Below are 121896 nucleotides of genomic sequence, written 5' to 3'. Positions count from 1 at the left end.
TTAAGAATCTAAGAGCGCTCTGAATTCTGGAGCCTCCTCCTCCGGGTGGGCCACCGCCTGGCGTATCTGACTGGATCGGGTTGGGGTTTCGTCTTTACGGCGGAGGCTCCCCCGGAGCGGAAGCTCCTTCAGTCCCCAGTGGGATTGCTGCTGCGCATCGGGGACGAGGCGAGGCGCGCGGGCCTGGTGGCGAGGCGAGGAAACCAAGTCCGCCCCCGGAGACGGGGCAGGTGGAGGTCGCGCGGGGGACGCGGGGGACGCTCAGCTCTGCCCCCTTCGGGACCGGGCTCTTGAAGAACAAAGGTCTGGCGGGCCTTTCTCCCCCGCCGCGGGCGCGCCGCAGTCCTCTGCACCGGCGTTTGCGGGATCTGCGTAAAAATCTAGAAGCCGGCCGCGGAGTTCTATTAAAATAGTCGTCTCTGTATAAATTAATTTAAACCGTGCATATACAGCCCGCCCCTCGTAACTCGGCTGCACTCTGGACAACAGGAGCCCGGGGCCCGGCCTATGGCTTCTCCCTGCGGGCAGCCCTGCGCGAGGTCACCTGCCGTTGGTGATGATGACCGAGGCGCCCAGGTAGTGCGGCAGCGGCGCGCCGGGCGGCGAGGCGGCGGCGGGGCCCGGGAGCCGGGGCCGCAGCGCGCCGGCCGCCGCCTCGGGGCCGCCGGGGCCGCAGGCGAGGGCAGGCGCGCCGGGCGCAGCGCCCCCCAGCGGCCCGCGCCGGGCCAGCACGCGGTGGTAGTTGAGCAGCACGAAGGGCAGCTGCGCAGGCGCGCCCGGGGGCTCCGGGGCGGGCGGCGCGCAGCACTCGGGCGCCGCGCGGGCCAGCGCCAGCCGCGCCCCGTCCCTGGCGGCCTGGCGGGCGGCCTTGGCCGGGCCCAGCGCGGGCTCCTCGCGGTAGTGGCCGCAGCTCGGGAAGCTCGGCGGCGGCGGCGGCGGCGGCGCGGTGTCCTCGCCGAACCTGCGCGCGGCGGCGGCGGCGGGCGCTGCGGGGACAGGCGACACGTTAGACGCCCGCGCGGGGGGAGGAAGGGGACACGCCCAAAGCGGCACCAACCCGGCGGGCCCCGGGCGCCGCCACCACCCTCTGGGCCACCCGCAGCGCGCTCCGCCCCCGCAGCCGCCCGGCCCTGCCCCTCCGCGCCCAGGCCCGCCCGCGCGGTCCGGCCGCAGGCTGCGCTCTGCGGCGGCGTTCGGGTGGTCGCATTAAAGAGCGAAGAGGAACAGGTGGAATTCATGTGAACAGCGCGCTCAATTTAATGCCACATGTCCGAAAGGTTATTTCAATGTGGGATCAATAGTTTTAAATGATTGCGGTATCTGATTCTTTGTTCCTGCCTTCCAAGTGCAGGCCTACCCAGCAGCACCTCTCATTCTCCTAGTAGCCGCATTTCAGTGCCCAAGAGCCACACGTGGCTGCTGGCTACCATCTTGGACAGCGTGGGTTTACAGGCTTGCTTGCTTGCTTGCTTTTTTTTTTTACCCTTAGCCCTCGGTGGGGAGGGTGGGGTGGTAATCACCCTGCTCTCTTTAGAGGGGTCATGACTAAAGTAATAACCACCCTCATTAACTAGATGCCTGCAATCAATTAGCTCCCTATTTTTTTTTTTTTTACCTTAAGACAACCTTTGTCTTCCTTTAATATCAAAAAAGACTAGGAAGTGGATCGCAAATTGCCCCAAATTAGCACCTTTGGTCCTTTTTTTAGCAAGTGTGTGATAAACGAGGTGGTTATTAACCTCTTTCGCTTTCAAAATAGCACCTTTTAAAAAAATGTAATACTGTGTGTTAGTTATATCATTGGCCAACTTCCACAGACCAAGAAAAATAATTCTTTCAGGTCAATCTCAAGTGGATAATATCTTCAGCTGTTATCAAGATGCCTAGCTTTCTCTTTCTTTCCTTGGCTGTCAGGGGAAATCCCTTCCTTGGTTATTCGAGGGACCCAATACCCTGATGGCTGTCTCTCCAAATCTGAGACACTGGCGGCTCCGAGGACCGGCCCAGGCCGAAGGCGGGACCACGCTGCCCTAGTGGCTGGTGTGTTCTTTTCTAAGCTCCCCACTTTTGAAAAACGTGTCCTAGTAATCTCCAAGACAGTTGGCTTTCTCCCACGGTCTATCCCTCGTCTCACATTAGGGACAAGACGGGTCTCAGCCTTGTAAAGACTGGGTCTGAACAAGAGATTCCCAACGCCGCTGGGGAGGAACAGAGCCCTACCTGCCTCCAAAGAGAGAAAGAGGGGAAAGGAGGGGGCCCTGAGAGAGCGCTCCTCTTTAGGCAGGTGATTCGTTGCTGGGGGCATATAACGTTTACCCCGCATTTAGTGGCCACCGCAGGAAATTTGCACTATCTTGGTCTACACCCCGAGCAGTAGTTAGGTCTGCGTGCAACGGGAACGTACCTCTCGCAGCCACCCCTCAATCCCCACCTACCCTCTGCCTGGGGTTGGCTCAGTGAGCAAACAGGAGACTGGGCCTGGGGAAGCCGGTGGCACATCCACAGAGGACGTTTGCTTGTCTGCCACCAGGAAGGCTGCTGGAGGGGCCATTCCCGTTGTTGAACCAGCAGTGCGGGCAGGCACCTAGCGTGTGCCCAGCCCTGGGGTAGGCACATCACCTGGCCTCCGATCCCATTTTACAGATGAAGAAACTGAGTCCTCGGAGTGCTTACATCATTTGCCCCGGGTTGGTGAGTGACATTTCTGTCTCTGAGCTCATGAATTTCCACCACTGTTTTTCCCACTTTGAAAACTGGCGTGGGAAGAAAGCCAACAGGATCCCAGATTCATTTGGGGGCGGGCTGGAAAGTAATCTTTTAAAATAAATGCGGTTGGAGCATTCTCCGCACATGGGAGCTGGTCCTGAAAACCACTCTGTCTCCCTCTTGGGGAAGCGAATGAGGCCGGAGCTTTTGGGGGGGGTGGCTGAACGCCGGTTTCCTCCACCCTTTATGCCGTCACCAGTGCCACGTGTGGCGCACGGGCGCGGTCGCCCAGCTTTCCAGCCTGTCACGAGGCGACTCCCGTTGCCAGCAGGAGAGCGTGGAATCCCTACTTACGAGCAGAAAAAGGAGAAGTTTGCCCAAAGCGTGAGGAAGCTTGCCACCCACCGCCACCGTTCGCAGTCCTGCCCCCTCCCCTCGTGCAAACATGACCCACCTTCGTAGTTTGGCACGAGGCTGTGCCGAGCAGTGTTCACCGGCGGCTCAGAAAGGTTTTTAGCTGGAGACTGGCCGCTAGGCACTAGGGGGTTGGCATAATGCCACTGGCATTCGCCACCGGCTGGCAGTGCGCTCAGGAAAAAGCGTGCCACCTCGCACGGGGATCCTCGGGGCTGCCCGAACTTGGCCGGCAACATTGGCTTTTTGCTGCTGAAGACGTGAGAGTCCAGAGGGAAGTGTCCGTAATGGTAGGAGAAAGGCAGGCTGTAGGACGGGGCGTACAAAAGGTCGCTGCTTTCTGAATGGAGCTGCTGTTCTGGGGGCGCCGGGGCGTTCGCTGGGGGGCTGGCTCTCCAGTTTCCCAGCTGGCCGCATTCCAGTTTGTCCATTTGGAACGAGCTGTATTGCTGCACGGCAAAGGAGACGGACGACAGGGCCGGTGAGGAAGTCCCCTCCGGCCTCGCCGGATCCCGCCCTGGAGTCAGCCTGACCGCATCCCTGGGCTGGGCCCACCCCCGGCCACCGCAGTGAGGTCCCACTGGGGACAGGTGTGCAGCAAGCAGTGCCACAGAGACGCCTCCCCCCGCCCCCCCCCCCCGGGGTGGGAGGCGGTATCAGCCCAAGTGGAAAACATACCAGATACATGTAGCCACTTTCTGAGAGGTTACAAAGTATTAAAACAAAAAAAGGTTTTCGTTTTAAAAAATGCTATGGAAACACGCTGCGCGCGAAGCGGATTCCAGCAAGCTGATGTACCTTCCCAATTTAGCCTTCTTTTTCCAGCCCTGCTGAGCCTTCCCAGATGTTAGCTCCATGTGCCTCAGGCCGTGTCTCCACTGTGTGCGCAGGACATCCCCTCAGGGCCTCTGCTGCACTCCGCGGGGAAACTTCCAGGCCTGAGACCCGAGACCCGCTATGCACTGAGGCTCATTGTTCCTTAACAGGCTGGGTGTCCTGAGCCCCCAGCAGGGGGTGTGTGTTACCTGTGGCGGGTACGGGTTTGTTCTCAGCTTCGTCTTCATCTTTGTATTTTTGGGTTTCGTTAATTTCCTAGTTTCTTGTGAGGTAGACAAGGCGGTCCTCCAGGAGTCCTGGGACTTGGATGTGGACACCTGGTCCAGGGACAGCTGCAGTTCCTTGTATTCGATATCCCTGAGAAGCAAGAGCAGGACAAGTCATGTCCAGTGGGCCGCCAGGGGGGCAGAGCGGCTTCCCTGCCCCTCCCCCAACCCCCCCCCCCAAGTTCGTTCCCCAAGCTCCAGCGAATCGGTTCACTGTGGTTGCGAATCGGTCCACTGAGGTTGCAGGGCCCGGGACTTGAGCAAAGGGCCGCCCACCTTCATCGTCAAAGGCCCCCTGCAGCCCTGGGCAGTGCCGAGAGAGGTCAGCATTATCCAGCCAGAAGATTTGGAGGTAGCTGTCTCCAGTCCTGTAGGTCCCAAAGGTCCCCCAGGGACACCATGGGCCACCAGGAAGCGTGTCGGGGCCAAAGCAAGGGCAGGAGCAGTACTCATCGCCTTGAGTGTCTGTGGCTCGGCTGTTTCTCCATTTAGCACCCAGGGAGGCGCGAGGGGGGGACTTTCAAGGGTCCAGGAGCCTGGCTGCCAGCCTTGCCTATCTCCACATCAGGCGCCCATTTCGGCCTAAAGAGCCGGCTTGGCACAGTTGTGTTCGTGGGAGGGGAAGTCGCCTAAAGTACCAGCCCACGCTTGTCTGCTCAGGAAGAGTCATTAGGGGGCTAAAAGGCTCTCTTCCCTGCAGTTTTGCCAAAATCACACTCCTAAAAAAATAATAATAAAACAAAACCCAAGAAACCAGGGACCCGGCAGTCATTCTATGAAAAGAGTGAGAGCCTAAATCCAGGAGTGAGTTCAAATCCTTGAACACACAGGAGGACCTTGTTCAAGGTGGGGCTGGGGTACAGCAAAGGTGTCAAGTTCAGGGACAGAGCTGGGTGCAGGTGACTTAACATACAGTAGCCACCGTGGGTCCACAGTAATATATGGTCCCAGGGAGACTTATGTCCTGTTGTGTGTCTAATGGTCCTAAAAGAATTTGCAACTGAACTTGGCCTCCTGAGATTTTAAAGAGACCAAACATTCATCATCATTTGCAACAGGCTATATAGAAATGTGAGAGATCCCCGTCCCAGATGGTGGGAGCACGCAAGACGGCCCTGATGTTTGTGGGCACAAGGAGCATAAGTTCATATTCCTGATCTGGACGCGTCTCCTGTCCCTCCTGTGCAAGATGGGGGGCATCTCCCACCTTCCCCCCACCCCGGCGCCCCTCAGCTGGTCTCTCGAATCTGATCTTCAGCTGTGCCTGGGGCAGGGCTCCCTTCGTGGTATTCCCACCGCAGCCCAGCACCTGGCCCTCGGTGCCGAGTTCAGAAATAGTTTGGACTTTCCCGAACCACCAGATTGTTCAAATAAAAACAAAACAGGAGACAAATGAACAGTTTCAGAGCGAGAGAGAGAGAGAGAGAGAGAGACAGGGCTTGCGGCTTGTGAGAGCGGGCTGATGAGGGGCAGGGGAGAGGAGAGAGCAAGGAAACAAATACGTCGGACTTACGTGAGGACATAATTGACACTCACGATGCAGTGCGGCCGGGACGAGCGGCTGTTGTGCACGACGGTGGCGTAACTCTGCACCCACACCCAGCCGCCCAGCTTGGACAGCAGCCGATAGTACTTGGTGGTGACCTGGCCCTTCACCAGCACTGCAAGCACAAGGTGACATGAATCCCGAGGGACAATTAGCAGGCTCTGCTTGGGGGGCTCTGCCCCCACTGATGACCTCAGCCCCAGTTCTGGACCTTTCTGGGGTCAAGGACACCTTTGGGAACTTGACAAAGAGATGGGCTTTCTCTACAGGAAGGTGCATGCTTGTGTGCACACACGCAAGATTTTTTGCCTATAATTTCAAGAGGTCCAAGGCGCGTTCTCTCCCCTCCCCTGTTGAGAACTCAAATTTAATAGTCATTGATTTCACCGGGAGAAACAATTAGTCCCCATAAAACATTTGCATCTGGCAGAGTGATAAAATTGGTTTGGCTTTTCAGTTTCCAAAATGCCACGATGATGTGATAATCCCTCAAACCCTTAATCCCCACACCCTCAATAGGTGGCGGCAGCAGGAGCAGGGAGTGATGTAGTTGTTTAAACAAAATAATAAGTACATTCAACCAAGCTTCAAATTGTTGTTAGTATTTACTACTCTCCAGAACACGTGTGTATTCACCTTGAGACTGTTTGGTACTCTGTTGCCATCTATATTTTCTTCCCATCAGCCCCACTTTTCATCAGGCCTATTAATTTCCTACTGTTGCTCATGTAGGAAGGACCTCTGCTTGGCTATTTAGTTTCTGAAAACTGGGCCTCTGGGCCCATCTTCTACGCATGGGTGCAAACTCCAAACTGCTGAGCCATACTCACTTCTAAAGCCTCTGTACTAATTTCCCTCAGGGCCTGGAGGGCACAGGCTGGCGAGAAAGGAAAGTGCCAGAAGCACTGGGTGGGCAGGAGAGAAGAGAAAGGCCCAGTTATCCTTCTCCAAGGAGGGGAAGGCCAGCACAAATCTAAAAGGCATCCCTTGATGCCCAGGTCATGGCTACAGGGCATTCCTGTTTCTCAAATCAGGGCTGGCCCCAGGGCCCTACTAACAGCCACCTGAGCAGGGGTTTGGGGAGGTGGCCAAATTCTGTGACTGTACTAGCTGGCACTGAAGGAACCCCTTGGAGGCTCACAGACACAGAAATTCAGCCCCCATCTTATGCCACTAGGCAGAGCCCCCGCGCTGTCTGCCCAAACCCTCCCGAGGCTCTCCATGACCTTCTGTGACTTCTTTCCACATTAAGAGTGCCTCTTTATCATCCACTTTAACACCTGCAGCAAAATATTCTGGTGCAGAAGAAAAATTACTGCAAAAATGATAGTCGAGGAGTTGTTAGCCTTAATATGTAAAGAGTTCATACACATCAATAAAAACATTAAGACCTAGAAGTAATATGAGGAAAGGACTGGAACAAACAATTCACCAAAGATTAAATATAAATGATGATCAAATGTTCAATGTATTTGCTTAACTCAGAGCTAGATACCATCCATGAAATCAGCAGGCGGTAAAAAAGAAACAAATATTGCATGGTTCCAGTTATGCGAAATGTCCAGAATAGGCACATCCGTAAAAACCAAAAGCAGATTAGTGGTTGACAGGAGCTGGGGGATGAGGGGAGCCAGGAGTGACCGCTGATGGGTACCAGGGTTCTTCTGGGGATGAAGAAAATGTTCTGGGACTCAGTAAAGGTAATAGTTGCATGACATTATAAATATACTAAGAACCTCTGAAAACTGTTAAGATGGTCAGTTTTATATTATATGAATTGTATCTCAAGGGAAATAAAATGACAACAATGATGTCAGCTGATCTATGGGGACAGGCATTGTCACGTGCTGATAGAAGCATGGACTCGTACCGTCCTGGAAAGCCGTTTGACAGTTCACATCCACTGACACAGTGGCTTCACTTCCAATCATTGCTCCTATTACAAGCAGTCCTGCTTATAATTCAGGGGGAAAAGGAAGGGGACACTGAATTGTCCATGAATTAGGGAAGATGAAATAAACTTTGGAATACTATGCCGCTATTGAAATAATGATTAGTAAGAATTTGAGATATTATGGAGAACGTGTATGATATAATGTTAAATGAAAAAAAAAAGACAGGATTCAATATCACGGAAATACAGAGATAATAACAGACTACTATGAACAATCATAGTATGTTAACTAACTAGAATTTAAATAAAAATTTGGAAATAATTGTAGCACACTTTAAGAAAAACAATTATATGCCAACAAATTGAGCAACTTACAAGAAAACAGATACTTTGCTAGAAATATACAACCTATGAAGACTGAGTGATGGAGAAATAGAAAATCTGAACAGACTAATAACTGGTAAGGAGTCATCAAAAACCTCACAATAAACAGAAGTCCGGGACCAGATGGCTTCCTTCACCGGTGAATTCCACCACACATTTAAATAAGAATTAATACCAATCCTTTTCAAACTCTTTGGAAAGTTAGAGGAGGAAAGAACACTTCCAAACACATGTATGAGGTCAGCATGACCTGGATACCAAAACCAGACAAGGACACCGCAAGAAAAGGAAAATTACAGGTTAATATCTCTGATGAGCATAGATGTAAAAATCCTTAACAAAATAGTAACAGATTGAATTTAACAATACATTAAAGGGATCATACGGCGTGATCAAATGGGATCTATTCCTGGGATGCAACGATGGTTCAACATCTGCAAATCAATCAATAGGATACACCACATGAACAAAGTGAACAATGAAAATGGATAAAGAAAACTCATTCGACAAAATTCAATAGCCATCTATGATAAAAACTCTCAACAAAGTGCATATAGAAGGGATGCACTTCAACATAATAAAGGCCATCCATGACAAGTCCACAGCTAACATACTCAACAGGAGAAAGCTGAAAGCTTTTCCTCTAAGGTCAGGAACAAGTCAAGGATGCCCACGTTTGCCACTTTTATGTGACACAGAATCAGAAGTCCTAGCCAGAACACTTAAGCAAGAAAAAGAAATTAAAGACAACCACATTGGAAAGGAAGAGGTAAAACTGTCATTATTTTCAGATGGCATAGATAGAAAACCCTAAAGACTCCATCAGAAGACTCTTAGAATAAGAGAATTCTGTAAGGGTCAAGAATACAAGATAAGTACACAAGAATCTGCTGAGTTTCTACACATTCCTAATGAACTATCAGAAAGAGAAATTAGGAAAACAATCCCATTTACAATTGCATCAAAAATAATGAAATAGCTAAGAATAAATTTAACCAAGGAGGTGAAAGACAAGACACTAAAAACTATAAGACATCAATGAAAGAAACTGAAGGAGACACATATTAATGCAAAGACAGACACTCCATGTTCATGGAGGGGAAGAATTAATATAAAGTGTCCATACTACCCAGAGGCATCTACAGATTTAGTGCAATACCTATCAACATTCCAGTATCATCCTTCACAGAAATAGACCAAACGATCCTAAAATTTGTATGGAACCACAAAATAATCCTTAAAAGATCAAAAGCAAAAATAACAAGTAGCATTACATCAAACTAAAAAGCTTCTGCACAGCAAAGGAAACCACCAACAACATGAAAAGACAACCTACCGAATGGGAGACAGTATTTGCAAATTAGGTACCTGATAAGGGGTTAACATCCAACATATACGAAGAACACATACAACTCAGTAGCAATAAACAAACAAACAAACAAGTAAATAAAATAGTCCAACTACAAAATGGGCAGAAGGTCTGAATCGACATTTTCCCAAAGAAGACATAACATACAGACGGCCAACAGGTACATGAAAAAGTTCACAGCATCACTTATCATCAGGGAAATGCAGATCAAAATCACATGAGGTTTCACCTCACACCTGTCAGAATAACTATTATCAAGAAGACAAGAAATAACAAGTGTTGGCAAGGATGTGGGGAAAAGGGAACCCATGTGTACTATGACTAGGAAGGTACATTGGTGCAGCCACCATGGAAACAGTGAGGAGGTTCCTCAAAAACTTTAAAATAGAACTACCATATGCTCCAGAAATACCACTTCTGGGTATTTCTCTGAAGGAAACAAAAACACTAACTCGGAAAGACCCCTGCGCCCCCATGTTCACTGCAGCATTATTTACAATAGCCAAGAAATGGAACCACTCTAAGTGTCCACCCATGGATGAATGAATAAAGAAATCGTGGTATACGTACGTACACACACTCACAAAGGAATATTGTTTGGCCATAAAAAAGAAGGAAATCTTGCCATCTGCTACGACACGGGTGGACCTCGAGGGTATTATGCTAAGTAAAATAAGTCAGACGAAGACAAATACCCTGGCACCTCACTTACATGTGCAATCTAATAAAAAAAAAATCATAGATACAGAGAACTGATTGGTGGTTGCCAAAGGTGACGGAGGGCAGGTGGGAGAAACGGGTGAAGGAGATGGTCAAGAGGTACAAACTTCCAGCATCGGAGACTTCAGTTAATAACACCGTGTTGTGTATTGAAAGTTGCTAAAGGAATTAGCTCTTCAAAGCTCTCAAGACAAGAAAAAAAATGTATAACTATATATTGTAACTAGATTTATTGTGCTGATCATGGAGGAACGTGTACAAATATCAAATCACTACGCTGTACATCTGAAACTAATATAGTGTTGTATGTCAGTTATAACTCATTAAAAAAAGAGACAAGATTCAGAAGACCATAGAGTACAGGTAAGAAAAAGTACATGCACACTCACATATACACCCCAACTAACTGCGATCTCGGACACGTTACAAAGCCCCGGTGACTCGGTTTCCCTGTTTGGAACAAGAGCATAATCATACTCCCTACCTCGCATGGTCACAGTGAGGATTAGATCATCTATGGGAAGCTTTAGACTAGTGGTGGCAGTCACACAGCAAAGACTCAATACATATTAACTCTCATTATCTGGTCAAATTACAGGTAATTTTCATTTTCTTCTGTTCCACTTTTCTTGATTTTCTACATTTCCAACACTAAGGAGGTATCGGCTTTATAATAAAAGTGAAAAAATTATTGGGGCGCCTGGGTGGCTCAGACAGTTGACCGTCCAACTTCTCAGGTCATGATCTTGTGGTTTGTGGGTTCGAGTCCCGCACCAGGCTCTGCACAGAGCCTGGAGCCTGCTTCAGATTCTGTGTCTCCCTCTCTCTCTCTGCCCCTCCCCTACTCATGCTCTGTCTCTCTCTCTCTCAAAAATAAATAAAAACATCTAAACAAAATTTTTTTTTAATGAAAAAATTATTTTTTCCACAGGCAGGTAGTTTGTGTGGGGTCAGGGAAGTGGAAATACAACACGGATCAGGCCCCCCACCCCTTCGGTGTGTGACCGCCATCCCCCCTTCCACCCCTGGGACGAGGGGCGGGGCTCCTGGGAACAGTGTAGACACAGGCTCTCTTCTTCCCGGGTTTAGCATGTGCACCTCCGTGGATGCACGGGGCAGGGGCCAGAGTCCGTGCTGGAGAGCACAGACAGAGATAATAGGAAAGAGCTATCTTTACAATGTTTCTCCTCTTGGGGTTTGCTTTTTTAACAGCAAAATCCATGGTTTCGGGTGCCCGCTCATGTCCGAACCCCTCATTTCACACCCCTACAGCTGTGGGAAGTAGGCCCCACCAGGAAGTGGGGCCAGCAAATCTTGAGGGCATAGCCGGGGCCCCCAGCCCGGGGGGTTCTGACTCCCTTGTCTCAGAGTGATCCCTCTGGGAGGAAGGGGCACGAGTCTCCAGAAGGTTCTCTGTAGCTCAATGTGCAAGGAGAGGTACAAGGAAGGTTAGCGGAGACTCGGCCAATTTGCTTTTGGCCCCAAAAGACATGCTATAGGACCCACCTGGGGCCCCATATGTGGACTTCCCCAGAGGTCATTCCTTCAACAGAAGTACTTGCTCAGCCCCTCCACTCTGAAATCCGTCCCTCGCGGTACCCGTCACGCCCCTGGCAGCAAGATGGTGTATTTTTCCTTTTCCCTCTCTTGGATTTCATACTTTCCTTATTTCTTACAACATTCCTAAAACCTACCCACAATCATCTAAGCTGGATACAATAAAGCCAGTTTATCCCAAATATTTTATATTAGGATGCCAAGGGCAGCTCTGATGCGGCTTAGATACACAGACCAAACAAACACGGGCATAGAATTGTTTTTTGCTTCTCTATGACCCATGGTGATAGTCCACATTATCAATCCAAGCTGAAATCCTCGACGCTTAGTCACAACATGCCTTGCTTCGGTCTAGCTCCCCCTCCAATCTGTTGCTCTTAATTAGCTGCCTGAAATGATCCCGTGGAGGGTGGGGGGGAGGAGGAGAGCGGGGTGGGGGAGGCTATAAAGTAAGGCTCTGCTTGGCGGTGGGCGACCAGGCAGGCTGGAGATGGCCCGTAAGCTGTAAGCTCCGGGAACAGAGGCCCTGCTCCTAGCACTTGGGGCCACAGCACCTCCAGCATCGGGGCCTCAGATGGTTCTGAGATCAGGGTGTCCCATGCTGAGAGGGAAGCCAGCGGTCACGGTTTGCCGAGGCCGCTTTGGGGTGGAAATTCTAGTTCCGTGAATCTGCTACGCAGAAAAGTAGGTGGCCTGCCTGTTTCCTCTGGGAGGCAAGGGAACCTTGGCCTGGAGCATAATTTCTATTTCCGTTTTGAATTGTAAGAGCTGATGATGTCAGATGCCAAAAATCCCTATGGTGATTGAATGGGGTTCCCCCAAACGATGTGTTCCACGTCCTGGCCCCTGAAACCGGTGAATGTGACCGTATTTGGGAAAAGGGTTCTCTGCAGGTGTAATTAAGTCAAGGATCTCAAGATAGACGAGATCGTCCTGGAACAGGGTGGGCCCTGCCTCCGATGACCCCCCCATAAGAGACCAAAGAGGAGACACACACACGCACAGGAGGGAAAGTGGAGGCACAGACTGGTGAGCTGGGACTGCAAGCCAAGGACTCCAGCAGAAGCTGGCAGAGGCAGGAAGGATCCTCCTGCAGAGCTTTCTGAGGAAGCTCGGCCCTGCTGACCCCTTCACTTCAGACTTCCGGTCTCCAGACCCTGGGAGAGTACATTTCCGCTGTTTTAAGCCCCCCAGTTTGTAGTATTTCGTTAGAGCAGCGCCAGGAGACAAAACCACCCTCCACAGAAACACTGGTGAGGTTGATCCCCTCCTCCTGCTATGTCCCCTCTGCCAGCTCAGACCTGCAGTCGGTGACACTGATGGAAAGCCGTGAGCTCCTCTAGGGAGTCTGCACGTCTGGCTGGCAGAACGACACAGAACGCACCGGGAAGAGAGAAGCACTTTAAGGAAGGGCCACCTTGTGGGATGTGTCCAAAGTGACCTTGACCACGGATGATGGGCAGAGCTTGACCCGTCTGGCAACACCGAGAAGGTCCAGCCCACACCTCTATGTCCACAACTGCTTCCGGGTCAGGACAACGTGGAGATCACGCGGTGCTTTCTCCCATGATTTTACCGCTCCCCTGCTCCTGGCTCCCCCTCAAGGTGTAGGCTTCCCCACAACTCCACCTGCAAGCCAACACCTCCTCTGCCTCCAGACCCTGCTTGCAAGAGAGCATCTAAAGGGATCTGAGCATGAATTAAACGCGATCACCCGTTTCCAGTCCAGAGGCAAGGCCAGCAGCAGAGGCTGGCGCCCCCCTGACATGAAATTGCCACAGTGGAATGGAGACTTGCAAGTTTGTCTTCCGTTTCGAGACCTTTGTGCCCTGTTCCACAGCGATGCCACAGAGTGGTTGCGCACCAGTGTCCCATGGACCGCGTAAGCTCACGGGTGGGTTCTGTTGGTGGCTCAGTGCTGTTTTACTGGGAATGCCTCTGGATGGTCACGTGTTAGCCATTCCCTACTGCCCTACAGATGCCCATTCACACATTCATGCTACATGCCTGGCCCCATAAGCATTTGAGTTTGTGACTCTCGTGTGCCACTTCATTTGTTTTAAGTTTATTTATTTTGAGAGACAGAGGCAGAGGGAACGAACAGGGGAGTTGCAGAGAAAGAGAGAGAGAGAGAATACCAAGCAGACTCTGCACTGTCAGCACAGAGCCTGATGCAGGGCTCGAACTCACGAACCGTGAGATCATGACCTGAGCCGGACCCAAGAGTCGGACGCTTAACTGACTGAGCCACCCAGGTGCCCTTAAATTTTTTTTAAGTTTATTTACTTATTTTGAGGGAGAAAGCCAGAGAGAACGAATGGGGGGAGGGGCAGAGAGAGAGGGAGAGACAGAATCCCAAGCAGGCTCTGCACCGTCAGTGTGGAGCCAGATGCGGGGCTCGAACCCACCAACCTCGAGATCGTGACCTGAGCTGAGATCAAAAACCGGATGCTTAACCAACTGAGCCACCCAGGTGCCCCCTGTGCACCATTTAGGGTGTGTTCTCTATGGGTGTCTGCCAGGTGTCCCGGAATTTTGTTATGACAGTTATTCCTTGAACTCTGTAGACCACATATTCAGGCTTAGAAGCCTTTGCGTGAGATTGAAAGCGTTATGACAGTTGGACTTGGCCTGCACTCTCTGTGATCTGGACTTGGCCCACTCTGTCCAGGGGCCCCAGGTGGGGAACTGGGTGCAATTCTCCACCATCTTGGACATCATGGTTCTTCCAAACTGCTGTGTCTTCCAGAAATCTGCCCGGTGTCCCTCAACAGATCTTCAAGTTCGGTGATATCAATCCCTTCCCAACTGTGCATCACCCCCTCCCCACCCCCAGGACCTGCAGGTCAAGAGAATACAGACCTCTACTGGCTCCCCTCCATGCAAGAAAAAGTCACCCAAACACCTGACAAAGACAGGAGGGAGACAGCAAGGGCAGACCCTAGCTCAGGGCCCCCATTTCCCTGAGGCCACATGAGTGTCATGCCTGCACCAGGGCCCACACTTAGCTGAGCTGTGGGGGCCTTCCCTCGGCCACCACAGGACAGTGGGCAGGGCACAGGGTTGGAGGGGGGCTCAAATATGCTCCCTAGAGGATCCGTGTTCATTTTCTCTGCAGAAGCTTCCGGGGAAAGCCCTGGCACGGTCTGACTCGCATGGCTCATCTGGGAAGGCCCAGGCCCACAGTGACACGAGGTGTCCGGGCCATGCCAGCCCCTGTCCTGCTGACCCCCTGGAAGCCCATGCTCCCCAAAGACTGCCCTGCACAGCCCTGCTTCTCCTCATTAAGCTGACTTTCTGGAAGGTGTTGAATTCTCTTTCTTTAGGGGCTATGCTTTCTTTGGACCCTGTGGATCCCTGCACTGGGTTAAGATAATATTTTGAACAATGTGTGAAAACCATTTGGCTGACTGTGGTCATCCAGAGCCACCACCGCCTGATGTCCAACTCTGCTGCTGGCAGAGCCCTTCACCCCATCTCCAGGGAGTCCTGGGGTTGGGACGCCGGTGTGGAGAAAATCTGGCCTTGGAGAATCGGACAGTGACCTCCCTGGGTATTGGTAGATGTTTCTTGCGCTCAGTGACCTCATCAACTGCGAAGGAAGATGCGTCTGTATGTCTCCCTGTAAGAGGGGGCCAGCCGCCTGCCCCCCGACCCGTGGTCTTGGAATCCTGAGGGTCACTGTGGCCCCTGGCCCCCTCCAGCCATGTGCAGCTGTGGGGGATGGGGAGGAAGTGGGAGAGGCCACCCTGCATGCCTGTGCTCCTGGGACAGCCACTAGGCCAGCTCCGGCGGTGACTGAATTGAAGGACTTGAGCCCCCAGCTTGGCAGGGGCTACGTGCGGATCTGGGATCCAGGTTGGGATCCCAGGCGGGAGGGCGGGAGGCCGGGAGGCTTGGGCTAGGTTCCTGAGCCCTGCGTTACTGAAGCACCAGGAGACAGGACCGAAAAGTCACATTTCCAAATGACGCATCCTGCCTTCACAGACCTCCCACCTGCCCTCCCCAAGCCAGCCTGCCCAGCTGGGCCTACTACCTGGGTAAGGACACAGAGCTATTAAAGAAAGTCCCTGTCATGGGCTGACCTGTGTTCCACCCAGATTTGTATGTTGAAGCCCCGACCCTCAGGACCTCAGAATGTCCCTGCATTTGGAGATGGGGTCTTTAAAGAGGTAATTAAAAGAAAATGGAGTAAGAAGGGGACCCTAATCCAATATGGCTGGTGTCCCTGTAACAGAAAGAGATGAGAAGGCAGACACACACAGAGGGGCTCATGCATGTGAGGACACAGGAAGGAGATGCCCACCTACAGAGGCAGAGGCCTCAGGAGAAAGTGGTCCTGCGGATAACTTGACTTCAGATTTCAGCCTCCAGAGCTGTTAGGAAACAAGTTTCTGTTGTTTAGGCCCCTCAGCCTGTGTTATTTTGTTACAGTGGCCTGAGCAGATCAATATAGACCCCATAAGAATGTGAATAGCATGAGGCGAAAGCATTGTCCAGAAATAAGAACCTAGGGCCCTTGGGTTGGGCTGGAAGGAGCTGGACACACCCTCCTGGAAGAGACGTGGCAGCAGCTGACATCATGGCGGTAGTGAAAACAGAACTGGAAAGGGGGGCGGTGCTTAGCTCCCCCCCCCGCCCCGCTGCCCATGGGGCAGGAGTTTGGGGATAGAGGACACTCCAATGGACCAACAGGGACCCCGAGCAGTGAGGGCAACAGGGTTCCCCCAGAGGGGCACCTGCTGGCTCAGTTGGTGGAGAGTGCAACTCTTGATCTCAGGGTGGTGAGTTCAAGTCCTACACTGGGTGTGGAGATGACTTAAAAATAAAATCTTAAAAAAAAAGCCCCCCACCCCACAAGAGAAAGGTGACTAAGGTGTGCAAAGCAAGGACAGGACAAGATGACCAACTAGGCTGGGCTGGGGGGTGAGGAGCACCTTATGGAGGGATGGCTGGATGGAGAACTCTTCACAAAGCCTGGAGACCAATGAGGGGAGGAGGCTGAGGAGACACGGTAAAGAGGCGGACCTTCGCTCTGGCTGATGTCTCCTCACGTCCCTCCCCTCACCATGGAGTGCACCCAGGAACTTCTGATGGCCCCATCTCCCTCCTGAGGCCTTTCTTTGGCAGAGCTCACTCTAACAGATGAGGGGGGACAGGGAGATTAACACCCCTGAGAGCAGCCTTCAGCTCATGACAGGCAGGAGCAGGAGTCTAAATACCTCAGCTCACTCCCCTTGACTGAGTCCCAGTCAGACAAGCCCATCTTGTGGCTCCTTCCCTTCCATGGCTTATTTCTCTCTCTCCCCAACCCGTGTTTCAGTCACTGTCCCAACAAACTACTGTACTTGAACCCCAGGCTCGAGGTCGGCTTCTGGATTTGGCCCCTCTGGCCCCAGTTCTGTGCCTGGAAAGGAGATGAAGCCCCAGGGACCACACAACAGAGAGATTTCAAAACTTCCCCAGCTCCGTACCAATAAAGACTCTGCTTCCAAAAATCATGCTCTGTTTTGTTGAATATCGCCCCTTTCTTCATCTGAAAGACCCAGCTTTGGAGGGGAAAGTCATGTCCAGGTTAATGTCATGGCTTCCCTGAGAGGGACACCCAAGTGAGGTTCTAATCCTGGAGCCAAGGTGTGAGCTCTAGAAGACTAATTCCCACCCCCATCTGTGGGCAAGGGCCTCCGCTACCTCTCCCTGTCAGCTCTCCTCTAGTTTACATCTGGAAAAGTTGACAGAAGTGAGTCAGGGACAGATGCAAGGCTCATGGCAGATCCCAAGGCCACCCCCCCCATCACCTCCAGCCTGGCTGGGATATGCTCTCTGCCTCCTGCCCCTGGGGTGGTTTCTCCACCATAGTTAAGGTCACCGCACCATAGCAGTCGTTGTCAATATTGCTATTTTTTATTTTCTTTGATTTACTAATTCGAGCCCATTTGAAAAAACAAAAACAAAAACACGTGCTTCCTCTGGTTTCTAAATGCTTCTGCCTTTTCTGTATGTCTCCGGGAAGCCTGTGTATGCCTTCCCTTTCAGGGTTCTCTTGGATAATTGAAATGTCTGGAAATGCTAAATTCCAGGTGAGCTGAGGCAAATTTATCATGCAAATTGCAGTGGACCTCTCAGATAAACTCCCTCTGCAGGCCGGGTGAGCTCGGGGAAGATCAGGGCTCCTGATGAAGCGAAGACGGGCCCGTGCCTCCAAGGCTCAGAGCCATCACGTGGTGGGAACCGCTCAAGGCCTGAGAGCCGAACAAACCCGGGCTCTGGCCCTGTCTGACTCAGCTGCTGCCCGCCCACAGGTCTCCACCCGTGAGGGTCACCGCTCATCTGGGAAATGGACACAGGGCCAGCCCCGCGCCCCGAACTGGATACGTGAGGGGCACCTGGGTGGCTCAGTCCATTAAGTATCCAACTCTTGACTTTGGCTCAGGTCACGAACTCTCGGTTTGTGGGTTCGAGCCACACATAGGGCTCTGCGCTGACAGTGTGGAGCCTGCTTGGGATTCTCTCTCTCTCCCCCTCTCTCTCTTTCTGCCCCTCCCCTGCTTGCTCTCTATCTCTCAAAATAAATACAAAATAAAGTTTAAAAAAACACAAAAAACAATGGATACATGAAAAGCTTCCGTTCTGTGTTGGGGACACAGGAGCCCTGTGCTGGTCATCGCTGTGGCCTTCGTTACACTTCCCAAACACAAACTGTATTTATTTCTCCCAGGTGGTGGCAGGGCGGAAATCCCTGCTCCTCTGTTAGCCAGGTAGTTCGAGAGAGAGAGGAAATGGGATTTAAAACGAAGACTTTCAATTCCATAAGTTTTCATTCTCTGTGCTTAGAGGCCTAATTCCTCCCAGTGGAGCCCCACTTGGAAGAGGATCCCTTCCTGCAGGTAATTTGGGGGCTTGCTTCCAGCTCCCTTGCTGGATATCGGGGCTCCTGCCATGCTCCTGCCTCCACGGAATGGGGCGGGGGACCCCCGGGGTTGGGGTTTTCGGAGCAATCACCTGCCCTCTCCACCCAGAGGGCCCTGCAGAGCTGACTGCTCCGGCCACCTGCACCCCGTTAGCAAGCACCCCTGAGTCCAGGCATGGAGGGCTGGACGTGAGGTATCCCGCCCCGTGCCAGTTATTTGCTGCCTTGATTTGGATTCTAGAAGAGAAGTGTCACTTCTCTGAACATTTCAGTGACTAGAGCCCCACCCCCCTCCCCGTCCAGATGTTCACCAAACCTTCTGCACTGGCCAATCGAATACTGATTGTTCATTCTTTCCATGCTGACTTCTCCCATCCTGGGAACCTGTGGTCTCCCCTGAGCCTCCCAGCCAGGTGGTGGACAGTGGTCGGGGGCCGGGTCCTGGCTGCTTTGGCTCCAGACTCTCCAGCCTCTCACTGTGTGACCTCAGGCAAGTGGCTTAACCTCTCTGAACCTCAGCATCCTCAGTAGGAATAGGAGGATCATGAACAGGAGAATCTCCTTCACTGGGTTAGTAACATCTTTAATCACCTAAGCCGGTGCCCCACAGGAGCAAGGGCTCTGTACGTGTTGGTGCTTCTGCTGTTGAGCTTTGTGTAAACGTGTCCAGATGTCCTAGAGAAATCTAGGTTCCAAATACACCCACCATCTCAAATCAGCAACTTCTGCACCATCCCACACCTGCCAGAGTTTTCACTGGAAGGTAAGCCTGGATGCTTGAGAACTGACCAGTAGCTGTGCTAAACGGAGGGGTGGAGGGGGTCAGTCTGAGGTTTAGAATTCATGTGTGCACAACGGAGGACTATTGTACCAAACAAGGGTGGCCTTCCCGCCCCGCTTCTGGCCACCCCCTCCCTGGCCAGCCCCGGCCCCGCCCGGTGAGCGAGGTACTCACGGAGGTGGTGCGCGTAGCGGAGGTGGAACACGTCACAGCCGTGCACGTGATGGTAGAGGGTCTTCTCGATCAGGTCCTGCGGCTCATACCCGGTCAGCTCGGTCACCCTGGGGGAGGACAGTGGCTCCGTGTGTTACCCTGTTCTGTAGGTTGCCTTTCATTTGAACTAATATTGGTTTTGCCAACTAATCAAGTGCTAAAAGGCTCAGGGTGGGGGGTGATGTTGGTTTTGGAAACCGAGAATGATCTTTTTTTACAAGGAGAAAGGCTTTGAACACTAGCCCAGTGCAGGATGTAGCACTATTCATGGGCAGGAATGTTCTTCTGAAACTGCTGGCTAGAAGAACGTTTGGGGTGGCTTCAAATGTTTTCCTTTTTCAGGGTGAAGCTTGTCTGGGGGCGCTTAAGAGTGAACTCTGATGGGAGAAAGAACTACTTTCCAGTGGCTTCTGGGTGACAGTCCAGTGGGAACCTTTTTTAAAATTATTATCGTGGGGGCGCCTGGGTGGCTCAGTCGGTGGAGCGTCCGACTTCGGCTTAGGTCACGATCTCACAGTTCGTGGGTTCAAGCCCCGCCTCGGGCTCTGTGCTGACAGCTCGGAGCCTGGAGCCTGCTTCGGATTCTGTGTCTCGCTCTCTCTCTGTCCCTCCCCCACTCACACTTTGTCTCTCTGTCTCTCTCAAAAATAAACATTTAAATTTTTAAAAAAATTATTGTGGAAAAATATGCATTACACAACCTTTGCCACTTTGACCATTTTTATGTCTACACGTAGTGGCAATAAGTACAACCACGATGTTCTTCAGAACTCCCCATTGCCCCCTGCCCCCTCCCCCCACAACAGGTAACCTCCCTCTCCCTCTGTCTCTAGGAATCTGTCGATTCTAGATATCTCGGATGAGTGGAACCACCTGGTAGATGTCCCTTTGTGTCTGGCTTCTCTCACTTGGCATCCTGATTTCAAGGGTCACCCACGCTGTGGTGTGGGACAGAATGCCATTCGTTTCTACGGCTCGATTATGTTCTATTTTATGTAGATACCACGTTTTGTTTGTCCGTCCGCCGATGGACGCTTGGGCTGCTCCCACGTCCTGGCTATTGTGTGTGTGAGCTTTTTTATCTCCCACTGGCCCCTGCTACCTGGCACAACGGTCTCACGAGGTTTTGGTCGGGCGGGACCATCTGCAGAAGAACTGGAGACATTAACGCGTCCGATCAACGGAGGCTCGTGCAGCGTCCAAAAACTAGTACGACAACACCCGAAAATACTGTGGCTGCGGGGTAAATCATAACGTTCGCTGGCAGAAGGGCAACGCGTGCCCGGTGCCCTCATGCCATTACCGCCTCTCTGTTCTCATCAGGCCCCAGGAATACTGACTTCCCACATCAGCTCTTTGAGGAAAAGTGGCTCCCAGCGTCCGAGACCGCATCATCCGTGGCGTCTGGATCACTCCATCCGCAGGTGGAAATTGCACGTGGCAGTGGTGTCACTTCCCGGGGCCCCGGGCAACCGACCCGGTGACTATGCCCTTGGAAGAGGTGGCCAAAAAGCCTTGGTGACAGATATTGAAGAACAGATGAAAGAGAAGGACAGGAAGCTTTTCCAGAGGAAGGGAGGTCCTGGTGAGAAGTCAGTCCCGAGGGGGCAGAGGTGGGGCCTGAGGACGGTCCGGACCGGGGGGTCCTGCTGGCTTGTCTCTGAAATGTCAGTTGCGAACTCAACGGGGAAACTCGACCTCACTTTCGTTCCATAACGCGCTCCCCTTTCTGTCGAGTTCTGCGCGGGCTCCGGGTCGTAAATCTCGGAGAGCCTCATATTTCCCTGGAACCGCTCACTATTTGGTGTACACATTTCCATGGTGTTCCTCCAGGGCGGGAAGGAGATGGGGCCGGAGGTCGGTGGAAAGGGAACCTGTGCAGGCCTTTCCGGGCTCGGGGACTTATCTAAGGGCCATCTAGAACTTCAGGCCCCATCGGAGTCTAACAGTGTGGCAGGAAAACTGAGACCTGGCTTCCCCACCCCACCCCACCCCCCCAAGAAAAAGAAAACCAGGCGTCTCTACGGTGTGGGGACGAAAGAGGCTTCCCAGACCCTTTGGAAGTAAAGTTACAGAACAACAGCCCCGAACGTGTAAATGAATCAGAAACACATGTATTAAGTTTCTCATCAAAGCGCACACTGGCTTTAAAAATTAAAGGGGAAGAGAAGGGTCTGGCAGCATGCCCTCCTGGTTTTTTCCAAACCTCCAGTGTCTGAAGACCTGTCAGAGGGATTTGCCAAACCCCAAACATGGCTGGGTTCACCCATCCTTAGCAAAAGCACCAGCTACAGTTTCAAAGTGAAATACCACAAAACCCCTCTGAACCAAATTTCAGGTTATGCTGAGTTCAGTTGTGTCTGGGATTACACTGGGTGGGGGGCCAAGTGGCCACCCCCACCCCTGCAGGCCCCCCACCCAGGGCCCTGTGACTTCAGGGCTGCTGGGCTTCAGGCCAACCCGTCGCCGTGGCTTCTGGGCTTTGGATGGAGGAGCTGACATCTCCCACCCTGCTGGGCCATTCTGCTGCCCTCTGTCCCTGACCCCCAGCGGCCCCTCGGAGACCGAACTGCAACAGACTGGAGACCAGAGTGAGTTCGAGGAATTCTAGCTTGTCTCTGAGCCCTTGAAACATCTACACGACAGGAGTTCAGGAGATCTGTTAGAAGCTTCCTGGTACGTAGCTGGGAGAACAGCAGGGGACTTCTGTAGAAACAGTTTCCTGTTTCCTTCAGGAGCAGTCTGGCCTCTGAGCTACCTTCGAACACCCTCTTCTGCAAAGCCCTCCATTTGTCCTTTGTGTTTCAAAGCTGTGTGCTTCAAACAATTTGAGAAGATCTGAAATCTCTCCTCTGGGGAGACCTCTCTCTTTCCTCTTCTAGAGAACTCACCAGGCCTCAGAGGCTTTTCCTAGAATCGTCAAGGAAAAACTAGGAGACAGAGGTAACAAGGGGGAACCTGGTCGTATCCTCCCAAGTTTCTAAAGTAATGAGCTCGGACGGCCAAAATTCCTTTCCGTTCACTTTTAGAAGTGGCCCCTGAATCCAGAAAGAACTCCTTCTCATGCTGCCACCATGGGCCCAGACAGTCCACCCGCCCAGGGCCCCTCTGGTGGCAGGTGCCTCTGTCTTCGATGCAGTAGGGCGGCATTTGTCAGTCCGGCCAGCCCCAAGGTGCTGGCTTCCCTCCCGCAAAGAGTTTTGGGTACTCTTTGCTTGGAGTTTCTGGGAGCACGACGGCAAGCCTGTCAGGCCAACCCTTGTCATTTCTCTATCTTTGAAGGGCTCTGAGGTTCACTAATGATAAACTAGGCTACTTTGTGTCTTTGTCTCCCGCCCCTAACCAGGTATGTTTGGTTTTCTCCCATAACTGGTTAAAATGGTCAATTTTATGTCACGTATATTTTACCAGAATAAAAAGGTGGGAAAAATCAATAAATATTAGCAAAATTTTATATTTATATTTACACATATGTGTGTATATACGTATATACATGTACACCCACACATATATACCTCCTTTCTCCCAGACAGCTTGGCCACACACACCGAAAGGCAAAAGTGGGGTCTCTGAACATTTGTCCCTTCCTGTACAGCTGAGGACTCTAAAGGACTAGGTGCATCAGCTTTTTACTTTTGCTTGCTTGTTTGTTTGTTTTTTTAGTGTTTATTTTTGAGAGAGAGAGAGTCAGTGCAAGCAGGGGAGGGGCAGAGAGAGAGGCAGACACAGAGTCTAAAGCAGGCTCCAGTCTCCGACCCATCAGCACAAAGCCTGGCACGGGGCTCAAATTCACAAACTGTGAGATCATGACTTGAGACAAAGTCGGATGCTTAACCAACTGAGCCACCCAAGTGCTTCCAGGCTTTACTTTCACGAATGCTTCACATCTATTATCAAATTTCATCTTTCCTAACAGCCTGTGGGTAGCCGAGCGGGCAGGGCGAGGCTGACCTTTTTACGGATAAGAAAATGGTAGGCGGAAGGGGCGCCTGGGTGGCTCAGTCGGTTAAGCGCCCGACTTCCGCTCAGGTCGTGGTCTCACGTCTCGTGTGTTCAAGCCCCGCACTGGGCTCTGTGCTGACAGGTCAGAGCCTGGAGCCTGCTTCAGATTCTGTCTCCCTCTCTCTCTGTTCCTCCCTCGCTCGTGCTCTCTCTCTCTCTCAAAAATAAATAAACATTAAAAAAAATAAAAAAGAAATAAAAAAAGAAAATGGTAGGTGGAGGAAGCCCCAAGGGCCTGGGGCCACGTGAAGCCGGCAAGCCCTCCTGGGGGACAGGCCACGGCTCCTCCAGCACACACCTCCCCTGTGTGGCCAGCTTCGGCAGGCCAAGCGAAACAACAAATTAGTGCTTTTGCCTCATTCGCTCTCCCTTCTCTCTCTGGCAAGAGATCCTCAGATGGGCGGACATTCTCAGGGAGGAGGGGAAGGGCGGTTGGGACAGACAGTTCAGGGGCCACTGTACCTTCGCCCTCACTGCCAGCCAGAGGTGTCCTCCCAGCCCAGACAGGGCACCCACTGAGCTTGTAGTCACAGCTTTTCCCGGCAAAGGCCACCTGTCTGCTCTCAGCCTCAGCTCTGTGGCCATCAGAGCTCCGATGGCTTCCCACCAGCTCATTGCAAAATCTTTTCTTTGCCTTAAGGTCCCACCTACTTGACGGACACTCAAGGCAGAATCCTGACATCGCAGGCCTTCAACAAAGGCTAACTTGTGTCCACAGCACATATTTCCAGCTCCAACTCCAGTGAGATGATGAAAATATAAATAAATAATATACAACAAGTACCCAGCACCTGGAGAAGCTGGCTACTCTTTAAGTACTAAAGCTGATATCAATTCTTTCAATTCCTGACTTGGTTCCACTAAATACCCTTCTAACTCACATTCTTTTTTTTTTTTTAATTAATTAATTAATTTATTTATTTTGGAGGGGAGGGGCAGAGAGAGGGAGAGAGAGAATCCCAAACTGGCTCTGGGCTTACGGCCCAGAGTGCAGGGCTCAGACTCACGGAACTATGAGATCATGACCTGAGCCCAAGTCAAGAGTCCGACGTTTAACCAACTAAGCCACCCAGGCGTCCCCTAACTCCCTTTCTTAGTACGGCTTATTTCCTCGTTACATTTTGGCTTAACAACACAGCGTTCAGGCCAGTTTCCACCGTCAGTGTCTTCTGGAATTCTGCAGCAGCAGCAGGTGCCAAACTCACCTGGAATCCAGGAAGATCAGCTTCAGGTCAAGGCTAGCCCTGAACATGAACATGTTACTGTGCAGCTTGATCTCTGTGATGGCACTGGGTGGCAGCGACTGGCCCACGGCCACCAGCCCCACGATCTGGTAGCACGAGTCGTACAGGGACACGTCCAGCATATACTGCCTGATCTTCAGGTAGCCGCTGCAGTGGATGACCTGGCAAAGCAGAGGGCAGGGTCAGCCCAGGGGTTAGACTGGTACCCACTCCTCCCGGCTCGGAGCCTGCTGGCTCTCTTGGGCACGCTGGACTCTCCCCGGCCCAGCCTCCACGGAGCTGGTGTGACCCCACAAAGGTCACACCAACATGCTGACGACACCCAACTCATTGCTCAGAAGACACGAAGTGATGCTTCTTCCTTAGGAAACAGTACTGCAATCAAATGTAAGGTCGTCTTATCCAATTGACTCTGCCCCAGTAACTCCCCGAGTTGAGACTCTAATATGTAATGGATTGATACCTAATTAACTCATCACCAAACCCACTATTAGGTAGCAAACAAAGGCACCATGGGAAGCTAACCTCTGGTTCCAAGACACTCACTTTACGTTCTTCGTCCCCCAATGGGACTGGATTTGACATCTGTCAACTTGACATTTATATCACTTGACAAGCTATACCATTCCAGTACGTTAAGAATTCATTCAGTAGAGGGGCGCCTGGGTGGCTCAGTCGGTTAGGTGTCTGACTTCAGCTCAGGTCATGATCTCACAGTCCGTGGGTTCGAGCCCCGCGTCGGGCTCTGTGCTGATAGCTCAGAGCCTGGAGCCTGCTTCCGATCCTGTGTCTCCCTCTCTCTCTGCCCCTCCCCCATTCATGCTCTGTCTCTCTCTGTCCCAAAAATAAATAAACATTAAAAAAAAAATTTAGGGGCGCCTGGGTGGCGCAGTCGGTTAAGCGTCCGACTTCAGCCAGGTCACGATCTCGCGGTGAGTTCGAGCCCCGCGTCAGGCTCTGGGCTGATGGCTCAGAGCCTGGAGCCTGTTTCTGATTCTGTGTCTCCCTCTCTCTCTGGCCCTCCCCCATTCATGCTCTGTCTCTCTCTGTCCCAAAAATAAATAAACGTTGAAAAAAAAATTAAAAAAAAAAATTTAAAGAATTCATTCAGTAGGATCAAAAAAGCCTTCCTCTTAATGTGTTTTTATTTACTTTATTTATAGGTCAAGATTTTATTCCCTTATGATAAGCAAAAAGCCAGAGAGGCTATATAGAAACCTCTGGTTGTTATAGCCAAAAAACACAAAAAAACACAAAAAACAAACCATGCAGGAGAGAGGGTATAGTGTTCCAAATGTCAAACAGGAACATTTGTGCAACCTTCAGCCTCCATATTGGAAGCATTTATATAAGTTAGGATCAGTAAAATCTCGAAAGGATCATGACAGCAGTGATGAACAGCTAAAATCTTCAGCTCTCTTCCTCCAGGACTGCTGAACGCATTCAGTCTTTAGGGCTGCAACAGATCTTGAAATCCTTCTGGTCTATTGTCCCATTTTACTGAGGAGGATATTGAGGACAAGACAGGCGATGTGTTTTGCTTACGATTAGACGGTTAATAAGTGGCAGAAACAATTCAAGACCCAAGTCTGTTGGGTACAGGACAGCGCAGGGTGGGGGGCTCCCCACAACCCTGGTCGAAATAGGCCTCGAGTTTGGGTCAGCAAACAAAAAATGTATCCCCCAAACTATAAAAGAGAGTGGGGTAAAGTCAAAGGGAAGAAGAGCTCAGTGTGGAGTTCAAAGGAGAGGGCCGAGGAGATGCTGAAGGGGAAGCAGCCCCTGGGGTGGGGAGGAGCTCAGGAGGGGTGTTCCAGAAAGAGAATAAGCTTCAGAGGCACAAAGCTGTCCCCTTTCTCTCCCCCACCCTTTTCTAACATGCAAATGCTCCTGCACAAAGGCCCCCATCCCCTCCATCTCCGGAGCCATGGGCTTAGCACCTCTCTCCTCTGAGGAGGGAGAAACAGTAACTTCAGACGCCAGGGAGGAATCAGAAGCTTGGAAGGGGACGCTCAGTGCACGCTTCCCCCTACCGGCCCTTCCGTCTGGGGGTGCTGATTCTGGGGCTGCCCGTGGGCTCTTCGGGGGACCTGCTCCTGGATTCCAGAACTTGCCAGAGCAGGAGGCCACATCTGCCGGAGAAATGCAGCCTGCGGGCCTCTGCCCGTCTTCTCCCTTCCTTGCTTGCGTCCCTGAGGATCATAAAATGGGGCCAACAGTACTCCCTCAGAGGGCTGCTATGACTGTTAATTAAATTAAGTAGACATGGGGCACCTTGGGGGCTCTGTTGGTTAAGCATCTGACTTTGGCTCAGGTCATGAGCTCACAGGTTGTGGGTTCGAGCCTCTCAACAGGCTCTGTGCTGACAGCTCGGAGCCTGGAGCCTGATTCGGGTTCCGTGTCTCCCTCTCTCTCTGCCCCTCCCACACTTGCACTCTCTCTATCAAAAAACTGTTTTTTTTTAGTTAAGTCGATGAGATGCTGCTGCTGAAGCCTCGCTGCTCCTCAGAACAGGTCTATCATTAGTCGAGCACATCACAGTCGTCACCACTGGACTTGGCGAAACATTCCGAGGGGAGGAGCGACATGTCCGGGCTCTGAACGCTCACTGCCGCCCCCAGGGTGTGGATCCTCAGCGGCCTCTGGGGGCCGCCGACCCGTGTGAAACACCAAGTGCACGTGCCAGGGTGACATTCTACCCTTCGCCACGCTTATTCGTGGTCTCAGATGACGAAACCCAGTCCTCCTGGAGTTTCCTTGTACGACACCAGCTCCCCTACCTGCTGCATGAGCAGCGTCACTAGAAAGTTGTCCCATGTTTGGGTCCCTGTGCCTTCTGTCTGCAGATTTTCTTGAGTAGCAAGCAAAATACAAACCGGTGAAGACCCTCTGCTCCCTCCTTCAGACCCTCCTCTGCTCCCTCCTTCAGACCCTCCTCTGCCCCTTCCTTCAGACCCTCCTCTGCCCCCTCCTTCAGACCCTCTGCCCCCTCGTTCAGACCCCCTGCTCCCTCCTTCAGACCCTCCTCTGTCCCCTCCTTCAGACCCTCCTCTGCTCCCTCCTTCAGACCCTCTTCTGCCCCCTCCTTTAGACCCTCTGCCCCCTCCTTCAGACCCTCTGCCCCCTCCTTCAGACCCTCCTCTGCCCCCTCCTTCAGACCCTCCTCTGCCCCCTCCTTCAGACCCTCCTCTGCCCCTTCCTTCAGACCCTCCTCTGCCCCTTCCTTCAGACCCTCCTCTGCCCCCTCCTTCAGACCCTCTGCCCCTTCCTTCAGACCCTCCTCTGCCCCCTCCTTCAGACCCTCTTCTGCCCCCTCCTTCAGACCCTCTGCTCCCTATTCAGACCCTCCTCTGCCCCCTCCTTCAGACCCTCTTCTGCTCCCTCCTTCAGACCCTCCTCTGCCCCCTCTTTAAGACCCTCTGCCCCCTCCTTCAGACCCTCCTCAGCCCCCTCCTTTAGACCCTCCTCTGCCCCCTCCTTAATACTCTCTGCCCCCTCTTTAAACCCTCTGCCCCCTCCTTCAGACCCTCCTCTGCCCCCTCCTTCAGACCCTCCTCTGCCCCCTCCTCCTTCCCTCCCCCGACACGAGGCTCCTCGCACCTTGTATCCGCTGCACGTCAGGCCCGCGTTTCTTTTCGCCAACACACACTTCATTCGCAGAAAGAAGGACCTCTCTATCTCGTACTCTGAAAGCAGGAGTGAGGTTAGATGGGCCAACTGTTCCACGATGCTTCCCCCGATTTTGTCCCAATAATATCAGTCGATGCTCAGGACCAGATGGGGCAGCCGGAAGCCTCATCCCAGAATGCCCCGACCCTGACCCAGGGAGCTTCTGCCTGGGGCGGGGACCTGGGTGGGGTGGGGAGACTGGCCCCAGTCCTGCTCCAGAAGCAGGCAGCTGGAAACGCGGCCACAGCAAGAACTCAGGAAACAGCCACCTGGGGCCAAGGTGAGGACTGTAAGCGCAGTGGGCCCAGCCCCCCTCGGCATGCCCACGGCCCCCTCCTGGCAGGCACAGAGAGGCCTGGCACCGAAAGAGTCGCCTTGGCTAGTCCTGGGGTGGATGCCTGGGTTGGCCAGGAAGGCCCAGAAGCATCTGGCTTCCCTCAGGGTAAAGGACACTGAGTAAGGGCTCACAGGTACAGCTCTTTCCCCAGCAGAGGGAGACAGCCACGGGGCCCTGACACTGCCCGGGACTGCCTTGGAATGCGGAACCCCCTCAGCCAGATCAAAGCCTCTGCCCTCATACGTAGCCCCCTCCTTTCTCAGGGCTCTTACCCTCCCCTTTCGGTCTTTCTCTGGCAGGGCCAAAGGCCTCACCCACCAGTCTCTGACCTCACTAGTGCAAATGCAAGTGAGTCCCCAAAGGAAACTAAACCTGCTTTAGGGAGCAGATGCCAGTTCTCTGGAATGATGCGTCCATGCCCCCGGGTAAGGGTGAGGTCACTCCACGCTAAATAGAGTTATTTGGTGGCAGTTAATAGATTAATTTTTAAAGAAAGGTTACCATTAGGAGTAGAGGCAAGGCTCCCAGCCATCGCCTATGAGGCTCCTCCCTTCCCCCTGCTTGGAGGGGTGGCCATATTTACCCACGATTCCTCTGCAAGCAGGCTATGGTCTGTGAGACATAAGGCTTCCCTGTAACGTGGCTGCCTGTCTGCACCATATCCAGCCAAGCACTGAGGTCTAAAAAAACTTCACCCGGTAATTAACCATGGAGCTTTGGAGAAAGCCAACAATACAATGACCATGACACGATGGGGCAAGTTCAGATGCACAAAAACAACTCCGTGGATAAGAAGCCAGGGAGGGGTCTGAGTGCCTGTGAACCTCAGGCCTGGCACACTTGGGTGGAAATGAATCCGGGGGCCACCCCATCTCTTAGACCTCTGTGCTTCTCTTGTGTTGTTGCTGTGCCTGAGACATGAACACCACAGAGACTGGGATCGAAAGGGTCTCATGATATTCCCAAGACTCACGCGCTGTCATTTTACAAACACCCTTTTAAGGCTGTGACACAGAAGGATGATGGGAAACCAGAGCTAGTGAGAAAGCGCCCAGGCCCATGTAATTAACACGCTGTGGAACTTTCTAGAACAATAACAACCCAATATTCTTAGGGAGTTCTCCAAGACTCCCACCGCCTCTTCCAGCTTTAAACAGCCCCACAGTGAAAGAATGAGATTCAGGTACATTCCCCCCCCCCCAGACCTCATTTTGTTAGAAATTACTTCTTCAGGGTCTTATTTGTGTGCCTTTATGCAGCCACACCATTTGCAAGGAGTTAAGAGTCACAGACCATGGCTAAAAGCAAGCTGCCAGCTCAGAACCCAGGACAGCAATCTCTCTCCCTCATAAGGAAACACGAGGCTTACGGCGACTAGTGCTGGGGCTAGAACGTGCCGGCGGGGGCTGGGGGTGCACAGAGTTGAATCTGCAGGTGGTTTTACAACTGAGTGGGCTCTGGGGCATCAGCTAAGCTTCCGACTTCAGCTCAGGTCATGATCTCACAGTTTGTGAGTTCGAGCCCCGCATTGGGCTCTGTGCTGACAGCTCAGAGCCTGGAGCCTGCTTCCAATTCTGTGTCTCCCTCTCTCTCTGCCCCTCCCCCGTTCATGCTCTGTCTCTCTCTCTCTCTCTCTCTCTCTCTCTCAAAAATAAATAACACATTTATAAAAATGTTTTAAATAAAATAAAACTGAGTGGCCTCTTCCAGAGTCTCTCTTTCTAGCCTAGAACAGCCTCCCCAGGAGGAAGCAGGAAGAGTGGAACTCGAGCTTTTCTCTGGCTGGCGACCCCATTCTCACCCTGCCTCACGTTTCTCCTTTCGCATTTTGTTCTACTGGGGAAGTCTGGCCAAGTTGGGATACTATAGTCCGGAGCAGACAAGAGACCTATCGATCAACATGCTGGTTGGTCTCATTGGACTGTCAGACGGAGTTACAAGCCCAGGGCCCCCCAAATAAGTTCTTCTCTGTCTTCCCAGCATGCACTGCAATTATAACTTAGGAAGTCATTTGTGTAATGATGTGCTCCTCACCCTTCACTGAATAGTCAAGCCACATCATGTCCTAACACGGTGCTTATGACCATAGAACCCAGTCAATATGTGTTAAATGATGGGACTGTCAGGTGGAGGAACCTGCCCCCACACGGAGACAGGCTGGGGAGGTGCACCTGCCTCCGTCTAGACAAGGGCTTCTTAACTGATTCCTGCCATGGCATCTCTACCCAGAATAATGTTTTTAAGTGCCGAAGATAAAATATATGAGATCACAAATGGAACCAGCTGTGTTGAAAACAGTTACCAAAATATTAAAACAAGTAGTGATATGGTTATAAATGTGCTGGTTTATTAACACGTGAGATAACAAGACCCAGTAGCAGGCTCATAACTCTTGAAATTTTGAAGTAGCAGTGAGCCCCAGTGATATGTTTAAGTACCTACAAGAACACCGTAAAGTGAAACGAACACATGTGATTCTCGTGGGCAAAGCCGTGGGTTCTAGTGAGAGTTAAGGGGACAGACAGTCTACAGTCTATATGCAAAGGAAAAGCGGAATTCAGCCAGACAGAATAAAGATGTAATTCTTCCCATGCAGTTTCACAGACCCCCTGAGTTCCATCTGGGGGCCCTCTGGTGAAGAAGTCCAGGTCTAGATTGTGTCCCTGGAACTCCAAACCAAGAGCACTTTAGGGGGGAAGCCTCTGACCATGTTTCTTTACCTCCTGCAGCACCTCACGTGGTCTCTGGCATGAGAAATGAGATCCATAGTGTTGCTTCAAAGGACAGAGGCGTAAAAGCAAATGCCCCGTGCTGTGTGTTTTCTGGAGAGGCCCTGCTGGGCGGCCCCAGTCATGCTTCCCCCACCCCTTGGCAACACAGGAAGCAAAACCCTCAGGTCACACTGAGAGAGAGAGAGAGAGAGAGAGAGAGAGAGAGCAAGCGAGAGAGAGAGAGAGAGAGAGAGAGAGAGCACTTTGTCTGGTTTTCATTCTGGTTTCTTCTCATCTGGAGGAAATACCTTGTAGCAGGTGATGGTGGAGGGGCTGGTGGGCCGCGAGGACAGCTGTCATCTCGTCGTGGTCGGAAGGATGGATGTACTCGTAAATACTGTTGCCCGTGAGCTCCACCTGCCACAGAGGGAAGGGAAGGGTCAGAAATCCCCTCGGGGTTGCCTGGGTGGAGGAAGGGGAAGGTGCACCGTAGGTAGGCACCACCAGGGACAGGGGTCCGACCTCTCCTTGCAACCCACACCTTGTCCCCATGCAGAAACGTGTGGCTTTCATCAAGCAGCGCTCTGAACCGCCTCCCACATGGGGATTGGGGTCAAAGCCAAGACAGTTCTGAGCAGGAGGAACTGGGAAGTGAAGGATGAAAAGGTGTCATGGAGGTGGGTGACCCCCATGGCCCAGGCAGTGTCTTTTATACAGGAGACAGCTTAAAACAGACTGGAGCTAGGGCCTTGCCCTTCCCCCCCGCACTCCCATGCTGCCTGAAGGGACTGGCCAGCTGGGACACCAGCTGCTAAGTCCAGACTATCGTCCCTGTGAGAGCCAAGTCTGCCCTCTCAGAGGCTGAGCAAGTGGGAGCCACAGGGGTTCCAGTTAATTTCTCCATCAGCTCTGAGCTGTGCCCCTCAGGCACCGCCGGGCCTCTTTCACGTGGCTGGAAACGTGTCCCTGGCCTTCCGAGTCTGGGATGACTGTGTTGCCCGATGGCTCCCGCCCACGGGTGTGGCGGGGAGGCTGCGGGACCTGCGGGAAGGTTTGGGCCCGCTCCAGACAGCCATGTGACAGGCTGGTTATGTCCCCCGGGGGTGCGACCCCAGCACTTGTGCAGCACCTACTTCCAGGCACACCCTGCAGAGGACAAGACGGCAGGCCTAGAGGCCATGTGGATGTTGGCCAGGACCCTGCCTTGCAGGGATGGGGGTCTCTAGGAAATAGCATCATTATGACCTATCCACAGAGGTCCCTGGTGATTCGATGCCTGAACGAGAACTTTTCCACTGTTCCCCCCAAGCATAAGTGCCATGATAGGGGATATTAGAGTCTCAAGGCCTGGACCCCCTTACCCCATCTTAAGATGGGCAGTGGTACAGAATGTTCCAGAAACTCTGACCATCACAACGGCCTTCTGAGCAGTGCCGGGTGGATCCTATATTAGAGGTACACCAGTATAGATGAGGGCTGTGTCAGTGCATCCGGGATTAATCAGGGGCCCAGGGCACTGATGGCCACGGCCAGGAAGAGCCCCCAGGCCCAGGGTGGAAGAAACTGAAAGCCTGCGAGAAAATGCCCTCGGGAGGCAGAGAACCTTGGGCAGGTCTGATGAACTCTCTTAGCTCTGCCCCACGGGGAGAGGAGGGCAAGCTAAAAGAGCAAAGGCAGGCTTGTGAGTGCTCTGTCCCTAACCACCCCCTTGTTATTTTTAAGTGTGTTGTGAACCACATGTTTTGTTGGGAGGCTCAATGGTCTCTAGCAGAGCAGAGACGACACGATCTTCTGTAAAGGGGCAGCTCTGACCGTGCCACCTCACGCAGCAGGACGGAGGCAGCCAGGCAATTTAATGGACAAGTTCTCCTGGGAGCCACTGTTTCAAATTAGCATCAAGGCCACGAGCTCTTTACTTGGGACCACGCGGCCATGGAGAGGTGAAGTAATTTACCCCGTCCTCTGAGCCAGCTCTTCCAATGTCTTAAGACGTATGAGTTGCCATTTTATGCAGAACAAATTATGTTTCTGGCCCGCTAAGGCATCTTGTCTCTAGAACGGCTTTCGCAGTTCTGTTTTCTGCATTATTCCTGGAATGTTTCTTTCCAATGTCGTGCCAACAGAGCCACGGAGGGAGTCCCGTTACAGAGAGCCTCCCTGCCTCCCTCCTGGACACTCGCCTCCCAAACCCGCACTTTGCTAATGACCGAAAGGAGATTTTCCTGTGACAAAAGTTATTATGTAATTTCACTCCAAACTATAAGGAATAAAAGGAAAACATTCTTCTTTCAAGTCGTTTCTGTTCATCCTTAAAAAAATTTCGATAAACCAGCAGATGTTAAGTCAGCCACGTGGGACAGGACAATCTCTTCTTCCCTGAGGACAGCAGTGGGGGCTCCTTGTGAAGCTCTCTCAGGTGGAGAAGGACAGAGGCTAATAAGGAAGGGAGCTGTTTTTTTTTTAATTGATTTACAATTTCAACAGCTTGTTTTTAAAATGAAAAAAATAATGAGAATTATTTTTGTGTTGGTCCATCATTTTTCCCTTAGGCATGTTTTTGAGGGAAAAAAGAAGTATTCTAGTTTGCTCGGAGTTCTTACTTAGGAAAAAAAACAACACATCTTTTTATTTTTATTTTATTTTAAAAATTTAACTATTTATTTTAAGTAATCTCTACACCCAGCATGGGGCTCGAACTCACAACCCCAAGATCAAGAGTCACGTGCTCTTGTGACTGAGCCAGCCGGACGTCCCAGTAACTCATGTCTTTTGAAACGTATTTATAAACTTGCAGAAAGATTTGCATCTCTGCTTATAGGGATTCGATTTGCGTTTTAATCCTAAAGTAGCTTCATCTGTTTTCAAAGATCCCATTCTCGCCATATGCGTTTGGAAAAAGAACAGAGAAGGTCCGTGAATGAAGAGGCTTGATTTGCTGAATACTTGGGTCAATTATAAACTCTAAGTCTGTCCAGGAAGTAAAATGGTCTTCAAATAACGGAAATGTTTTTAGAGAACAAATTTTGGAATGATAAAACAGTGCTGACCTTGACTCAAAATTATGGTTGACATGGTGTTTCCTGTATTTACATATCTACTCGTGCTTTTGAATGGTTGAAAGAAATGTGGCTACCTCACCAAAAAAAAAAAAAAAAAAAAAAAAAAAAAAAAAATATAGTTGTCGCTATAAAACTCCCCAGGTCTCATACATCAACCTTATTAAAACAGACCCTCAATGTGATATTTTAGTATTTGTAAAACGCTGCTAACTACAAAATGAATTGCTTTCCTACTAAGAGCGTTTTTATGTTTTGCTGAATACCTTTCCTTCCTGCCAAGAAAACTACATATGATAAATACAGCACTAAATGGATATATTCTGGGTCAGAAGGGGAAAGTCACCCAGTGCTCTGGAAATGCACATTACTCTGCTTTGGGCGTTTTGCTGACTATGGTAAATTAAGCATTTTAAAATAAGATGGTTTGGGTTTCAGGGTTCAAGTTATGTCAACAAACATAAAACGCTGTCCTTTCTCTTCATTTCAAAAGTGAAAGGATTAGGTCTATGGCCCCAAACAATGCCGTGGCTATTTTTACGGTTGTGGTTCCGGCCACAATCTCAAATATTACATTTTCCTTTATATGTCTCATAAATGGCCATTTCACACATACCTATAGTTGCTTGAAAATTTACATTAGTTACCTAGATGTTATATAATACATGCAACTTTGGTGAGGAAATCTAAACCACAGGGATACTTAAAAGTGTCTGAGGAAACACACAGCAGGTTTTACAGGGCTTTTTTCCTTTTTCAAATATAAATAAGTTAATTACACCAACCAAAAAACCATGGAACTAACCATCTAATAAACCTGTGTGGATAAAGAATGCTTCCCCAACTCTACCCCTCCAAATAGATATAAACGTGACTATATGAATTATTACGTATCCTTTGCGTGCACATAAACCGAATGGAATTTTCAAGCCTGAAGCCTGACTCTGTTTCCCAACACTTGGACGGTGAGCTGAGAAGACTTACTTGTACTTTGTGGTTGTCTCTGTCACTTTCTGGTAAGAAAGTCTGACAGCAAGGGTCACTGTGTCTCCTAATTTAAAAACAAAAATAGTAAACTCTGCCAGATTTCTTACTCTAACACTCGTTTAAAGAAAGCTCACTAAAACGCTTTGAATTAGGATGGGCTTATCACACGTAAAGAATCATTTTTATACCCTCCAAAATAGATAATTGAGATAGTTATTTAGGTAGTGCAGATGTGAAAAAAAAACATCACCACCACTTTGCCGTGAATTATCACACAATTATGACAAACCTAGGAGCTTATGTTCCCCAGGAGCTGCTAACACAGAGTTTAACCCTGAATTAATGTGAAAGATGTTGTTACTTAATGAGATAATGTCATCGAGAGTAATTGAAAGTTCTTGGAACACAGAAGGACGCTATGTAAATATAAGCTATTACCACTATCGTTATTCATCAGAAAATCTGTCTGAAGGGTTACTCTGCTTACTGGATAGAATTTTAACATTTTCACCTCCGATGATTAAAAAAAAGATCCTTAAGCCTATTTTAATAAAGTTTTCATGTTTGACATCCTTGCCTGACTTTTTGCTACTAATAAAAATAATCTAAAAGGTGCAAAAAAATTTTTTTAAAGGAGAAGTTGGGCGTTTGACATCCTATTCAATACTTCATTTTACTATTTAAGTAAAGAAGACAGAAAAAAATACACATTGTGATTCTGCCTAGAGTTCCTTCTGCAGAGTTAATCGTGAGCAGGAGGCAGATTTGTGGGAACGGTTTGTTGTTGCTTATTTAAACAGTTCAGCATGGAACACTCCCCAGACACTAACGAGGGCTCACGTCTGCATTAAAGTGTTTTTGTAGCTGGAGGCTGATGCTGAGGCAGTCCCACTAAGAGACCAAGAAAAAAAAAAAAAATTCAGTCGCTCTACACAGTTTATCTTTTTTTTAAACTGACACTTCTCCCGGCCAGCAACATAATAAACAAAAGGCATCTCTACAACATTCTTGAAAAGTGATCATGTATAACTCCCTGCCCTTCCAAAATTATGGCACCAAGGTTTCTCTCTGCATTGTGACCAAAGGGAAATATAATTTTTAAAAAAAATTTTTTTTTTCTTTTTCAACGTTTTATTTATTTATTTTTGGGACAGAGAGAGACAGAGCATGAACGGGGGAGGGGCAGAGAGAGAGGGAGACACAGCATCGGAAACAGGCTCCAGGCTCTGCACTGTCAGCACACAGCCTGACGCAAGGCTCGAACCCACACACTGTGAGATCGTGACCTGGGCCGAAGTTGGACTCTTAACCAACTGAACCACCCAGGCACCCCTTGATTTTTTTTTTATTTTTTTTTATTTTTGGGACAGAGAGAGACAGAGCATGAACGGGGGAGGGGCAGAGGGAGAGGGAGACACAGAATCGGAAACAGGCTCCAGGCTCCCAGCCATCAGCCCAGAGCCTGACGCGGGGCTCGAACTCACGCACCGCGAGATCGTGACCTGGCTGAAGTCGGACGCTCAACCGACTGCGCCACCCAGGCGCCCCTTTTTTTTTTTTTTTTTTTTAATTTTTTTTTTCAACCTTTTATTTATTTATTTTTGGGACAGAGAGAGACAGAGCATGAACGGGGGAGGGGGGAAATATAATTTTAATTGTGCCTAAACTATTCTGGTTGGATTTCCTTTTGTAGAATTCATCGTGAACAGGAGGCATACTGGTCACCTATCCAATGTTTTGTTCATTCTTAATTAGTGTTCATGGACAATTAATTTCATTTCCCACATAAAGAGAGAAAAACGACAGAGAGAGAGAATATCATACTAGACTGAGCAGCCTGTGTGAACCAGACCATCCTGGTGTGCGCACAGGGCCTTATCATGTGCCAGGCCTTGTCACATGACTAAGCAGTCCTAATATGTGCCCACCAAAGGACACTATTGGAAGCAACTTTTGTGCTACTTGAAGTACAGTTCCAATGAAACCGTGGGGACACCCGGCTTTTGTGTAGCTCCCTACGGTTTGTAAGTCACATAAAATGGGCACTTTGATATATTTCTTACCACAGCCCTGAAAAGAGGTAGAGCAGGCATTATTTTCTTATTTAAGTTATGGTTCAGGGAGGTTAAGTACCTGCTCTATCAAGACAATGAAACCATATAACTATACATTTCCCTTTTTGCTTTGACTGCTAGGGAACTCAGATCTGACTTTAGTATTTGATACTAGTGACTTTACCTGTTTTATCTTTGTGCAGTCCTTTTTTTTTTAAAAAATTTTTAACGTTTTTGTTCATTTTTGAGACAGAGAGAGACAGAGCATGAGCAGGGGAGGGACAGAGAGAGGGAGACACAGCATCCGAAACAGGCTCCAGGCTCTAAGCCGTCAGCACAGAGTCCGATGTGGGGCTCGAACTCACAGACTGTGAGATCATGACCTGAGCTGAAGTCGGACGCTTAACCGACTGAGCCACCCAGGCGCCCCAATGTGCAGTCCTTTTTAAAGAATGTGAACTGTTTTGTCTTTTTTTGTGACATTATGATAAGACTAACCAAAGATTTGATAAATTATGAGGAAAAAGTCAAGTAATCTACTCAAAATCATTCAGCCACATATCAAATTAGGACTAGAAACCAGGATGGTTATAACTAAAGGGCCTTAAATAATTCTAAATAGGGCAAGATAGAAACTCATAGTATAATACCTTGGAAAATATATAAATAGTAAATATCATGTTCCCAACAGTATTTCCTCTTCCACAAGTATACTACTAACATCAGTCACATAAGTGTAAGAGCCAAGCCTTAGCAAATCTTATCTGGGAGACCTGGTTTCGTAAAGGAAGAGAAGAGGAAGAGAAAAGGAAACACTAAATAATCTTAATATGAGATTCTCTTTAAAGGACTTTGCATAAGAAACGTAGGCACAGACACCACCCCCTCCTTGGGCGTGGATAAAGATGTATACACGTTGGAAGAGAAGATTGTAAACAAATAGCAAATTTTAAAAAATGCATTGGCAGAAAAAAGAAAAGGAATACACCAGATGCAGCCTTCCAAATTGGTAATTTTGTTTTTCAATGAAAAAACTCCAGCCACGTTAATTGGCATGTTTTATTTTGGCGTAACTACAGAGGGGGCCGGTGCAATACAGAGTATTCATCTGCCTCCTGGGAGCCCATTTCCTGTATCTAATTAATTCTAGCGTGTCTTCAGTTGCGATGGACACAAGCACTCTGATAGTTCACAATGTAAAGAAACATTTAGTCTCTGTATGTATAAAAAGTGTGACTTTTGGAACCACTATCCAGGCTTATTAAATCAGAAACGTGAACGGCAACAATCAGTTAGACTCCTCCCCTCCCCCCACTGGGAGGAGCCCAGACAGCAGCCGAATTCTCCCCCAAACCCTTGGCTTGACGCAAATAGATAAAGCTGTGTGCACCTCTTTCCTTTATGGGATGCACCCCCTTTTAGAAGACAGTTGCAGAAAAATCCGTAATATTTAAATGTTCTAAAGAAAACAGGACCTTGCTGAGCAAAACAGTAGTAAACTGAGTTTTATGAGTTTCTATCACAAGCATATAAAATGCTTTACTGAAACGACCACTGAACTGGAAAAACTCAGGAAAAATTACCCTGAATTCCATGTGAACACTCATAAATCTACACCCCCCCCTTCTCTCTCCCCAAAGCACAGTCTGCATAAAATCCATGTTCGACATCAGTTTCCCCCTTGCTTTCATGGCAACTCACAATACCACGTGCCGACCAGCAAGCGTGGACTGAAAAATCTCCCTTTGTAAAGCTCTTGTTAGTGGCAGAGTGTTACTGCAGAAGCAGAGTCCAGGGTATCAGACAGAATCTCAGAACAAAGCTGACTGTTGCAAAGATCTACTGGTCATTAATCCCAAAGGAAAAAGAAAGTAAAACCTTCAAAATGCAACACGAAGAGCCCTGCGGGATAGCCTAAGAAGATGATTTTGCAATTTCGGATTATTTCACACACAAAAGCAGACGCTTGAACAGAATCATTTTCAAGTTGGACAAGACTGTCAAGGTCCGCCAACACTTAATTCTGTATTTTGGTTGTACATAAAATTAGGGAATACCTACCTGTGACAAGCCTAAATGTACAGAAGCTGTTTCCGATATATACATGATTTTGCCATCAGATGCTACCACGAAAACAAATCCGTCCAAAGTCTGTAAAAGAAAGTGTCAGAGTAAGAGGTGACAGCTCCACATCAGAGTTAAATCAAATAATTGTGCCATCACTGGAGTGGAGGAACATATAAAATATTATCATCAGTACATATTTGTTCAATGCAAAATGGAGTGCAGGGCCATAAGAAGGACTGTGGGTTACAACGCTCACGGCGCAATTCCCGGGACCAGGCTCTCAAATGCTTTTAAAGCACTTTAAAAACAATCTTACAGCCACATCACAAAAATCATGCAAAACATTTGAGAATTCCTAACATGCTCAGTTTAAATGCAGTAGCTTTATTGTTTAGGGTTATTTTAGCACTTCGCACAAATCCGGACTTCTATGGTACTTAGGGGGAAACCTACCACTATATAGACCATTTTATGTCGTAATTGGCAGTCCTTTATACCGCTAGGACATATGCTTTATTTGCCACAATTTTCTAGTTACCCCTAAGTACCATTTGAATAATAAATTCCGAACACTACCACTCCCCTGAAAATAAAATACCCGGTTATTTTAACAGACTATGTCTACAGAATTAACTACTTAGAATTTGCAAGAGATCAAATAACCTTTGCAAAATTCAAGGAGAAAAAGTATCAATTTCTGAAAAATTAAAACTACCTAAATGATATTGCCTAGGTTGGCCAGCCCTCAAAAAAATAAAGTAAAATTTTAAGAGCTAATTAAGACAAATAAAAAGGTAATGATTATATTTATATGTGGCAAGGATAAAAAGACTAAATTATTTTTGAAAAAGGAAACTGCATTTTATTTACCCATTCATATTTTAGATCCAGAACCAAAGAAAAGCAATAAAGTTGGTGAAAGGTCCATACAACCCACAATGCTGCCCCCATAAAAAATATTCCAAATTAATTTCTGGCCACAAATTCTATTTTTACAGCATGTAATTGAAACCAGATTACCTTCGGTTTTGCTAAATCTGCCCCCTCTTTGGAGGGGGGCCTAAAAAGAATGTAGTAGAAGTGAAACTTGAAAGATATCCTTACATTCTGTTGTCTCAAGTACAGTTTTACTGTAACCACTCTTTGCCAACTTAACTATCATCGTCCCAACCTATGCTCAGGTTGAAATCCACATCTTGATTATAAGCCTTCCTTTCTCGTCCTGAACTCAGCTACAACATATTCTCCCAACTAAATTCCGTTTCAAAAATATAAAACATACCGCAATTTCTAAAGTTATAAACGTTTTGGCACATCTGCGCCCTCGTGCTTAGCTCCAAAATCATTGAAGAGATACATTTATTGAAACGGTATCTGACAGTCAGCCATGTGAGTAAAAGAGAAAGAAAAATCATCGTAATTAAATTCTGAAAGTTGCCAGCAGTAGCTAAAAAAATAATATCCTTAATGGAAAACGTTGGATATACCTTCGCAGCTTCAGATTACCGAATTCTCTTGAATGTATGTTAACTGCAAACATGCCCATGCATATGGCATTCCAGCATTAAAGAAACGCACATCGCACATCGGAGGAACTGAGGCGAGTTGACTTTGCCCGCCAGGTTTCCACGGGAGTTGTTCCTGGTGTTAGTGTTCACTTATACCATGTAGGAGTATCAAACAAGCAAAATACCACTCACGGTGCTGGAAGCGAGTGAGGGGGTAGGCACAGGGCGCGGGAAAGACTCCAAGAGCGCCATTTCCCAGCCCAGGCTGCCACAACGTTTGCTTTATGCTATAAAAGCTTCAGGTTTCAAATATTCTCGGGATCCTCTCTTCCTCAGAGCATGCAAGGGGGCGGGCGGAAATCCCACCAGGACATTCAGGGAAAGGGGTTTTTAAAAGATCCGCTTTTTTCGAAATGCGGTGCTCTTGGCTGACTCGATGACCCAAGTCACTGCCTTCTGTCGCCAACTTTTTTTTTTCTTTTAAAGAAAACACAAAATAGAAGGTGGAAATGCAAAACAGCTCTTGGTGAGCATTTTTCGATGGCAGAGACAAATGACGGGTGGGGGGGAATGAATCGGGTCGTTGATGAGGCTCTGTAAAGGGCATTTGAAAGATTCTGGGACACTAGGCGTTGCTGTCCCCACTCAGTGCCAGCTGCTGATTTGGAAATGGCCAGTCGTGTGCACGCTTACCCGGCCAGAGCTGTGGACACCGCGAGTGAAATCCGAGGTCAGGAGCATTTTAGCAACCATGGACTGAATGATTCCGAGCTGGGGGCGCTAATGACTCAGGGGCGGGGGGCCCTAAGCGGCTGACCACAAACCAAATAAGGGCTCCCTCTGTGACACCTGAGGCTGCACCAGGTTGTAACCTGCAGCGCTCAAGAGCTGGACGACTTGGGATGAACCAGGCCCCAGCACTTGCTGTGTGATCTCAGGCATGTTGCTTAACCTCTCTGTGCCTCAATTTCCTCCTTTATAAACATGGAGCCAAAAATAGAATCTACTCTAGGTGGTGGTGACCCAGGATCACACAGTAAGACTTAAAACAGAATCTGGTCCGTAGTAAACTGCCAATAAATGCCAACCGTTAATATTCTATTATAGATGCTGCCTTTTTTTTTTTTTTTAACCCCCTCCAAACATACACGACTGTCAAAGGCTTTAAAACTGCCACACTGGCTCAGAGCCCCAATTCATTCCTTCTTTGGCTCAGGCACCTGGCACACGTCTGGCACAGAGCAAGCGCTCCACAAAAGTTCGCTAAGGGAAGTAAGGTTGGAAAGAACCCTGCCTGCGACCACGGGCGTCCTTAGGCCTAGGTCTCAAGGTCTAGTGAGTACTGAGGCTGGGAGACGGATCAGATCACAGTGGGGCTGGCCCTAGGTTACTCCGGTTGAGCTGAGTCCTCCCCCAGTCCCGGCCTCCCAGGGGGAAGCAAGGGGCAAGGGGGATCCATGGGGCGAATGGGGTCGTCAACTGCCTGGAGGTTCAGGAGCTGTCCCTTGCCTCTGGCGACCTCTGCATTCTGATGGTGTCCTATTGACCCACCTGGGGCTCCTTGGGGAGGGTCACCTTGAGACTGGCAGCGGGGGTAAGAAGGGAGCCCCACCCGGCACGGGTCAGAGCCTTAGGCCAAGGCGGCACTCCTCTCCGCAAGGAGGCTTTACCTGAAGCAAGTGTGATCCCAGCTCCTTGGCGACGCTGTCTAGGGGCCCGGCGCGGCTCGGCTGTCCCCATGCATCTCCTAAACCTGGATCCAGGAATAAAGCAAATGGGTCAACAGCAACGCTGATCGACCGGCCCCCACGCCAGGCAGAGCACGGGGAACTTCTGCATCCGTGCCCGGCGCCGACTGGAGTCCCGAGCGTCCCCCAGGCCGCCTCCCCGGGCCCGCAGGCAGGCCGCTGTCTGTGTCCCTGCGACCGTCCCTTTGCTCTGGATTAAAGAGAAAGAAGGCCAGAGGAGATATTCCCGCCGAGGCCTTGGGTCCAAGCACCCCCAGTGCACGCTGAGCTCGCCAGGCCCATAGCTCCCGTGGGTCGCCAACGTGCTCACGGCTCTGAAATTGCCGTTTTATTTGAAATGCCACAAAGTAATCTAATCTGCTTTGAAATTGGCCATCCTTGAAGCCAAACGGGGATATTGATTTGACCTGTAAATATTCCCCCAAGGACCCTACCTCCCTCCCTCCCTCCCTCCCTCCCTCCCTTTGCTGAGTTGCCAGCAAACAGGCATTTTCCCAAAGGCAGAGAGGCCCAGACGAAAAAGACCTCACCTTCCAGGACGCAGCTCTTCCAGCATAGTACGTATAATACGTATGGTATGATACATATATTAACCTCACATAATCCCTCGGACTCCCCAGCCCCTACAGGCGCCTTGGGAGCACCGACCCTCTTCCAATCCAAGTGCTCCAGCTTGGGAAGGGTTTGGGGGAGGTGGGTTTCCCGAGGGCCAGCTCCAAACATGCCAGAGGTCTGCGGGGGTATGGGCAGAAGGCGGTGGGAGCCCTGTAAGTACTCGAGGATTTCTGGAAGGTACCTGTTACCACATAATTAGGGTGCCCCAGTTTTTAACTGCCCCCCCAAGGCCTCCTGCTTCTCCCCACCACCTCCTTGAAGGTCACCAGGGTTTCAGAAACCACACCAGGGGACAGAGGCCCTGACCAGGGAAGCCTCCTCTCCTGTGTCTCCGGGCTCAGCTGCTGCGACCCCAGAAATCCCAGACTTTTGTCTGCATATTCGGGAGCGAGGAGGAAAGCCGGGTGACGTTGTGGAGCTAAGTGTTGCTCCCTGGAGTCCTGGGGTTGGGAGCCTGGCCTGCATCCGTCCAGTTAGGTCCAGTTAGGTCCACGCCCCTGCGCGAGGTGGCGAGGCCGGGAGTGCTGTCTCAGCCTGAGCCCCGTTCCCCCCAGCGGAGATGGCGGCTCCAGGCCCATTCCCGCGGTCCACCCGCCCCCTCTCCCTGGCAGCGACCCCCTGAGGGGCGAACTGTGGGTCCCGTGGGGGGGGGGAATCCGCCTCCCCTCCGTGCAGACCGGAAGGCGGGACCAATCCCTGCCCGCCCCGCTGTGCACCGGGAGTGCGGGACTTGAAGCCAGAGCAGGACGCGCGGGTTGGGGAACCCTGCCTAGTCACAGTGAATTCAGAGACCATTCCCGGGACCACACAACTCCTCCAAATCCGCGGCGAGTGGATTGCCTGGAAAGTCGCCAGGTAGGCACTCTGGTCTCCCCCACTGTTCCCTTGGGTGTGGGGGCATCTCAGTTTCTGGAGGCCTCCACCCCAAGCCGGAGGGAGCCGCGGGGCCCAAGACACCTAGGAAATCAGAGCCCCCCAACCCCCGCAAAAGCTTTGGAGGCCCTTCCCAACAAACTCTGTCCCGCAACTAAAAAAGGAATGACCTTTAATTTCTCCTCCTGGGCTCTAGGGATTTGGGGTTTATCCTGGTCTCCTTGTAAGAAAGTGGCTAGTTTCATCATATCCTGATCCCCCCGAAACGGGATCCCAGCACCTCAGTCTCCATCACGTGAACAGAGGTGTCTTCTGAACCCCAGGAAATCACTGTGCACCCACTTTCCCTCCCAAGGAGTACCACGGTGACCACAGTACTAGGGAGCCACTGACTTTCACTAGCAGGTCCTTCCCTGCCCCCCTGCACCCCCATCTATACAGATGGCTTGGTGGGGCCAACGTTTATTCCATGTAAGGAACCAAAATTTAAAAGCCCTGGGGCCTAAATGAAAGAAGAATTTAATAAAGACCCAGGAATCGTGATTTCTGAAAATGGACAACTGTGCCCAGGTAACTCTCCTTTACCCAACTCCTGGTTCCTTTCCCTGGTTTGCACCACACTGGCCTTGCCTGGCTCAGCGGGAAAAGTGAACTCGACCTCCCAGACGAGGCTTCTTGAAGGGTCTGTAGCCAGGTCACCTGGGGAAATCTGCACCTTCAGGAAAGGTGCAGACCCAGACCAGACTTCCCTGCCCAGCTCTCCCGAAAGCTGCATGGGCGGCTCTGGCCTGATACGCAAAAGTGCACTGGGTACACAGGACAGTTTTTCATATAATTCAAATACCCAGATACTTCAACAGAGCTTGTTCTCTTCTATCATTAGAATTTTTCCTGTAATTTCCTGACACCTCTGCCTTGCTGCTAGAACTTGGTCTCAATGCCCCTTCTGGACCTAGCCTGAGGTGGCAGGGCTAATGGACAGGCTCCCCTCAAGCTTCCGTGCCCCCATGCCATCACAGCCAGCTCTTGCATTAGAAGCCTCTGTGGGTAAGGCACCTCTGTGGCCTAGGTTGACCTAGGACTCCCGATTTCAGCTCAGGTCATGCTCTCACCAAGATGGAGCCCCTTGTTGGGCTCTGCGCTGTGCGTGCAGCCTGCTTGGGATTCTCTCTCTCCCTCTGCCTCTTCCCCACTTGCACGTGCGTGCCCTCTCTCTCTCTCTCAGGAAGGAAGGAACCTCTGTGGGTGAGGCCTTTCCACTCCACCCATAAAAATCTATCTAAGCTGGGCTGAATGTAGAGACTAAATAAGGTAAGGTTTGTAACAGCAATGAACATCTTGGTGCTGTAAAGTCATATACACCGAAAAAGTAGGTGCTGGGCTCGTGGCCCTCATCCGGACCTAACAAGGGGCTTTATTTGTTGGAGAAATGAGGGGAGAAGGGTAAGACTGAGCTAAACTCCTACAAGGTTATCATCGGTTGGTGGTCTATCTCACCTGATCCTGGGAGCGCTCCCCGCCTCCACTGACTGTGCCCACTGACTGTGCGGGGAGCTGCCGGATGGAGGGGGTGGATCCCAAGCCTGGCCTGTGGTTCTCCTGCCAGGGTTTGCTGTCCCAATTGACCTCCATGTGTCTGCAGGGGACTCCCTGCTACTAGGAACCCAGATGGCCAGGTCATGGAAGAGGAGGTCAGCCACTGGGTCAGAGGAAAAAGGACCCAGGAAACCCCTTTCTGCCACCCCTTGCCTCCGAGGGTTCGTGCATACCTACACTTGGTATTCACACTTGGTGGTCTGGCTGGCTCCCTTGTTGCTGTTCGGTTTAAAACTTACCAGGCTCTCTTGCCACTGAAGCTATCTAAATATGGTCCCTCCTCTCTGAGTGCTCAGTTAGTCAGTCAACAAACAGCTGTTGAGCTGTGCAACCTCAGATAAAGGATCCAGAGTTCGGTAAGAACTCCCAGGATGGCCAGTTCTTGAAGGCAGCCTTGGGTATCTAGAAGGTGACACAAACATTCCTCACAGGGATCTTGTGAAAACCAGATGGGGTTAATAAGGGAATGCCTGACCCTGCCACCACCCATCCACGGAGAGTTGGATCTGAGGTTGAGAAAAATCCCGGACAGATTTTTCTGGAGTCCCCAGGGGACACACTGGGGTCTCACCTTCTTCTGCTCCCACTCCTACGTTTAAGATGGCAGCTGGGCGGGTCTGGATGGTCTGATCTCCAGCAAGAGCCCTGACCTCTAACCTCTATTTCTTAACTCCAAAGTGGGGGTGGGGGGGTGGTTGTGGAATCAAATGAGCTAAACCAGAGGGTGCTGACAAAGCCCTGGGTCCAGTGGAAGGCCTCGGTGCTACCAACGCCTTGGTCCAGCCTTCTCCTGCCTTCCCATTCCTTCCCTGCCTCCAGCTCTCTCCTCCTCCTTAGTCCCCCAGTTACCAGCGCCTTGGCAGAGAAAGAGGCGTGTTATTGGGGAGCACGGCCTCTTGCGAATCCGTGGACCATGTGAGGACACAAGGTTATGCTGGCTGACTGCAGACTACTCCAGAGTCCAGAAGGGTGTATGTGTGTGTGTGTGTGGGGGGGGGGTGCTGAGGTGCTGCTGAGCTCCTCCACCGAGAGCCACCCCCCACCTCCGAGCCACCCCCCACCTCCGAACGCCGGGAGCGAACCAGTGACGCCCGTCACCCTGCGGGGGCGTTTACAACCGGCATTCGGAGCATTACCACCAGCGAGGCCGGCAGGCCCAGGGGCTCCGTCCTTGGCTACCGGGCGTCGCGCGCCTGGGCGAGGGCGTAACGGGGGGAGTACGAGCCCGGGCTCCCGCCTCGACGCTCCAGGGGAGCCCAGAGCTGGCACTGCCGCCTCGCTCGACTCCAGGACCCAGGAAACTGTCACGGGTCTGGGGTTCCTCCGCGCGCTTCAGCCTCTGGCCTCGGAATGCTTCGTTCTCCCCGGGGTCCCCGGGAAGCCCGGCTTCGGGGCCCTTTTCCAAACCAACCGTCGCACACCGAGTCCAGGCACAGGGTGTGAAGGCGGGGGGTGGGTGGGGGCGCCCCGAGAAGGCCTCGCTGGGCCCGGCCGGACGGGGAAGGGAGGGGGCTTCCAGCCCGGCCCCGCCTGGCCGCCGGCCAAGTACGTGCTCAGACGCCCGACGGAAGGCCCGGGGCACCCAGAGCTTCGCGCCGAGACCTCGGAGGCTGGGGCGCAGGCCCGGCCGCCGCCCGCACTCCGAAGCGCGCGTGGCCCCGCGCGGTCCAGTCCGGCTGCCCGTCCGCGCCCCGGAGCGCGCGGCCGCGGCCCGGGTTGTGGCCCCCGGGGGGCCCGAATGGGCGGCTGGCGCGCGCTCCAGGTCCTGCCTCGAGCCTCCAAGGCCCCGCAGCCCGGAGTTCCTCCCCACTGCCCGCAGCCTCCTGCTCGGCGACGGGGAGCTCGCCCTCCCGGACCCCATGCGGAGAGGGTTGTAAAGTTCCACCTTATTCTAAAAAAAAAAAAAAGTCAGCTTTTTTTTTTTTTTTTTAATCTACATTATTCCAGGCTTCGGTAGAAAATGGGCTCGGATCTGTTGAAGTTTAGTTCAGCAAACCCTCTAAATCAAAGCGTTTCCATTCCCGACAACAATTTCCAGGCGTCTCAACCCAGACGCATTCCACCACGGTAATGATTCCGGGCTCAAACTCCCATTATTTTTGTGTGAGAATGACAATGTCGCACTCCCTTCCCCTGCTTTCACCCGCACTGGTCTAGAGTCTTCAGGTCTGGGAAAGGAGGAGAAGGGGGCTCTGTTCTCGTTGCCATAGTCAGCCTCACTTTCCAGCTCCATTCCTAAGCTGGGACCACAGGCCAGTCCCTCGGGTCAGCTGTCTGTGCACAAGGGCCCACAAGGGACACTACCCTCTACCCCACTGCTGAGAGCGAAATCGGAATCCTGGCTCCTAAGAAGGAGCTTAACCAGCCACCGGATTGGCCTCGGAGCTTCTGTGGTTTTGACTCAGGCTTCCTGAGGCCCAACATACATCACCTGACGGAGGAACTTGTCCTTCGTTCTGCCTGGCATGGCTACCATGCAGCTATGGCCAGGGAACAGCAGAGTTCTCCCACCCTGTGCCTCTGTACTTCCAAAGCGCCCCCTCTCCTGAAGGGAAGGCCACAGTGCAAAGAGGGCAGGCAGACCCTGGGCCCCAGCATTTCCCTGAGCCCTGCGTGTACCAGGCCTTCCTAGCCACCGGTGAACACATTAAGTTTTCAATTCTGAGTCCCACTTCCAAAGCCAGCCTTGCTCTCCTGCCCTCTTCCCTGTCTACCTGCCACTTCTTAGCTGTTAAAGGGAAGAAGACGTTGGGGCCCAGAAAATAACGGGTCTTCCAATTGCGGTGAGGCCCAGAGGTCCACACAGTGGGGCATTCTGCCATCTAAGCCGCATCTGGCCCAGGCAGCACTGTGAGCTCCCAGGAAGCAGTGACTGGAGTAAGAACCAGTTAGATTTCCACCTGCACTGCCTGGTTCCTCACACTTGATCCCAGGAAGCTTGCACAGCTATGGAGTTGCTGAAGGCCCATTTTGCAGACAAGGAGACCGAGGTCTAGTGGGGCCCGCTTAACAGAGCAGAGCCTTGGAAGGGTTGTGAAAATTGCAGGCACTCCTAAAAACTTGCAGTCTGACCTCCCTGGGGAGTGTCCACCTTGGCTCGAGTCGCCTGTTTCTGCCCCTAAGTGGAACTCTTCCGAGCTCCTCTATCTCTCCCCTGCCCCAGGTGGTCTCTGGATGAAAGGAGCCAAGGCCAACGGCCTCGGGCCCAGGGAGAGAACAGGCGCTGGCCGCGGGCACAGCAGCCACCGCCCCGCCGGCGCTCGCCCTTGCTGTGGGACCCTGGGAAAGGCCCGCCCCTCTCTGGCTGCAATTTTCTCAGGGACGAAGGGTTAATCGGCGGTGCCAGTGGCTCCTTTGGATTTTCCTGTTCATTTTCTAGCTTGGCCTCTAGATCCTTCTTCACCGGGGATTCTGCTCGCTCCGGGGGTATGGAACAGTGGTTTCACTCGGCAACTTTCCGTCCGCAGACGAGAGTCCGGGCAGATCCGGGAGTTGCCGCCGCAGCCGCGCAAGACTGCCTTGGCCCTAAACCTCCCTGATGCCGACGCCCGGATCCCCGCGGCTCCTCCAGGCCTGATTCCATGCCCCCCCCCCCGCCCCCGCCCCCAGCGCAGACCCAGGCTCAAGAACAGAGGCTAAATCAATTACGGCTCGGCTTCCGCAGGCCGCCCTTCGGAGCTACCGGAGTGGTGAGCAAGTTATTTTGCATAATTGAGGTCTCTCTAAACCCGTCTTTCTCGGCCCAGGCACCCAGCTTCACAACTCTGTGACCCAGACAGACTTGAGGGGAGCCGGGCCACCTCCCAGAGCTCCAGGCCCAGGGCCTCCACGCCCACCCTCCAGGCAGGCCCCCGGCTCCCTGCTTCGGCCCTGCAGGGGGGCCCGGGGCACATCACCCCCTCCTTCCTTCGCCTGCCAATCTAGACCTTAGATTCAGGGCCATCTGCAAAACCGTAGGACCAAACAACTCCCTCCGACCGCTCTGGGAGTTCCAAGTGCGCTACCCAACAAAGCACAAGGGCCTGGTGCTCTGAGTCCTGGACCCCCAGCTAGCCCACCCCTGCAAAGGGCTCGGGGCCAAGTAATTCTGGGCCCAAATGGCTGGAGACTCACTTCCCAGAGTTAGAACACCCAGATCTAGTTTAAATATCTGCAGAAGCAGTACACCCACCACTTCCTAATTTTTAGCAAGCTTTCCTGGAAATGCTCCAAACAATAAATGGCTTACAATTAGTCCTCTTTCTCCAGGCCTCTCTTTCTAACTAATTTCTGGCTTACTTGAAATCGCTGGTAACAAACTACTTAGTATTCCGATCCTGGCTTCTCATGTGTTTCCCTCCATTGGGGAAGTGATAGGATCCAGGGTCCTGTCCTGTCTCCACACCTGCTGGTATTGTGCAGATTAAGAAAGGGCTCACTCGGAAAAAAATACATAAATTTTGAGAAGAAAGAAACGAAGAAAAACAACGGCTCACCACCACTCCTTCCCCGGGTGGGAAGGAGACCTGGCCCTCATAAAACGTATTTCTCTTTTAATTTTCAGTGAAATCTCAGCCATAGAGGAATCTATTTCTCCGGTGGAGAGGTCACCCTTGGGCAGACTGATAGCGACCACCCGCTAGACAGCTCCCAGTAGGGGCTGGAGTGGGGGCCCCTCGGTGTACCGGGGTTGGAAAAGGAAAGGTGTGTCGACTGGTGCGGAGGCACCAGGGAGAAAAGCCCTGGAGGCTTGGAGCCCCAGCTGGGAGGCAAGGGCTAAGCCGGGCTACTGCTTCCGTGGCCCCTGGATCCCCCGCCCGCTGTCTGCAGGGTGCAGGGCTGCAGGTCACGATGGCCGACAGGCCCCCTGAGCTCCACTGGGGAGCTAGTGTGAAGTGTGGCTCCAGACCCAGAGCCAATTACACGTAACAGGCTTTGGGGCCACCAACACAGAGGTCAAGCTTACTGACTCCTGGTCGATCGCTTTGCCCGGCACTGCCTTAACGGAAGCACCCTGTGCCCACAGGACACCTGTCGCTGCACTGCAGCCACTCTCTGGTGTCCTGCCGCTGAAGTGGTCTCTACTCCCCCAACGGCTTCTGGGGCTCCACAGCCCTACTGGCTCCTCAGTCCTGCCCAACAGGTCCCCGTGCAGAGTGTCCCGGCCAAGTGTCCGGATCTCTCACGCCAGGCTGCAGGCAACCCTGGCTGGGGACAGAGCTACTGAAAGGTGATCGGTTCAGAAGCACCGGGACACCAGAAGGAATGCTGTGGTGACCAGGCCTCCATGGCCCTGCTTCTCAGAAGTGCCCAGCCTGTCAGCCATGGTCACCCGCAGGCCATGTGCTAGCAGGGAATGCTGGCCGTCACACCAGGAGTCTGCTGGACCCAAGGGTCCTGGTGACCCGTGTCCACCATGGCACCTGCCCCTCCGGGTTTATAATTCCAATCAGGAAAAGACTAAGCTCAGGCCTGCCTGCCATGTTCGTACTATTTGCCCCTCTCTCCTGTGGGGGGTGGGGTGGGGGTTCGGCTCACCTACTTTCGGTATCTCCTACCCTGCTCTGCCCAGCCCTCCCCCTACCCCCATACCCCCCCCCCCCCAGGGGAGGTGAGCAAAGTAGATGCAGCTCCAGAGTCCCAAATCTAAGGCCCGGGCCTCAAACAAGTGCCCTGCTTACAGCCAGGGCCTTCCGGGCCTAGGCCTCTGGGTGCACTCCGCTCTCTCTCAGGCCAGGATCAGCAAGTACATCTTATCCCTGGTCGGGGTGCACACACTTCCCCTCCGCGGAAAGAGAGCAAGTAATGAAAGAAGGACAAAATAAAAGGGAATTAAAGAAATGAAAGAAAAGACAAGAAGGGAGGCAGGAAAACCAGAATAGGCTAGCATGCTCACAGAACAATTCCTGGTTCACCTGGCCCACGCTTGGACCAGAAGATGGTCCGGTTCACCCGGCGACAAGACCCGTCTCCTCTCTCCAGCAGGAGCCGAGGCTCCCCGCGCGGCCTCCCCCAAACGCGCTGGCACTGGCCCTCCAAGCCAGCTCCAGATCCCCGCTTGGGCCGAGGCTGCCGGGCTCCCCCAGCCCTCTCGGCCGCCCACCTGCGGCCTCACCTTCGGGGAAGACGGCCCGCATCTTCAGGTAGCTGGTGGTGAGTCGGATGATAGACGCCTTGTCCAGCTGCGAGGTGATGGCCGACGGCAGCGGGAGCAGCTTGGCCAGCTCATAAAACTCGCCATTTTCTTTCTCCCTCCTGGTCTTGGCCGCATTCTTGGACTTCTCCTTCATCGCGCCTCGGCTCCGGGCATATTAGACCCAGCCGTGCTCCAGGCCCGCGGAGCCTCGCTCCGGCTGCAGCGGCGGGGATGGGGAAGGGGCCTCCGAGGTCCAGGTGAGTCTGGGGCACCGCCCGGGGCAGGTGCGCGCGGCCGGCCTGGGGCACCGAGTAGCCTCTCCACAGCCGCTGGGCCCCGGAGCTCCGCGCGACCCAGCGGCGCCGCTCCGCGCTCCGCCGCCCCGGGCGCAGCCTCCCCCGGGCTGGACTGTCCCGCGGTGCCCTGAGCCCGACTTCCCGCTCGCTTCTGCTCGCTCTTCCTCTCTCTCTCCTAGTCTCCCGCGCCTCGGCTTTCCTCGGGGGGTGGAGAGCGGCCAGCGAGGAGGCAGCGGTGCCGCTCAGTCCTTGGCCGAGTGTTCGTACCCGCTGCCGCGAGGCCCCTCCGGACTGGAGGGCGGCATGGGCGGCGGCGGCCGCGGAGCCATGGAGCAGGAGGGGAGCGAAGGGGAGCTGGGGCGGAGGCGGCTGGGGCCTTGCCCGGGCGCGCTCTCCTGCCCTCCCTGGCCGTTCCCTTTGCCTGGAGACGCGGCGCCCGGAGCCCGCGATGTGTCGCGAGCCGCAGCAGCTCCGCGGTCCACGTGCGACCGAGCCGCGTTTGTTTATGGCGGACCCGCCTTCGGGCGGAGCACTCGGCAGCCGCGGCCCTGGGAGGGGGGCGGGAGGGGGGAGGGACCGCGGCGGGGGCGGGGGCGGCGAATCTCGCCTCCCGACCCCGCCGCGGCCCCGGAGTCACAGGCGCGCCTCCGCGTCGCTGCCTCCAGGGACTCTCCCAGGAGAGGCCCGCGCGCTCCCGGCCTCGAGGAAGTTGCGGTGAGGGCACACGACGCGCGGTGGGGACCGGCTCCTGCGAGCGGGTCGCGGGACCTGGGCGCTCGGACGGGCGGCGGGGAGGGGCGAGGGAGGGAGGGAAGTGGGGGAGTGATGCCTAGACCACCCCCGTTGCTCCCCGACCGGTCCTGGGCGCGCGTGGCCGAGGGGAGGCGGATGGACCCGCTGGCCAGTGCCGTTCCGGGGTGGACCCAATCCTCCGAGCCCGCGCTGGTGCCGCGCCCTCACCTCCGCACTTTGCAGGGCCGAGGGCCAAAAGGGGGGGGGGGGAAGCCCCGAAGGGAAGACCTCCCCCCCCCAATCTCAGGAAAGGGCGGGAGAGAGAGGCTCGGAAGTGACCTTTCTGCCCTTTCTCTCCCCGAAACACGAGAGCGAAAGAAGATCGGTGCTTTCCCCGGAGGGGCTGGAGGCCGCGGGGACGCGCGGGCCAGACGAAAGGAGGGGACCGGGAGCTGCGCCTAGCGGCCAGGCCTCGCCCAGGGTGGCGGCGGGAACAGGGCCCGACACTACCCATTCCCGCAGCCGGGCTCGGCGCAGCCGGAATTTCGGGGAATCGCGGCTGGGCGGGTGCTTCAGGCCGGGGGGTCTGCGAGCGGGAGACCTCGAGCGAGCGTTGGCGGGGCCCAGGGTGGTGGGCCGGGGGGCAGCTGGAATAGGGAGGAGCAGTCGGAGAGGCGGCCGTGGGGCGTCCTGGTGCTTTCCCTAAGGACCGCACTGGACCGCAAGAGTCCTCTTGCCCCACCCCCACGCCAACCCCGGAGCTCCGCTCCTGCGACCCCGAAGGGCCCTCCTCCAATCCGGGTCGCGACGGGCGCACAGACGCGCACCGTTCTAGCAGTTTGAACGCCCAGGCTACCGTGCGGACGCGCGCGCTGGGAGGCGCCAGCTTCCCCCGCACGTGGGGTCAGAGGGCAGCTGCACTGGACGCAGGGCACCGGGTCTTGCGGGTCCCTCGGCCGCGTGCCGCAGACTGCACGGCTATGGGGCCCCTGATTTGGAGGTCGGGTCGGGGAGGAGACACGCCAGGGCCTCGGGGCTCCGCAGCTGGGATCTCCGTTTCTGGTGCCACCTCTCTCCCTCCAGGCCCTTGGAGGAGCCAGCTGCTCCACGCACCCACTGACCCGGGACCCGCCTCCTTCCCCCCGCGCCTGGGGGTGGGGGGCGGCGGGCGCCCCTGACCATCTCTAGGAGTCCCTTTGAAGGGCAGAGGTGCGACAACGTTGAAGGCGTCTTAGCTCCCTTGGTGGGCAAGACAGCGTGCGCACACTCCAGCTGTGCCCGCACCTGCCCCGCGCCCTGCCGGAGCCACAGGTGGCCTTGCCAGCGGGGCCGGCGCTCGGAAGCCACTGAGAAGCGCGAATTTCGGAGTTGGTGCCCCCCACCCCCGCAACGCGGAGCTTAGCACTTTCCCTTGGGGTTTTGGATCTAGGAGCAAATTCCGGTTTCCAGCAGTGCGTGCGGAGGAGTCCGGGCGGCCGCGAGCGGTGAGGATACGCAGTACCCGAGCGCAGGGCGCCGGCCCGCTTCCCTGCCCTGGATCTCGCGCCTGACTGCGCAGTTGTCGTCTTGTGGCTTCCCGGAGAAGGGGCTCCGCGAGGTAGGGACTGCCGGTCGAACTCCGCCGCAGCCAGCGCAGGCCGCCTGTGAGTGCGCCCCGGCACCTCCCTGGCTCCGAGAGGATTTAACGCTTTCCTCACCCCCACGATTTCCGATCCTCAGTTACGGACCCGGGAGAATTACTCCGGGACTTGAAAGGGATTACTCAGACCGCCGAAACACCGCTAAGTGGAAGTGGGAGAACCCAACAAGTAACAAGAACAGAAACTTTCCTTAAACCAGATTTCCCGGATTTTGCGGGAAAGTGTACTTGAGATCTAGTTATCATCTTCACAGCGGCAGCCGCTGTTCTCGGACCCGCAGAACAGGTTCGAATCTCGGGGTTTGAGCGGTAGCATTACGGGGCGTTTGAAGTGCGGGTGTAGGACACTTCAGTCCCTAAAGCCTAACTCAGCAGACTCCCAGGCGGGCATCGTAATTCCCCCCAACACACATCCAGTCAAGATACACACACGCGCGCGCGCGCGCGCGTGTGTCCCTCGCGTATCCCCATCACCGAAAGTGCCCAGGTGCTCGGAGGCAGACCTCGAAGTTTCCCAGGTGGGAAGAATAGTGGTGTCAGCGTGGAATAGTGAAGGAAGAACGTTCCCCACCACCCCGTGTGTGCCCTGTGGGATCTGTTCCAGAGTTCTTTTTACTGGACAAAGCCTGGGACCCCTGTTACACTTAGAAAGGGCACCCACAGGCTCTGTGTACAAGTGGGAAAAACACTTGACGTGCTAGTTAGACTGACCCACTGGTTGGGACACCTGCGGCATGCCCCTTGCTCCAGGGCTCCTGTGCCGGGAGTACCTCCTGGTCTATGCTTTGGGGCTGAATCCAGCTGCCTCGCCCAGAGTATGGAGTCCGGCCTGCAGGGGAGAAGTAATAGCTGCACGAAAGACCCTGAAGTCCAGGCATCATTCACAAACAGCAGTTCCCCTGCTGGCCTGGAAGGAGCCTGCAGAATGTAGAATGAAGAGAAGCTGGGGGCAGGAAGAGGACAGGTGGGAAGCCCCCCCCCCCCCCCACACATTGAGGTCAGCAGGCTTCGGGATCACCGCCAGTTCGCCAGGCGCCCCCACTCCCAGTCCTGGTTCTCAGGCTTTGGCTCACGGAGGTGCACCAGCACGCCTTTACGCACCCCCCCCCCCCCCCTTAGAAAGTTTCCATTAGGAAACCGATCTGGAAGAAATTGAGGCCCCAAGAGGAAAGGGGCGGGCCCAGGCCGCCCCACATCTGCTTGGATTTTCCGCTTCAGATGCTCCGCAACTGTTTTTCCCCAGGCCGCGCCCCGCGCCTACCTGAGGCCCATCCCCCGCGGAAACCGACTTTCGAGTGAGATCAAGAGGGAAACTCGCAGATGTTCTACCGGGGATGGGGCTCCCGGAGAGGCTGCCGCAGTGGCAGAAGAGGATCAGAGACTTTGTCACTAAGGATGTGGGGGCGGGAGGAAAAGTCCTCCCGTCCCTAGCACTAGATTTGGGGGAGAGGGTCGCGACCCTCTGAAGTGGTGTCTGAGGAGGACTTCAACCACTGAAGCAAAACGAGACAATAGAAAATCCAGGACTACGGCCATTCCAATCTATTCGATTTCCAAGCAAGATACAGTTACTGCAGAAGGTCCCACGAGCATCTAGCATCGCGTCTAGGACTATCATGGCTGGGAGGCGTTTTTGGTCTGAGCTGTCCGAAAGAGTACTTCGATTTTTCGCTCCTTTCCTTGGGTAAGCCCCATGGAGACAGCATCAACTTTTCCTGGAGTCATTGCTACTCTCAGAAAGGATCAGCCGACAGTTACAATACCACACTGCTCGTTGTTTAAGAGAAATTAGACGTAGCCAGAGCAATTCCCTAGTGATTCCAGTCCTCCAGAGGTCTAGACAGTAACTGGTCCTGCTCACGTATTTCCAAGGAGAGGAAGAAAAGTTTATCTCTTTGGGTTTTTTTTTTTTTTTTAAATAAATTTCTTTCACTGGAAGTTACTCCGTTGGAGAAAGCGTTTGCTTTCAGCTGGGTGGGCAGTAACTTGGGCAGATCTGCCCTTGTGTATCGGGTCCAGGGACCCCCTTCCTGGCTGCGTATCTGGTCCTCCGTGTGGTGCCTCAGGCATAATTTTGGGGCCAGGGGCAAGAGAAGGAGGCACTCCAACGTGAGGCTGTAGGGGCTAATTTGCATCTTCTGGGCTCCTATCTGGGCCTGCTGTAAGTACTCTGTTCTCTGGGATTTTGAAAAGACCACAGTCCTTTTCTTCAGACTCAGTTATCTAGGACGACTTTGGGTTCTGAGACTGGAGTCTGGAGGCCTCAGGTGGAGGCAGTGCTTCCTGACCTAGGAAGGGAGTAGCTACTGTCTATTTAGGGGAAGCAAAAACAGTGCCACTGGTAATTAATTGTAGTGATTAGCAAAGTCCCTGAGCATGGGCCACAGGGAGCCAGGGAAGCTGCATCAGATTTGGATGGAAGAAGGCCACTCTTTTCTTCTACTTTTACCTGTGGGTGAGGGGGTAGCCCCTCCTTGGCACTTCCCTTCCCTGTCTCCCCAGCCAGGCCCCACTTTCTCTCCATTCTCAGAAAAGAGGTGGGGAGGACTTGGGTGTGTCCCTCCCAATGCACTCAGACTTCCAGTGTTCTCCAGGGAGGGGCTCAAGCAGGGCCCAGAGCTCTGGATCCGAGCTCAGGGACAGGAAGGGATCCTTGGCGGGGGGGAGAGAGAGAGAGAGAGAGGGAGGGAGGAGCTGAGAGACCTCCTCCAGGACCCAGCAGCCTGAAGCCTCCGCTGTTCTCTTTTCACAGAAAAAGATCACAAGATCACAGTTCTGGGAAGAGATTGCACGTCGTCTCCCCTGCAAAGCCATCGCTTTTCGCCTCCAGCTAGTTGGGGGTCGTGCCTGGAAACCTTTGAGCTGGAGGAGTCTTACTAGTCCAGCGTGCGCCCAAATTCCTCAATGGTTATACCAATTATATACCGCCTTGAAATCTGAAAATCAGTTTGTTCATTAACAACTGCGCTGAAACCGCCTTTCAAAAACATCAACCAAAATTTTCCCCTAAAAAAAAAAAAACGAAAAACGAAAGAAATCTTATCCACCAGAGATAAATATTTCTGCACATCAAAGAGCACAAACCTGATGGGCTTAATTTTTTTTTTTTCCTAGCAGGTCTTTGATATAAGGCTGACTACAGACCAGGGTTATTAAGTACTTTGAGGACATAAACTCGTTTCATTTAATTAATATAACGGGGTTGTTTGCAAAGCAAAGCAAATATTGGGGAACCTTCCCCCTAATCGAAACAAATCTGTAAAGAGAGGTATGCTAGTTTATTCGTGGTTCGGTAGAGAGAGTTAGAGAAGGGCCCGCGGGGCCGCCCCGGCCCGGGGTGTGAGTGTTTTACTGCTCTGCGAAGATTTTTTTTCTTTTCTTGCAGCGGCCGGCGTGGTAGGCGGGTTTCCCAAGAGGTGTGTGTCCAGGAAAACACTCTTCCCTCCACGGAGGAGAAAGAGGCGACGCCCACGGCAAAGAGCAGTCCGGCGTCGGGGTTCGGGACGCGCCAAAGCCGGACTTCAGATCTGAGCGGCCGCGGGCCCAAGCCGGCGTGGAGACGTCACCGCATCTGGCCAGGCAGGGAGGCGGTGGCAGGACCCCTCCTCTCCAACTGTTCCTACCCTGCACCGAAGCCCGGCTTTGGGAGCTGCGGGCCACACCCGGAGACACCGGCGGCCGGAGAGGGCCAAGAACTCAGGCTTCTCCGACGCTACAGGTCTTCTTAATTCTGCGGAAGGGACTTAGGACTCCTACTCACCGCGGTGGGTGCGGACTCAGGAAGGGTTAGTTGTAGACAGTTTGCGGGCGGCGTCCCGCTTCTTTCGCGCGCAAAGTCTCCGGGCGGCCCCGCGTGGTTAGAAACGCGGCGTGCGCAGGTTGGCGGAAGGGGGCGCAAGGCGCACGGCCGCCAGAGGGGCTCGATCAGCGAGAAGAGTTGAAGGCTCAGCGAGCGCTGGCAGATCAGAGCGCACGGGGTGGTGGTGGGAGTCAGTACACTCAGGGATTGGGGGGGGGGTGCGGTGCGCACGGAGGGGGCGCACTGTACGCGGAGCGGGAGGTGCAAGAGCGCGCGGGGGCGCAGTGTACTAGCGGGTGGGCCTCGGTTCGCCCGGGGGCGGGGGGCGCGCGGCGCGCTGGGGCGCGTGCGGTTTTGTGTGCTGGGAGGTGTGCGTGACGCTCCCGTGCCTGCTTGAGGCAGTCAAGACATCATCCCCGCCCTGGCACCGGCAGCGGGTGCACACTTCCACCCTACCCACTCGGGTTGCTCGGCCTCCGCTCTGTCCCTCCCTCCTCCCAGATTCTTTCCACGCGAGAAGTGAGGACCAGAGGGAGATGGGGCGCACGGGAGGCCTGCGGGAGAGGACAGACCCGGTGCCGTTGGGTGAGGGATGTCTGGTGGGAATTAAAGGCTGGTGCTTTCATCTGGGCCTCTCCAAAGCCCCGCAGACCGCTCCCAGCTCCCGCGCGTTTAGTCCGGCTCCGGAGTCAAATTCTCTTGCCGGCGGCACAGCCTTGTTGGTGGGAGGCCCCCCGTGGTCCGGGACTGGTGACCTCCACTGTCGCTTGCCCTCGTTTAACTGCCCCAAGACAGAATTCCTTTTAGATGCTAGAGAAGAATCTTCTGGAGGAGAAGGCACGGGGTAAAACACGTTTTCGTATAAAACTTGTGACTAAAAATTAGCAATTTTTCTCGATCCAAGAATATTTTCCCTGGCAAAAGCATCGGTTAGCTGATAAACTAGCTACAAGGTAGATTCAAATTGTGTGGCTGGTGAATATTTTTAACCGCCAACTCCAGCACTGGCTTCGTTTTTTAGAGGGCAGAAACAAGCTAATCCTGGTTATTGCGCTAATGCTCTTTTCGCCAGGCGGATGTGGACAAAGACATTTAATCTTACTGTGGAATACTCTGTGCCTCTCTCTCTCTCTCTCTCTCTCTCTCTCTCACACACACACACACACACATGCACACACACACACACACACACACACACACACACACAAGATTTTGAACCAAGCGGGTGAGCCCTTGGGCACCTTCCGTGCTGGCTGTGCAGATTTGCACATTCTGGGGTCACTTCTCCTGGTTTCCTTCATTATGAGAGGGGTGGTCAGGGTGCCTGTGTGACTCAGTGGAATTGTGCAGGTGCTACTCTGCTCCCAAGGTCAAGGCCAATTAAACCGGTTAATCACGGTGGTGTGAGAGACCTAGTTTCAACTTTGCTTTAATTTTATCTATTTTTTTTTTTTTTAATGTAAGCTCTTTGCCCAAGGTGGGGCTTGAACTCAGGACACCAAGATCAAAAGTTCCGTGCTCTACCAACTCAGCCAGGCGGGTGTCCACTCAATCTTCCTGTTAATTTTGGAGAAGCTCTACCAATCACCCGCCCCTGTCCCGGGCATGGGGGTGGGGACGAGAGAGGTGGATACTTGGAAGAGTTTGTTGAGAAATCTAACTTTTGAATAAGTGCAAGCAAGTACGGGGTAAGGAAGGGCCCAGAGGCGAATGGCAACGGCAGGGTTGGATCATGGTAGTCGATGACTCGCTTAGCGAGGCCACAGGCACCGTTTTCCACTTGTTCGGGAAGCGTCAGCACTGCAGGGGCACAAGTGACGGCCCCAACCCCCCTTTAAGCACTTTAAACAAGGGAGTGGACACTGCAAAGCTCATATGAGACTGGGTTTTACTTCCTGGGTAGTTGGGAGGCCAGGGAGGGAAAAGATCCATGCCGTTATTAACCATGCACAAATAATCTTCGTGTTTATTGAAGCCTACTTAAGATAACTGACCAGAAAGCACCTCCCTGTTTCAGCAACATCAAGGGTGCTCCACTGAAAGCTAATGAGTTTGTATTTCTGTTTAGCCTGATGTCTACACCACGGTTTTGGAGAAGCTGTCAACTCTGACAAACGAAGGAGCTGAAGGAAGCCAGGGGAGCCGCACCTGCCAACACCGCTGAAGCCCCGGGGCCGACCCCTCCCTGTCTGTTCTTTAAAGGTGCTTGGACTTTACTTGATCCTTTGAGGTCCAGCAGTTGGACTATCTGAGCGTAAGTTCCCGAAATGGAAATTCGCACTCACTATCTTGCACAAATATTTTAATTTCTGAATGGCCTGGACTGAGAGCCAGGGGGCAAGGGTCCTTTGTGCCATAGCCATTGCGAATCCTGAAAAAGCTGCAACCCTTCAGCTGAGCGTGGAAAGACAATGCTTTAGACACCCAGAGAAAATTCCCAGCTAGAAAGAAAAAGAGGAAAAAGCTCCAAGTGTAGTTAGAAAACTCATATTTGTACAAAAATCCTTTGAGCCTTATTTGACAGCGAATGTCTTTTTCCAGTTTTGTTTGTTCTTGAATCTCTCAGCAACCTTTTGCCTGCATGACTCTTGAGATTCGTTCCCAGCAAAGGTGACTGATGGATCTTTTAGGAATTCATGCTTTCAAGTTGATTTTCCGTGTTGGTCATCGAAGCTGCTTCACTTTAGATACTTTATGGGATGTTCATGAAGGGAACTGGGGGGTGAGATTTCTCAGAGTGTCTCTAAAGACATTATTCATAATTAAAACAAATGATGCATGGAAATCACCAGAAAAATTATGGCAAGTAATGTTCAAACATGTTTTCAGGCCATGTGGAATAAATAAAATCATTAAGGGCTGGCTGGGTAATGTGACCTCCCAGCTTTATTCTGTGCCCGGATGACCTGATAGAGATTCGTAGATGTGACAGAAGCATCTGGGATGGGAGCCAAAGAACATCAGTGCTTTCTCCAGGTATTTTGTGTATTGATAATGAAAGTTAGAATTCCATTTCTTCCAAGACCCCGTGCACAGTACAATCCTAGAGGCGGGTAAGATAGCACGAAAAGGAAAATCTTAAATCTTAAGATTATCTTCAATCTTAAAATAATCTTAAATAATCTTAGATTGTTTTTTAGGGGAAATAAAGACTGGAAAGCCCATGTGATAGAGTCTGAAAGACAGAATGAACCTATTAGAACTTAGACCCACCTGGTGATAGATCAGTTGGTGTTCAACAGGTTTTTCGGCCCCTCAGTGGTGAATTTCCCAAAACAGACCATCTTGTTATGAAACTTAGCTGTGCCGGGAAAAGCAGTAGACGGAGGTCCCAAGGTTTTAGAATTACAAACCTTTTAAGGTGGTAGTTATGTGGGTACAGCCACTTTCTGATAGCAAAGTAGAGCAGGGCCTGTGAAGGCTGTTGAGTGGCCTGCACTGGGTTTAAAAAAATTTTTTTTAAACCTTTTGATTTATTTTTGAGAGACAGAGACAGAGCGTGAGCAGGGGAGGGGCAGAGAGAGGGAGACACAGAATAAGAAGCAGGCTTCAGGCTCGGAGCTGTCAGCGCAGAGCCTGACATGGGGCTCGACCTGAGCTGAAGTCGGATGGTCAACTGACTGAGCTGCCCAGGCGCCCCTGGCCTGCACCAGTTTAATGCAGCTTCCGAAAGTATTGGGTTTACAGTCTAACTTACTTGGAGCATTGGTGGACCGGGCCGGTATATGTCCATTTCTAATGTTCCTATGGAGAATCAGCATTTAATAGGACAGTTAACTTAAATTGGTTAACTTAAATTGCATTAAATAATGCAAACCAAAGAAGCAGTTGCCCTTCCTAAGAAATGGTCCCATTTTGGGGCGCCTGGGTGGCGCAGTCGGTTAAGCGTCCGACTTCAGCCAGGTCACGATCTCGCGGTCCGTGAGTTCGAGCCCCGCGTCGGGCTCTGTGCTGACTGCTCAGAGCCTGGAGCCTGTTTCTGATTCTGTGTCTCCCTCTCTCTCTGCCCCTCCCCCGTTCATGCTCTGTCTCTCTCTGTCTCAAAAATAAATAAAAAAAAAACGTTGAAAAAAAAAAATTAAAAAAAAAAAAAAAAAAAAGAAATGGTCCCATTTACATACCTGAAAAAATAGATACAATTTCCAGAGCCATTGTGGTTGCCCAGATGCGCTGTAGTGTGGCTTACTCAGATCATTATATATATACATATATATACATATATATCTTACTTACATATGCATATATATACATGTGTGTGTGTGTGTGTATATATATATATATATATATGTATTTTTTTTTTTTTTTTAAGCTCTACACCCAACCTGGGGCTTGAACTAACAACCCCGAGATCAAGAGTTGCATGCTCTACCGACTGAGCCATCCAGGCACCGTCTTAGGTCATTTTAGACTCTTCACAGTCAACTAAGTCATGGGCCCATGTGGTGAGTCAGTGTGAGGGTGGCTGGAACACAGGGATCAAGGGCAGTGTGTTCCCAGGCACTCATTATTCATTGCAGTCTAGAGCTGGACTGACTTAGAAGCAGCTTGTACTTTACCCAACAAAAGGAATGCAGTTCTTTGAATTGGGGAGCCCTCACGCACTCCTGCTTGCACACAAGCTGTTACTCATTCAGGAAACATCCATCCGGTGGCCCAGAGTGCCAGGCACCTAGCCAGACATTTGCATGATAAAAGTGAGTTCCTGCCTTTGAGGCCATTCTCAGTCCTGATAATGCTTTGATTGAGAATCTGACCTGCTAATGTGTGCCTTAGAAATGTCCCTGGGTTTTGAGCCATTGATTCCATTTCTGATTATTTGTGCTATGGAAAGCATTTCCAAAATGAAAAAGGCCTTTTCTCATGAGTATTTGTGTAATGGTTAAGGGTGCAGGCATGGTGTCACGTGTGGATTTGACTCCTCTTTACCCCCCTCAGTTTTGTTATCTGTACAATGGGGATAATAGCTACCTCATAAGGAGATTATGAGTTTTGACTAAAAAATGAATGACGTGTATAGTGAGTGTAAAGGGCCTAACGCATTACCTGGGAGAGGTGCCCCAGTGAATATGTTTTTGGTGTGTGTGTGTGTGTGTGTGTGTGTGTCAGTGTTAGCATGGGACCCAAGAGCGCTGTGCTGAGGCCAACACTTCCAGTGATGGTGTTTTCATCCTAGGCTGGAAGCTAATGCTGGATTCAGCCAGCCCGTCCTGCAGTCTTTCCTGAAGTACTTCCCGTAGTTTGGAAGCACCAGAGTTCCTCCATTAAATCTCTTTCTGCCCCCGTCCCCCCAAAAAGACAATTTGTTATCGGCCACTAAACCAATCTATTATCGACAACTAAATCCTGACCGGCATGTGTTGGAAAGTGTACCAATACTATGAAATGTTGTATGATCACCAGCAAAACAACAGAACTACAGAGAGAGAGACCAGATATCCCTTCAAGTGTTGGTGGTGAGTATATTTGGGTAGGAAGACAATGAATGATCTTTCGGTGTACTTTTTGTTGCCTTCCTTTTTTAAACAGCAGCTTTACTGAGATCTATTCACATCTCGTTTAAATTCACTCGGGGCGCCTGGGTGGCGCAGTCGGTTAAGCGTCCGTCTTCAGCCAGGTCACGATCTCGCGGTCCGTGAGTTCGAGCCCCGCGTCAGGCTCTGGGCTGATGGCTCGGAGCCTGGAGCCTGTTTCCGATTCTGTGTCTCCCTCTCTCTCTGCCCCTCCCCCGTTCATGCTCTGTCTCTCTCTGTCCCAAAAATAAATAAACGTTGAAAAAAAAAATTAAAAAAAAAAAATTCACTCATTTAAAATGTGCAATTCAGGGACACCTGGGTGGCTCAGTCGGTTGAGTGTCCCACTCGGAATTTCAGCTCGGGTGGTGGTCTCCAGGTTGTCTGACTGAGCCCCGAGCTGGGCTCTGTGCTGGGTGTGGAGCCTGCTTGGGATTCTCTCTCTCCCTCTCCATCTGCCCCTCCCCCTGTTCACGCTCTGTCTCTCCATAAACAACAAACAAAAACAAAAAAAATGTGCAATTCAGTGGCTTCCGGTATATTTCCAGATGGGTGCAGCCATCAACACACACGATTTTAGGACATTTTCATCGCCTCCCCCCACAAAAAAACCCATTAGTTATTAATTCCCTATCTTCCTGCCCCCACCACCAGCCCTAAGCAACTGCTAACTTACTTTCTCTCTCTATGGATTTCTCTACCTTGGACTTTCATGTGAATAGGGTCGTACAGCATGTGGTCTTATGTATCTGGCTCATTTCACTTAACATAATGTTATCAGACTTGTAGCATACACGTTGTGGTGTATATCAGTACTTCATGCTTTTTTATAGCCAAATATTCCACTGTACGGAGAGCCCATCCCCTGTATGGCTAGTCCTGGGTCTGTTGATGGGCCTTTGAGTTGTTTACACCTTCCGGCTGCTGTGAATAATGCTGGTATTTCCCTCCAACCTTCATTTTGACCATGTAGCAATTTTATGATGAATATTTAGTAAATTTTATAACGAAGAAAATCTGGCCTGGGTAACTAGGACATTTCAATTTCGTATTCAGAAGAGGGCAAGATCGTAGATTGCATCCTTTTGGATTGACCAGTTAGCTTAGTACACATTAAAACTCTATTCCGAGCCAGATTTACAGCCTCTATCAGCACCTATGTCCAGCAGTCCGGTCTATACGTGGTACTTTGGGTCAGCAGAAGGATGGGAAGAGAGACTACAAACTCATTTCCACCTCTCAGCGGCTCTGAAGTGAACAGGGCAGATGTGCTAAACTCACACAAGTCCCAAGATTTGACTTTTGGTATTTTCACTGTAAAAACTGTATTTACTGGGGGTGCCTGGGTGGCTCAGTTGGTTGAGCGTCCGACTTCGGCTCAGGTCACGATCTCATAGGTTCATGAGTTCCAGCCCTACATCGGGCTCTTAGCTCTCCGCGAAGAACCCACTTTGAATCCTCTGTCCCTCTCTCTCTCTCTGCCCCTCCCTGCTCGCACACACACTCTCTCTTTCTGTCTCAAAAATAAATAAACATAAAAAAAATTGTATCTACTGGGGTGCTGGAAATGTTCTATATCTTGATCTAGGTGGTGGTAACATGAGATTCGTGTGAAATTTGCATCAGGCAGCGGACTTTAGGCTCATGTGTCCTGTTATATTTAACTACGTGAAAGTGACACCCTGATTAAAGAAAAGAAGAAATTATAACCTGTGCTTTCCCTTATATTTCCCTCCCGCTCTCCCATTTCAGCTGTTGCTGCTTCTTTTCTGACCATTTCTAAGTGGCCACGGGTTCATGCCACACAGTTGGTAAGGGACAGAGCTGGGATTTAATCCAGCTCTTACTAACTTAGTGTAAAGGGCTGCTTTCACTAGGAACCCTTCCAGTGCCTGGAATCGACATGATTTTTGAGATTTGGTTCCAAACCATATGGCCAGTAAGTACTGAGACTGTCTGGGGGCCAGATCTCACTGCCCTGGGGCACATGCTCTGTCTATCCCATGTACCTCTTTGCCCCCAACACCCACATTGTACCAGGCACATAGCGGATGGCCAGTAAATATTTGTTAAATCAATGTGACCGGAGTGGGGTTATCATCGAAGGCCAAGCAGGCTGTCCATGTGGAAATTGCTATAAAAACCAAGGCAAGAAACCCAATTCTTATTTTTTTTTCCTATGGCAACACCAGTGGATGCTGGGCTGTCACAAGAGCACGGAAAGTTCCCACTGGAGATATCAGAACTCTCTGGCAAGACCTGTGAAGTGTTAATTTTAGCTTTCAATGACTGATGCCCTTGTGCAATTTAATGGGTCAGGAGGAGCACGAGCCAAGATTACTCACTCAGAGAGGTGCCTTTTCCTGTAGAGTCCTTGGTGAGTTAATTCAGTTTGTAGAAAGTTGCTACTTACACATTTACTTGAGAGAATTTTTGCTGTTGTGAGTCTAAGTCTGAGAATTACCAGCTCTACCTTAGAAGAATTCGTAATTTCTCCTATCAGTCAAATTTTCCCCGAGTTCATTCATTAAACATGAGTTCGACTCACAATGTCAGATGCTAAAAGGCTGTTAGTAATAACCATAAGATAAACAAAATACTTGCATGTCCCTGGATATTCTGAGTTGAAAGATACATAGGTTGAATATCAATTACTCGGATTAAGGAAGTGCATATCCACAGAGCTTTCCATGTCTATCCACTTTTCATCCTGGTATCCTGGTAGAAAATGAGGAAGTTCCGTGCTGTCCCCGGTGTCACCGGTTTGTCACTGGTGTCACTGTGTGCTCCAGCAAAGCAGAGCACACATTGAGGAGGCATAAGAGGATCTGTGCACCTTCTCAGAGAGTCTGTGCTCTTTATGTGACCAGGTCACAGGTGCCCTTGATTCCCATGCATTTGACATTTTCTCTTCTGCTCATATGTTGGGCATCACCCATCACACCTGGTCTCAGATGCCTCAGCCGATGAAGGAGGACTTTGAACTGCTACCTGGTGGTGACCCCTGCTAGCCTGCAGAGCACCTTCAGCAGCTTGTATTCTTTGCTTGTTCTGTGAGGTTTGCTCAATTCTTTGGATATTTTATTGCATCCTTCCCCAATTAATTAAGAAAAGTTAGCGGAGGGAACCTGGCTGGCTCAGTCAGAAGGGCATTCAACTCTTGATCTTGGGATCATGAGTTTGAGTCCCACATTGGGTGTAGAGGTTACTAAAAAAAGAAAAGAAAAAGAAAAAAGAAAAGTTAGTGGCAAATGAAGAAAGGAAATTATAGCCCTCATGAATGCGATCGGTAGAATCCGAAAGGAATCATTAGGTGTGGTGATACTGTGGGTCTTTAGACTCAATCAGGCACCCCAAGAAATTGAACTGCCCAACTGTGGATTCAGTTGTGAAGGAAAAGAACAGTAATAAAGAACACACATGCTGAATACAACATTAGAACTGTACAACATTGTACATATACATTACAATGTATACAACAGTAGAATTGCCTCTAAGGGTAAACACACAAGTTAACGAGGGAAATTTTATCTCCCTAGGAATGTTCTGACAAATATAAAAGATGGGAGGATAGGGGGCACCTGGGTGGCTCAGTCGGTTGGGCGTCTGACTTTGGCTCAGGTCATGACCTCGCGTTCGTGAGTTCGAGCCCCGCGTCAGGCTCTGGGCTGATGGCTCAGAGCCTGGAGCCTGCTTCGGATTCTGTGTCTCCCTCTCTCTCTGCCCCTCCCCTGCTCATGCTCTGCCTCTGTCTTAAAAATAAACAAAAACATTAAAAAAAAACAAATTTAAAAGATGGGAGGATAGAATTAGGATATCTGATGCTGTCAAAACATAGTGCTGTCAATTTTGTAGGTATGATAATGATATTATACTTTACGTATTTTCAAAAGAGTTCTTATCTTTTAGAAATACTTACCAAACTATTTACAAATTTAGAAAAATATCCACAGGAGAACCTGTATTGTTCAGGCTGCTTACGTTTGGCCCCTGTGCATAATTTCACGAGTGCGTTACAGACAAAAGCCGGGGGCTGCAAAGTAGACTTGTCCAGATCCATCATTTTCTTCTTTTTTTCTTTTTTAAAAAGTGCATTTATTTATTTTGAGAGAAAGAGGGTACGAGTGGGATAGAGACCGAGAGAGAGGAGAGAGAGAATCCCAAGCAGGCTCTGCACTGTCGGCACGGAGCCCGAAGCATGGCTTGAACTCACGAACCGTGAGATCACGACCTGAGCTGAAATCAAGTCAGAGGCTCAATTGACTGAGCCACCCAGGCGCCCCAGCTCTGTTATTTTCTGACCTCCTCCAGAGGACAGTCCCAGGTGTGTGTTTCCTTTTGAGTGGACTCCGCCCCCTTCCCTTTCTGTTATATCTGAGACATCAGCTGGTCTGAGCTGTGCCTTGAGGTATAAACAGAAGCAGGCCATCAAGATTTGCAGGACCCAGCGCAAAATAAAAATGTGAAGCCTCTTATTCAAAAAGCAGGGAAAAATTTACATTGACATTGAAGGTACTAAGCCATCAAACTTTTTCTTTTTTTCCTGTGGTCTCTCTCTCAACCTGTCAGCATGTGTGTGTGTGTGTGTGTGTGTGTGTGCGCGTTTGGTCAGTTTTACTGATTTGCCCACAAATAATTTTCTTTGTGTTTAGCCCGTTTTGATGTCTTTAGTCAGTCTGGGGGACTTCTCAGCTAGTATACCTTCCAATCAGACCAAACCTGACTTCCCTTTCTCTCTTAGCACAGTCTTCCTGGGGTCTCAGTGGAAAGTGTGGGGTATTTACTAGGACGCCTCCTCTCTGGCAGGCCTTGGGTTCTAATATTTGCATCTCCGGCCCTGTGTAACTTGTGTCATGTTCCTGGGGCCGCCATAACAAATGGCCACAAACGTGGTGGCTTAAGCAACAGAAATGTCTTCTCTCACGGTTCTGGAGGCCAGAAATTGAGGGCCATCAGGCCATGCTCCCTGTGAAGTCTCTGGGGAAGAATCCTTTCTTGCCTCTGCTGTGACACAGCCTTCCCCTGCATGTGTCTGTGTCCTTGTCTCTTCTTTTTTTTTTTTTTAATGTTTATTTTATTTTTGAGACAGAGAGAGACAGAGCATGAATGGGGGAGGGTCAGAGAGAGAGGGAGACACAGAATCCGAAGCAGGATCCAGGCTCTGAGCCATCAGCACAGAGCCCGACGTGGGGCTCGAACTCACGGACCGTGAGATCGTGACCTGAGTCGAAGTCGGACGCTCAACCGACTGAGCCACCCAGGCGCCCCTGTCCTTGTCTCTTCTTATAAGTTCATCAGTCATTGGACTTAGGCCTCATTCCAAATCAGGATACTTTCTTTTTTTATGATTATCTTTATTTTTAAAAAATTGTTTTTTTTTTAAATTTTTTTAACGTTTATTTATTTTTGAGACAGAGACAGAGCATGAACAGGGGAGGGGCAGAGAGAGAGGGAGACACAGAATCCGAAACAGGCTCCAGGCTCTGAGCTGTCAGCACAGAGCCTGACGCGAGGCTCGAACTCACAGACCGTGAGATCATGACCTGAGCCGAAGTCGGACGCTTAATCAACCAAGCCACCCAGGCGCCCCTAAAAAAAATTGTTTTTTAAATGTTTACCTATTTTGAGAGAGAGAGAGAGAGAGAACAGGGGAGAGGCGGGGGGGGGGAGGAGAACAGGGGAGGGGCAGAGAGAGAGAGAGAGAGAGAGAATCCCAAGCAGACTCCTCACTGTCAGCATGGAGCCCAACACTGGGCTCGATCCCAGGAACCATAAGATCATGACCTGAGCCGATATCAAGAATCAGACACGTAACCGACTGAACCACCCAGGTTCCCCCAATCAGGAGACTTTCATCCCAAGACACTTCACTAGTTACATGTCCAAATGAGGTCACTTGCTGAGGTTCTAGGAAGACATGATTTTGGGGGGTACACTATTTAATCCACAAAGCTATTGAAAGTTCGGCTTAGATTGTTAACCTGTCTACAAGCCACCTTTTCTGATTTGTTTATGAGGTCTGGGCAGCAAATACATCAAGCAAAAGCCACGCAGAATGTCAAGTTCATATCTCTCCAGTTCTTCTAATTTCTTTTTTTTCCTGGGGCTTTTGCCCCCCAGGTGCTGGCTATCTTGGCCGTCCTAAACCAAATTAATTTTTTCTTCGCAGCTTAATGAGACCGATGTAGACTTCAGGCCGCTGCTTTTCACTCATCACGTGTGGCCTGTGCTTCAGACGGGAAGAGGTTCCGAGGGACAGAGTTGGGGCTAGTGTTTCTTCCGCCATTTCTCTCCACTCCAGGGTCTGTGCAGTTGGCGTCTTGGTCGCTCTCTGGTGCACTCAGACAGCGGCTTTTGTCTGCCATCCGGCTTTTGTAGTTCTTAGCACCAAGTGTGCTCTGATACGTCTTCATAAATGGAAATAGAAGTCAAATATGGCATTTCTTTTATTGTAGGCTCATGCCTGCGGACCGCCAGGTGAATGTCTCAGGTGCGTCGCTTTCAGAAGCCCCGTTCCTGCGGGCTGTGCCTCTTAGTCTCCCCCACACCCCACCTGCTCCTTTGTCCTGGGTGTAGACAGAGACATGCCCATAAGCTTGCCTTTGTTCTCTGTATACACGGATGCTTGGGGACGCTTCTGAAATGCAAAGAAAAATAATTGGGGGAAAAGGACTTAGGAACTAGTGGAACATATCAGAGCTGTATGGGGCTCTTGTCACCTTCCTGCATAGGAATCTTAGTAGCAGGCATAGAAAAGGAAAACCTCCATGAATGAGCCACACAGTATCACTTTGTGTGCTGAGATACCAGAGCAAGGGAGAAGTTATGTCTATAAGGTATGTTCCTCAGAGTGAGCTTTTCCATAAGGTAGTATGACTGCTACACATTCGACTTACATAATCCTCAAAAACTATAGCATAAGCTAGTAAATACTGTTATTAGTCCATTTTACAGATGGGAAAAGTGAGGCATAGGGAAGTTGGTTGCTTGCAGCCTACATTGGGATAGATACTATATAACCTCTCAGTTTCTTTGCATTTCATTTATTAAGTTTTTAATTGTATTTCTACCGTAGTTAACACATTTTATTTAATCTTTTTATAGTTAACACATTTTAGTCTGTTTATTCTGTTGGTAAAGCTACATGAAAAAAAATCTTTTTAATGTTTATTATTTATTTTTGAGAGAGAGAGAGAGAGAGAGAGAGAGAGAGACAGCGTGAGCAGGAGAGAGGCAGAGAGGGAGGGAGACACAGAATCCAAAGCAGCTCCAGACTCCAAGCTCTCAGCACAGAGCCCAACACAGGGCTCATATTCACGGATGGTGAGATCATGACCTGAGCCAAAGCCAGACGCTCAACGGAGTGAGCCGCCCAGGTGCCCCGGTAAAGCTACATTTTTAACCATAAAATGCAAACTTTGATGAGAGTGAACTCTGAATGAAGTGAATGAGACTTTTTGTACCTTTTAATTTGTACATAGTTGCAAACTCACAGAAGTGTTACAAGAAGAGTACGCGAAGCTCTCATACCCCTTTACCTAGATTTACCAATTGTTTACATTTGGTCTTATTTGGTTATCACTTTGCCCCCCCCCAATCATTTGAAAATAAGCCATAGACATTATGCCCTTTTACCCCAAAATACTGAAGTGTGAATTTTCTAAGATCAAGCATAGTCCCTCCTGTAACCTCCATACAATTATTAAAATTATGAAATTTACTGTTGTAACACTAGTACTATGATTTAATCCAGAGTTTATATTCATATTTCATCAATTTCCCCAATAATCACATGTTGCATTTAGCTGTCACCTGGCATTGGTGTCCTTTAAACCAAAACAGTTCCTCAGCCTTTGTGTCTGTTGTTTCTCATGACTAGATCCAGGACGTGTGTCTTTCACTGCCCATTGATTTGAAATCTGATCATCGGACTAACGTGACATAATCATTTGTTTATAATGGTTTGATTATAATCATTTGATTAAGGCTTCCCCACTATAAATAAATCCTATTCCCCTTGTAATAAGTACTTTGTGAAGGCGCTGCTTTGAGACTCTATAGACCCTTGTTTCTCTTGGGGTGCCTCTGTGGCTCGATTGGTTGAATGTCCCAACTCTTGATTTCGGCTCAGGTCCTAATCCCCAGGATCATGGGATCCAGCCCCACGTCAAGCTCTGAGCTGAGTGTGGAGACTGCTTAAAATTAGCTCTCGTTCTCGCTCTGCCCCTCTCCTCTGCTCCTGCTCTCTCTCTAAAATTAAATTGAAAAAAAAATTAGAGACTTATTTCTCATGCAACCCTATTGGGCTTGACATCCTGTGTCTCCCATGTATTAGTTCTCTCTCCCTCTCCCTCTCGCTCTCTCTCCCCCTCCCTCCCTCCCCACCTTGTTCCCCTCTTTCCTCTCATCCCTTTGGCTTATTTGGCTTGTTTTTCATTTGGTGATGCACAACCTCAATTAGCTTCATGAGAAAGGATGCCCGGAAGGACACATTTTTGAAAATTTTCATATCTGTGTCTTCATTCTTCCCTCCTTCTTTTAAAAAAAAAACTTTATTTAAATTTGTTTGTTAACATACAATGTAGTATTGGTTTCGGGAGTAGAGCCCAGTGTTTCATCACTTACATATAACACCCAGTGCTCATCCCAACAAGTGCCCTTCTTAATGCTCATCCCCCATTTAGCCCATCCCCCCACCCACCTCCCCTCCACCAGCCCTCAGTTTGTTCTCTATATTTAAAAGTCTTATGATTTGCCACCTTCTCTGTTTTTATCTTATTTTTCCTTTCCTTCCCCGTGTTCATCTGTTGTGTTCCTTAAATTCCACATATGAGTGAAATCATATGGTATTTGTCTTTCTCTGCCTGACATATTTCGCTTAGCATAATACACTCTAGTTCCATCCATGTTGTTGCAAAGACAGGAAACCATCAAAATCCTACGGGAGAAAACAGGAGCAACCTCTTCGACCTCAGTCACAGCAACTTCTTACTAGACATATCTCCGGAGACAAGGGAAACCAAAGCAAAAATGAACCATTGGGACTTCATCTTGTTAAAGTTTCAAACTTGTTAAAGTTTCAAACTTGTTAAAGTTTCTGCACCTAGAAGGAAATAATTAACAAAACTAAAAGGCAACTGACAGAATGGGAGAAGATATTTGCAAATGACATATCAGATAAAGGGTTAGTATCCAAAATCTATAAAGAACTTATCAAACTCAATACCCAAAAAATAAATAATCCAATGATGAAATGGGCAAAAGACATGAACAGACACTTTTCCAAAGAAGACATTCAGATGGCTAACAGACACAAGAACAGATGCTCAACATCATTCATCATCAGGGAAACAAAAATCAGAACCACAATGGGATACCACCTCACACCTGTCAGAATGGCTAAAATTAACAACTCAGGGAACAAGAGATATTAGCAAGGATGCAGAGAAAGGGGAACCCTTTTGTGCTGTTGGTAGGAATGCAAACTGGTGCAGCCACTCTGGAAAACAGTATGGAGGTTCCTCAAAAAATTAAAAATAGAACTACCCTATGACCCAGCAATTGCACTATTAGGTATTTATCCAAAGAATACAAAAATGCTGATTCGAAGGGGCACATGCACCCCAATGTTTATAGCAGTGCTATTAACAATAGTCAAAGAATGGAAAGAGCCCAAATGTCCATCAACTGGTGAATGGATAAACAAGATGTGGTATATATATACACAATGGAACACTACTTGGCCATCAAAAAGAATGAAATCTTCCCTTGAATTCCCTTGAAATCTTCCCTTGAATTGTTAGTTTGACTAGTTACTGGTGAATGGATAAACAAGATGTGGTATATATATACACAATGGAACACTACTTGGCCATCAAAAAGAATGAAATCTTCCCTTGAATTCCCTTGAAATCTTCCCTTGAATTGTTAGTTTGACTAGTTATAGAATTCTAGATTGGAAGTTTTTCTTTAGAATTATAAGGGTATTGCTTTACTATCTTCCATCTTCTAATATTTTTCTTTTTTTTTTTTTCCAACGTTTATTTATTTTTGGGACAGAGAGAGACAGAGCATGAACGGGGGAGGAGCAGAGAGAGAGGGAGACACAGAATCGGAAACAGGCTCCAGGCTCTGAGCCATCAGCCCAGAGCCTGACGCGGGGCTTGAACTCCCGGACCGCGAGATCGTGACCTGGCTGAAGTCGGACGCTTAACCGACTGCGCCACCCAGGCGCCCCATCCATCTTCTAATGTTGCTGTTGAGAAGTTGATGTCATCCTAATTACTAAAAAATTATACCATTTTTCCTCCTCTGAAAATAAAAAAGAAAATAAAAATTTAAAAAATCTTTGGTGGAGGCGTTCCTTCCCCCTGCACCCCACCCCCCCACTCATTATGCTGGATATGTTTTGAGCTGTTCCATATGGAAAATTATGCTCTTTGGTGATGACAGTTGTTATGGGTATTCTTTCTCTGTTGATTTCTCACTCTCTGCATTGTCTGTCTTCTTTTTTTTTTTTTTAACTTTTTTTAATGTTTGTTTATTTTTGTGTGAGAGAGAGAGACAGAGTGCGAGCGAGGGAGGGACAGAGAGAGAGAGGGAGACACAGACTCTGAAGCAGGCTCAAGGCTCTGAGCTGTCAGCACAGAGCCTGACGCAGGGCTCAAACTCACGAACTGTGAGATCATGACCTGAGCCGAAGTCGGACGCTCAACCGACTGAGCCACCCAGACACCCCTGTATTTGTCTGTCTTCTATAGAACTCCTGTTTTTGGGTGTTGACTTCTGCATTGATTTTCTGGTTTTCTTTTATAACTTTCTTCTCTTGTTTGTCACTTTGACATTTTGTTCTACTTTCTGGGATATTTTTTCAACTCCCTCATCCAGCTATTGAATTTTTCATTTCTGGGATATTTTTTCAACTCCCTCATCCAGCTATTGAATTTTTCATTTCAGTTAGTACATCATTACTTTCTAGGACCTCATTTTTGTTCTCTGGCGGTGCCCTATTTTCTGTCACTGTATTCTTGTTTTGTAGATGCATTGTATTCTCTTGGAGAATTTTGCTATATAAATTTTTGATGTTTTCTTCTGCTGCCTACATTTATCTTTTTTTCCCCCTGTTTTCTGCCATCTTGTTAGAATGCTAGAAAAAAAGTCTCTAACATGATATTAGAGGATGGTGTCTTATATGGTAAAACAAAACAAAAAAGCAGAACAGAGGAAAACACAGAGAACAAAAACAAGCAAAAGGGAAAGGTCCTGATCTGTCTGCATGTCAGAGAAGGAGTCTGACTCGAAGCCCTATGGATTCAGGCGGGCCATGTGGCAGTGGGGCTTCACTGTAGGGTGACTGAGAGGTTATCTGGTTTTCTCATCGGGGGCCCCAATTATCAATATCTATGTCTTTTCACTGGGGCTATTTAGTTTCTTCAGGGACAAATCCTCCAATTTCCTGCCTAGGGAAAATTGCCTTATATCCAGTGTTCTGGGAGGTGAGTGGGGGAACATTACTGTTCAGCATATAGATGCTCATTTAATTCTCCTATTTGCCCACCTTCCAGTCTACGTGCTCTCCCTGAGTTCAGGGCTTCTGTAAATGGAAGATTTTGAGACAAAGGCATTTAGAAATGAAGCTTACTTGAAAAAGATCTGCAAGATTGTTCAGGGATTAGAAGGACGAGATTATCATACAAAATACAACAGGAATTTAAAGGAAACAAATTCCACAAAACTACCAAGGCTACTGCAATTATGGTTAGTCTGTGTATGGTAGAAAAACACCCAATTTGTCTCATGATTGTCACATCCACAAAGGTTCTGACAGATGTCCAAATGGCAGCACCACAGAAGTCTGAGATCAAGTTGTTTTTGCTTGGGAGTTAGAAACATAGAGGAAAGTCATGAGATTCCCTTTATTTTGCTGACCCTGGTTTAAGTTGTCTCAGATATGATGCGCTTTTTTCTCTGTGGTGTGAGATGCCCACGATTGCCCATAAATGAGATGCTGTTTTGTTTCTACAGTTCCACCTAGTGGCCAAGTTTCTGGCCCTGGGGCACATAGTTAACCACATGGGTTCGTTTTTATGATTTTTTCGTTGCAATATTCATTCATTTGATATCTTGTTGTATTCGATTAGTATTTTTTTTTTCAGCGTTTATTTATTTTTGGGACAGAGAGAGAGCATGAACGGGGGAGGGGCAGAGAGAGAGGGAGACACAGAATCGGAAACAGGCTCCAGGCTCTGAGCAGTCAGCACAGAGCCCGACGCGGGGCTCGAACTCACGGACCGCGAGATCGTGACCTGGCTGAAGTCGGACGCTTAACCGACTGCGCCACCCAGGCGCCCCGATTAGTATTTTTTTCAAATGTTTATTTGTTTATTTTGAGAGAGAGAGAGAGAGTGGGGAAGGAACAGAAAGAGGGAGAGACAGAGAATCCCAAGCAGTCTTCACGAAACTCACGAACTGTGACCTCATGACCCGTGGCAAAACCAAGAGTTGGATGCTTAACTGAGCCATCCAGGTGCCCCTAGCCCTCTTTTTAATTTTCTCTATTTTCTTCTGGGTTCCCAGTCACACACACACACACACACACACATTTTAGACCGGGGCAATTTTTTTTTTTTTTTTGGTAAGAGGCCGGAGAGTAAATATTCTAGGCTTTGGAGGCCATATGGTGTCTGTCACAACTACTTAACTCCATGGTAGTGTGAAAGATGCCATGGGCAATACGAACAATAATGAGGGTGGTGGTGCTCCAGTAAAAGTTTACTGTGAGAACAGGTGGCCAGCTGCCAACCCCTGTGCTCGACCGTCTCATTCTGTCCTCTATATCTGTTGCACTTTGTCATATTTTCTTCTCTTCTCTCTGCTGTGTTCCAGATAACGTCCTCAGATATATCTTCTAGCTTATTCATTCTTTCTTTAAGAGTGTAATCTACGGTTTAATTAACCGTTGCGGTTTTTTTCTGCAGCAGCTATCTTGTTAATTTTTAGAAGTTCTGTTTGTTCTTCCCCCCTTGATTCTACCAATTCATGGTCCTGTTGTTTATTCACACATTGTGTCTTTTCTTCTTTTAGATGTTTTTTATGCATAACTCTGCACAATGTTGCCACCACATCTATAGTCCTTGGGATTCTAAAGTGGTTTTCTTGTTTCTATTAGCTTTCATTCACAGTGACTTGCCTTCCCAAATATTTGTTGACTTTTGTTTGTGAGGTGGTGTTTAATCTTAATTTGTGGGATTCCTGCAAACAAACTTGGGGAACCTTTCCTCCAAAGAGAGTCCACATGTCTTTTTGTCAATAGATGGGGAAGCCCCCTTTCTCCCATGCCAGATCATTCCACAGGACTTCGAGATCTTTTTCTACAAAAAGAATCCCAGATGTCGGTCCCCCTGTGGGACTCTACCGCAGTGCAGCCTCACCGCTCCCTGTCACTTTAGGTTCAGTTCCTGCCTCTCAGATTTCCAGATACCCCAGTCTGATCTCTCTGCCTTTCAACCAACCCCAGGGCATCCCTGCCCTAGCCCTTGGTGATTCCTGCTTAGCCTCTGCTCACAGAAACCTGGTGACACCCATCTATCCTCCTTCCCTCCCTGCCCCCACCCCCCCGACTCAGTTTTCCCTCATCTGTCTGTGTCTGTTTTATCGTATCCCTGCAAATCTCTTCAACCTTCAGAAATACGTCACATCTGAGATCTTGCTGGGGAGGAATTCAGCCCTAAAGTACCTAATTTCTCATAGTCTGGAGACAGTTCTTTTGTGCAACTTAACTTATGTGGACAGACACACTCTGGTAACTTGTTTCGTGCCACTTTGGACCTGAACAAATGGGCTTATGCAGCCTCTTAGATCCCACTGCTCATAAATGGAGGAACTTTGGTGCCTACCAGGTGGTGATCTAGGTGCAGGAACATATCCCTGGACACAAGGTTGCATTTTATTTTATTTTTAAATATCAGCACAGAGCCCAATGTGGGGCCTGAACTCATGAACCGTGAGATCATAACCTGAGCTAAAGTCAGATGCTCAACCGACTGAGCCACCCAGGCGCCCCTCGCAAGGTTACACTTTAGTTCACCTTTAAAGTTAAAGCCACAAGGGACCCTCTCCAGGCATAGCCCGGGACCCAGCCTGGCCCTTGATTACTCATTTCCAGCCTCAGCACTGTCTCCCTGTCCTGTCCGGTGGAGTATCCTGTATGCCCATCACAACACTTGCTCTGAGAAAATACTAGGGTAAATGTATAAATAAAACCATGCTTAAAGAGCGGCCCATTCCAGCAATATTAGTGTTTTGATCAGGAGCACATCCAAAGGAAGGAAGCTCTAACTGCAGAATTTGGGACATTGATCTGGTTGTTTTGCAGGGTCAGAGGGAAGGCGTATTGCGCTTCTGAGCCTTTCTGGCTCCCCCGAAATCACACTAAGTGTTCAGTGGCCACTTGCTTGGTCTGATGATCGAGACTGCTGCATTTGGAGAGACAGCCTGCGATTATTCCTGGCTTTAACAACGCGAACAGCTGAAAGAGCCTGATGCGGAATCCTCTTACATGTGACGCCCCGCTGAAAAAACAATCCACTACACCCTCACATTTATTTAAATCTCCGAACAGAGTCGCGTTCTCTGCTGAGTTATGATGAGGAGTGAGTTTTCCGAGGGTGTGATTTATGAGCCTTTCACAAATGGGTTTTAAATGGGGGCACTGACACTTCCACTCTGGCTGTGGCTGGGGTGGGGGCCCTTCGGCCCGAAGAGGCTGAAATGGGCGGCGGGAGGCCGGGCGGGTGGATCCGGGTCATCACGAGTGAGCGGCTCGCAGCCAGCCAGGCTCTTCCATTAGTGAGCCGCTTCACTCAGCGACCTGGATTATTCGTTTGTGTTTCTCTCAAGGAAGAAATAACACACATCGACGTGGAGACGGAAGGTTGGGTCGCTCTCGTGCCGCACACACTCGGCACCAGCAATGGAAACATTAGCCCTTTCTCCTGCCCGTGCTTCTCTCTCGGCACAACTGTCTGGTGGTGAAGTTAGCATTTCCCAGGATCTTTCCTCTTTTCTGTTTCTGCTGTGCGTTCCAGCCAGGAGAGTGAGGACGGCGTGGCTGGTTGAGAAGTGGTCCCCTAAGAAATGGTCCACACCCTAATCCCTAGAAGCCATGAACATGACCTCGTTTGGAAAGAGGACTTTTGCAGGTGTGATGCAGGCTCTTGAGACAGGAGATGATCCTGGATTATCCGGGTGGGCCCTCGGGGCTGCCGCAGGAGCTCCTGGGGAGGCCAAGAGAGATTAGATGTGGGGAGGAGGGGGGCCCGGCAGAGATGGGAGCAATGCATCCACAAGCCGAGGGCGGCCAAGGATAGCTGGGACTAGCAGAGGCAGGCAGAGGAAGGGAAGGATCCTCCTCAGAGTCCGGGAGGGGAACGCAGCCCTGCTGACACCCTGACCTCACACTTCAGGCCTCCAGAACTGTGAGAGAAGCCTTGAGTCGTTTTACGCCACGAGGTTTGTGGTCATTTGTTACAGCCTCCCTAGGAGACGGATACCGATGCCTCTGACCCCCATTCCAGGAAATTGATGAGGTTAGAGCTTATATTCTGGTAGATCTCACTGCTCTGTGAGGGTGCCCTTGTGCCCGTCCCCCTGCTCTAGGTGATAGAACATGCAGCAAAGCTGTGGGCTAATAGGGTTTTGGGGGGTGGGGGAGTGCGCTCCCAGGGAAGCCAGAGTGAGGGAGAAAGGGAGACAGTGCATTACCCAGCTGGCCACAGCTTGTCAGGAGAGCCCGGCTGCATGGCCACGGGAGACCCTGTTGAGCCACCGCTGCTTGGAACAGGCTGGGGAGGGGGAGGGGGTGGGAGAGGAGGGGCCAGGGAGGGCAAGTAATTTATCTGCTGGCTCCTTCCTCTGTCTCTCCCGGGCAACGATTACTCCATCCTTCTAGACTGCAGTTCCCACCAATGGCTAGAACCTTTGTGGGTTGGGCGAGACCAGCCCCAGGTGCCAGAGAGGCTGCGGCTTCGCTGTGGGGGTGGCATGCTGGAGGCTGTGCTCAGGCCTCACCCCTGGGGGAGGCTGTGCTCAGGCCTCACCCCTGGGGGAGGCTGTGCTCAGGCCTCACCCCTGGGGGAGGCTGAGAGGTTTGTGATGATGACGGCACGAGCGTCCCTGGGGGTCATTCCAGCTGGGACTGAGGCCAGGAGGCCGCAGGGCTGGGCAGACTGGGGGGCCTTGTACACTGAGTCAGGCACCCACCCGGGTGGGTGGCCAAGGTCAACTTCCTCTTGCTTTATGGACCTCCGCAAATGGGGGACACCCGAAGGCTCCTTTGGCCCCAGCATACACACCCTGCCTGGGGCCCCCGGGCTACAAATCAGGCACATGATTCTGCTTAGGGGTCTGTCACCAGCTCCAGCTCCTTTCATCCTCCCTGTAGCTCCTCTGCTCCTCACCCCAGCTGCTGGGCCTTTCCTGTTTCCCTTTGTCCCTTTGCCTTTGCACACAGAACCTCTTGTATCTTATTGAACTGCATATCCAACTTTGCTGTCCTTTGAGTTCAAGAGAGCGGTCCTATTTCTGCACTCGGTTAGACATCGCAAGAGAAATTCCCTTTAGCACATGGATAGGGCACTGGGAAGGGGAAAAGATTCTTTAACAGACGAAAGAGGCGTCAGGGACACTGTTTTCTTTTGACGTTTCAAGCGGAAGAAAAGACTTGGAGGGAAGAGAACCTAAGTGGGTTTTAGACTGAGTTTTGTTGGCTGAAGGATGGAGCGAGGTCATGCATGTGCAACCCATGTGTATGTGGCGCCCCTCCTGGGGTCTCCTGCTTGATCCACAAAGCCAAAGAGGGAATGGCCTCTTCATTAAGATAAAACACTGAAGCCCCCACGATGGAGGGGGAGGGCAAGAGAGAAGGTGGGCCATGCTCTCAGCCCCGAATGGGGCCCTAGAGGTTCCCTCTCCCGCCCAATGGTTCTGGCTGCAGAACAAGTATTTCTGGGTGCCTGGCAGGGCGGTTTTGAGGATGTGAGCCACCGGGTCCCTGAGGTGAGGGGGTCCTGAGGGCACAGGCTGCGGGGTGGATTGGAAGCCAGGCCAGAACATGGGTGGGATAGCAGTCACCGTTTGCTGCGGTCTGCTCGGGTAACAAACAGTCCCCAAACGGAAGATGCTTACAACAGTAAAGGTTCACTTCTTGCGCACGCTGTGTTCATTCTGCCTCGTGTTGTCCTTAACCTGGGACCCCAGCTGAAGATCCAGGCCCCCGCTTCCCTCCAGGACTCACTGGTTCTGAGGCAGAGATGGAGCAAATGGCTTTACAAAGCAGTAACTCCTAACGCTTCGGCTCAGAAGCATCACACATCACTTCCACTCGGATTTCATTGGCCAAGTCCAGTGCGAGGGGAGGACGTACAATCCTCCCACGGCGAGGGTAGCGAATTCTTTGAATAATAGCACAAGGAAGCCCTGAAGGCACACTGCCCATGCACGGAATCCCACAGTGTCACCTGCCTCTCTGCTGGGATCCAAACCAGCCCAGAAAAGGCTCTCCTTCATGTTGACACATGGAGATTGACAGTGAGAAGTGCAACCAGCTCACTGGTTTTGAAAGGGGCCAAACTCAATTCCAAACTGCAAATTTAGGAACGCCTCTCCCTCCAAGACTGCACCAGACTTCGCAATGCCATTTGATGGTCGAGTTTGTCTCCTTGTTCAGAGAGCATGCTTGCCGTGTCCTGCCCTCAGCTGGGTCCGGCGCCCTGAGTCTGTCTGGTTTGACTGGTCGGACGAAACTGCCAGTATTCTGAAGGGCGGGCAGGGAGCAGACATTCAGAAAGAGGGTGAGTGGCTCACCATTCAGGGCGCAGAATGACAAATGGGCCCTGGAGGAAGGGGCCTGAGTGTGTCACAACTCCTGGACAATCTTTCAGCCAGTCCTGTTTTCAGTATGACACTGTATTGTAGCCTTCAGATACACCTGTTGCCCCCCAGTTCCTAAGACTTCCTGCAACTCTATGGTAGGGACAATATTGTTTCTTACGATTCTCCCCCCTTTACCTCCCTCCAGCAGGTAGGGTTCAACTTTCTCCCTCCTATTAGGTCAGATACCATTTGTCTATTATTTTTACCTTTCAAAATACTATTCATTTCTCCTCTCTTCTCTTGTCCAAACCTTCTGTTGTTGGTTTTTCTGTCGCTTTAGTGGGTTTTGAGGAGACCACAGAGGTGAACATGTATATGTTGCAGCTGCTAGGCTTACCCAGAACCCTGCCTACAACATCTCCGTGTCTAGGGTAGCCTAAACTGCTTCCCATGTGGAGGCCTTCCTCCTCAGGGGGCTTAAGGGCCAGGAGTGGTCAGGGAGGGAGCAGTGGGGGTCCTGTAGGGTTTCTGTTCTCCCTGGAGACCGGCCAAAATGCTAAAGTGCATGCTTACCTAAGCCACGACCCCCTTCTTTTATAGGGGAGCCTGAAGCCAGGAGAACCAAAGCAATCCCCTGGGCTCCACTGTCAATGACAGGGGGCAAAACGACTTGGTTATGGGTGTGGCCAAAGAAGAAGGAAAGGACTGGGCGTGGCTAGGTTAGAACGAGGTCTGGGCGTGGCCAGAGAAGAACTAGGTCTGGAAGGGGCCAGGGAAAATGGACTGGGCGTGGCCAGGTTAGAAAGAGGTCTGGACGTGGTCAGGGAGAACAAGTCAAATTTTGTGGAACTGTATTGCCTTTCAACTTTGACTTATTTCCATTCATTCAGGCATCTCCGCAAGGTTCTGTTGATTAAATGGAATTTATCAAATACGAAATGCAGTGTAATTTTCCTTTATTTCCTCCAAGAATATGCCCAAACTGTGCAGCCTTACCCTTTTTTGAATTCTAATACGCAAATGTTTCCAGCCTTCCCCGTGTGTGTGTGTGTGTGTGTGTGTGTAAGGAAAAGAGATATCGGGTCTGGAAAAAGTGTGTCTAGACTGGAACAAGTCCGAGCTCCCGTCCTCCAGAAGACTGGGCGATGGTTCTCTGCTGGGTCCTCCCCGTGATGCTCTTCCTCCAGAAGCTTCCAGACCCCACCACCCGCACCCCCTGCTTGGCTCCCTTCTTTCTCACCCCCACCCCTAAAGTTCTCCGACTTTATCTCCCTGCCTTTTCCAACACAGGTCTCTCCACCTCCCCTCCCCCTCCCCTGGCGACTCTGGCCCCTCCTGGAGCTTTGGAGCCGCTTCCTCCCCATCTGCAGATCCGGAGGTAGGTCCCTCAAGGGCTCCTGTGCCCCTACCTCTGTCTCCTGGCGCGGGTCCCAACTGTACCGACTCGCCCGGAGCCCTGAGCTCTGGGAAAGCAGGGGCCAGTTTGCACCAAGCCCTGCAGTGTCCCTGGACCATCGCAAGCACTGCACGCACTCCCGGGCAGACTGAAAAGGTGGAATTCATCATACTAATTCTGCATTTCCTCAGTTGGAGTCCCGCCTTTCAGATCATATTCAATTTCGCATCTGTTTTCTTTTTAATTATCATTAAAAGCGTTATCATAAAAATTTACTTAGGCCAATTGTCATTTCCTCTCAGTTGACTGTTTTGGTATTTTAGCACAAAAATAACCCTGAGAGATGTGCAAAGCCATTAGGTAAAAATTAATTGGCATAATTAAAAGCAAATCGTTTTCCTGGAAAGCCCAGATTTTAAGAGCTGGTGCAGGGCAGTCTGCTGGGGAGCCGCGGGTCCTGGGGTTTACTCCGCTCTGCTCTCTGCTTTGTTCCACGGCTGCTGGTGGTTCTCACTGGTAGCCGCTATTAGTGGCGGTGACACATTAATTGAACCTCACTACTTCCAGGTGTGTGGCACACTCCGAGGTCACCAGTGCAAGGGGGGTTTCATGTGCATTCAATTACTGCCGCGATATGAAGGAATGCAACATGTCATACGTTAAAGTGTCAATTACCACCCCTGGGGGGCTGCCCGCAAACTAAACCAATCAGCCCTTCCCTGTGGAGCACGTTCTGTTTGCCCTGCCAACTCTGTAAACCGGGTGCGTGCATGTTGGGGAGAAGTAGGGAGGAGTAGAGAACCGGCTAATGGTTGGTAAATGCATCTTGAAAATTCAGGCGACGTGTTCTCATTGGCTTCAAGAATGCACTATGGAGTGTTGTAGCAGGTAGGATTGCAGTCATGAAGCCACCGAGAGCTGAAGGAATTCATTCAAGGATACGACCATCTGCTAGGGGTTCTGGGATGCCGACAAAATATCTGTCCTTATATATGTAAGAGTTACTATATGGGGCTAGTTTCTGACGTTTACGTTTTAAATGCTTACAGTTAGCATTTACATACATAAAATGAAGAAGTGTATACTTACCTGCGAGTTTTGGCCCCAAGTGTAGTAATATAAAACTGTGATAATTTGACAATTGAAACATGAAATTAATTTATATAAGAAGAATTTTTTAAAACAGGGTTTTCTGTGTGCCTTTTTCTTTTTGAGTTCATTCAGATGTGCAGGAGGCCATGACACCCCAATGACGGCCTCATGAGGCCCTCTTTGGAAGGAATTTTCTTTCCTTTCCTTTCCTTCCCTTTCCTTCCTTTCCCTTCCTTTTCCTTCCCTTCCCTTCCCTTCCCTTCCCTTCCCTTCCCTTCCCTTCCCTTCTTTTTCCTTCCCTTCCCCTCCCTTTCCTTCCCTTTCTCTTTCCCTTTCCCTTCCCTTTCTTTTTCTTTTTTAAACCTTCCTTCCTCTCCTTAAAAGGCATTTTTCTTAGAAGCCAGGAATAGTTATTATAATTAGTATTTATTATACCGTCTTCCTTTTCCAAACTTGCAGTGATCAATCATGTTTACCCTCCTTTAGAACTGCCCCGCATGGAATACGTATTATCCCCCCTTTCTCATAGCAGCAAAAAGAGGGTTAACAGTCTCATTCAAGGTCACCTGGCAAATTATTCTGCATCAGAAGCCACAGTTGCTTAAGCTCCACTATTGCTTAGACAAACACGCCATGTTTTTGCTCTTCATTACTGTTCCTTCATTTTGGGGTGCTGGTAGCCCTCTTCCCTGTGTTGACCTGTGAGTCCGTTCATCAGTCAGCAGACACTTAAATGCATACTTTAAAATGTGTTAATTGTAGGAAAAAGATTCCCTGGCTGAAAGAATACAGATCGAATTCCAAACCTCAAAACCACACCGAATTCCCATTACTCGGAAAAGTGGTCATTGTTGGTACAACTTAACTCAATGGCCATTTCTCTGCCTTCCCCGTCTTTCTGCATCTCGTCTTCTAACCTTCACTTCTCCAGGCCTCTTGCTGACTCGCGTTGCTTTCTCCTCCAAATTTGGACATTGGCTGCCAAATACACTCAACAGCGTGAAACTACGGATAACCAACCATTTGTGACTTACAGCGCTGACAATTTTCAGGTGAGTCAACCTAATAGGAGTTTGCTACAGAGCTCACTGGATTTTGCAGTTGTTATAATCACACTGCTCAATGCCCAGAAAAGAATTTTGAGAACAGCGGAATGCTACACATCTGAGGTGCACGTTACTGTTTTTATTCTTGAAGTAAAGACCTATTTGCTTCTGGAACGAATTGATAATTTACGTAGGAAAACCCTCACTTAGGATCTTTTAACAGAAGCCACCTTCTTCTCTCTTTTTTGTGGGGTGGTGGTGAGTGGGGCCTGATCAAGGAGGAACACAGCTGGGCGTGTGCCCTCACAAACTCTGCCATGGACAAAAATAAGATGAGGTCTATGTTGAGGATGAGACTACCCCAGGGAGAGAGCGAGTGAGAGCCAGTGTGTCCAGAGGCAGCCCCTCTTCCCGTCTCACTCGCTCGTCTAACATTAGCCGACCATGGTTTCATCATTACGCGAGAGCAAACTCTTTACTATGTGACCATAGCTGCTTTTCCTTTTTAAAGTTACTTTATTTATTTTGAGAGAGACAGAGACAGCGTGAGTGGGAGAGGGGCAGAGAGAGAGGGAGAGAGAAAATCCCAAGCAGGCTCCACACTGCCAGCTGCTGAGCCCGATGCGGGGCTCAAACCCACAAACTGTGAGACCATGACCTGAGCCGAAACCAAGAGTTGGGCGCTTAACCGACCGAGCCGCCCAGTGCCCTATCCACATCTGTATTAATTATTCAAAAATAACAAAAGGCAAAGAAGAGAAAATGTTCTGATGCTCTATTCTTGACTGGGTTTTCTTGACAGAATTTGAGCAGCTAAAGACTCAGTCCCAGACCCAGAGGAGCTGGAAGCAGGGCTTTCTAGACTTTTCCTCCTGGGGCTGCACCAGAACCCAGTGGGGTGAGCTGGCACATGGGGCCCACAGCCTGGTGCCCTTGCTTTTCTGATGACTTGGGCTCCAAGGCGGGGCAGGGATCAGATCAGCTGGCCTGGCCACGGACCTTAGGTTGGGCCATTGTAACAAAATGCCAGAAACTGGGGAGCTTAAACAATAGACATTTATTTCTCACAGTTCCGGAGCCGGAAGTCTAGGTTCAAGGTTCTGACTAGTTCAGTTCCCAGTGAGAGCCTGCTTATTGGTTTGCACATGGCTGCCATCTTGCTGTGTCTTCACATCCCGGAGAGAGGAGTATGGGGAGAAGGAGGGAGGCAGGGAAAGCTGTTTGGTGAGTCTTCCCGTAAGGACACTAATCCTGTTTATGAGAGCTCCGCCCTCATGACCTAATTACCTCCCAACGACCTCACCTTCAAATACCACCACTTTGAGGAATAGGGCTTCAATGTACAGATTATGGGAGGACACAAACATTCACTCTGTTGCATCGTGTTCACCAGGCAGTTTAATGAAATCCACTGAGTGGACTTATTTATAATCTCGGAGCCTCTGTCTCTTCCGTGTCAATTCAGGAGACTTTCCCCTTTTTCTTCAACTTGTGCATCTTTTAAAACATCTGTCTTCATTCCCTAGAAAAGAGAGCCTGAGGCAAGGATTAAGTACAAATGCCTTATTTGGGACATGCAATCTCAACACAATGAGAGAAAGGGAAAGGGGAACTGAGAAGCAAGGCAAGCCATGAAGTCAGAACAGTTGCTTGGCAGATGTACTCATCGGCTTCACGGATGTCACTGTGCCCAACAGCAGTCTGTTGGAGAAAGGGACAAGGCATTTCTCTCCCCGGCTTCCTCCAGTTTCCTGCTTCCCTCTGTCCACATCCACCCTTTGGGGAGTTAACTGCCCTGTACAGTCAGTTGTCTCTCTCAGCTCCTTCCCAGCCAGGCAGAAGTCAGACCCTACGCCCTATAGTGTGGATTTCATCCTACTTCAGAGAGTCCACAAGGGTCAGGAGAGCCAGAAACGCTGGGCAAGAAGCTGCCGGGCACCACGCAGTGGAACCTCCTGGGCCCGATGGAGTTCGTCTGCCTCTGACGAAAGCCCAGGAGGAAGGGGACGCTGAGAGGATGTGAAGGGTGCATCAGGCGAGCCCACTGATGTGTTGATTAATAAATAATTATTAATGTCTCCTTGGCTTAGGGTCTACGAGGACAAATCATACCACAGGCATTAATTACACATGTAATCAGGGAGACTCTAGCCTGGCATAAAATACACACCCAATAGCACAAAGTGATGGGATCCAGGTGAGGGGAAACATTTGTTTACAAAAAAAAAATGTCAGCATCCACAAGTTTACAAATGCTTATTTAGCTTTATGAGTTTGAAGATTTAGCTACTGGAACCATCAAGATATTATTCAAGTAACAGAAACAAAAGCATTTCTAGTTTTCACTTCCTTGGTCGCTGCCTCAGCGGAGATTTGCTGAGAATTACTGCGGTCGTGCAAGGCGCTTTCTCCAGTTCTCTTATTCAGCACCCACCACGGCTCCCTGAGCAGGTTCATGCCCCCTGCTTCATACAGGTTAGGTAACTGGCCCAAGATCATGCGGCTTTCAGGCAGTCAAGGATGCTTTTCCAGGTTTGATTCCAAGTTCATTGCTGTTTTGTGGGCGGTACGATATGAGGAAGCGAACATGGGCGCAGTGAATGCCCACTTGGTAATCAATTTTTGAGGGTGTGCTGAGTAAGGGGTCTGTGACTCAAGCATCTTCAGCAGTGGACTGCAGGTGCTGACGAGCTCTGTGGCACACGGATGGTTTAAAAGCTAAAGTGGTTCTGCCCTGCACCTGACTTTTTTTTTTTGTTTTTGAAGTAGATCCCCTTCCCTCTTTATTTTGTTTGAATCAGGGTTAAATGGAACTGGCATGTTGGGATTTGGCAGCCTAATTTCCACTCCATGGAGGTAACAGAAGGTTGAGGGTGGATGTGGGGTGCAGGGTCGTATGGGATGGAAACCTTGCTGGCCCCACAGAGCTGGGAGGGACAAGCCTGGAGGTGACGAGGCAGAATGAGTTTGGAGCACCCGTCTGTGAGGTCCGTTCTGTGACCTGGGGAGCTACATGGAGATGGGAACAGAGGCTGGCTGACAGGACTCCTAAGACACCGAGAGCCGTTGCGGGGAAGAGAGAGGTGTCCACAACACCGAGGCAGAGCTGAGTCTCGAACTGGAGCTGGGTGGCGACAAGCAGGCACACAGGGAATTTGGATGTGGTTGAAAGACCTCTTTTCGAAATATTCTCCTGACCTAGATGCCTCCTGGCTTCAAGAGTTAGAAGACGAGTGTAAATATGGGTCAAAGTGCACAAAACAGGATGCCCTGGTTGGGGTACAGGTTTGCAAAGGAGTCCTCAGTGCACTGTGGTTTGTAAAACCAACCCGATGCGAGAAGCCAATGGGTTTGCATCATGGCCTTAATCAGATTTGTAAAGTCCAGATACTTCTTTTTTTTTTTTTAATGTTTTATTTATTTTTGAGAGAGAGAGAACAGAGCACGAGCAGGGAAGAGGCAGAGAGAGAGAGAGGGAGACACAGAATCCGAAGCCGGCTCCAGGCTCGGAGCTGTCAGCACAGAGCCCGACGCAGGGCTCGAACTCATGAACTGTGAGATCATGACCTGAGCTGAAGTGGGACGCTTAACCGACTGAGCCACCCAGGCGCCCCTGAACTCCAGATTTCTGTTGGCCAATTCTTCTCAGATCCAGAACTTGTTCCACCCTTGCCATGGGGGCAACCATTCTCGTACCAACCACGGCATGAGGGGCAAGGCATACCAGCCAAGGCCACCGGAGTGCATTTGGAATACCATTTCCGAATCACTGGAGTCTCCTAGCAGCTTGGGCAGGAGACAGGAGGTGGAATCGGGAGAGAAGCTGGTTACATCACTCTATCCCCTGGTCCAGAACCCTGGATTTCATCTGTGACTTGCTTCTTCTCTTTCTTACTTCCCCAGAAGGTGCTGTGGGCACGTCTCCATCACCCCAGGCTGGCTCGAGATCAAGTCTGGAGTCAGGAAACTCCTCCTTTCTGAGTCACAGAGGCCTTCCCTTGGAGCCCCCTCCCCCTTGACAAATAAAACCAGGGCATGGAGATCATTACGCCGCACATTATTAGGCAAAATTGGATTAATTAACCTCGTCTGGCCTCTCAGCTCGGGAGACAGAAAAAAAACGAGGCCTAGTTCAAATGCAGCATTTTGCAAATGTCAGCCATGACTTGGTGATAAATATTTATAAATATATATGCTACATATCAACAGGGTGGCCAGTGTATTTTTACATTTAGGTACACAAAGGCACTCTGTTGTTAACACGCATTCAAAGCAGCAACCTTGAAAGGGCCATTATGGCTTGTACTATGAATGTTTATTAAGAATAATATGCGAAACAGGGCTCCATCTGAATGGGCCCATTGATGGGGTATCAGAGCAGCCAGGGCTGGGATGGCGGATCGTCAGGAATGATAATAATGTTCCTGACAGGGCTCACCCCGGCCTGAGAGAGTCGTGTGATGTGTCAGTGGCCCCAGTCACTTCTGGTTGTGGGTGTTTGTTCTAGAAACATTGACTTAGGGCTTGAGCTTGCCCTTAAACCACGGTGCTTAGGGCTTGAGTCATGGAGCCATGGAAAGGATTTTCCCCTCGAATTGAGCTCCAAGTAGTAATTGGAGTTTTAGCTATGCATCCCAACTAAATCCTTTCCTCCTCCCCACCCTCTGAGTAGGAAACATTTCCTGGGGATTTTCCTACATCTGTCCCTTCCCAGGCTTTCCTTTGCCTTTCTTAGTAGAGACTCGCTCGGCTTAATTTCTTCTGGGCATCCCAGGATCCCTTCCTCGTTTTAGGGGATGCTCATTCATTTATTCAACCAATATTTACTGAGTGCCTACGATGTGCCCGACACAGACCTGATCCTGAGGCCACAGTGATGGGTAATATGGACACGGTTCCTACTCACCCTCCTGGGAGGAGGCATAAAAAACAAGTCGACAAGGAACAACGATGACTTCAGACAGGGACGTGTCATCAAAAGTCAAGCGGGTCCCATTGGGGAGGGTTTTGGCTGGGAGTGGAGGGTGGTGTTTTAGGACAGAAAGTCCAGGAAGCATCTTTAGGAATGAGAGCGACTGGCATGAAAGAGCCAGCCTTCCACAGCCATGTGAGCATCTGAGGCTGGAAGAGTTTCTAAGTAGAAGGAACAGCAAGGGCAGAAGGCCAGTGACGTATGTATTTGTCGTGTTCAAGGATCAGGAATGTAGAAGGGTGAGTGTGGCAGAAGCCAGAGAGCAAGGGACAGGTGGCCGAAGCACCAGAAGACGTCCACCCTGGATGTTAGTCTTGGGAAACTGCAAATGGCCCCTGGCATGGCTGGCTCCTCTCAATCTGGAATTATCCATGCTAAGAACACTCGGGGAAGCCAGGAGACATTTCCCAGGCTGTTGATTCAAAGTCACCCTATTCCTCGGCTTACTTAGAGACATCCTGGGAAAAACAGCCATAGTTCATGGATTTGGGGAATTTCCCCCCCACCGTGGATTTGAGTTTAACTTTGTCTGCCATAACATTTTTCATCACAGAGCTTGATAGAACCTTCTTTTTTGATCCCAGTTCACCTGGAGGCCTCCAAGGTGACTTATTTGCCTTCAGACACTCCTTGGCTCACCTATCACTCAGCATGGTTAAATGATAAAATTTAAAGAATCAACTTTATTTATTGTTCCAAGAATAGTTGACATCACGATCAATATATCTGGACAGAAGCTATTAACATTTTAATGAGTTACTCAGTAATATTCCAAAGATGTGTCAACGAGTCATGGCCCCTTTGATTAAGGATGTACTTTGGAAACTACTGTAAATATATATAAGAAAGGCCCAGAATGAGGAACTGTCACCCATCAATCCTGGGAAGAAGAGTGAGGATTCATGAATAAAGAAACTCACAGGGTGACTGTCCCTGGGCTGTACAGTTTACTCTAAGAGAAATAACCTTTTAAAATGCCATTGGTCTCCACTAAATGACAAACAAAGAGGTCTACCTTTGTCAGCTATCAGGTGTGTGTGTTGGGGGCCTGGGGAGAGGTGCTGTTGCAGATAAGTGGTGGGGGGGAGTGCCTACACATCTTTCTTTTAGATTCTGATCTGGGACATGAATGAGAGGAGGCATAAAGCTTTGGAGGGGAAATCAAATCCAGAAAAAGGGAAAGTTATTGGAAAAGAGGACTAGGCAGCTCTGAGAATGAGGGGCAGGGATGACAGAGACCAACAGAAGTTGGTACCAACACGTACCCATATGCTTCTCGTCTAGTGTGTTGAAATGCTTTCGCATCAAGACCCTTTTGGGTCTCCTCTCTTCCCTCCTTTATCCAAGTCCCTAAAATTTCCTGGACAGGTACTCTTGAGGTCTCCCTGGATCTCATTGGGCTCTAGATTGCTGCGATATAAAGCTCACCCCTTCCCCAGGGAAGGTGGCTGTTGGAATCCGGTTCTGACATTGGCCTATTCCTGGTAGTGTTGTCTCTGGAAGGTGCAGTTAATTCTGTGTTTGTGTGAAGGAGTGAGGGCATGCCATAGGACCTAAGACCTAGATTACCTTTTGGTGCAGACATGACACCCATGGTTTGCTCTTGGGCTAGACTTGCGTTTGGGGGAAGGGGTGGGAGACTGGGGAGAGGTAGCACATGACTGATATTCATTACCCTGTGAAGATTCTAGTGATGAGCCATTGACTCATGAACCAGAGCATGGAAGATTGCGGGCTTCAGCAGCTTGAATCTATGGCAGAGAAAAGAAGTTGGTAAGTGGGAGTGAAGTAGGGTTGAGGACAAGCCAAGGAAACCGGCCAAAGATGTTAATGCAGTTCTGGGCTAGAAGGAGGATACAGGGGTGGAATGGGGAAGGACTGAAGCAAATTAACCAGTGTGCTGTGTTTTCACAACATGGAGACTGTGAACCCCAGAGAAATTTAAGTCAGAATAGATCCAGCATTTTCCATTCACTCTGCCGTTTTGCTTTTATTTTTCTTTAATGAAAATAGGGGGACTTTGAAGTCTGAATGCCCTGATTTTCAATCCAGCATACCTATTTACTTCTCTGGATCACACAGGTTCAACATTCCTAAAGTGTGACCCATAATACTGTTGCTACCCTACAGAATTATAATCAAAATCAAATGAGATACTGCATATAAAGCACTTCCTTCAGTGTAGTGCATGGTGAATAAACCATGTCTAGGGGGCATGGTTTATTCAGTTGATTCATAAACTATCTAGATGGCAATCTGTATTGTTGCTAACAACAGTGACATTAGGCTGCTCTTCCCTCTTAGCTGATGAGAAAGGAAAGACAGATGGGAAAGGGAAAGATGAGTGGCATCTATAATAGTCTCTATACTGTCTTTCAAATAGAGAACAATAGGACTGACAGGTCACCTAAACATTGCTCTTATTTTCCCTGATATGACAAGTCATCGGTGCATTTCTCCATTATCCTGAAATTTGACAATTTCAGTGTCTACAATAGACTTCTGGCTTTGGCAACATAGTGGACCAAGCAGGTATGGGATAGCTCTAGGCGCAAATTCCCATAAAATATGGTCAGCCGAAGCAATTAAAAAGTCATAGCTTTAAAAAAAAAAAAAAGAGAGAGAGAGAGAGGATCCCAGGGCTAGAGACACAGATGGAACTGGAAGTCAGAGGGAGAGGGAGTGATCTGTCACCAAAGTAGGAGCTACCAGGGTGGAGTGTCACTTGAATTAGGTCTTAGCACTCAGTTTTAACACCCACTTAAGGACAGCACACCTGGAACTTAGACCACCTTCATAAAGTGAAGACTCTCCAAAGGCAACACCTTCTGTGAATGGGAGACTTAGAGACCAAAAAAAAAAAAAAAAAATTTTTTTTTTCTATCCAAGACTCTGAGTGGGGAAAAATTTTCCATTTATAAGTATCAATTTACCTCATTTGTGTGATGAGTAATTCCTAATCTGAGAGTAACATAAAATTGGTCCCACAACCAGGCAACAAAGAATCTCTTCAGAAGAAACAATCCCAGATGAAGATAAGCTCATAACAACTCTAGGACAGGACATCATGATCATGTATTGACAGCAGAGTCAGTGAGGAGGACTCATTGTATGTCAGCCATTGTGCCAGGGACTAGAGAGATTGCAAGCCATGCAGGGTACAGAAGCCCCTGGAACCTGTAGAATGGGTCTAAAATAATGGCCCATCACAGCCCACCCTGTAGCTATTTATGGAAGAGGTAAGAGGTCTCCTCAAAAAGTTCATTAGTGTAAGGGACACCTGTGGCTTTGGTTTACTCGGTATTCTTTTCCCTGCCTCCTGGTAACAGCCATCTCCTTGTTGTGGTTCTCACAAGACTGCCAGTCACAACCGCCCCTCTTAGGCACAGTTATGGACACATGATCCTGCTTTGTCAATCCTAGTATCCCATCCCCTGGCTACAGTGAGTGACCAGAACCCAGACATGGGCAGGAAACCAAGGCCAGGGCCCGAGAGTCCTTTCCTAAGGTTTTATGTATAGATGCTGGATGACTGAAGCTTTCTCTGTCCTTGAGGTTTGCTGAGATGGAATAGCATAGGCCTGGAGCTATCTGTGGCTATTCCTCACACTTCTGCAATGCCTACCCACCCAAACCACATGCAAAGAGCCCAGCTGTAGTAATGACAGTGAGAGCTGATGTTTATGGAGCAGACAGGAGGTGCCAGTCACTCTTCTGAAAGTACCAGAGTAACTCAGTTAATCCTCACATCAGTCTTATGAGATGGGTTTATCCCCATTTTGCAGATGAAGAAGCTGAGGTACAGAGAGTAAATACATTGCCGCAAGGCCACACAGCTACAAATTATGGAACCTGGACTTAAACCCAATAGTTTGGCTTCAGAGCCTAGTGTCTTGACAATACACATAGAGAAGCAGGATCATGAGAGAGATGGATGGATGGATGGATGGATGGACAGATGGATGTGTAGTTAGATAGGTAGGAGATCTGGTGATAACACGTGGGTCCCTGGAATCCCTGAAGCTAGCTCTACTCTAGGAATTCCAATTTTTCATGCAATTAAGTTTCCTTTTTGGTATAACTTGGCTTCAGTTGTTATAGCTGGCTTTGATGACTTTATTCATCCAACACACTTTTCCATTGTCCTTCTAGTAGAAGCACCAGCTTTGTCATTGGGGACCATCCCCAATAGCCCGTGGTTTCTGATAGAGCCGTCAGTCAAGATGCCCCACCCTCTGGCCATGTGGACACAGCACAAGACCCAGGCCTGGCCAATCAGGATGCCCTGTCTCCTGGCCAGTGATGGGTTCAGGGAGGTGACCGCAGCTGGCTCTGTCAACGATCCTTGGGAATTTGGGGAATTCTATTCCGCCAAGGATGGGGGAGGCTGTCTCTTTCTTCTGGACTTACTGCGCCAGGAGAGTGGGCCCTGGGGCTGCTGGAGGACCGCATGGGCTCTTCTGTTTCCTACAGCCGACTTCTCCACTGGGATGTCCCACAGTTGCCTCGTGCCCAGCTTATTCTGGCCTCAGCTTAGCAGCTCCTCTCCAAATCTACCGCCTCTCACCATTTGGGAGTGAAGTCCAGGCTGAGAACACAGATAGATGAATCTGTCCAATTTTTAGGTACCGTTCCTAGAACTTGGGACCCCTTCACTCAGGATGGGGCTTAAGTTACTGAAGTCTGTTGTGTCTCAACCTTCCTGCCACCTCCCCTCTCCCCACTGCTTGGCCGGCATCGCGGGCCCAGAGAGCCCAGCACTTAGAAGGCCCCTTGCTTGGTTTGAAGCTTTCTGTCACCTTCTTGAAATTCTTGATAGTTTTTGAATAGGGTCTCAGCATTTTCATTGAGCACTAGGCCCCGCAGACTATGTAACCTCCTTCTGCCTTCAAATTTTCTCCTGTTCATAGAGGGAAATGCAGCAAAAAGTGTTCCTCTTGGTTTCCTTCTCCTTTCTTTGACTTGCCTGAGCCCTTTTGCAGAGGTGCTATTAAGCCAAAAGGGAGTAGAGGGGAGGGAAAGGAAGCAAGAAGCCGGAGTGTTTCCCAAACCGGTAAGTCTGCTTCGGAATAGTCAAGGGTGGACAGTCTGTGGTGGTTCTTCCTCTGACACAGGGCTGGGGGTTGAGTGATGAGCTTCTTTGGGGTGAGTTGGGGCAGGAGCCTCTGGGGCAGCAGTGAGGCAAAGCGGGGTCCCCCCTGAACCTGTGATTTAGCTCCTCACCAAATCCCCTCATCCCCGAGCCTGACTGGGAAATCACGTCACCACAGAGGACAGGACTTGGGACTCGAGGCTCGCCCTGGAAATGGCAGAAACCAAAAACCTGACCGAGAAAAATAACTCTCAGCCAATAGCTTGTTTCTACAAATTGCAATTACGCGGCCACTGGCACTTCCAAATAAACATGGTACCGATTTCCATCTCTGTGCAGCTTTACGTAATGCCTTGTGACGTCTGACATCCCACATCACTCCTCGAGCACTGAAACAAGAAACTGTGTGTCATTCAACCCCTAACGCAGATGTGGAAGCCAGAGCATGGCTTCCCAAAGAGGCTGTTGTCATGGCCACAGTTTTCTTTTTTAATGTTTTTATTTTTGACAGAGAGAGAGAGAGAGAGAGAGAGAGAGAGAGAGACAGAGCACGAGTGGGGTGGCGGGGGGTGAGGGGAGCAGAGAGAGAGGGAGATACAGAATGTGAAGCAGGCTCCAGGCTCGGAGTTGTCAGCACAGGCCCGACGCAGGTCTTGAACTTGTGAACTGCGAGATCATGACCTGAGCCGATCTGGACGCCCAATCGACTGAGCCGCCCAGGTGCCCCTGGTCCCATTTTCCTAAGGGGACATCAGGGACACAAGCTGGGCAGGAACACCCTCCCAAAAATATGTTCTTCCCTAAACACCCCATTTCTGAGTTGTTGATGTTTCTCCTGGAGGGGAGAGACCCAAATATTCAGGAATTGTGGTTTATCCCCCCCCCACCCCGCCCACCATGCAAATTACTCTTACAAGTCTTCTCAGTGTATGACTCCACTGAAGACGAAGAATTAGCAGCTGGGCCCCCAACTCCAGATGCCGCTTACCTTAAAAAAAAAAAAAAATTAGGGGCGTCTGGGTGGCTCAGTCAGTTGAGCATCCGACTTCGGCTCAGGTCATGATCTCACGGTCTGTGAATTCGAGCCCCGCGTCGGGCTCTGTGCTGACAGCTCAGAGCCTGGAGCCTGCTTTGGATTCTGTGTCTCCCTCTCTCTCTGCCCCTCCCTCGCTCATGTTCTGTCTCTCTCTTTCTCTGTCAAAAATAAACATTAAAAAAAATTTAAAAAAATTATTATCAGAATCCAGGAATGCGTCTTGTGCGTTTGGAAAGGGATTTTCTTGAGACATAAGCACCACTTACAAAAGATATCCACGGGAAATTGAAGGTTTGAAATCATGGCTTCCTTTTGGGTTGCAAGTCACGAGTGTGGGTGTTCGCTGAGGTGAGATTCATGTAACACGAAATTAACCACTCGAGAGTGAAAATTTCCGTGGCATTCACGGCACTCACCGTGTCGAGCGGCTTCTGCCTGGTTCCGAAACACTTCCATCGGCCTGTAAGGAAACCCGTTAGTCTTCATTCCTCCCTCCCCTCAGCCCCTGGCAACCGCCAGTCTGCTATCTGTCTCTGTGGATTTTCCCCTTTTGGACATCTCACATAAGCACAGTCCCCAACACGTAGTCTTGTGTGACTAGCTTCTTTGACTCAGCGTCATATCTTCAAGGTTCATCCGCATTGCAGCAGGTTCCAGAATTTCATTCCTTTTCGTGGCTGAACGATACTCCAGCATATGCATATGGAGTGTGCATGGTTTCTTTTTTAAAAACGTGACTTTGAGGGGAACCCGGGTGGCTCAGTCTGTGGAACGTCCGACTCTTGATTTCAGCTCAGGTCATGACCCCAGGGTCGTAGGTTCAAGCCCCACGTCAGGCTCCGCGGTGAGCGTGGAGCCTGCTTGAGATTCTCTCCCTTTCTCTCTTGGCCCCTCCCTCCCCACCACACTTGCGTGCTTTCTCTCTAAAATTAAAAAAAAAAGAAGTAACAGAAGTGGCTTTGACTTTGAAGCCGCTTTGAGCCTGTTACCTCGGTCTTCTGTGACCAGGAAGTCTGGTTGCCACGACGTCTCCCACCTGGTTTTGCACACACGGCGGATGGTGGCTCCCTGATGGGGAAGTGATTAAGCGACACCGTGGCGCTGCCTTCCACCTCCACTCTGGGATGCAGTGGGACAGAGTACCAGCGCCGAGAAGTGCCTGCAGCCGCCCGTGAGGAGCGTTAGAAGCAGAGTGAGATTCTGCGGCTGGTGAAGCCTGTGAGGCAGGCCCCTTGGGCTTGTGGGTCATCATTACTAAGAATGGAGTTTTGAGCCCACAGAGTTAGGCAGACACTAAGTAGAGAAATACATTTGGGGCTGGGGTCCTGGCAGGTCATTGGAAAGGTAATTCAGTTAGCGTTCTTGGGGTGCGCTCCTAAAATAAACCATCTGGGGAAATCTCTTGCTGGAGTGGAATTCTGGCAATAAACAGAGTCTCTCATTGGGAAGGAGGGTCCCTCACCTCGGACTACTTGTAAGGCCGTTATTATTTTATTTCATTTTGACAATGAAGGACTTTACTCCACTTTTCAATGCGCTGCGCACGATTTCTTTACGCCCCTTCTCCTTCCCGTGACCGTCGCTCCCCTTGTCCCCAGCTGACGGCGTTTCCTGTGCTCTGTAAATGCTATCAGATAACACCCGAGCGTGGAACCGCTTGTCATTGATAAAGTCTGAAAGCTGAGCCCCCCTCTATCCTCTCAGGTTGGATGAAATGGTCACTAAGGCCTGTTTAGTGTTTTTCTTTTTCCGACCAAGAAGCATAAATGTGCGTTTGAGATGAAGACATACGATTCTTGAGTGAAATGGGGTTTTATAAATGGGGGTGTTTGTTTATGGGTTTGAAACATTGAAAATCAATACTGTACCGACTCTCAAGAGGAAAACGAGTTGTTTTTTTCTCCCTAATGAAGTGTTTGAGACGGTCGTTGGAGAAACTAACGATGGGGGTTTGCTTTTAATGGTTCCTACTGGGCATGTCAGGAGCTGACTCCCTCATCCGCTCTCCCGTTTTCTCTTGTTCTCTCTCACACGCACACACAATTTAAAATCTTTATTGAATCTTCGCTCTGTGACCAGGAGTCTGAGACTACTAAAAATAAATAAATAAATAAATAAATAAATAAAGATGGTTTGTGCCTGCCTTCTGCCCAGAGGGCAGGGCCCGCGTTTGCTCGGCATCTAGCCCGGGTCCCGGCACATAGTAGGTGCTTCGTAAATGCTGACAGGTGGAATAAATGCGCTTCCCCTTGGGCTATATCAGTGTTTCCTGGTTCTGGCAGCTCTGTAAGCCTTTCACATCTGCAGGCATGTGGGGATGGTGAGAGGTGGACATTCTCAACCCGGCCAGCTGGAGGGGGAAGTAGAGGGATGCGCTGATGGAGTTCGGTCTGGCCAGGCCCAGCAGCCCAGTCGGGGTGCAAGGAGACAACGTGCTCCCTCTGGAACTCTTTAGGGGTCCTCCCCCATAAGGGCAAGCCAGGGTGGCCCTGTAACAAGGCCCATTCTTTGCAATGTCAAAGCCAAAATGAGGAAGGAAATGCAGCTACTCCCAGAGTGACAAATGGTGTTCCTGTTGGGGGGGGCGCCTGGGTGGCTCAGTCGGTTAAGCGTCCAACTCTTGGTTTCAGCTGAGGTCATGATGTCACAGTTGGTGAGTTCGAGGCCCGAGTTGGGCTCAGTGCTGGTAGCACAGAGCCTGCTTGGGATTCCCTCTCTCTCTCTCTCTCTCTCTGTCTGTCTCTCTCTCTCTCTCAGAATGGATAAATGAACATTAAACAAAAAAAGATGTTCCTGTTGGGAATGTCTTCCCAGTGGACGGCTTCACAGGAGCTGGAAAAGAGCTGATTCTCGAATTCATAGGAAGAAGGAGCCCTCATCCACTCTCTTACCCATTTTGCCCCTGATCAGAGCCTAGGCCCAGCTTCTGGAACTTTCTGAAAAATTTTTAAAAATTTAAAAAATTTTAAAACGTACAGGACAAGAAAAGATTTGTCAATGAGTAGCAATACTTTATCATTATAACTCCTTGACAGTTATTTCTTTAATTTGGAGGAAAGTTTTGAAATAGAAATGACACCTGCACTAGGGTTCTCCAGAGAAACAGAACCAGCAGGATATACATACAGAGATGGGATAGATCTAGAATATGTACAGAACCGATAGGACAATAGGTTTATAAAGAGAAAGAGGGAGAGAGAAGGAGGGATTTAAGGAGTTGGGAGCTGATTGAAATGTGTCATGGTGAAATAATGGTTCAGAGTCATTATTTTTAATTTCTTATTTATTATGCAAGTATTCGCTTATTTGTAGTTTCGTGTTCATCATGAGTACTTCTCGGCCAGAGAATCCCTAGATCAGGGCACTGGTCACACAGCCACCGTGTCCCAAGCAGGCCTGTGCTTCCTCCCGGGTCCCTGGTGGCCCAGCTGCCTCTCAGGGACACAGCACACAGCCACACAACACTGTCCCTCTTTCCCCGCGGTCTGGGTCAGCACTTGGGACGTGAGCGGGAAGTGAAGTGGGAGGCACCAAAAGTGGACAGCACCTTCTGCCTGTACCTCCTGTCTTTCCGGCAGGGACGTGTGGCCATGACACTGCACTTGTGCTACCGGAGTGTGAGTAGGGACATCAGTGCTTCTTCTGGGTCTGGAACTGGCATCTCATGTTGTCCGTACTCTTTCCCCTTCCCACCGGCCGGAGCCCAGATGGGTGCAAACTCAGCTGCAGGCGTGTAGACAACGAGGGAGCCGCTGGGGATGGGGGAACGACCCAAGGGTAGGAACTGGGTTTCTGTGTGACCGCGTGGACCGGAGCTGCTCTAACCCCCTGGAGTTCTTTGTAAGAGAGAACTAAGCTGCTGTAGTCCAAATCCACAAGAACCGAACTGCGTCCCAACTGATAGAGAAGACACACACGATGACACTGAGCCACATGGGTCTGAGGAAGAACACGCACGCAGGACCTACGAATGTACAAGATTGCAGACCAGCTTTCTTCCACCGAGATGCTTGTAAAAGGACAGAGAGTACCTGGCGCAGGCAAGGCAGGCGACTATGGGTGTCCCAGGGTGGCAGAAGGATCTCCGCTGCACCAGGGCCCAGGGTGCGGGCCAGCGGTTGTGCCGGCTGAGCTCACGAGGCAGGCAGCCGAAGGGTTGGGCTGGCAGGTTGGGTCTGTTGCCATGAACCCGGGCCTCAGGCCAGAACTGCTGAGATCAAGTCCGCAGGCCATCTGCAGAGCAGGGTCTGGCCCAGCCTCAAGGAGTCTGTACAACAAAGAGCCCCATCAGGGGAGACGCCGTCGATGTTCTGAGAGAAAGCAGGGCAGGGAAAGAGCGTTCGTTGCACAGGCATCCGATGTCCCACACCGTGTGCCTATCATCTCATTTCACCTCTGGTAACACTTGAAGTGGGTGTTATTATGCCCACTTTGTAGATGAGTAAACTGAGACCCCCTGGCCTGAGGTCACCCAGTGTGTGATCATCAGTTTTATGTGTCAACTTGACTGGGCTATGGGGTGCCCAAATATTTGGTCAAACATTATTCTGGGTATTTCTGTGAGGGTGTTTTAGGATGAGATTAACACTTTATTTATTTATTTATTTATTTATTTATTTATTTTTAAGTTTATTTATTTTGAGAGAGAGTGCAGAGCCTGATGCAGGGCTCAAACTCACAAACCATGGGATCATGACCTGAGCTGAAACCGAGTCAGACACTTAACTGACTGAGCCAGCCAGATACCCCTGAGATTAACATTTAAAAAAAAAATTTTTTTTTAACATTTATTTATTTTTGAGACAGAGAGAGACAGAGCATGAACGGGGGAGGGTCAGAGAGAGGGAGACAGAATCTGAAACAGGCTCCAGGCTCCGAGCCGTCAGCACAGAGCCTGACGTGGGGCTCGAACTCACGGACCATGAGATCATGACCTGAGCCGAAGTCGGCCGCTTAACCGACTGAGCCACCCAGGCACCCCGAGATTAACATTTTAATAGGTAGATTGGGTTAAGCAGATTGCCCTTCTTAGTGTGGGTGGGTCTCACCCCATCAGTTGAAGGCCTGAGTAGAACAAAAAGGTTGACTCTCTCAGGAATGGGAGGCAACTTCTCCTGCATGACTGCCTTGAGCTGGGTCTTTCCCTGCCTTTGGACTTGAACTGAAATACAGGTTCTTCTTGGATCTTGAGCCTGCCAACTATATCATCGGCTCTCCCGGATCTCCAGTTTGCCAAATGTAGATCATGGAACTTCTCAGCCTCTATAATTGCATGAGCCAATTTCTTATAATAAATCTCTCTCTCTCTCTCTCTCTCTCTCTCTCTGTCTCTCCACACACACACACACACACACACACACACACACACCCGATTTGTTCTGTTTCTCTAGACAACCCTGGCTAACACACACAGGTATTCCTAACGGAAGCTGTAACTCTGTGGGCTTGGGTCCCATCTGGAAACCCTTTCCACTACACCACATGGCCTTAGCATAAGCCAGAAGACTGGAGTTGGTTTTTCAGCTGGAGCAATGCAGGCCTGCTTGCTCTGGGTTGTCGACCAGACCCTCACGGGTCCCCAGCCAAGGCTCTGTCACTGTCACTGTCACTTCTCCTGGCAGGAGTGTCTTCTCCAGATGATCTGGGGTGCCGAGGGAGGGGGATGGATAGCCCCCGGGAAAAGGACCCAAGTTGTCAGCCTCCTTGTGGACACTCTGCCCATATATAAGGAGTGGAAAGGGCTTTGGTGGTAGGAATCTGCATCATCCCCAGGTTTCAGATCCTGTCCCCTCCCAGCCACAGGATTAGAGGGTTCCAGCAAGGTACGGCACATCCTGGCAACAGCAGGAAAAAATAACATCTCATGGCCTAGGAGGCCCTACACTAGAGAAGCCTCGATTCCAGAAGAGGGAGTGGGTCCATTCACTCAGCAAAGACACGGAGTACCTCCGTGGAACAGGCATTAGATGTACTGTGGGAACAAGGCAGTGATGGGACCCAGGCGAGGCCTCAAAGAACTTGGCCACAGACAGCGGGGATTCTGTATTGACTCAGTGAAGTGATAGAGGAGGCTGGGCCTCCAAGGGACACCTAGAGGTTTCTTTTGTCCTGACCGGTTGTATCTACTAATCCGATGTTTGGTCATTAGAGATTGCTTCCTTTGGACACGAAAGACTTAAGACATCGAGACTCCCAGGAAAGTCCTGAAGACGTCAGGGAAAGGTAACACTACGAGCCATTGCTACTTGAGAGTCAGGGTGGAGGAAGCCTGTGCAGGACGACACAGGACGTGTAAACGAAAATGAAAGGGCATCAGGAGGGACAGCGTTGCTCAGAACAACACTGTGGGTGCTGTGACTTGCACAGCCCTAACCCTCCCTGTCCCTTCATTTCTGGAAGTAGCCCAATCTCACTTGGTGACCCCTCCCTTTTCTTCCTTGTAGCCACATCTGTGCTTTTGTCAGGGTTTCCAGTCTTGGGGGAGAACATCCCATGGGCAGCTGAAGAGTAAACCTGATTGGCTTGTGCCAGTTAAGGTCGGTCCATTTTCCTTGCAAAGGGTTGAGTTAGGGCTGAGCTTGGGATTCAGATATCAGCGGGGGGGAGGGGGGTAGGGAGGGGCTTTTCCCAGGGACTATGGGAAAGCTTCCTCGTTTTTTGAAAAGAAATGGGGAGAAGACCACACCTCCTTTCTCACTGGGCATCGATGTGCCTGGGTGAGAAGCAGAGCAGGAAGGGAAGACCCCAGAGCCTGTGACTGTGGCCTCGCTGAGTCAGAGAAGCCTGGAGCCCCCTCACCCAGCACCCTGGCCACATGGAGAGCGCGTCTCTTCATTGCTTACACCATGTAGAACTTGGTGATCATCCACTCGTGTATTGAACAGTTGTTTTTTTGAGCACCCACTCTGTGCCCAGAATTGCATATATTTTCGTAGTGGAATTAAGAATATTAATAAACATGATAAATAAGAAGTGGGAATAGTAGGTGAGGGTGAATAAATAGGGTGGTCAGGGGAGGCTTTATGGAGGAGGTGGCATTCAAGTCCAAAGTGGCATAATGGATTCCCCCTGTGAAGGCTAATGAAATAATACCATAAAAAATGAATGATTTGAGGGGCACCTGGGTGGCTCAGTCGGTTGAGCATTTGACTCTTGATCTGGGCTCAGGTCACGATCCCAGGGTTGTGGGATCGAGCCCCACGTTGGGCTCCATGCTGACTGTGGAGCCTGCTTGAGATTCTCTCTTTCCCTCTGCTCCTCCTCTCCCTCTCATGCTCTTGCTCTCTTTCTCAGAAAGGAAGAAAGAAAGAATCAAAGAAAGAAAGAAAATGATTTGAGAGGCACCTGGGTGTGTCAGTTGGTTAAGTCTCCAACTCCTGATCTCAGCTCAGGTCTTGATCACCAGGGTCGTGAGTTCAGGCCTCCCACTGGGCTCCATGTGGGGCATGAAGCCTACTTAACAAACAAACAAACAAACAAACAAACAATAAAAGGAATGGTTTGAGCTCTTTCCAGCAAAGTTCCTTCTAAACAACTGGTTCTCAGCTGTGGCTGACTTGCCTCCCCCTCCCGGGGCCATCTGGCAACGTCTGCAGACGTTTTTGGTCATCGTGACTGTAGGAGACACTGCTGGCATCTAGAGGGCGGAGGCCAGGGACGAGGCCAAACGTCCCACGGGGCCCGGGACAAAACCATCGGCGCCCGAGGGTGAACAGTGTCGAGGTCGGGAGCCCTGGTCGGGACCGGCTTTTGCAGCAGGCGCTGGGAAACCAAAGTGTGTCCGTCTGTCCCTGCCTGGCAGCGTGAGCTGAAGGGCGGACCACACAGAGCTCGCGGGAGCAGATGTAAACGCCTGGTGCCCTCGGGTCCTGCGGGCACATGCGCTGATGGGGGGTAAGAGGGAGGAAGATGATGATTTGCACTAACTGGCGCAACCTGTTGCCAAATCACGGGGGAGGGAAAAGGAAACACATCCCGAGACACTGTTTATGGAGCAGGAAGGGTTTAGTGACTTTACTGCTCAGATTACCATTCGGATATCAGTTTCATCATCACCGACCTCCAATTTCCTGTTTCGCTTATCTTAGAGTTACTTTTTTTTTTTTTTTTTTTTATGTTTGCACAGCCCATATGGCTTTGGCTTCAAGTTGATTAGATATGGAACTGCTTTATAATGGATTAGAATGCAGGATTTGTTTGCTTTGTAATATTTTAAGAAAGAAATGAAAGAAGCTGCAGTGATGGAGAGAGATATTACATATTTACAGTCTTATTCTTTTTTCATTACCGGAAAAGACAACTATTTAGGAATGTGGATTATGGCTCTTGGTCACTTTTTGATTTGTGTTTCACTTTAGGGTTTTCCTGAGTTACAAATCCCCGTAGATTTGTGGGACTTAAGAGGTACACTTGCACATTTATGTTCTTTTAGCCTTTTCCCTTTTTTTTTTCTCCCCTCCGGAGTTGGTTTTCTTTCCCCCTCATTTCTGTTTCCCTATAAACCAATCTGTGGGTTACTTTTTCCTGCGTCGCCCGTATACTTGGAAATATTGTTCAAGATAGTCCTGTAACGCCGATGGGCTGCCGTCCGTTAAACACTGACCTCCTGTACAGTGACACTCAGCATCTGACATCCCATTTCAGCTCATTTTTGGTAAATGTATTTTTTCTTGATCATTTCAAGCTATGTCACAAAGCCACATCCTGCCTTTTGTTAGATGCTCAGAACAGCACCATATGCCATGAGTGGCTTTGCAGGTAAGCAGAGGAAGGCTGCACGTGCTGTTCCTGTGGCAAGGGGACCACCAAGGCAGGTCTACACTCACCCTAGTGACTGAGAAGATGGCCTGCTTTGGGGACCAGGACTGAGAGTTCAGATTTCTGGGGCTTTCTGGGTCTCAAGGTTAGAGGCATTTGACGTATTACAACATAAGTAGCATTTATGAATTTTTTAAAAGTTTATTTATTTATTTTGAGAGAGAGGGAGAAGGAGGGGCAGAGAGAGAGAGGGAGGGAGAGAGAGAATCCCAAGCAGACTCCACACTGTCAACACAGAGCCCGACATGGGGCTCAAACCCAAGAACCATGAGATCACGACTTGAGCCGAAATCAAGAGTCAGATGTTCAACCGACTGAGCCACCCAGGCGCTCCAGCCTTTAGGAACATTTTGATGTCATCATTAGAAACAGTTGAGAACTTGGGATCTAGGATTTTTTTGTCAAATCACTCTAGATCCCCACTTCCAGCAGTATAACCACACCAATGTTTGTGGGACTTGGTAGGCAGTTGTTGTGGGTTGTGTCCCCCCAAAAAGCTATGTTCAAGTCCTAACCCTTGGTACCCATGAATGTGACCTTATTTGGAAATAGCGTCTTTTCAGATGTAATTAAGATTAAGCTAGAAGAAGAGGAGACTGGACACAGAGACCATCATGCGAGGCACAGACACATGGAGGGAAGACGGTCATGTCACGACAGAGGTAGACTGGAATTATCCAGCTGAAGCCGAGGCACCCCAAGGGTTGCCAGCATCTGCCAGAAATTAGGAGAGAGGCACGGAGCAGACTCTGAGTCTCCAAGAGGAGCCAATCCCACCAACACCTAAAGTTTGGACTTCCGGTTTCCAGAAATGTGAGAGAATCCGTTTCTAAGCTCCCCAGTTTGTTGTACTTGGTTACAGCAGCTCTAGGAAATGAATACAGGCGCTCATTAAGAGCAACAGAAGGATTCTTCAACTTCCAGTTTCTAAGAAAAGTGAGAGCCAGATGTATGTACCTGAGAATAATTAAATTGAACCTATTTTTAAAAACTGGGAGGGAGACCTGGGTGGCTCAGTCGGCTGAGTGTCTGACTTCAGCTCAGGTCATGATCTCACGGTTCATGAGTTCGAGCCTCACATCAGGCTCGCTGCTGTCAGCCTGTCAGCACAGAGCCCGCTTCAGATCCTCTGTCCACCCCCCTCTGCCCTTCCCTGTTGTGCTTTGCCAAAATAAGTATTTTTTAAAAGAGAGACTTTGGGGATAGAATACGGGTATTTGTATTAAAAAAATTTTTTTAAGGTTTATTTTTGAGAGAGAGACAGAGAGACAGAGAGTGAACAAGGGAGCGGCAGAGAGAGAGGGAGACACAGAATCCGAAGCAGGGCCCGGGCTCTGAGCCATCAGCACAGAGCCCGATGCGGGGCCTGAACCCACAAGCTGTGAGATCATGACCTGAGCCGAAGCTGGACGCTTAACCAACTGAGACACCCAGGCGCCTCCAGGTATTTGTCTTTTTAATCAAAATGAAGAACTAAGGAGGACAAAGATAGAACTCTTACTCTCATTTCGATCCCTGGTGTTTACTAGTTCAGCTGGATAACTGGTCAACCCGGAAGTCTGCGGAGATCAGCTTTGAATACCTCAGGGGCACAGAGTTCAAAATACTCTTGTTTTACCAGTTGCCGTGGAAACCAATTTTTTTTTTTAACTCTTTCACTGGAAAACCCCCCTTGGGCAGCCTCCCTTCTCTTGTTTCTCACAGTTCAGCTTTCACGCAGAAGCTGATGGTAAATTGGTTAGTTGATAGCAAATAACCTGTACTCAGTTCCCACTGTAGCTCCATCAGAGTGGAAAACACATCCAACTGTCTTTCATGTTAATCGCTGGACTGTGTTGGCTACTGGACATAGCTATTCCCAGAAACAGTCCTACCTCCAGCGCTCAGTTTGTTGAGATCCTCTTATATATAAAAGGCAAAATGAAACAAAAATAGCACTTCTGAGGTAAGCATGAGTCTCAGACTGCGGAGAGCTGTTAAATTCCACGCCAGTGCCTTAAATCTCAACACCCAGGTCCACTTTGATGGCGGTGGGCGACCCCATAGCAATCTGAGAGCACCATAATGGTTCACCAAGAGCCACCATATCAAACGGACTCTGAAGCCTGGTCAGTTCGGTTGTAGCACATCTGGATAGATTATACGTATGGACGCCAGCAGACTGTATGGATTGCTTGGGGGCATTAATTTCAGGGCTTCTAACACCCTGTCGACAAAATGCTCCGTACTTTGGGCAGACGAGTATCTACTAGGCACCTGAAAAATATGCTAACCCCGGCATCCGTAGGGATTTGCTCCAGTGCTGCAGAAGCCCTTACAGAAATAGTCTAGGTGGGTTCACACTGTAGGTGTGTGCTTCTTGGAGTTGTTGGATGGGAAAGAATCCGGTCGAGGGGAGGACTGAGTGGTCTATGCGGGGGTGAGGGGGGAGCCAGAGGTGATAGATATGATGTGATAAAGAACAAATGCTTCACCCAGGCAGCGAGTCAGACCTTCACAATAACAGGAAAGAGCCACCTGTATGAATCAGTCCTGTAGTTCGGTGAATAAATCTGAATGGCAGCCAAGGAGCACCGCACGTCAAGAGGAAACATGGCCCTGAATGGAGGGCCGCGATGGTTACCAGAATAATTGAAGCCAAAGGACACACAAACGGGGCACCAGATAAGAACTCAAAAGAAAATTCTTACCCAAACCTCTAATAAGAACCTTGGAAAATTTTTAGAAGATATTATAGCTATGAAATGAGGTGGTTGCTCTGAAAAAGGAGCAATTAGAGGATAGGGAAGAGGTTTTTAAATATTAAAAATATTATTATTGAAGTGAAACCTCTAATAAAAGGCTTGGAAGAAAGAGTAAAGGCGGTCCTCCAGAATACAAAGGTGGAAAATAAGGAAGAAAATGTAAGTGACAGGGAGATCAACTCAGTAAGTCCAGTGTTTTATCAGAGGGCCATTCCAGAAATACAGAAAAAGAAAAGTTAAAGGAGAAAATATTCATAAAGAAACAGTAGGATGAAATTACCAGAGATTAAAAAAAAAAAAATCTGAGCTGAAGAGAAACATGGGCTCAGCTAGAAAGTGCTCAAACGTTGGGTACATTGAATGGGTCATCTCACATGTAGACACATCCTTGTGAAATTTCCAAACACCTAACATAAAGAGAAGACCCTAAAAACTCACAAAGAGTAGATACGTACAAAGAGACTAGAATCTGATTTGCATGGGGTTTCTCAGCAGCAGCACTTGGTGTCAGAAAACAGTGGGACAACGCCTTCAAAGTTCTGAAGGAAAGTGGTTTCAAACATTTTAACCTGTCGGTCAAATGAGAAGACAAAATAAAGACACTTCATCCATAAAAAGACTCAGGAAGTTTTACCTTCCATGTAATCTGTCTGGAGAAGTTACTTAAGGATACGCTCCAGTAAAATAATGACAGTAATTGATAGCACTTATTGAGGGCTAAGTAAATGCCAGGCACTGTTTTCAATACTTTACGTGCATAATTTCACCCTTACAACCGCCCCGAGTTCGGTTACCATGTGTATCATCTACACACAAAGAAGCAGGCATAGGCAGCTTCTATGTGGAGGCCCTGGGAGTTGGCTCCAGTCTGGCACTTACCCACCGTGATGCACTCTCAGAGCTAGAACGAATCCAAGGAGGGGAAGACAAGTCTGCAGGTACAAGTGACCCTAACCCAGGAGAAAATGGAAAAGACATGTCGGGATGAGAGTTACTCATCCTGGATCGGGGAAGCAAGCATTCCAACCTAGAACAAGAAGAACGGACTCTGGAAGTATGACTTTACGGTGAAACTCGATTCTCTTAACAAGTGTGTGAGTGAGAAAGCTGGATGATCTTATGATGGGGTGAAGGACTATGCTTCAACATTTAAAAAGACAGAAGTCCATCAAAATCAAGAACCGCACAAGGATGTCAGGATTCAAATGTGGAGCAAACTGGAGTGGGGGCATGATTGGAGCTATCGATGAGGGGCAAGAAGAGAGAATGTGGCGGACCCTGACACCTGGCTCCGTCTCCCCAAGTGGGTGGCAGAGGGTCACATTTCCTTCTCCGTGGTCGAGTCACTTCACATGGTTCAGAGATCAATATTTACATAATCATGGCGTCGTAAACGCTCTGCAGTGAGTTTGGGATTTGAGGACCAACATTTAGACCAAACTCTCAGCTACTGATCTAAATAGAACGCAGATGATCAAAGCTTGACTTGGCCGGAAGAGAGGGAAGTGATCGAAGGCAGTGGAGAGACTACGTTCCTTTATCCTAATGATGCAAAGTCCAGTATTGTCTAAGCTGATGGATCAGGAGATTTTAATGTATTGCTGAAAACAGGGTTTCTCAACCTTGGCCCTGTTGGGATGCAGGCTGGATCATTCTCTGTTGTGGGGCTGTCCTGGGCACCCGGGGGTGTTTGGTGGTGTTGCCTCTACTCACTAGATGTCAACAGCACCTCCAAGTTGTAACAGCCAGAAACTGTCTCCGGGCCCCGGGGTTGAAAACTGCCGGTTTAGAGTTACAAATCTAATCAGAAGAACTACCAGTGAGATAAAACTCACAAAGGTTGGGAGAAGGTGGAGGTGTTGAGGGTTACAGATAAGCTAAATCACTCGTCTTTCACAGCTATAAAGTTGTGAGATTTTGCTCTCGAGTTGATACCTCCAGAAAAGGCGCTGTAATTTTCATGCGACATTTTGAAAATTCTGTGTGATAAAGTGAAACGTGAGCCTCCTGGCAGCCGGGCTGTGAGAGGAGACAGAAAGGGAACAGAAGCCCACAACTTGCAAAACCGTGCTAAGACTGGAAAAAATAGACGGTCCTAAACCGTGACATGCAGGACACGTCAGCCTTGTTTGGGTCTGGGTTTTTGTTTTTTTAACGTTTATTTATTTTTGAGAGACGGAGAGAGACAGAGTGCAAGCGGGGGAGGAGCAGAGAGGGAGACGCAGAAGCCGGAGCAGGCTCCAGGCTCCGAGCTGTCAGCACAGAGCCCAACGCGGGGGCTCGAACTCACGAACCACGAGTTCATGACCTGCGCTGAAGTCAGGCACTTAACCAACTGAGCCACCCAGGCGCCCTATGCACTTGATTTTTATGATAACGAATGTGGCTCTGGTGTTCCTCATGGCGCCAGAGGAGAAGGTGAAGCTGAGAGAGATTCAGTGACTTGCCCCAGGCCTCCTGCCCAGGAGGTAGCGGTGGGTATTGATGCGTTCAATGCGGGTTCCTCTGTTCTCGCCAAGCCAGGCTGGGCCAGTGGGGGCAGGCTGGGTGTAAGGCGTGGGGGTGAGGAAGCCTGGGGTGGGAGTAGATGTGCCGAGGGCCCGTGGGGGCCACGTTCTCAGGGTGGGATATTTGTACCTGGGCCTGCACCCTTGTCACTGGGAGCCTCACGGTTACCATCGTCATCCCTCCCCGGAACGGCCTAAGTTACCACTGGGAAGGACCTGCTTCCCCAACCTTCCTTCCCACGCCCACTTCCCCTCACGGTCTTAGTTCCACAGATGCCTTTTCTGCGTGGCCGGGTCACACGGCGCTCAAGGCCATCCACGCGCCCGGGCTGAGACCTGCGGCCATGCGTGCCCAGCAGCCTGGCCCGCTCCCACCTGGAACTTTCTACCGGGGCTTGGGGCCCACGAAGAGAGTCAGGAAGTCAGCCCTTCCCTGCCACCTCTGGGACAAAAACTGATGTTTACAACCTCAGGAATCTGCATTGTGTTTCAGCTGAGGCACACGGCAGTACAAGGGAGCCTCCTATCCGCACGGGGTGCCCTGAGGAAGGAGAGCGTGGAAGGCCTGGTCTCACTGCTCCTGGCTGCAGCGGGGAAGCCTGGCGAGGTGCGGGCCTCCGGGCAGAGTGGGTGGGGCAGGAAAGCGTGTTCTCACTACTCCAGAGCGTTTGTCTACACAGGCTGTGGTTCCAGGCCCGCCCCCCACCCCGAAGAACAGCCTGAGATTATGATGCATTTCTCCCGAGGCTGATGTTATCTTCTGGGACCACGATGCCGGGTCCCTGGATCTTCTTCCTTTCCCCTTAGCTTCTGCCCTTCTTGGGGAAAAAGAAAAATTAAAACAACCCAGAGTCGCAACATGGCTGTCGTTCAGATAATTCCCACCAGAACACTCTCGTGGCTTGTGTCTCAGCCGCCAGCAGCACTCAGCCTGCATTTGCCCAGGTGACCGAAGCGAACCCGGCTCCCTGGCTTGAGGGATCCGATGGAGGCGGGGAGCGTCTGGTGTGTGAGATCCCTGGCGTGTTTGTCATCACGGAGGCCAGCCCCTGTGTCCCAGGGAAGGTGTGACTGCTGTCAGCCGGGCTGCCCGATTCCATCAGTTCCAGAAACAGAAGGGCCCATTCTTCTTAGAAGTTTCTGGTGCTCAGACTTCATAAGAACTAGTCACTCATCCACTTGGGTCTATGGGCGCTGAGGCCATGGGGCTATGAGGCTCTGGAATTCATCATGCAGGAGTCACCCCCGCGGGCACATGTCCTCGATGAAGAGTGGGCAGAGAGCAGGTGGAGGGGAAGGGACACACTGCGAAAACAGATGATTCCTGCCACTGCCTGACCTTCTCCCTTTTCAGCGTGAGGACCGGCTGCCTTTGTTGTTGCCGTTTTAGACTTACTGGGAAAGATGAACGATTGGTAGTTTGATCAGACTCACTACAGGTTACAACCCCAAATTCGTCTAAAGATTTTTTTTAATGTTTACTTATTTTTTGAGAGAGAGAGAGAGAGAGCATGAGCAGGGGAGGGGCAGAGAGAGAGGGAGACACAGAACCCCAAGCAGGCTCCAGGCTCTGGGCTGTCAGCACGGAGCCCGATGCAGGGCTCGAACTCACGAACCGCAAGATCATGACCTGAGCCGAAGTGGACACTTAACCGACTGAGCCGCCCAGGCTCCCCCATATTTGTCTGTCTAAAGATGGAGACAAAGAAGCTATTTTTACTCCAGGTCAGTAAAGGGTGAAAGGCTCCCCGCTCTTATCGATGGCAGCAGAAAGCTAAACATTAGCCTTCTTGTTAATGGGTTTTTGCAACTCAAACAGCAATGCGGGTCGGGTTTGAATGTCAGCTGCTCAACCACAGTGCTTTCCATCTTTCCCAAGAACTGCGATGGAGACCAGATAAGACTCCTCCTTCCTTATCTCGGCTGCCTTATCCTCCTGAGGGGCCGCCCTGTGTCAGCTGGGGGCTGACTGCCGACTGGGTCCAGCCTGAGTCCGTAGGCAGTAAGAGTGTGTTTTCAGAAGCTTGGGGCTCTCAAAAGATTGCTGTCTGGTGGAAAAGGTCAACTGAGTGATGGTGTTAAGACACTGGAATGTCTGGGGACGCCTGGGGGGCTCAGTCAGTTAAGCGTCCGACTTTGGCTCTGGTCATGATCTCGTGGTTGGTGGGTTCAGGCCCCACGTCGGGCTCTGTGCTGACAGCTCGGAGCCTGGAGCCTGCTTCGGATTCTGCGTCTCCCTCTCTCTCTGTCCCTCCCCCACTCACACTCTGCCTCTGTCTCTCTCAGAAATAAATAAACATTAAAAAATTACCAAAAAAAGACACTGGAGTATCTGGGGCATTTCAATAGCTTTGGGGACAATTTGAAAACCTGTTGGAACATTTGGATCCCAAGAGCATAGCTCTTGGACTGGCCTCCATCCTCCACAGCTTGTTAGACCCACTCTGTGCCCCTCCTCTTCCCCTTCACTCCCCACTCCTCCTCCCCAGTTGGGTGCTGACCTCAGGCTTGCCCTACGTTCAGGAGCTTGGCTTCTCCCTCCTGCCAGTCCATTTGTGAGAACTTGGGCCTTTCTCTCTGTCTCTCTCTTTTCCCAGGGACACAACTGTTCCCTGCCACCAGGCCAGGATGCTGGCTTGAGGTCGTGCTCTCAGTCAGGGCAGCCACTCCTTATGCGGGTGAGCTTCTAAGCCGCCCTCGGAGAAGGGAGGCTTGGCCTTGCCTAGCATCACCTCCACTCTCTCAAGGTCTGATGTTTTCTTCGGGAACTGTGGCCTGTTGGCTGCAGCCTGTTGTGGCCTTCTCCCAGCCCAGCTCCCAGCCCCGTCGGATCTGGGGTCTCTTCTCCTCTCAGGTCCCATGCCAGGACCCCTCAGCGCCACACGGCGGTGGGCCAGGCCTCTGGACGCCGGCCTGGACTCCTGTCCCCCTGGCCCTGTGCACAATGTGTTCTGCTTCCGGGCCGGCCCTCCCTCCAGCCCTGGAGCCTGTGTGCCCCTCATCACCTGCCCTGCCTGGGATGCAGGGCTCAGCCCTCCTGGCCTGCCCCGGCCCAGCCACATTCTGTGTCTGTCTCAAGACCCACAGCGAGAACCCGATGGCCGCCATGGCCCCAGAGCTCTCCTGGGAAGGACCACTAGCCCACCTGTGGGGAAAATGATTCAGGCTCCTTGGCTCAGTAGGTTGGAGTTTCCTAAGAGGAGGGGTCTCCTCTTTGCCTCTGATTTTTTTTTTTAAGTGTTTATTTATTTTTGAGAGACAGAGAGAGAGAGAGAGAGAGAGGGAGGGAGGGAGGGGCAGAGAGAGGGAGACACAGACTCTGAAGCTGGCTCCAGGCTCTGAGCTGTCAGCATAGAGCCTGACGCAGAGCTTGAACGCAAGAACTGCGAGATCATGACCTGACCTGAAGCTGGACACTTACCCAACTGAGCCAGCCAGGCGCCCCTCCGCTTTGCCTTTGAAGAGCAGCACACAATTAGTATATTTGTATAGAATGCTGTGCACGGAAGAAGGTCTGCGTTCTCCAAGCCAACTGCTACTCCAGGGTTGACCGTAGGGTCCCGAGGAAGCTCCCCCCTTGGCCAGCCCGACGTGCAGATGCCACGCTGAGGTTCAGAAGGCACTTTGATGTCCTTTCCGCGTCAGGGTGGGACACGTGGGCCAGCTGCCGGCTGCCGGCACTGTGTCTGTGGGTGGCAGGCCCTCCCAAAGCGTTGGCTGAATGGAGAAACACCCAAGAAGTAAAAGGGCTGGAGAGAAGGAGGAGAGGGACAGGGCTTTCCAAACCTGCTTCCCCAAACCCTCCCATGAAAAGCGGAGTAATTAGCCACCGAAGGAGCTGCGCAATGCCCTGTGGGAAGTAAGCTTGTCTCTCACTGACGGTCGTGGGGCGAATGCAGTCCTGCAGGGCAGAGGATGGGAGATGATGGAGTGCACTGGTGGGTGCCCCCACACCTCCTTCCCAGCCTGTCCTCCTGTCTCCTTTCAGGAATCCTTTGCTCCTTCCAAATGGTCCTCTTAATCGCTCGATCCAACCTGTGCTCGCTCTCCCTTCCCCTCCCTCCTCCCAGCCTCTCCCCTGACTCCCAGGAGCAGGAGCTGGTGGAGAGGGCCCTCCCACCACTGTGCTTCTTTGCTGGGGCTGCCGTAACACGGCACCGTCAACTGGGAGGCGTCAACAACAGAAGTGTAATGTCTTGTGGTCCCAGAGGCTGGAGGTCCGTGATCAAGGTGTCTGCACAGTTGGTTTCTTCCAAGACCTCTGTCCTGGGCTTGCAGACGCCATCTTCTCCCCGTGTCCTCACCTGGTCTTCCTTCCATGCGTGTCTGTGTCCAGGTTTCACATTTTTATAAGGACACCAATCGGTTTGCACGAGGGGCCCTCCCTGCTCCAGTATGACTTCGTCTGAACTAACTGCATCTACAATGACTCTGTTCCCAAATAAGGTCACATTCTGAGGTCCTGGAGGTTGGGGGAGGGACACACTTCAACCCATAGCAGGGGCCTTGGTGGTCTTTGACTGCGGAGATCACGAGGGGAGGAGCGTGCATGTTCAGGGGACAAGCCGCTCGTCATCGCCCTGAGCCTGTCACCTTAGTTCCCTCTATTTCTTAGAGATTCATGTTTAACTTGAAGGAGGATGAAATCTGCCCCAAGAGCTGAAATCTCCTACCTGGTTTCCATGTTCTCAGTCTAACTCTGGCCCGTCTTGAGGTTGGTCATTGGGTCCACTCCCGTAATGGCGGTTAGGACGGGGTGATGCGTGCCATGTTGCCCCAGGGTGGCTCCTACAATGTCCAGGTTCCAGGAATAGGGAGGCAGGAGGCAGCCTGCTGCACAGGAAACAGGTGAAAGCCTGCTTCGGGAGCCCGTAAGCATCCCAGAGAAGGCGAGAACATGTTTCCCAGGGAGGCAAGACGGACGCTGGGCCAATGGCTGGAAGGGTTGGCTTAAGGAAGTTTGAGGGCGTTGGGAAGGGAGGCAGTGAGGAGGACGGGGCTGGGGTGTGTTTCAGTATGGCTGGTGGCCTGGGTTGGCAGGAGCGGGCTGCCATTTATGAGGGTCATGGCTGCCTTGCTACGGAGGCGGACTTATCCTGGAGTGGTCCAGTGCCCTCAGGGGTTTTCAATGTGAGGTGTGCATGTGCCAGTGAGATGATGACTGACTGGCACCAGGGTGGCACATACAGATAGAATGATGCAGGACAGGCCGGGGAGCAGCCAGGAACCCTCAGGGTCCAGGGGCAAAGCCAGGAGGGGAGGAGGCTGAGTCTGGGCGTGGCCAAGTCAGAGGGAGCAGTCAAGGTGACCGTGCGGGGGTCACTCTGCCAGGAGAACAGCCCTTGCATGATGGGGATAAGGATGCTGGGACAGAGGAAGGCATTTGGTGGCAGGAGGACTCAGGAGGGACGTTGGGGCAGCAGGTCTGGAAGCTCAGAAACCCAAGAACGGGGAGGGTTGTAGATTTGGGGTCTGTTCCTATGACAAAGCTTCAGAGAGCAGGGGGACAGAAGGGGCCGTGGCAGAACCTGGAATCCCCTTATTTAGTCGGTAAGAAGAGGAAGGAAGGAGCAGAGACAAATTGGAAGATTTTAAGCTCCCTGGGGCAGGGGCCATTTCTGTCACTGCAGCCATCACCCTGGGCTGAGCACTGTGCTTGGCACATAGTAGGTGCTTCTTAAATATTTGGTCAGTGAAGGAAGGAAAACTGGGACAAAGTAGCAGCAGCCAAGTTTGGGGAGTATTTTAGAAAGGGACAGTGATCAACCTTGGAGCAGAACACGTAGACCGTTGTCCCAGTTCCCCCCAGTGCTGCGCAAAGTACCACAAACTGGGGGCTTAATGCAACAGAAATGGACTCTCTCACAGACCTGGAGGCCGGAAGTCCAAAATCAAGGTGTCAGCAGCTGACACCTGCAGGGGAGAAAGCTTCCTTGCCTGTCTTGGCATCTGGTGTTGCTGGCCCTGCCTGGCGTTCCTAGGCTCGTAGAGCATCACCCCGATCTCCGCCTGTCATCATACAGCTTTCTCTCTGTGTGTCCGTGTCTATGTCCTAATCCCCTCTTCCATAAGGACACTAATCATGTCGGATTAAGGGCCCACCCCAGTGATCTCTTCTTAACTAGTTACATCTGCAACAATCCTGTTTCCAAACAAGGTCACATTCACAGGTGCCAATGGTTAAAATTTCAACATATGTTTCTGAGGGACACATGACCCGTAACAAACAGGTTCTACAGAGCTTGGGAGTTTCTTCAAAAGCCTTAGATATAGCACCCCGAAGAATTCAAGAAGCCTCAGTGGAGGCACAAAAGAATCTGGTATCTGGATGTAATTGTACCCAGAGAACTCTCGTTTGGCATGAGACTCCAACAATGGCAGCGGTTGAAACAGCTTATTTCATCCATCATTGACTGAAGCTTCCTTTAGAGGAGACGAATTCAGAACATCCGGGGAGAATAGCACAGCATACCCTCCACCTTTATGTCCCCTTCCCCTCTCCCCACCATCAGGGACCCTCCTTGACCAGCCCCCGCTAAATCACAGTGGTCGTGCTGGCCGCTAGCTCAGTTCCCGTTGTCCAGGGATTGAAGACAAGAGATGGAGACTTTTTTTTTTTTTCCAATTTCAACTAGCTCCCGGTTTCTCAGCTACTGCTGGAAGCACAAATGAATGAACTGAAAAGATGTTCCCCCATAGGCAGATGGCCCCAAACTACCAAATGCTAGAAATTTCAGAAGTAGAGTTGTCCAGACCAGCTGTTCAGAGGTGGGGATAAATTGCAAAACAGGCTATTAGAAAAGATGGAACGATTCCAGCCTAACCCCCAGGAAGACCCAATCTTCTTGGAAGTCTGGAATCCTTCTAGGACTGGAGGGAAAAATTGGAGTCCGTCACCCTCCCTGCCCACAGGTTGTGCCGACCCCAGGCCACTGTTTGCGGTGAATCAGGCGCCCCCTGCTGGACATTTTTTAACACTCCCCTTAGGAAGGTTGTGAGCTGGCAATTCTAGGAATGACTGGTTCCACCCAGATGCGGTAGGCTCAGAATAAGAGGATACGTTAAGATCAAGACACGTCCCTGATTTCAAAGGTAGAAAAACGGAGGCCAGGAAGCAAAGTGACGTTTCCATGATTACAGAGCTACTAAGGGTAGAGCCCGGATGAGAATCCTTGGCTAGCAGAACACCAAGGATCACCCATCATGTGGAATGGGTTCTCTCATCTTTTCATGTCTTTCACTGGAAAAACCTGCAGTCAGAGTGGAATAGTTTTAAGCTCCTCCCCAGCTCCTGTTTGTGATTGATAATAGGTTAGTTATTAGGTGGGGTCATGGAAAATAGCGGAAACTACAATATTTTTTTAATTAAAAAAATGGTTTTTTTGCGTAGGCTCCATGCCCAGTGTGGAGCCCAACGCGGAGTCTGAACTTGTGACCCTGAGATCAAGACCTGAGCTGAGATGGAGAGTCGGACGTGGACATTCAACTGACTGAGCCACTCAGGCACCCCTACAATATTTTAGTCACCTTTCTGAGAGGCTAGTGCTGTAGGGTGCTACTTCTAGAATGGTTTTTCTTTTTAATCAGCGACAATGTAGAGTTTCTAAAAAGGACATTTTAAGAAATGAATATTCTTGGGGCGCCTGGGTGGCTCAGTTGGTTGAGCATCCGACTTTGGCTCAGGTCATGATCTCACGGTTTGTGGGTTCGAGCCCCGCGTCGGGCCCTGTGCTGACAGCTCAGAGCCTGGAGCCTGCTTCGGACTCTCTCTCTCTGCCCCTTCTCTGCTCATGCTCTGTCTCTCTTTCTCTCTCAAAAATAAATAAACATGAAAACAATGTAAAAAAATGAATATTCTAGGAAGGGGTGGGGTGAAGGTGTGCTCTTATATTAAATACTTCTCGTAGGAAGTACTGCATCTGTCCTATCATTTCCCAGGATTGGGTAGAAAATTGCTATTCTCACAAGCACCTGTTGGTGTTTGGCCTCCAGTCATAAAATCAGATCTGATGGGGATTTCTCTTCCCCATATTTATAGGTTTGCAAATTTCTTAGAGACTTTTATTAGTGGGCACCACCACTTGGTGTCATGGGGGTATTTCCAGACTTGAAGATACAAGTGACTCTCGCAGGCACCCAGAACAAAGCTTGTTTATGGACATCAACAAACTGGACAACCTAAAAGAAATGGATAAATTTCTAGAAACATACAGTCTTCCAAAACTGAGTCAAAAAGAAATAGAAATCTGAACAGACTGATTACTAGTAAGGAAATGAATCCGTAATTTAAAAATTCCCAATAAACAGAAGTCCAGGACCAGATGGATTCACAGGTGAATTCTACCAAACATTTCAAGAAGAGTTAATACCTGTTATCTTCAAACTATTCCAAAAAATAGAAGAGGAAGGACAGCTTCCAAATTCACTCTACGAGGCCAGCATTACCCTGAAACCCAAACCAGACAAATACACTACGAAAAACTAAACAAAACAAAAAAATCCTACAGGCCGATATTCCTGATAAACATAGATTCAAAAATCCTTAACAAAATATTAGCAAACCACATTCAACAATACATTAAAAAGATCATTCACCACAGTCAAGTGGGATTTATTCTGGGGATACAGGATAGTTCAACATCACAGGTCAATCAACATGATACACCACATTAACAAAACAAAGGATAAAAACCATGTGATCATCTCAATAGATGCAGAAAAAGCATTTGACAAAATTAAATATCCATTCATGATAAACACTCAACAAAATGGATTTATGGGGAACATACCTCAACATAATAGGAGCCATACATGACAACCCCCATCATACTTAATGGGAAAAGGCTGACACCTTTCCTCCAAGATCAGGAACAAGACAAAGATAGGCACTCTCACCAATTTTATTCAATATAATACTGGAAGTCCCAGCCACAGCAATCAGGCAATAAAAAGAAATAAAAGGCATTCAAATTGGTAAGGAAGAAGTAAAACTCACTATTTGCAGATGATATGATACTATATACAGAAAACCCTAAAGACTCCTTCAAAAAACTATTGGAAGTAATAAGAGAATTCAGTAAAGGTGCAGGAAACAAAATTAATATACAGAAATGTGTTGCATTTCTACACACTAATGACAAAGTAGCAGAAGAGAAATTATGAAAACAATGGACATATGAAAAGGTGCTCAGCATCACTAATCATCAGGGAAATGCAAGTTGAAATCACAATGAGATATCACCATATGCCTATCAGAATAGTTAATATAAAAAAGATAAGAAGTAATAAGTGTTGGCAAGGATGTTGAGAAAAGGGATCTCTTGAGCACTGTTGGTATGAATGTAAATTGGTGTAGCCACTGTGGAAAATAGTACGGAGATTCCTGAAAAAGTTAAAAAAAGAAATATACAACCCAATAATTCCACTAGTGGGTATTTACCAAAGAAAACGAAAACATTCACAAATGTATATGCATGTTTATATTTATTGCAGCATTATTTACCTAATAGCCAAGATACAGAAGTCACTTAAGTTTCCATCAATAGATAAATGGATAAAGAAGGTGTGGTATATTAATTGTGGCATATTAGTCATAAAAAAGAATGAGATCTTCCATTTGTGACAACGTGGATGGACCTATAGGATATTTCAGTAAGGGAAAGAAGTCAGAGAAAGACAAATACCATATGATTTCACTTACATTGGAATCTAAAAAACAAAACAAATGAGCAAACAAACAAAAACAGAAACAGCATCATAAACACAAAGAATAAATTGGTGGTTGTCAGAGGTGAGGGGTTGGGGGTATCGGTAAAATAGGTGAAAGGGATTAAAAGGCATAAACTTTCAGTTCTAAAATAAATAAGTCACAGGGATGAAAAGTACAGCATGGGGAATACAGTCAATAGTATTGTAATAATTCTGTGTAGTGTCAGATGGGAAATACACCTGTTACGGTGAGCACAGCTGAATGCATAGAATTGTCAGATCACCATGTGGTTCACCTGAAACTAACATAACATTATAGGTCAATTACACTGCAATAAAAAAAGAGAGAAAATAAATTACTGTCTATATTTCCTATACCACGCAAAGGAGTTCAATAAAGAAAAAATACTGGTATATTTCAAAGTTTCAAGAACTCAAAGCAAGAAAACACTGTGAGCCCTGCAGAGAGATAGTGATAAACTGTCATGCTCCAAATAAACCTTGTTTATGGAGGTAGCAATATCTAGCAGTAGGTTATTTATATTCCCTCTCTTTCCCAGAAGGCTTGGAAGCAAACCATATATATGGCAACGTTAATGTGACAGAAAAACCAGGGCCATGCAAAGGAGGAGGAAACAGATACAGCGAGCAGAGCCCAAGTCACTACTGTGACTTCTTGAGTTTGGCTCTAAACTTCCTAGCAGCCACTGGCTTGCATAACATTCATTATTAGGAAGAGGGGAGCCAGCCATCTTGAAAGGGTTCCCTCTCACCCGTGCACATGGCATTATATCCTTCAAAAAAGTCTTTCTTGGGCCTTCCCCTGGGCTCACCGGGTGACAAAATGAACCCTGCCCTTGACAAGCATTTTAGCCCAAACGCAGAAGCAATCTTCATCCAGCTGCTTCTTGTAATGACCTCAATTAAATCTAAGGGCATAACCATAAACACGAACACATTGAAACATCTCTTCCTGGGCCAAACTAATGGGGTCCAGACAGGTGCTTTCCTCATAGATGAGCGCTATGGAGGGACGGGACATAAATCCATTTGGGACCCAAGACCGTGGCATGGCCCGGGAGATGGTGGGGGCGTCCTGAGTCGCAGAAAGCATTCCTCAGGAAAGAAGCTTCGGAACCTCCCCACACACGTGGGTGTTGCTACCTCTGAAGCTTCACCCCAGGCTGGTCCAGGCGGATGATGGCAGGGTGATCATCTTTGGGGGCAACCCTCCTTTCGGGATGTTGGCGCACGGCAAGTAGCCTATCCTGACGCACTTGAGATGTTGTATCTTTACTGCCTCTAAGCATCAGCGAAAGTTGCAGCTTTTATTAAACCCACCGCCCTGCAGACGCCTGTTTAGTGTGTGTTAGAAAGCCAGGCTCAACTCTGAGGATAATGCAACCCACATGTGGAACTGCTTGCTTCACTGACTTGCAGAAATATCTCAGGTAGCAAGT

The 121896-nt window shown here is 50.0% G+C and overlaps 1 protein-coding gene and 1 long non-coding RNA gene across 3 annotated transcripts; one reads left to right on the top strand and one right to left on the bottom strand.

The window, feature by feature from the left end:
• Positions 1-540: 540 nt before the first annotated feature.
• SIM2 (SIM bHLH transcription factor 2) lies at positions 541-52380 on the bottom strand. The gene is made up of 12 exons (XM_032594598.1): positions 52159-52380; positions 42903-42985; positions 39719-39808; positions 31869-31977; positions 28444-28529; positions 24805-25004; positions 19559-19665; positions 5737-5884; positions 4146-4314; positions 3112-3569; positions 1054-1181; positions 541-986 (listed from the first exon to the last, which is right to left on the bottom strand). Exons 1-12 carry the CDS (start codon positions 52331-52333, stop codon positions 541-543), a joined length of 2199 nt encoding a protein of 732 aa, XP_032450489.1. The 5' UTR covers positions 52334-52380.
• A 5186-nt stretch (positions 52381-57566) lies between these two features.
• LOC115524056 lies at positions 57567-71210 on the top strand. 2 transcript variants are annotated; one of them, XR_004344110.1, is made up of 3 exons: positions 57567-58610; positions 60714-60899; positions 70611-71210. It is a non-coding gene; the product is annotated as an uncharacterized LOC115524056 (long non-coding RNA). The 2 variants fall into 2 exon arrangements; XR_004344111.1 differs by lacking the exon at positions 70611-71210 and adding an exon at positions 63819-64243.
• The last annotated feature ends 50686 nt before the right edge of the window (positions 71211-121896 follow it).

This window comes from Lynx canadensis, chromosome C2 (assembly GCF_007474595.2).
Source record: "Lynx canadensis isolate LIC74 chromosome C2, mLynCan4.pri.v2, whole genome shotgun sequence".
Lineage (NCBI taxonomy): Eukaryota > Metazoa > Chordata > Mammalia > Carnivora > Felidae > Lynx > Lynx canadensis.
Note: the sequence above shows the minus strand (reverse complement) of the source record. Positions and strands in the feature narration are given on the sequence as shown.

Excerpts from the sequence above, each read along its gene's own strand:
- SIM2 (XM_032594598.1), bottom strand. The coding sequence starts at position 52,333 with ATGAAGGAGAAGTCCAAGAATGCGGCCAAGACCAGGAGGGAGAAAGAA. Across the intron at positions 28,530-31,868 it reads CCACCATCACCTGCTACAAG|AGTACGAGATAGAGAGGTCC; the intron begins GTATTTCCTCCA and ends TCCTGCTTTCAG. Across the intron at positions 5,885-19,558 it reads CCGCTACGCGCACCACCTCC|TGCTGGTGAAGGGCCAGGTC; the intron begins GTGAGTACCTCG and ends TTGTGCTTGCAG.